This window comes from Cinclus cinclus, chromosome 13, assembly GCF_963662255.1.
Source record: "Cinclus cinclus chromosome 13, bCinCin1.1, whole genome shotgun sequence".
Lineage (NCBI taxonomy): Eukaryota > Metazoa > Chordata > Aves > Passeriformes > Cinclidae > Cinclus > Cinclus cinclus.
Window position 1 is genome coordinate 2,938,143 of NC_085058.1, and position 130,727 is coordinate 3,068,869.

The following is a 130,727-nucleotide window of genomic DNA, read 5'->3' on the forward strand; positions in this document are numbered from 1 at the left end:
TTCCCCAAATGTCCCAAAACATCCCTAAATGTCCCCAAGTGTCCCCAGATGTCCCTGAATGTCCCCAAACTTCCCCAAATGTCCCAAAACATCCCTAAATGTCCCCAAGTGTCCCCAGATGTCCCTGAATGTCCCCAAACTTCCCCAAATGTCCCAAAACATCCCTGAATGTCCCCAAGTGTCCCCAGATATCGCTGAATGCCCCCAAAGGTTCCTGAATGTCACCGAACATCCCCAAATGTCCCAAAACATCCCTGAATATCCCCAAGTGTCCCCAGATATCCCTGAATGTCCCCGAACATCCCCAAATGTCCAAAGACATCCCAGAATGTCCCCAAGTGTCCCCAGATATCCCTGAATGCCCCCAAAGGTTCCTGAATGTCCCCGAACATCCCCAAATGTCCCAAAACTTCCCTGAATGTCCCCAAGTGTCCCCAGATGTCCCTGAATGTCCCCAGAGGTCCCTGAATCTCCCCTAAACATCCCTGGATGTCCCCAGATGTCCCTGAATGTCCCCAAGTGTCGCCAGATGTCCCCAAGTATCCCCAGATGTCCCCAGCGCACCCGTTGAAGTCGATGATGGCGTAGTGAGGCTCATTGCCAATGCCGGGACCCAAGGTGGCCACGCAGGAATCCACGAAGAGCCGGAGCGGGACGTGGCTGTGGGAACCCACCTCGGCTTGGATGTTCAGCACATCCCCCAGCCGGAACCCCGAGAAATCCCGCTCGGAGCTCCAGTCCTCTGGAAAACCCAACGGGAAAAGGGATGAGAAAGGGGGAACCCCGAGAAATCCCGCTCGGAGCTCCAGTCCTCTGGAAAACCCAGCGGGAAAAGGGATGACAAAGGGGGAACCCCGAGAAATCCTGCTCGGAGCTCCAGTCCTCTGGAAAACCCAACGGGAAAAGGGATGAGAAAGGGGGAACCCCGAGAAATCCCGCTCGGAGCTCCAGTCCTCTGGAAAACCCAACGGGAAAAGGGATGACAAAGGGGGAACCCCGAGAAATCCCGCTCGGAGCTCCAGTCCTCTGGAAAACCCAACGGGAAAAGGGATGACAAAGGGGGAACCCCGAGAAATCCCGCTCGGAGCTCCAGTCCTCTGGAAAACCCAACGGGATCATCCTCAAAGTGATCCCAAAAGGGAGAAAGGGGATGGGAAAAGGAGGAATCCCAAAAAATTTTACTCAGAGATACAGTCCTCTAGAAAATCCAATGGGATCAACCCCAAAGTGATCCCAAACTGGGGAAAGGGGGAATCCCAAAAAGTTCAGAGTTCCAACCCTCTGGAAAATCCAACAGGATCGTTACCAAAGTGATACCAAAAGGGGGAAAGGGAGGAAAAAGGGATGGAAAAGGGGGAAAGGGGATTGAGATATGGGGGAAAGGGGGGAAATAGGGAAAAGGGGCAACCCCAAGAAGGGAGCTCCAGTCCTCTGGAAAATCCAATGGGATTATCCCCAAAGTGATTCAAAAAGGGGGAAATGGGTGGGAAGGAGGGAAAGGAATGGAAAAGGGGGGAAATGGATGGGAAATCCCAATTCCACACCGTTCATGAGGCGCAGGGAGAACAGGAGCTTCTCCTCCGATGCCAGTGCGGAGTTGAAGGGAGACCAGGTGGGACGGATGGAGCCACTGGTGACATTATCCCGCCTGGAAATGGGAATGGGACACTGGGAAAGGGGACACAGGAATGGGATACTGGGAAAGGGATACGGGAATGGGACACTGGGAAAGGGACACTGGGATACTGGGAATGGGGACACGGGAATGGGGATGGGATACTGGGAAAGGGATACGGGGATGGGGACATGGGAAAGGGACACTGGGAAAGGGGACACGGGAATGGGACTAGGACACTGGGAATGGGACACTGGGACACAGGAATGGGACTGGGACACTGGGAAAGGGGACATGGGAATGGGACACTGGGACACAGGAATGGGACTGGGACACTGGGAAAGGGACACAAGAATGGGAACGTTGGGAAAGGGGACACAGGACCCTGGGAATGGGGAGCCACTGGAAACATTATCTCACCTGGAAAAGGGAATTGGCCACTGGGAACACTGGGAAGGGAATGGGGACACCGGGTATGGGACATGGGACACTGGCAGGGGAATGGAATGGGGGCACAGGACACTGGGAATGGGGACACTGGGAATGGGAATGTGGAGCCACCAGTGACATTAACCTGCCTAGAAAAGGGAATCAGGATCTGGAATGGGACACTGGAATGGGAATGGGAATCCCAGGAATGCTGGGAATGTGGATGGGATCTGGGAATGCCAGGAATGTGGGATGGGATCCTGGGGGCACTGGGAATGGAATCGGGATGCCAGGATAGGAATGGAGGTCCCAGGATGAGAGCGGGGTTCCTAGGAACGCCGGGAATGCGGGACGGGGTCCGGGAAAACCTTGGATAGTGGCACTCGATGGGAATCACGGCCGGGTTGCTGCGCACGATGGCGGGATTGCTGCCGGGGCTGGGATTGTAGCTCAGGAGTGTCCGGTAGATCAGGGAATCCGGGGTGATCTGGAAACGAAAAACGGGAATTCCGTGGGAAAAGCGGTTCCTTAATCCGGGGACATTGCCAGAGTGAGCGGGAATTGAAAGCAGTCAGGGAATTCGGGATGATCTGGGAATAAAACGTGGGAATTCCACGGGAGAGGCCACCCGTCGTCCCAGCGCCGCTACTGGGCTGACTGGGAATGCTGGGGCAATCCATGGAGAAGGGGACGGGGAAAAAAAAAAAAGGGGGGGGGGGGACGGGAAAACAAAAAAAAAAAAAAGGGGGACGGGAAATCTCCGTTTTCAGGGGGTTGTATTAAGCCCGAGGGAAAAGGGGCTTTCCCCAGAGGAATGGGAAAAGCTGCGGGAAAATCCCGACTCCTCCTTCCCCTGGCATGATCCCGAATCCAGCCTATGGATCCCACGTAAAACCGGGAATAGGCGCTGCCCCGGGAGACGCTCCAGGGGGAGATCCCGGTGGGAATTGCGGGATCGGGCCGGGACTCACCTGGATTTCCTTCAAACCCTGGGATTTGCACAGATCCGGGAACGTCTCCAGGTGGGAATTGCGGGATCGGGACAAGGACTCACCTGGATCTCCCTTAAATCTGGGATTTGCACGGAAACGGGAACGTCTCCAGGTGGGAATTGCGGGATCGGGACAAGGACTCACCTGGATCTCCCTTAAATCTGGGATTTGCACGGAAACGGGAACGTCTCCAGGTGGGAATTGCGGGATCGGGACAAGGACTCACCTGGATCTCCCTTAAATCTGGGATTTGCACGGAAACGGGAACGTCTCCAGGTGGGAATTGCGGGATCGGGACAAGGACTCACCTGGATCTCCCTTAAATCTGGGATTTGCACGGAGTCGGGAACGTCTCCAGGTGGGAATTGCGGGACCGGGCCAGGACTCACCTGAACGTTCACCGACACCTCGGGATCTCCTGGAGCCTCTCCGGGTCGGGATCCCGGGATGCGCACGGGACTCTCCTTAAAACCGGGAGCCGCTCCCGGTGGGAATCGCGGTGAGAATCCCTGGATCAGAGGCAGGACTCACCTGGACGGTGCTGCCGCATTCGTGCAGGCCGGCGCTGAAGGTGACGGTTTTTTGGGATGGATCCAGGCGGGAATGTTTGCAGGCGGCGGGGCCCAAACTGAGCTCGGCCGCGCTGACCAAGCGCCCGTTCCCAAATAAATCCCGATGCACGATCACCACCAGCTGCGCCTCCTGGCACTGCACTTCCACGGGACTTTGGGATCGGGAATGGGATCGGGAGTGGGAATCATCCCCCCACAACCAGGGACTGGGATCGCTCCGTGCCGGCTGCCAGGGAGGAGGCGCGGAAGCCGCCGGGGAGGCGCAGAGCAGCGCCAGGAGGAGGATGAGGAGGAGGAAGAGGATTCGGGAGCGCATCCCGAAAAGTCCCTGGGATTTCCAGCGTAGGAAGCGCAGAGGTTCATCCCGGCTTTATATCCCGCTCGGAATGAGCCCGTCCCCACCCCCCCATCCCCCACCCCTGGAATTCCAAGGGCGCCCCTGAGTTCGTCCCCGTCATTTCCGGGGTGCGAAGGATCGGGATGAGCGTTCCCGGCTGATTTTTGGGAATTGTTTATCCCTCCCGGAGCCGCGGAGCCGCGGATGGAGGGAATTGTTTGGGCTCCGCTCTGATAAGGGGCGATCCAAGGCTCCGCTATTCCCCAGGAATCCCGAATTCCAGGGATAACCCCGGCACCCCCGGAGCGCTGTTTTCCCTTTGGATGAGGGTTTTTGGGAAAGGGGGGCGAAGTCACGTTCTATCCCCCGAAAAGTGGGATTTGCGCATCCAGAGGGGGTTGGATCATCGGGAATGACGGGGATGCCGCCCCTCCCCCCCCCCCCCCCCCCCCCCGGAATTCCAGCTCCGGGAACGAAGTCAGAGCCAAAATCCCTTTTTTTGGGGGGGGGAGGGAGGGGAGGACAGAACGTGACTTCCCCTCCTCTCTTCCCAAAACCCTCATCCAAAACTCCGCTTTTCCTCGGGATCGCGAATTCCAGGGATAATCCCGGAACCCCCGGAGCGCTTTTCCCCCCATATTCTACCCGCCCAAAAAAAAAAAAAAAAAAAAAGAAGGAATTTTGGCTGGAATTTGGAGGTGACAGCGACAGCGGCGGGGTCTCGGTCATTCCCGATGATCCAAATTCCTTTTTTTTTTTTTTTTTTTTTTTATGGGATTGAAAGAGGGGGAAACAACGCTCCGGGGGTGCCGGGCTGATCCCTGGAATTCGCGATCCTGGGGAAAAGCGGAGTTTTGGATGAGAGTTTTGGAAGGGAGAGGGGAAGAGCCACGTTCTATCAAAAAAAAAAAAAAATAAAAAATAAACCCAAGGGATTTGGGTTTGGATCATGGGGAATGCCGGAGACGCCAAAATTCTAGCCCAGGGGCGAGGTCGGAGCAGAAATTCCTTCGTTTTCCCGAATTCCAGGGATAATCCCGGCATGCCCGGGGCTCTGCTTTTCCCTCGGATGAGGAGTTTTTTGGGAGGACGGGGAGGGAGCCACAATCTATCCCAAAAAACGAAGGAGTTTCTACTCCGACCTCTCTGGCGGGGTTGGAATTTTGGGTTCTCCGGCATTCCCGGTGATCCAAGCCCCTGTGGATGCGCAGACCCCGGGATTTTTTGGGATCCAACCTGGGTTCCTCCTCCACTCTTCCCAAAAATACTCATCCAAGGCTCTGCTTTTTCCCAGGATCCTGAATTCCAGAGACCATCCCGGCACCCCCGGGGCGTTTTTTCCCCACGTTCTATCCCGCCACCCTCCCCCCCCAAAAAAAAAAAAAAAAAAAAAAAAAAAAAGGGATTTGGGATTGGATCATCGGGAATGACCGAAACGGCCCCAAATTCCAGCCAAATGCCATCATTTTTCTCCCTCCAGGCTCTTTCCAATTCTTTGGATCCAAGGAAAAAGTGGCCGGGGGAAACAGGGAAAGTTCCTTAGGAATAAACCCCATGGATTTTCCAAGCTCCTTCCCAGTTTTTCTCACTTTTGTGGGGTTATTTAATGACTTTTGTTATCCCAGTCCTGGTTTTTTTTAATGGAATTTCTGTCCCTCCTCACTCCTCTCCCTATCCAATTTTCCATCGGCTAGGTTTTTCCCAAATCCCAAAATCCAGCTCTTTGGGGATGCCCTTGGAAAACCTGGAAAAATCCCCCCCCCCCCCTCCCCGCCTCAATCTGAGATTTTTTTTTTCCCAATCTGAAAAATTTTGGGTGAACGAAGGGAAAGGGAAACTTTGGAGGCGTCGATCCCAAAGGAATTCCCGGGGGTTTGGAGCTGGCATTGACTCAGCATTCCCAAAAAAATTTAAGGATAAGCGTCAACTCCTCCGGGGCTTCCAGGGGGTTTCCGTTCATCCCAAAATCCCTGAATCCCGTGGGTTTTTTTTTTTCTTTTTTTTTTCCTGTGTTTAAAATACCTTGGAAATTTCCGGAATTCAGCGACCGAGGAGGGGGAAGGGGAGGAGGGGGGGGAGAATCCTTGGATTCAAGGCCTCTCCTCATCCCAAGAAACTCCAGGATTCCTTCGGGATTTCAGGAAAAATTCCTCGGGATGGATCCCACGGGGGCAAGGGGTGAATTCCAGAGGGAAAATTTCTGGGAATAGAGGGGGGAGGGGCTTTTTTTTTTTTTCTGTAGGGAAAAGGGGATTTCTGCTTTCCAGGGGAAAAGCTGCAGCAGAATTTTTTGGAGAATAGCAGAGCCTGGGAATTCCCAGGGAGCTGGGAAAGCACCAAATCCAGGCCTTTTCTTCCCCCCCCACCCCATCCTATTTTCCCTAAAAAAAACCCTAATTTTAATCCTAGGAATTCTGGGAGCTGCTGGGATGGGAGAATTCCAGGAGTTTTTCCACATCCCAGATTTCTTTTGGGAGCAGATTTTCCCGAGGTTTTCCCTCACTCCCACCTCCAGGGTTAGGATTTGGGCTTTTCCCAAGTTTATCAGTTTAAAGATCCTCTGGATCCCAGGAAAACCAAGGGATGATTCAAAAAAAAAAAAAAAAAATGGACTGGGAAGGAATCCGTGAGGATTTGGGACCTGGGAAGGGATCAGGAATCTTTTTCTGAATCCATGGATTTGGATCACCCCAAATCCCCCTTGGAATCTCATCCCCAGGAATTCCAGGTGAGGTTATCCTGGGATTTCCCTCCCAGCCTGTGGAATTCCCAGTTTTTTTTCCATGGTCAGGAATTTCAAATTCAAGGGGAGCAAATCCCAACTCTTCCCAGGGGTCTCTTTTTCCATATATCCCTGAATCCATAAAAAACCCTGACATTTCCTCCAGAATTCCCAAAAATCTTTCCCAGCCCCACAGAATCCTGGGATTTGGGGGTGGGAGTGGGAAAAGACATAATTCCATGGGAAAAAAAAAAAAAAGAAAAAAAAGAGGGGAAAAAAAAAAAGCAGGGAAAGAGAATTTTGGAGCCACTTTTGGGAGCAGGGTAAGGAATTCCAAATGCAGGAATTCCAAGGATTGTTTATCCTGGTGGGATCCAACAATTCCAAACAATCCTTGGAGCAAGGAACGGAACTTTGGGGCTGGAATTCCCTCCTCCCTCTCATCCCAAACTGGAATTTTTTCCCAGAAGAACAGCCCCAGATTTGATCCCATTCCCAGATTTTCCAGCAAATCCATGGAAAAATGAGAGTTTGGGAAGAGCTTTCCCCTCTTCTTAGAGAAAGAAATTCCAGCTGGAGAGGAAAAAATCTGATTCCAGAGGGTTTCACGGGATTCCTGTGCGTGTGGAATTCCCGGGATCAGGGAGTTCCAAAGCCAGGAAAAGTTGGGAAGTGCTTCCAGCCTGATCCAGGGTCCTAAATTTCCTGGAAATTTTGCCCATAGGAATCCAGCTTGAAAAGGGCAGATCCCAACCCTCCCATTCCCAGTGGGAATTCTGAGCTCATCCCCATTTCCAAGTGCCAAAAATCTGGGGAAAATGCTGGGATTTGGCCATCCCAGCATTCCCAGTTTCTCCAGTCCCAGGATTTTTGTCTCCAGCTCATCCAAATCTTTGGGAATTCCCTCTCTGGGCCCGGCAGAAGTTCCAAGGAACAAATTCCTTTGGGATGGATTTTCTGGGATCTCCTGGAATTTCCTGGGAATTTCAAGGCAAACTTTGGGATCTCAGGGCTGGGGAATATCCTGGGAGTGGCCCTTGGAGCCAGGATTTCCCACTCTGGATTCCATGGGAATGGAGTTTTCCATGGGAATTCCGGGATGGGAGAGGAGGATCCCATGGGATCAGCAGGAATTCTGGGATGGGAGTTGGGTTTGGGGTTGGGAATGTGACCCCAAAGTGGCCGATCCCACGGAATTCCAGGATCCTGATCCCAACCCTGCCATTCCCAAGGCACGGGGTGGGGGGAACCTGGGTCACTGGGAATTCCCGAACTGGATTGGGATTGGGAATGTGACCCCAAATGGGGCAAATCCCACAGAATTCCAGGATCCCAATCCCGGCCCTTACAGAGTTTGGGGTCACCTGGACTTGGGGACACTCGAGGGACACTCGAGGGACACCAGGGAAGGGTTTGGGGACACCGGGAATGATAAAATATTGATTGATAAAAATATTGATAAAATAGGATAGATAAAATATTTTAGGGTGGGGGGGTTTATTTTATTTTATTTTTATTTTATTTTATTTTTTTCCGTTTGTTTGTTTGGTTTTTAATAATTCCTCACTCTTTCTTTTCCAACTGAAATTTCTCCGGGAAGCAGCGTCGAGGTTCTCCCATAAATAAATAAATAAATAAATTGACTAGCCAATTAATTAATTAATTAATAATTGCACCTTTAATGTTTTGATTTGTTCATTAACTTCCACCGGGAGCAGCTGCTCCAGCCCCAAATCCTAATCCTGCCCTGGAAGTGGCAGGAGCAGCATGGAAAATCCCAAAACTTTTCTAGGGAAAACCCAATTTTCCCACTTTGTCCGGGAGCAGGGGAGCGGCGATTCCTGGGAGTGGAGGCTCCGGGATGATCCCAAATCCCAAATCCTGGCCCTAAATCCCGAATCCTGGCCCCAAATCTTGTCCCAAACCTCATTCTGGCCCCAAATCCCTTGCTGTTCCCAAATCTCCTGTCCCTAAGCCTTGTCCTGTCCCCAAATCTCATCCTGCTCCCGATCCTCACCCCAATCTTAGGCTTCATCCCTGTCCCCAAATCTCGTCATGGCCCAAATTTCATCCCTGACCCCAAATCTTGTCCCAAACCTCATTGTGGCCCCAAATCTCATCCTCGGCCCCAAATCCTGTCCTGTGTCCCAACCTCCTTCTGTCCCAAATCTGATCCCATCCCCAAATCTTAACCCGTCCCCAGATCTCCTCCTGCCCCCAAAGCCCTGTCCCCAAAACCTCATCCCGCCCCCGAATCTCGTCCTGTTCCCAAACTCCATTCCTTCCCCAGATCCCGCCCCGTGTCCCAAGGGAAGCTCCCGGCCGCGGCCACCTGTGCCACTGTGCCACTGTGTCAGTGTCCCTGTGTCACTGTCATTGTCACTGTCACTGTGTCACTGTCAGTGCCACTGTCCCTGTGTCACTGTCACTGTGCCACTGTGTCACTGTGTCAGTGTCCCTGTGTCACTGTCATTGTCACTGTGTCACTGTGTCACTGTCAGTGCCACTGTCCCTGTGTCACTGTCACTGTGTCACTGTCATTGTCACTGTATCACTGTGTCAGTGTCCCTGTGTCACTGTCATTGTCACTGTGTCACTGTGTCACTGTCAGTGCCACTGTCCCTGTGTCACTGTCACTGTGTCACTGTCCCTGTGTCACTGTCACTGTGCCACTGTGTCACTGTCACTGTGTCACTGTCCCTGTGTCACTGTCACTGTGCCCCTGTGTCACTGTCACTGTGTCACTGTCACTGTGTCACTGTGTCACTGTCACTGTGTCACTGTCACTGTGTCACTGTCACTGTGCCACTGTGTCACTGTCACTGTGTCACTGTCAGTGCCACTGTCCCTGTGTCACTGTCACTGTGTCACTGTCCCTGTGTCACTGTCACTGTGCCCCTGTGTCACTGTCACTGTGTCACTGTCACTGTGTCACTGTGTCACTGTCACTGTGTCACTGTCACTGTGCCACTGTGTCACTGTGCCACTGTCACTGTGTCACTGTCATTGTCACTGTATCACTGTGTCAGTGTCCCTGTGTCACTGTCATTGTCACTGTGTCACTGTCACTGTCAGTGCCACTGTCCCTGTGTCACTGTCACTGTGCCACTGTGTCCCTGTGTCACTGTCACTGTGCCACTGTGTCACTGTGCCACTGTCACTGTGTCACTGTCATTGTCACTGTATCACTGTGTCAGTGTCCCTGTGTCACTGTCATTGTCACTGTGTCACTGTGTCACTGTCAGTGCCACTGTCCCTGTGTCACTGTCACTGTGTCACTGTCCCTGTGTCACTGTCACTGTGCCACTGTGTCACTGTCACTGTGTCACTGTCAGTGCCACTGTCCCTGTGTCACTGTCACTGTGTCACTGTCCCTGTGTCACTGTCCCTGTGCCCCTGTGTCACTGTCACTGTGTCACTGTCACTGTGTCCCTGTGTCACTGTCACTGTGTCACTGTCCCTGTGTCACTGTCACTGTGCCACTGTGTCACTGTCACTGTGTCACTGTCAGTGCCACTGTCCCTGTGTCACTGTCACTGTGTCACTGTCCCTGTGTCACTGTCACTGTGCCCCTGTGTCACTGTCACTGTGTCACTGTCACTGTGTCACTGTGTCACTGTCACTGTGTCACTGTCACTGTGCCACTGTGTCACTGTGCCACTGTCACTGTGTCACTGTCATTGTCACTGTATCACTGTGTCAGTGTCCCTGTGTCACTGTCATTGTCACTGTGTCACTGTCACTGTCAGTGCCACTGTCCCTGTGTCACTGTCACTGTGCCACTGTGTCCCTGTGTCACTGTCACTGTGCCACTGTGTCACTGTGCCACTGTCACTGTGTCACTGTCATTGTCAGTGTGTCCCTGTGTCACTGTGTCTGTGTCACTGTGTCTGTGTCACTGTCACTGTGCCACTGTGTTACTGTGCCACTGTCCCTGTGTCACTGTCACTGTCCCTGTGTCACTGTCCCTGTGTCACTGTCCCTGTGTCCCTGTGTCACTGTGTCCCTGTGTCCCTGTGTCCCTGTGTCACTGTGTCCCTGTCATTGTGTCCCTGTCACCGTGTCACTGTCACTGTGTCACTGCCACTGCCACTCTCCCTGCCTCTGTCACTGCCACTGCCACCCCCAGGGGACACCGGCGGAGCGTGGACATCCCCCCGCTGCCACCTCAGGTGACAAACCCGAGTGTGGACAATTCCCGGCGGGACCGGAGCTCCGCGGTCTTCCCGCGGTCCCGGCCCCGCTCTGGCGACACCCGCGACACTCGCTGAGGTGGCGTCGTCACCAGGGCGAGGATGGGGACAGGAAGGAGGAGCGGCGGCGCTTCCTGGTGGCTTTGTCATGTGACGGTGCAGGAGCGGATCCGATCCCGAATCCCGGCCCGGTGAGCGGATCCCATTCGCGGGAAAAACCCGGGAATGCGAGGATTTGGGATCCGGGGGACCCCAGCCCTAAAAGGGGGGTGGGAAAAGGGGTTTTGTCGCAAAAATTCCCGCGCCGCCGCGGCTTCCTTGTGGAGAGAGGGAGGGGGATTCCTGGTGCGGGAATGGGGCCGGGATTGGGGTGGGAATGGGGCCGCGATTGGGGTGGGAATGGGGCCGGGAATTTCCCCCCGGGATGGGGCGGGGCTGGCGCGACCCCACGCGCGGGGACAATGGGGACAGCCCGGACCGGTCTCGCGTCCCAGGATCTTTGGGGACTCGGCCCCACGGTACCGGCAGCCCTTCCCGGTCCCAGCATCCCCATCCCGGTCCCAGGATTCCCCCATTCCTGCATCCCCATCCCGGTCCTGACATCCCCATCCCGGTCCCACCATCCCCATCCCGATCCCAGGATTCCCCCATTCCTGCATCCCCATCCCGGTCCCACCATTCTCATCCCGGTCCCACCATTCCCATCCCGCTCCCACCATTCCGATCCCGGTCCCAGCATTCCCATCCCGGTCCCAGGATTCCCCCATTCCTGCATCCCCATCCCGGTCCCAGCATCCCCATCCCGCTCCCACCATCCCCATCCCGATCCCAGGATTCCCCCATTCCTGCATCCCCATCCCGATCCCAGGATTCCCCCATTCCTGCATCCCCATCCCGCTCCCACCATCCCCATCCCGATCCCAGGATTCCCCCATTCCTGCATCCCCATCCCGATCCCAGGATTCCCCCATTCCTGCATCCCCATCCCGGTCCCAGCATCCCCATCCCGCTCCCACCATCCCCATCCCGATCCCAGGATTCCCCCATTCCTGCATCCCCATCCCGATCCCAGGATTCCCCCATTCCTGCATCCCCATCCCGGTCCCAGCATCCCCATCCCGCTCCCACCATCCCCATCCCGATCCCAGGATTCCCCCATTCCTGCATCCCCATCCCGATCCCAGGATTCCCCCATTCCTGCATCCCCATCCCGGTCCCAGCATCCCCATCCCGCTCCCACCATCCCCATCCCGATCCCAGGATTCCCCCATTCCTGCATCCCCATCCCGGTCCCGCATCCCCGGATTCCCCCGGCCCCTCCCCCAGCTCCCGGTCTCGCTCCCTCCCTCCCTCCTTCCCTCCCTCCCTCCCTCCCTCCCTCTCCCTCCCCCCCTCTCCCTCCCTCCCCCTCCATCCCCGCCCCTCTCCCCAGCTCCTCCTCCCGCTTCTCTCCCATTCCAGGCCTCCCGGGACCCGCCGCCCGCATGCCCGAGAGCCCCGCCGCGCCCCCGCCGCCCCCGCCAGGTACTGGGGGAGAGGCCTAGGGGGTGAGGGCTGGCGAGGGGGACACCTTTGGGGACACCTTTGGGGACACCTCTGGGGACAGGTCTGGTGCTGGGAAAGTTTTGCGGTCGGTACCGGGAAGGTTTTGGGGTCGGTGCCAGGGAGGTTTTGCGGTCGGTACCGGGAAGGTTTTGGGGTCGGTGCCAGGGAGGTTTTGCGGTCGGTACCGGGAAGGTTTTGGGGTCGGTGCCAGGGTATCCCCGCTTTTCCCTCTGGGCGGTGGCGGCACCAAAATCGTTTTGCTTTCGTTTCCACCTCCTCGCCGGAGGTTGGGAACTCCGGAATTCCAGGAAGGCGAGCTCGGGGAAGATGGGGAGGAGCCTGCCAGGATCCCACGGTGGGGAGAGCAGAACCCTGAGCGGGATTTATGGGCCCGAGCCACAACTTCCACCCCACGGGAGAATTCCCCTCCCCATCTCCGCAGATGGAGACGGAACCGGAGACGGAACCGAGGCCCCCGCGGAGCCGCTCCCCGCCGCGAGCACCCCCCCGCCGGAGGTGGAGGAGGAAGATGAGGATGAAGATTTCCAGTTCCTGCGGTGCGAGGGCTGCGGGCAGGACTCGGCGCAGCCGCGGCTGCTGAGCTGCCTGCACACGCTGTGCCCCGGCTGCCTGAGCGACACCAAGCAGTGCCCGCTGTGCCAGGCGGCCGCGGGTGCGCCCATCATGGACAACCTGCTCTTCTCCAACCTGCGGAGCCGCCTGCAGGTCTGGAGGCAGATCCGGAGCTCCGGAGGGCCCGGCTGCAGCCGCTGCAAGGGCGAGGCGGCGCTGGTGTGGTGCTCGGACTGCGAGGAGTTCTTCTGTGCCAGGTGCTTCGAGGAGCACCAGTGGTGGCACAAGAAGAAGGCGCACAGGGTCAGGAAGGTGGAGGAGCTGCGGGCGGGCTCGGCGCGGCAGTTCCTGGAGGACACCAAAACCTCCTGCAGCCTCTTCTGCTCCAGCGCCAGCCACCCCGAGGAGAGCCGCGTGTGCAGGTGAGGGCGCCGGAGCGTGGCCCTCCACCCTCCTCCTCTCCCCAGACATCGTCGTGGCCCCGTCCTGTCCCCCAAATCCCACCCTGCTGCAGGGGATTTGCGGATGATTCTCCAGCCTGGAATGGGCAGGAGAGGGATGAGCCCAAGTCTTGTCCTGTCCCCAAGTCTCAGCCCGCTCACAAATCCCCCCCATCCCCAGATCTCGTCCCGTCCCCAGATCTCACCCTGCTCCCAAATCTGCCCGTCCACTCCACCCATCCTGGGAGCCAATCCCGGTCCTCCCGGAGCAGCTCCCGGGTGAACCAGACCCGCGTGGCTCTGATGCCCCCCGTGTGTCCCCTCCCTGGCAGCATCTACTGCCCTCGCTGCGAGCGGGCTCTGTGCTGTCCGTGCGCGCTGCTGGACACCCGCCACGCTCCTTTCCGCGACCTCCGCACCGAGAGCCGCCGGCGCCAGGACGAGCTGCGCTCCCTCCGCCGGGACCTGCGACGGCTCCGCGGCGGCTTCGAGGCGGCTCTGGCGCGGCTGCGGAGCGAGGCCTCCCGGCGAGAGGAACAGCGGGAGCGGCTGCGGGAGCGCGTCCGTGCCAGCGCCGAGCGCCTGGAGCAGCTGGTGCGGAAGGAGGCGGAGGAGCTGCGGGCGCTGCTGGAGGCGCGGCCGGAGCGCGGCCGGAGCGGGCTGGCGGAGGAGCTGAGCGGCGCCGAGGGGGCCCTGCTGCGGCTGGAGGCGGCCGAGAGGCTGGTGGAGAGGCTGGGGCGCTACGGCGGCGAGCAGGAGCTGATGGACATGCAGCCCTTCGTCAAGGGCGCGCTGCTGCAGCTGCAGCGGCTGCGGCCGCCCCAGCCCCCGGAGCTGCGCGAACCCCCGGACTTCGCCGAGTGCCGGGCGCGGCTGCGGGCGCTGGTGGAGCGGGTCACGGGGCGCCCTGGTGAGGGACAGGCAGAGGGATGGGATAATGGGATGGGATGGGATGGGATGGGATGGGATGGGATGGGATGGGATGGGATGGGATGGGATAATGGGATGGGATGATGGGATGGGATAATGGGATGGGATGGGATGGGATGGGATGGGATGGGATGGGATGGGATGGGATGGGATGGGATAATGGGATGGGATGGGATAATGGGATGGGATGGGATGGGACAATGTGATGGGATGGGATAATGGGATGGGATAATGGGATGGGATGGGATGGGATGGGATGGGATGGGATAATGGGATGGGATGGGATAATGGGATGGGATGGGATGGGATAATGTGATGGGATGGGATAATGGGATGGGATAATGGGATGGGATGGGATGGGATGGGATGGGATGGGATGGGATGGGATGGGATGGGATGGGATAATGGGATGGGATGGGATAATGGGATGGGATGGGATGATGGGATGGGATGATGGGATGGGATGGGATGGGATGGGATGGGATGGGATGGGATGGGATAATGGGATAGGATAATGGGATGGGATGATGGGATGGGATGATGCGATGGGATGGGATGGGATGGGATAATGGGATGGGATGGGATGGGATGGGATGGGATGGGATGGGATGGGATGGGATGGGATGGGATAATGGGATGGGATGGGATGATGGGATGAGATGATGGGATGGGATGATGGGATGGGATGGGATGGGATGGGATGGGATGGGATAATGGGATAGGATAATGGGATGGGATGATGGGATGGGATGATGCGATGGGATGGGATGGGATGGGATGGGATGGGATAATGGGATGGGATAATGGGATGGGATGGGATGGGATGGGATGGGATGGGATGGGATGGGATAATGGGATGGGATGGGATAATGGGATGGGATGGGATGGGATAATGGGATGGGATGGGATGATGGGATGAGATGATGGGATGGGATGATGGGATGGGATGGGATGGGATGGGATGGGATGGGATGGGATGGGATAATGGGATGGGATGGGATAATGGGATGGGATGGGATGATGGGATGGGATGATGGGATGGGATGGGATGGGATAATGGGATAGGATAATGGGATGGGATGATGGGATGGGATGATGCGATGGGATGGGATGGGATGGGATGGGATGGGATGGGATGGGATGGGATAATGGGATGGGATGGGATAATGGGATGGGATGGGATGATGGGATGGGATGATGGGATGGGATGGGATGGGATAATGGGATAGGATAATGGGATGGGATGATGGGATGGGATGATGCGATGGGATGGGATGGGATGGGATGGGATGGGATGGGATGGGATGGGATGGGATGGGATGGGATGGGATGGGAGCTCAGGGCTCAGCCGGCTGCAAAGGCTGAGAAATGTCCCAGCTGGACTTGGACACTTTGGATGGTGGGGCAGCCAGAACTTGCACTGTCCTCCTCCTCCTTCTTTTTCTTCTTCACCTTCTTCTCTTCCTCCTCCTCCCTCTTATTTTTCCTTTCTTCTTCTTTTTCTCCTTTTTCTTCTATTTCTCCTCCTCTCCCCTGTTTCTCTCCTCTGGCTCCTTATCCCCCCAGAGCTGGGATGTGCTCCATAGTTTTTGTGGAGCCCCTTTAGGGTGTACCCCCAATCCTACAGGCTCTGGAAATGCTCATTCCCAGCTTCCCAAACCCCCTGGGCCATCCCAGTCTGGAGGGAAGGGGACTGGAGCTGCCGGGTGGGATTTTCCCAGCTCCGGAGGCTTCAGCTCAGGATCTCATCCTGGTTTTCTCCATCTCTGGCACAGATGTCCCTGAGGTCGAGGTGGCCCTGGAGGACAACCTGGTGAGACATCGGGGTGCTCTGGCCCCATCCCAAACCCAGCCCTCTCCTTTCCCTCCCCATCCCAGTATTCCCAGTTTTTCCTCACCCACGAATACCCACATTGCACCAGGCACGGTCCTACCTCATCCCACTTCTCCATCCCCTTGTTTTTCACTGGGAATTCCATGACGGAGAGAGCAGCACCCAGACCCTTCCCAAATCCCCTGTGCCTCAGTTTCCCCATTTCCGAGGGTGTTCCCAACCCCCTGCTGGGATCCAAGTCCAGCCTAAGTCCATGCTCTTCCCACAGGAGGAGGATCCAATCCATCCCAAAATCCAGAGCGTCTCCAGCCTTGAGGAGATCCACATGGACCAGGTGAGGCCCATCACACCCAGGTGGGATCCAGGCGTTCCCTCCCCAATCCCAATCCTACTTTTCCAGCCTCTTCCACACTCCTGGAACAAGCGGCCTCTTCCCTGCATGGAGAGGGGCAGCCAGATGTCTCCCAAAATCCTGAAGCTGGAATGTGACCAGGAGCCAGGCCCCAGCCATCCCAAATCCCACTGGGAATTCCAGACAGAGCCCGGCCCCTCCACGTCGCGGCACAACTGCGTCCGCACTGGTGACGCAGGTGGGGACCGGGAATGTCACTGTGCTTCTTATCCTATTTTTTCCCATCCCGTGGGATCTTTCCCAGCCTTTCTGCACCCCCATTCAATGGGAATCGTGGCCAAGGATGTGGATGCTCCAGATCCATGAGGTGAAGGATCCATGGGGTGAGGGATCCATGGGATGAGGGATGCATAGACTGAAGGATCTGTGGGATGAAGGATCCATGGGGTGAGGGATCCATGGACTTCAGGATCTGTGGGATGAAGGATCCATGGGATGAGGAATCCTTGGGGTGAAGGATCCATGGGGTGATGGATGCATGGAATTCAGGATCCATGGGATGAAGCATCCATGGGGTGAGGGACCCATGGGGTGAGGGACCCATGGGGTGAGGGACCCATGGGATGAAGGACCCATGGGATGAAAGATCAATGGGATGAAGGATCCATGGGGTGAGGAATCCATGGAGTGAGGAATCCATGGGGTGACGGATGCATGGAATTCAGGATCCGTGGGGTGAGGGATTCATGGGATGACAAATCCATGGGGTGAGGGATCCATGGAATTCAGGATCCTTGGGGTCACCACCATTCCTGGGGTTACCCCAAGCTCCCGTTCATTCCTGGTGTGAAACTCGGGATCGTTGATCCCGTGGGATGTGGAATTTTGGGATTTCCCTTGCAGAGAGCAGCAGCATCATCATCTGCAGCTCGGACGACAGCGACGAGGACACCGTGGTGGTGACGGTGACGCCGGAGCCACCTCCATGCTGATGCCCCAGGGAATCATCCAGTCTCATCCCAGAATCCCCCTTCCAAGATTTCCACTTGGAGTTTTGTCTTTTTGGCCAATCCCAGATCTATTCTTGGACTGAGCTTCCGGTCTTCCGGAGTGGCCCTGAATCCTGCTGGATCTGCTGAGATTTCCCCTTCAAGGCTTCGAGGTTCCTTTGGGAATTATGTTCTCCCCTTAAATCCCAATCAGGTTGATCCCAAAATAAAACTGGATATGGGATTTGGGATCTGTGCCAGCAGATCCCATTCCTAAGCTCCCTCAAATTGTGAGGAGATGATCCCAAGGATGGGATCCCCTCTGGGATCCCCCATCAGCACTCGGAGGAGGGAATTCCTTAGGACAGGGATTGGGATTGGGATTATAATTAAGCTTGTTTTTCCAATGTAACGCGGCACTAAACTCGCGGGGCTTTTTATGTCTCTCCCCAATAAAGCTGTTCTGGGATAAAATTTCAGCCCTGCCACCTCTCCCTCCATCAATTCTTCCCACTCTGCTTTTCCCAATCCATCCCAAACAGAGGGAAAACTGGGAATTATGGGGTAAAACCTGTCCCTGCTCCCTGCTCCTGGGTGTTAGGGATGGGAGAAATCCCTGAGGGCAAGGAGAGATCCCAGAGATAAAATTCCCATATTCCATGAGTGGAGGAGCTTACTCCCAGGAAAAGAGCATGGGGTTGTCCTGAGGGAAAACGAGGAATGAATTCGGGGCTCTGCTTTTATCCTGGATCCCATTTTTGGGACAGCCCCAGCAATATTTTCCATGGATTTAATTCCTGGGATTTGAGTATTCCTGCCTCAATCCCAGCCAGATTCAGGGTTCTGCTTTTTTCCCCACATCCCATTTTTTGAGGGGACACCCCCAGCTCCAAGAATGTTTTCCGTGGATTAAATTTTCGTTCCTCACTCCCAAGGCTGTTCCCATCCAGCCCTGAGCAGCCAGCCAAGATTGGGATCCCTTCTCCAGGATTTTGGGGATGTGGGGACACTGACCTAGGGATGGCACTTGGCCTTGTCCCCATCCCAGCCCTTGGAATTCCTGGTTGGAGCCAGGAATTCCAGAATTCCTTGGCCTCAAGGGTGTCCCCAAAAGTGACTTTTTCCGGGAAATGAGGGGACACAGAGGGACCCCAAAATCCTGATCCCAACGCCTTTTCCCGGGATATCCCAGGAGGTGGTGTCACTGGATGTCCCATGGAGGTGACTCCGGTGACAGTCGCGGGGCGCGGGCGGTGTCACCGAGCGGGGCTGGCTGTGACAAGGCAGTGCCACCACCAGGTGTCCCCTTCGCACAGCGGCTCGCGGTGACGCTGGGGACATAGCACTGTGACACTGACACGTGGGACCCTGACACGTGTGACATTGACCCGGTGACACCAAACCTGTGACACTGGGGACCCTGACCCTGTCACACTGACATTGGTCACACTGACATTGTCACACTGGCACTGTCACACTGACCCTGTTACACTGGCGTTGGTCACACTGACATTGGTCACACTGACATTGTCACACTGGTATTTGTCACACTGACATTTGTCACACTGGCACTGTCACACTGATATTGTCACACTGACATTGTCACACTGGCACTGTTACACTGGCGTTGGTCACACTGACATTGGTCACACTGACATTGTCACACTGGCACTGTCACACTGATATTGTCACACTGACGTTGTCACCCTGACCCTGTTACACTGGCGTTGGTCACACTGACATTTGTCACACTGACACCGTCACACTGACATTTGTCACATGCCCACCCGGACCCCCCGTGTGTCCCCAAAGGTCCCTTGGTGATCCCCGGGTGGTGGCTCTGCCGTGCCTGGTGCAGGGGGAGAGGGGAGAGAAGGGAGAGGGAGAGAGAAAGGAGGGAAAAGGGAGGGACAAGGGGAGAGGGAGAGGGGACGGAAAGGAGAGAGAAGGGTGGGAGAGGGAACGACCCCAAAGGATCCAGGATATTATTCCCAGAACAGCAGAGATCCCAAAGGATCCAGGGTGTTATTCCCAGACTCGCTTGGCTGTGGGATCAGGATCAGCCGTTCCGTATCCCAAAGCTCATCCATCCCAAAAAACGGGGGTGGTACTTCGAGGTGGCATAGCAGCTCCCAAAAACCCCAAATCCTGGGAAAAGGGGTCTGAAAATTCCCACAAATCCCACTGTCCCAAATTTCCCATCCGTGCCAAGAAAAGCCTGTTCTCCAGGGGGAGCGGGAACCACTCTGGGTGTTTTTAGGGCCGTGAAGAGCTCTGCTGGAATGATACTGATGATCCCAATGGGATGTGATCAATAATTCCCATCCCATCAATCAATTCCAAAACGAAAACTGAGAAAAGGAATGGGAGGGGGAGAGGCGGAAAATGGAATGGGAAAATAACAGGATAAATCCAGTCTTGTAAGGAATATGGCTCTGTGCCCTCCGTGGATCCATGGATCCATCCATCCATCATCCATCCATCATCCATCATCCATCCATCCATCCATCCATCCATCCATCCATCCATCATCCATCCATCATCCATCCATCCATCCATCCATCCATCCATCCACCCATTCATCATCCATCCATCCATCCATCCATCCATCCATCCATCCATCATCCATCCATCCATCCATCCATCCATCATCCATCCATCATCTATCATCCATCCATCCATCCATCCATCCATCCATCCATCCATCATCCATCCATCCATCCATCCATCCATCATCCATCCATCCATCCATCCATCCATCATCCATCCATCATCCATCCATCATCCATCCATCATCCATCCATCCATCCATCCATCATCCATCCATCCATCCATCCATCCATCCACCATCCATCATCCATCCATCCATCCATCCATCCATCCATCATCCATCCATCCATCATCCATCCATCCATTCATCCATCCATCCATCCATCCATCCATCCATCCATCCTTCATCCATCCATCATCCATCCTTCATCCATCCATCCATCATCCATCCATCATCCATCCATCCATCCATCCATCATCCATCCATCCATCCATCCATCATCCATCCATCATCCATCCTTCATCCATCGTCCATCCATCCATCCATCATCCATCCATCCATCCATCCATCATCCATCCATCATCTATCATCCATCCATCCATCCATCCATCCATCCATCATCCATCATCCATCATCCATCCATCCATCTATGGATGTTCCCCTTTACTGTGATGGCTCTCACCCTTTCCAGTTGGATTTTTCCTATATCCCACAAAAATTATCCTCCCATCTCCCTGGAGAAAAGCGGAGCATCTTTGGAGGAGGGGGAAAGAGCAGGAAAACGAGACTCATCCTAAGGGAATGCTCCTGGCAGTGCCTCAGTTTCCTGAGATCCAATTTCTGCTCCATCCCTTCTCCATCCCCTCTCCATCCCCTCTCCATCCCTTCTCCATCCCCTCTCCATCCCTTCTCCATCCCCTCTCCATCCCCTCTCCATCCCCTCCCCATCCCTTCTCCATCCTCTCTCCATCCCCTCCCCATCCCCTCTCCATTGCCTGCTCCATCCCAGCTCCATTCCCGCTCCCGGTGCCTTTAATTCCCGTTCCCCGGCGCAGGCCCGGCCCCTCCGGTGACACAGCAGCGCCGGCGCGGGGCCGGGCGGCAGCGCGGGGAGGCTGCGGCCGGAGCGGGGCCGGGCCGGGCCCTCCGCCGCTCATGGCCCTGCCCGGGGCCCGCTCCGCCCGCCCGGAGCCCGGGGAGAGCCCGGCCCTGAGCCCGCAGCGCCGCCGGTGCGTCCGGGGGGACACGGGGCGGGGAAAGGGGCCCGGGGGGCCCGGGGATTGGGGCACCGGGGGAGGGTCCCGTGCGTCCCGGGGTGCGGGATCGGGAATGGGGGCGCCGGGAGAGGCTCCGCCCGCCCGGAGCGCGGGGACAGCCCGGCCCTGCCGAGCCCGCAGCGCCGCCGGTGCGTCCCGGGGAGGGCACACGGGGAGAGGGGATGAGGGAATAGGGGATGGGGGATTCGGGATCAGGGTACGGAAGGTGCGGGCACCGGGGATGGAGGATGCAGGGAGCGGGAATCCGGAATGGAGGCTCCGGGGCTGGGGGAATTCAGGAATAGGGGATGGAGGAACCGGGATTGGAGGATGGCAGGGAGCGGGAATCGGGAATGGAGGCTCCGAGGAAGAATTCGGAGCTGGAGGATGCGGGGATGGGAAATGAAGGCTCTGGGGATGGAGGGTGAGAGCAGCGAGGACAGACGGAGAGGGATGCGGGGAGCGGGATGGAGGATGCGGGAAGAGACGATAGAGAGCGGCGGGGCTGGAGGATTCAGGAATAGGGATTAGAGGATTCAGGAATGGGGAGTGCGGGAGCAGGGATGGAGGATGCGGGAACCGAGGATGGAGGATGCGGAGCGAGGGGATGGAGAGCGGCGGGGCTGGAGGATTCAGAAATAGGGGTTGGAGGATTCGGGAATGGGGAATGCGGGAGCAGGGATGGAGGACTCGGGAACCGGGGATGGAGAATTCGGGAACCGGGAACGGAAGATTCGGAGAGCGGGGCTGGAAGCTGCGGATACCGACACCATCCATCCCCGGAGCCCCAGAGGGCGCGGGGACCGGAGCTGGGAGATGCCGACACCGGGAATGGGGGATGCAGATATCGGGAATGGCGGTACCGGGGATGAAGAATGCCGGTACCGGGGCTGAGAGATACCGGTACTGGAGCTGAGAGACGCCGGTACCGGGGATGGGAGATGGCGGTACCGGGAGTGCAGGATGCCGGTACCGGGGATGGGAGATGGCGGTACCGGGAGTGCAGGATGCCGGTACCGGGGATGGCGGTACCGGGGATGGATGATGTCGGTACCAGGGCCAAGGGATGGCGGTACCGCCGAGGGAAGCGCGGCACTACCGAGCCCCCCCTTCACGTGCGCACCCCCGAACCGGCGCCCCCGCCCCGCCCCGCTCCCCCCGCGCCGTTCCCGGTTCCCGGGGGGGCACTCGGGGCCACGGCGCGTTCTCCCCCCGCCGCGGCCGGGGCGGGGCCGGGATCCGGAGGCTCCGGGAGGGGGATGACGGCGGGAAGGGCTCCGGGGCCGCTGCCACCCCTCCGCCGGGCTGTCACCGTCGGTAACGTGTCGTCCCCTCCCTGCGACAGCGAGCGGAGCAGAGCGGCCCCGGCCCCCGCGGAAAAGCCCTGAGGGAGGCGGGAGCCGGCGGCGAGGAGGAGGAGGAGGAAGAGGACGAGGAGGGAGAGGAAGCGAGGGAAGGAGCCGCGGGAAAACAGGACAGGGAAGAGCTCGGAGCGGAGCCCGGGAGCGGTCGGTGAGTGCAGAGCTGTGCCCGTGTCCCCCGGGGTGTCGCTGTCTGTGCCCCTCTGTCCCCCTGGCTGTCCCTCTGTCCCTGAGTGTGTCCCCCTGTCCCTCTGGGTGTCCATCCCCGGGAGGCCCCATCGCGCCCAGGCTCAGACGGGGGGCACGGAGGGAGGCCACCGGGGGGTGACAGAGGCCACCGGGGGGTGACAGGGACATCCCTAGACCCCATCCTGCCCCCTGCCCCCCCCCCCCCCCCCAATTTGGGGCGGACACCGCGACATGCGGGGAGCGGCCAGAGCCCTTCCCAAGGATTTTCCCGGTCCTTTCCCATTTCCCTGCCCTTGTCCCTCTGTCCCCGCAGGAGGGGATACCCCCACTGACCACCCGCAGCCAACGCCGGACCTGCCACCCCTCCTTGGGGACACCGAGCCGCGCGTCCCCTTCCCGCTGGAATTCCTCCTCCCGGCAAATCCCAGCCTCTCCTCCTCCTCCTCCTCCTCCTCCTCCTCCTCCTGCTGCTGCTGCTGCTGCTGCTGCTGGCGGTGTCACCCCAGGGCCACCACCCGAGTCCCCCCGCATGGTGCGCCCCGATCCCCCCGGGAAGCCGCGGCGGCGTTAAGATGGTGAGAGCTGCCCGGGCCGGGCCGGGCGGGGAGCAGAGGGATGGACACCGGCCCGGCCACCCCGGGCGCGTAGGGAACGATGGACTCGCGGAGCCGCCGGGATGCGCAGCGCACGGAGCGGCCCGGCAGCGGCACCGGCAGCACCGGCACCGGTACCGGCACCGGCAGCGGCCGTAGCGAGGGCGAGGGCGAGAGGGAGCGCATCCGCGGGCGCATGAGGATGGTGATCGGGCAGCTCGAGGGCATCCTGCGCGAGCTCAAGGAGGTGGCCAAGGAGCTCCGCGAGGTAGGAAAAATCCTGGCATAGAGCTGATCCCAAAAGGGAAAACTGCACCAGTTTTTTTCCCCGTTCCCGGCTCGGGATGTGGCAGCACCGGAGGGGTGAGGGGTGATGTCCCTGAGCTGGATTTCTAAAAGAGAGGAGGAAATTCGGGCGTCATTTGGGGGAAAAACCCCGGGATAATGCTGGAAGGGTCCTGTCCCGGTTTTCCCTATTCATGGGCTGGGATGGGGTGGCAGAGGGATCTCAGGAGAGGTCTGGCTGAGGTGCCAAAAAGCCAAGAGGAAATTGTAAAATCCTCGGTTTGCAAAATCTTGAGGTAGGAAAACCCCTGGGATAATGTTGGCCCCAAGAAGGGAGGGTCCTTTCCCAATTTTCTCCATTCCCGGATCGGGATGGGGCAGCGGAGGCAGTGAGGTGGCAGCACTTGGGGGGGGGGGGGGGGGGGGGAACTGGACAAGATGGATTTTCCCAAAAAGAAGGAGGAAATCTGGGACTGATTTGCAAAATCTCAAGGTAGGAAAACTTTTGGGATGCTGCTGGTCCCAAAAGGGAGGGGCCTGTCCCAGTTTTCCCAATTCCCGGGCTGGGATGGTGCCAGCTCAGCACTCCCAGCCCCAGGAGGGATCTCCCTGAGCTGGATTTAAAAAAAAAAAAAGAAAAGAAAAGAAAAGGGGGAAATTCGGAATGGTTTCCAAAATCTACCTCAAGACAGGGTTTGCTCCCTCCATCCCCAGCCCCAGGAGGGATCTGGCTGAGGGGAAGTTGGATTTTCCCCAAAAAAAGGAGGAAATTTGGCCAGGTTTGCAAAACTATTATTGACCTTGGAGCTTGGTCCCTCCATCCCCAGCCACAGAAAGGACCTGACTGAGCTGGATTTTCCCCCGAAACAAGGAGGAAGATAAGCAATCCAAATTTCCCCCTTTTTTTGAGGCAAATTTTCTGCTTTCTGATCCCAGTTTTTCCCTTTCACTGACCCCAATTTTCCCCTTTTCCTGTCTCAAATTTCCCCTGTTTTGGGCCGAATTCTCTTCTTTATTGATCCAAAAATTCCCCTTTTTTTTTCCAAAATTTATCCAAAAACATCCCAAAATTCAGGTTCCTGACCTAAATCTTGCCAGTCCCACCAGGATAACCCCGAATTCCAAAATCCAGAGCTCCATTTTTTCCCAAAATCACACAGAATTTGGGTTTTGGGAACTCATGGGATGGGTTTGGGTTGGGGTCCCCTCAGGGACACCAAAGTCTCCTGGACTTGTGACATCCCTGTTTTCCCGGTATCCCTCCTTCCTTCCCATCCAATTGTGTCCAGAATTATTCCTGGGGGTTCTGTGCCAGGGAAAATTATGATTAAAATCACTGGATGGAAAAATCTCCAAATCTCTGTTCAAACACTCCCCAAAAGTTCCCATGGGAAGGGCCCATCCCATCTGGAATTGCTGGAATGGGATCAATGGGATCACAGCAACCCAAGGGGTTCCCTCACAACCTTTTCCCTGGAAAAAAAAAGAGAATAAATTCCTTAATAATGCTGAGATCAATAGGAATTTAACCAGGAATGCTCGGGAAGCTCCAGGGATTTTTATCCCAAAAACAACAGCTTTGGGACAGGGTTGGGAATTATTTAGGAGCTGAGTTTTGGGGATTTTGGGAGTTGGGATTTGGGGGTTTTGGGACCTGGATTTTTGGGATTTTGGGAGTAGGTTTGGGGGATTTGGGGACCTGGGTTTTAGGAATTTGGGTCTTTTTCTCCAAGGACGGATGCCAAGAAAGGCCTTCAGGATGATTTGGGAATAGGGCTGGGGAATTTTAGGTCCTGGACAGATCCAGGTTGGATCCAGCCTGGAAAATCCACTGGAAAATCCATACCTGGGAGTGTCCCAAGCCAGGCTGGACTTTGGGGCTTGGAACAACCTGGGATAGTGGGAAGGGTCCCTGTCTGTGGGAATGGGAAGGGAGCTAAGAATTCCAACCCAAACCAGTCCAGAATTCTATGGACAAGCTTTGGATCCCAAAGTGCCAGAGGTGCTTGGGATGGGACCGGCAGCCGAGGGATTATGGGACACACCCCAAAATCTCTGAGAGGACGAGGTGTTTGGCATCCCTTGGATCTCATTGGATCCCATCAGATCCTATGCCTTGGATCTCATTGGATCCCATCGCTTGGATCCCATCAGATCCCCTCTCTTGGATCTGATTGGATCCCATCAGATCCCATGCCTTGGATCTCATTGGATCCCATCCCTTGGATCCCATCAGATCCCATCCCTTGGATCTCATTGGATCCCATCAGATCCCGTGCCTTGGATCTCATTGGATCCCATCCCTTAGATCCCATCAGATCCCACCCCTTTGATCTCATTGGATCCCATCAGATCCCATCCCTTGGATCTCATTGGATCCCATTTATTTGATCCCATCAGATCCCATCCCTTTGATCCCATCAGATACCAACCCTTGGATCTCATTGGATCCCATCAGATCCCACCCCTTGGACCTCATTGGATCCCATCCCTTTGATCCCATCAGATCCCACCCCTTGGATCCCATCAGATCCCAACTCTTTGAATGCCGATATCCCAACCCTTTGATCCCTTTATCTCAACCCTCAGATCCCACCCTTGGATCCCATCAGATCCCACTCCTCCGATCCCAGCTCAAAATCCGGGATCTGGAGTCATCAATCCCAACCCCAGCAGAGACCTTGGGCCCGGTCTGCAGCCAAAATCCCCAAAATCCCAAAAAATCAAGGATGGGGCTCCAGATGTCCCCCATCTGCCTGAGCTGAGCGGGAACATTCCACCTGGGATTTTATTGGGAAGCTCCTGGCTGGCACCAGGGACTCATCCCAAACCTCCTCTGCTGCTTGGAGGGGAAAACAATCACCCCAGTTCCCTGGGAATAACACCAGGGATTCATCCCAAACATCCATATGTGCTTGGAGGGGACAATTCACCCCAGTTCCCTCATCCCAAACCTCCTCCCCTGTTTGTGGGGGATGAATCCTTCTCAGATTCCTGGGAATTGGTCACCTACAAGCAGGAAAGTGGGTTTGGGATGAGTCCTGGGGATGCTCCCAGGGAAGTGTGGGGAATTTTTCCCCTATAGACCCACAATGAAGTTTGGGATGAATCTCTGGGGATATTCCCAGGGAACTGGGGGGATTTTTCTTCCTGGGAATTGCAGGAGATTTGTCCCCTATAAGCAGGGGAGATTTGGGATGAGTCCTGGAGATGTTTCCAGGGAATTGGGGTTGGGGGGGGTGGAATTTTCCCCCCATAAACAGGGGAGGACATTCAGGACAAATCCCTGGGGATATTCCCAGAAAATTGAGGGGATTTTTCCCCTCCCCAAATTGGAAAAGCTCTGCCAACCTCAACAAGGGAGAAAAAGGGGAGGAGGGGCAAAGCTCAAATCCTTTTCGTGTAAATCCCCAGCAGGAACCAAGTGTCACTGAGGGATTTAACCCCCGGCTTAAAATAGGGAATGATCCTAAAAATATCCCAGAGTGACACTAATCCTGGGATGGGGACAGCCATGACTGACACCAGTCCTGGGATGGGGCTGGGATTGGGATGGGGACATGATTGGGATGGGGACATGAATGGGATGGGGACAGCCATGACTGACACCAGTCCCGGGATGGGGCTGGGATTGGGATGGGGACATGATTGGGATGGGGACATGATTGGGATGGGGACAGCCATGACTGACACCAGTCCCGGGATGGGGCTGGGATTGGGATGGGGACATGATTGGGATGGGGACATGATTGGGATGGGGACAGCCATGACTGACACCAGTCCTGGGATGGGGCTGGGATTGGGATGGGGATTGGGATGGGGATTGGGATGGGGACATGATTGGGATGGAGACAGCCACGAGTGACACCAATCCCAGGACTGGCACCAGACTGGGATAGGGCTGGGATTGTGATGAGGACAGACAAGACTGACGCCAATCCCTGCATGGAGTCAAGATCAGGATGGGGCTGGGATTGGGATTGGGATTGGGATGCACTTTCTGCTGTCCCTGCTTGACCCAGTCTCCTCAGTAAGGCTGGGAGGGGACCGAAGATGACAGATGCATGCTGGTGCTATTCCAGCGCTGAAATTCCCAGTGGGAACAGAGAGGATCCCATTCCAGCAGAACCATTTGGTAATGGGGTATTCCCAAAGATTCCCAAACATCTTCCCAATTTTTCTTTGTCCCAAAAATGAAGAGGTCAGAAAACCCACTTTTTTACTCTTTCTCAAGTGTAGCCCTTTCTTTCCCAAAAAAAGAGGAAAAAAATAAAGGGGAAAGTGATCTGGGAAAAAAAGGGGGGAAAGGAGGTTTCCTGGTTTCCAGGCTTCCCTGGGGTTATTCCCAACAAGCTTCAAAGCCAAAGTTTGAGGGATGGAAGCATCCCACTTTCCCTGGAAGTTTTGGGGTGGGAAAACAATGGGGAGGATTTGGGTCCATCATCCATCATCCATCCATCCCTCATCCATCCATCATCCATCATCCATCCATCATCCATCCATCCATCATCCATCCATCCATCCATCCATCCATCATCCATCATCCATCATCCATCATCCATCATCCATCATCCATCCATCCATCCATCCATCCATCATCCATCATCCATCCATCATCCATCCATCATCCATCCATCATCCATCATCCATCCATCCATCATCCATCCATCATCCATCCATCCATCATCCATCATCCATCATCCATCCATCATCCATCCATCCATCATCCATCATCCATCCATCCATCCATCCATCCATCCATCCATCCATCCATCCCCATGTCCATCCCCATCTCTGCAGGTCGTGTCCCAGATCGACCGCCTGACATCAGACTTTGCGCTGGACCTGGAGCCGGACGCTTGGACTCCAGCCACAGCCAGCAGCACGTCCAGCAGTGACCGGGGCGGTGCCAGCCTTGAGCTTGGCCCTCTGGACTTCGCCGCCTCCGACGTCCTCTCGGACAGCTGGGAATTCTGCTCCTTCCTGGACGCCTCCACGCCCTCGGACCCCGGTGATTGTCCGGAACCCCCGCGGCTGCTGCCGGCCCGGCTGATGAACGGGGGTCTCCCCGTGGCCAACGGCCCCCGCGGGGGCGGGGGGACCCCGGATTCCTCCAGCGAAGAATGTTTTGGGAGTGCCACCGTTCCCAAAATCCCGGCGCAGCGGCCAGCGGGGACGCGGGAGCGCGTCCGCTTCAGCGACAAGGTGCTCTACCACGCCCTGTGCTGCGACGACGACGGCGATGCCGATGCTGGCACCGACATTCCCGATGATCCCGCCAGGAAGGGGCCTCGGGAACAGCTCCTGAGGAATCCGGGCACGACCCCAATCCGCAGGGCCACGAGGAACAGCAGCACCCAGACCGTGGCTGATAAGAGCACGCAGACGTTGCTGCCGTACATCCCGGCCAGGCAGAGAATTCCCAACAAAAACTGAGCCCGGATCTGGGTTTGGGAAGGGTTTGGGGGAGGGGAAAATCCCTGGGAAAAGGGGCTGGAAAAGATCTATATATAAATATAAATATAAATATAAATATATATTTCAATAAATCCGTACTCCTCATAAACGCTGAGTGAGAAGGTGGCAACAAACATCCCGATATACCAACAGTTTTCCAGGCTCAGGGAATTTTAATTTTTTTTTTTTTAATGGGTAGAAGGAGCTCAATAAATCATCTGTCACAGAGAAATCCCAACCATGATATGGATGTGCCAGGAAGGGTCATCCAGCACTTCCGGAGGGTGGGAATGGCACATGGATTGGGATGTGGGAATGCTGGAGGGGGTGGCAGGATCAGGGAGGGTAATTTCCCTTCCCTGGGATGTGTTATCCCTGTTTGATTTAGGAAAAATCAGCAGAATGGGACTTTTTTGACTGAGGGGAGTTGGAATTACTTTGGCATGGCTCAAGGATATCCCTGGGATGTCACTGGATTGTCACTCCCAGCTCCAAGAGGGACAATGAGGGGATCACCAAAAGCCCCCAGGAATGAGGAGCCAGCCTTGGGAATTCCTCCCCATTCAAATCTTAAATTTTCCGCTGGAAATATCCCTGACCTTGAGACATTCATCCACCTGAGAACGCTGGAAAATCCCGCTTTTCCTGAGCTCCCTAATCCTGCTTTTCCACGTCCAAATACTGATTTTTCAGGGAAAGAAATTGGGTCTGGCTCTGGAAAAGGGAGGAATCTAGGGCTCCAGATCCCCCTAGGCATTCTTTTCCCAGTTTTTCCAAGGTATCCAAAGAGGTCAGAGCAGCAGCTGCTCCTTGGACAATGTTCCCGTGTCCTTCCTGCTGGCGCCTCGTCCCGCAAGGACACATTTCCATCCTGGGGCATTCCTGGCATGAGGATTTTACAAGGCTTTTCTGAGCCAAAACCGCCGGCTCGGCTCCTGATTTCCTAATCCAGGTCAGAGGAGCTGCATTCCCAAGCTTTTCCAGGTGTCATGTAGGAGCTGGGACCATGGGATGTGCAGAATTCCATTCGATCCAACCCTTAATCAAGTTGGGAAAAGGAGTTTTCCCCCAAAACTGTGCTGGATCCATATGGGTTTGGCTGTAGGGTTTGGATGTAAGGGTTTGGATGTAGGGATTGGATGTAAAGGACTGGCTGTAGGGATTGGATGTAAAGGATTGGATGTAGGGATTGGATGTAAAGGATTGGATGTAGGGATTGGATGTAGGGATTGGCTGTAGGGATTGGATATAAAGGATTGGATGTAGGGTTTGGATGTGAAGGATTGGATGTAGGGTTTGGCTGTAAGGGTGTGGCAGATGCGGGAAGACATGAAAAGAGAACGAAGATGCCCGACCAGAGAGCCTCTCTCCACGACTGCTACGGACACCCCGTCGTCGTGCAGGCAGAAACCCCGGACGCGCTCACCAGAAACGCATGCGGGGTGACTTCACCTGCGGAGCTCAGGCATACCTTGTTCCAGGCACTGAGAGCAAAGTGAGGGGACGCTGAGATACCTGGAATTCCAACCCAGGCTGTTTCTTCACCAGCTGCAACAACCTTGATCGTGTGCTGGCTCTTATCTCCCAGGAGCTCTCGTTAGTTTTGTCCCCCCCGTCACGAACGACCTGTTTGAAGTCTCACATCCGTCACTGTCGTGTCCATTCCGTAAAGAATTCACGTTGTCATGGAACTGCCAAGCTGAGAGCGGCTCTTGGGGCCGCAGGCCACCCCAGCACAGCCCCTGCTCACTGCTGGAGGTTGGGACAAAAGGCAGGGATGGAGCTCAGCTCCCATCTCCCTTTGTAATGCCCACTCCTGTGGGGAGCCCGCCTGGAGCCGTGGGACCACGGCACCTCCGAGTGTCCAGGGATGTGGGAGGAGAAGGAGGAGCCAGGCACGAGGAGAGCAGGTGGAGGGCAGTGCTGAGGGCTCCCTGCATGGGGACGACACCGAAACCCCTCTCCGTAGCAATGGGGAACAAAGACATGTGAACCTCCTTGCGTGTGCTGGAGTCCCCAAGGCGCGTCCCCAGTGGTGGGAGATCATCGGCCGCCACCTGGAAAAGCAGGATTGATCCCATGATCCATAAATCTCCCTCTCACGGGGTTGGGATCGGGGCCAGGACTGCAAGCCGGTGCTGTCGGGAGCAGAGGCCTCTGGAAAAGCAGATCTGGGGGAGCTGGAGGCAGCAGCTCAGGGATGTCTGGGATGAGAGGAGAACCAACCCCATTCTGGACAGGAAGGAGATCCCAGCTCCATCCTGGCACCTCAGGAAGGACAGAGCTGCTCTTCACTCTGGCCAGAGATCAAATCCCGGGATGGATGCACCATCCATCCCCCTCAATCCCAGCCTGAGGCCAGCACACTTCTCCCGGGCTCGATTTTGAGAATGTTCTCCCATCGGGATGCAGAGCTCGGGGAAGGACAACCAAAAATCATCCCCCACAGGGTATTCAGGAAGGGCCCGGGGAATTCCCACCCCATCTCGGCAGCAGGGCTGAATTCAGGAATCAACTCAGGCATCCCTGCAGTATTTTCCTCCTCATGCAGAGGAAAGGGAGGAGGCCCTGCCCGTGCCTGGGGCTGGTTCAGGACGGAGGCTGGTCCAGGATGGAGGCTGGTCCAGGATGGAGGCTAGTTCAGGATGGAGGCTGGTTCAGGACAGAGGCTGGTTCAGGATGGGGTTCCAACAGTCTCAGAAAGCTTTTCTTCCAGGAATCCTGACCCTTACACCGTTCCTGCCCAAACCCCAGAGAGCACACAGAGCCGGGAAGGAATGACCAACATGGTCCCAAATTTATTTGTCAAGGCACAAGAAAACCTCCAGATCCCGGATTTCAAAGAAGGACTCGACCCAAGGAGCCCTCGGAGACTTCCCTCACTGCGGAGCGGGAGCGCCAGTGGGACAGGGATGTTCCAGCAGCACTCGGGGCGTACCTGTGTCTCCAACAGCGCTGGGGACAGAGCACCCAACGCCACGGGAATAACGAGCTGGGGATAGATGTCCCCAGAGTTGTCCCCACAGCAGGATTTCACCCGGCCAGCGGGTGCCCCCTTGCCCCGCCCTTCCCAAAAATGCCGCGGGATCATCCCAGTGGGACAAACCCCGCCGGGACCCAGCGTTTAAGGCCAGAAGGAGTGTGGAGGGACACACAGCATCGAGCAGCCCCAAGCGGCCCTGGAATCAGGCGGGAGATCCCAGCCCAGCTCCCGGATCCCAGCGCTCTGGCCAGCATTCCCGAGGCTCCGAGCTCGGGAAGGTGGGGAAAGGCTCCCTGGGCAGCACCCGGAGCAGGGAACGGGGGAATGTCCACCCCGGAGTGGACACGGGGGCGCACACAGGGACATGGAGATGTGGGGATAGATCCTCATCCCACGTTTCCCTGGGAAGGACGGGCCAGGCCTGGAAGGGAGGCAGGGAATGGGAATGGGGTGAGGGGTGGGGCAGCAGCTCCGGGTCCTCCCTGCCGGGGTGTCCCGGGGTCGTCCCCGCTCGGGGACATCCGGGTGGGACTGGGGCTCCGGGGGGGGCCCCGCTGCCATCAATCGATCTCCTGCTCCCGACCTGGGTGAGGGAAAGGGAATCGAGAGGAAAAACATCGTGACCGCCAGGCACAGCAAAAGAGAACTCCCGGGTTGGGATTAATAAAGCAGTAGATTAATGAATTAATGAATTATTGGGGCCACAGCAGCTCTCAGGAAAATCGGGCTCCCCCCTCTCCAGGCTGCTCCAGACCTTGGGAACCACTCCCAGGTGTGGTTTTATCCCTTCATCCCCACTCCTGGCTGGAAATTCCAGGTGATGTTGTTCCAGCCTCATTTCTGCTGGAAAAGTGGGTCCAGAGCGAGCAGGAGGCGGCTGGAAAAGTGGGATTTGCACCAGGAATGGGAAGCCACGGGGTTTGGAAATGAGGGAAAGAGGAGTAATTCCCGAGGACATAAAATAATTGGGAGGGTTAATTCCCAACAACAAAAGTAGGAAGTGGTAATTCCCAATACTAAAATCAGCAGGGATTCATCAGCAGCAGAGGCCAAGCTCCAATCCGATGGTGAGGGATGGAATAAACAGAAAGATCAGGATCTGGGGACGGGAAGGAGCCGGGATTGAGCAGGCTTGGAAAACTCCGGATCCTTTTCCAGACTGGGATGGGAGGGGGGCTGGAGGTTGGGATAACAGGGAAAGGAACCAACAGGAGCTGAGGTGCCAATTCCCATGGAATTCCAACTGGAATTCAGCACCAGGATGCTGCTGGAAGTTCTGTGGGATCCCTGGAATGGCAGCGCCAACCCTAGCAATTCCTGTCATCCCAGCAAATCCATGGAAACACCCAAAAAACCCCAAATTCCTTCCAGGGCTGGGAGTCAGGAGGCTTTTCCTGATCCCAGAGTGGCCAGGAGAAGGAGGGACGAGGGATTCAGGAGCTGCTGGATGCTGAGAGAAGCCAGCACAGCCCAAAGCAGGCCGGAGCTGGGAATCCATAATCTGGGAAATGCTGATGGAAAACCCGGAGGAAAATGAAAATAGGAAGGGAAAATTCCCCCCAAAACCTGACGAATGTTTCCGCGCGGATTTTAGGGAGAAAATGTCGCCGGGGACTGGGGAATTATCCCAAATTTGCCAGAAAAATCCACTCACCTTCTCTGGTCTCCACGTTTTCCAGCAGCTGCAGAGCTGGGGAAAGGGAATAAACATCCCATGGTCAATCCCATTCCTTTCCCAAGGGTCAATCCCATCCCTTTCCCAAAGGAAATGGCTCCAAGATCCCATTTTTTGGGGAACAAACCCCAAGAGCGACACCCATTTCCAATTTCCCTGCAGAATTCCAAGGGTTGTTCCTGTGGAATGTGTTCAGTGGATAAAGGGAAACCCTAGGAACATCATGGACTGGCTGGATGCTGGAAAATTAAGGAATAGCAAGGTTTTCTTATGGAATTTTGTCATTTTATTAAGGAACTGAGAGGTTTTAATTCGGGAACTGGGAGGTTCTATTGAGGAATGGAGAGATTTATTTAGGAATGGGGATGTTTATCTGGGATCTGCCAGGTCAGAGGTGTCAGAAAAATCAGGAATACTGAAGGGGCCGAGCACCACCCCAAACCAGGATCAGGCACCCACCTGTCTTGGGCTCCTCCCCCTCCTCATCCCGCTCCTCTGGCCCTGGAAAACAATGATCCAGAGGTGGGAAACCCCATTCCCAGGATTCTGTGAGTGCTCCTTGGAGCATCCCTGTGATCCTGGGCTTTCCACGGGGGCGTCCCCTCCAGCCAGGGCAGCACATTCCCAAAAATCCCAGTGGGAAAAGCCACAGCTCCGAGGGACATCCATTTTTTTAGCACACCTGGAGTCAGATCCCTGGATCCCCCAAATTTTGGGATGCCCCCTCAGCCCTTCCCTCCCTCCAGCACCCACCAGGGTCCTGGGACCTTCCCACCCTCTGCTGCCGTTCCCAGCAGGAAAAATCGCTGAGCCTGCTTCCCAGGCTGGTGGGAAGGGGCCCTGCCTGGCTCCTGGCTGAGCAAAACCCATGGAGAAAAGGTCATTCCCAAGGGTGTGCAGCCAGCAGTGGGAAACTGGGAGCAAAATCCATGGAAAAAAGTCATTTCCAAGGGTGGCAGAGCTGCTCCCGCAACCGTTCTGGGAGCTTTTTTGGGAATAAATCCCCCTCTGGTGCAAACACTGCCCTGTAAAAATGTGAAATGCAGCCCAAATGGGAGCGGGATGTGGGGAAGGAGCCCGGAGCCGCTTCCAGAGGTGCCGGAGATGTCCCAGCTGCGGGAACTGGGAGTGAGAACAGGGGGACGAGTGTCATGGTGCCACTCCCCCAGTGTCCCTCAGCCGGTGCCACCGCCACCCCCGTCCACCCATCCCCTTCCCAGCTTCTCCCTGGATTTACCTGTGTGCTCCTCATCCTCCCGGCAGCTCTCCCGGATTTTCTGGTGGCACACGAAGGCCAGGACGCCGAGCAGCACCACCACGCACACGGCCAGGGCCACTGTCACCCACAGGGCCACCGCCGGGAATGCCAGGGGCTGGCCTTGCGGGGAGGGAGGGAAAAGGGCCTGGATCAGCATCTGGGCTGTGCTGGGGTGAGCCCACATCCAGGATGGTTCAACATCCAGGGTGAGCCCACATCCAGGATGGTTCAACATCCAGGGTGATCCCAACATCCAGGGTGAGCCCACATCCAGGGTGAGCCCACATCCAGGATGGTTCAACATCCAGGGTGACCCAAGGTGAATCAGCACCTGGGGTGACCAATCCTACGCCCAGGATGACCCCACATCCAGGGTGATCCAACACCCAGGATGCCCCAAAACCCAGAATGATCCAACATTGAGGATGATCCCACATCCAGGATGGATCATGACCCAGCCCCCAGGAGCTGCTATGCCAGGGGAATGTCACCATGGAGGACCTAAAGGTCACCCAGAGCCACCCCTGCCATGGGCAGGGACACCTCCCGCTGTCCCAGGCTGCTCCAAGCCCTGTCCAGCCTGGCCTGGGCCAGTACCAGGGATCCAGGGGCAGGCACAGCTGCTCTGGGAATTCCATCCCAGCCCTTCTCCATGCTCCCAGCTAGGAATTCCTTCCCAATATTCCTCTGGCAGTGGGAAGCCATTCCCTGGGTCCTGTCATTCCAAGATTTTTTAAACAACCTTTATCCACCTTTATTCTTGGCTCCCTTCAGGTCCTGGAAAAGCCTGGTAGGGATCACCAGATTCCAGTGGGAATGCAACTATTTATTCCCTGTAATACTTGAAATAAAATCTTCAAACCCTGTCCCTGCACGATGTCACCCCAATGGTGACAGAGCCCATCCCAACACCACCCTTTGTCCCCAAGGGTTTGGTGCATCCAGCTTGGAAAAGTTTATCTTCCACCCGGGATGCGCCTTCCCAACCCAGCAATGCTTCACTAAGGTTAATTAAAGACTAATTAATGCCCTTGGGGTGGGCATGGGGTTCCCATGAGCTTTGGGAGGGCAGCGAGAGGAGCTGGAAAGGGGCAAAGGCTGAAGGTGTTGATGGATTCCTGAAAAATGGGATGGAGATCCTGGAATTTGGAGCAGCCCATGGATGGCCTCGGGATGAGGAGAAGACACCTGCCCTGCCCTGTGCTGGGACAGGCACTGGGGTGGGGTGACAGCAGGACAGCCTCAGGTCACCCCTGGGGTCCATGGGGCAGAGACATGGAATATGGGACAGCAACCCCCAGGGTGGCTTTGGGTCACAGTGCCACCACGGCCACCTCCCCCAGCCCCTTCAGGGTGGCTTTGGGTCACAGTGCCACCACGGCCACCTCCCCCAGCCCCTTCAGGGTGGCTTTGGGTCACAGTGCCACCACGGCCACCTCCCCCAGCCCCTTCAGGGTGGCTTTGGGTCACAGTGCCACCACGGCCACCTCCCCCAGCCCCTTCAGGGTGGCTTTGGGTCACAGTGCCACCACGGCCACCTCCCCCAGCCCCTTCAGGGTGGCTTTGGGTCACAGTGCCACCACAGCCACCTCCCTGGGTGCTCACCCGTGATGGTGACAGAGGCGTGGCCGTGCTGCTGCAGCACGGCGTTGAGCACCAGGCACGAGTAGGTGATGCTGGGCTCCACCAGCACGCGCAGGACGCTGCGCACCTCGAAGAGCCCCTCCTCGTTGGCCACCTGCGACGTGGTGACGTTGGAGGTCAGGTTGGCACCTCGGCTGTCCTGCCACAGCACGCTGGCCTGGGGGTAGCCACGAGACGCGTGGCAAGTCACCACAGCCATGTCACCTGGCTTCAGGTCCTTGCTGGGCTCCAGGTGCACGCTGGGCTTGGAGTAGGGAGCTACAGGGGACAAGGTGGGGACTGGTGTAAGGATTGGGATGGGGAGGTGGGCAAGCACCATGATGGGCTCTTCCAGCTGATACACCCATCCCCAGGGTCACTGCAAACCCCATGATGGGCTCTTCCAGCTGATACACCCATCCCCAGGGTCACTGCAAACCCCATGATGGGCTCTTCCAGCTGATACACCCAGCCCCAGGGTCACTGCAAACCCCATGATGGGCTCTTCCAGCTGATACACCCATCCCCATGGTCACCGTTGTCTGAGGTGGCCCTTCATCTGAGATCCCCTCCATTGTGACAGGGCACGGCTCGCGCTCCCCCGGGAATATTTCGGGGAGGTGCAGCCATTGATCCCCAGTCTCACGAGGAACCCACAGCAAGGCTGGCAAAGCCGGAGTGCCCTCCTGCTCACCTGCCACCTGCAGCATGACGGCGGCGCTGTTGTAGTCGCGTACCCGCACGAAGCAGGTGAAGCTGCCCTCGTCCGAGATCTCCACGCGCCGCAGCAGCAGGGACACGTTGCCCCGGGCCAGCTGGTCGTAGAACAGCGAGGTGCGGTTGGTGTAGCCGTGGCCCTGGTCCTGCAGCTGGTCGTGGCCCCCGGAGAAGCCGTGCACCAGGCTCTTGGTGTCCGTCAGCTGCCAGATGAGGCTCAGCTCGGCCACGCTGAAGTTGGCCTCGGGTGAGAAGGAGCAGCGCAGGGTGGCATCGTGGCCAAACAGGGCCACCACGGGCTCCTCCGGCACCTGGATCTCCATGGCACCTGTGGGAGGGCGTGAGGATGCACTGTGACACCTCCAGGAGCACCTCCTGAATTTTACACCTGGAGAGCATCCAAGAAAATTGAGGGATGCCCACGGGAGGGACTCGTGGGCAGGTGGCATCTCAAGGCTCTACCCAGCCATTCCACCCTGCTGGAAGGGGGACGATCCCACAGCCAGCATCGAACTGCTGCTAGGAGCAGCCAGGAGCAGCCATGGGCACCCAAACCTGCACCGGGACACGGAGCCCGGACTGTCCCCAAGCAGACAGGACAGCGGGTGGCAGCGGTGGGGACGCGGTCCCCAGGAGGAGCCAGCACTGGCCAGGCTGGCAGGCACTAGGTGGCACCAGTACTCCAGGACGGTGCCAACCAGAGGGGCACAGCACGATTCAAACTCACCCCAGTGCTACGGCAGGATTCCACCCCACCCCAGTGCCATGGCACTATTCCAACTCATCCCAGTGCCATGGCAGGATTCCAACTCATCCCAGTGCTATAGCAGGATTCCACCCCACCCCAGTGCCATGGCACTATTCCAACTCATCCCAGTGCCATGGCAGGATTCCAACTCACCCCAGTGCTACGGCAGGATTCCACCCCACCCCAGTGCCATGGCACTATTCCAACTCATCCCAGTGCCATGGCAGGATTCCAACTCATCCCAGTGCTATAGCAGGATTCCCCCCCACCCCAGTGCCATGGCACTATTCCAACTCATCCCAGTGCCATGGCACTATTCCAGCTCATCCCAGTGCCACGACACAATTCCATCTCATCCCAGTGCTATGGAACAATTCCAGCCCCATCCCAGTGCCATGGAATAATTCCAACTCATCCCAGTGCCATGGCATGATTCCAACCCATCCCAGTGCTATGGAATGATTCCAACTCATCCCAGTGCCATGGAATGATTCCAGCCCCTTCCCTTGGCAAAAACCTTCCACATGGGGATGAGGGTAGGGCTGGGACAGGGAATTTGCAGGAAGATCCCATGCTAGGAGGATGAGGAGTGCAGGAAGGAGCCCTGCAGACAGGCAGACAGGCAGGAAAAGGGCACTGGGCAGCCAGCCTGGCTCTGGGCACATCCCAAGCATCTCCGGATAAAAATAAATGCCAGGAGCCAGCCTGGCCAGAACTGCAGAGGCACTGCCAAGAGCTCTCCTGGGAAGTGGAATCCGTGAGTCCTCCTGTGGCTCTGCCACTCAGCTGGAGCACCGGGAAGGCGTCCCCTGCTAGGAGGTGGCACCAGAGGCTGTCACCCCACGGAGCAGGAATCCAGGAGAAACACCTGGAGGGAGCTGCCACCTTGGGGCACAGCTTCGTCGGGACACGGGTGGCACTGAGGACATCATCTCCAACCCCCCCAGCCCCACTCACCTGCCAGGCTGAGCTCCAGGATGAGCAGTGGGAAGAGCATCCTCGGCACGAGAAAAGTCGAGATGAGGAAGCAGGAGCGGGCAGGGCCCCGGGGATCTTCGCGGGAAGGATCCTCTCTGGGAAGCCCGAGCTGAGGGAAAACACAAGGAAACACTGGGATGGTGCTGGGAAGGAGGGACGCAGAGCGAGGGAAGGGAACCACGGCAGCCATTCCCAGGGAGCACACACCCTGTCAGAAACCATGGGAAGAGCTTCAGCTCCAGCCTGGCACGGGCCAAGGGATCGCTGCATTCCCGGCCCGACCCGACGGAGCCGGCGGCAGCTCCGGAGGCGGTGGCCGTGCCCCGGGGAAGCCACGTGAGCCTCTTCCCGTCCCTTCCCTTCCCTTCCCTTTTGTTCCTGTCTTTCCCAGCTTCTCCCCGCAGCGCGGGGCCGTTCCACCCCCGTGCTCCAAGAGGAGGCAGCTCGCTCCCAGGGTCCGCGATTTATGCCCAAACCCAACGGGAGCAGCTCAAAGGGAGAGGGTTGCGGATTCCCGGCTCCGGCTGCGGCTCCGGGAGAGCGAGGCTCATCCCTGCTCGCGGCAGGAAAATCTCCGGGATGGGACTGTCCCGGAAAAGGGGGAATTAAACCGGAGCTGGATGGGGGGAAGGTGAGGGCAAAGCGCCCGGCCCCGCTGGCGGCAGCGCTGGATTCCCGAGGATCCGCGTGACCCGCGCTCCACTCGCGGCAGGAATGAGCCCCGGACAGCGGCACCACTGCGTGTCCCCTCCGTGTCCCAGCACATCCCAGGGTCCCGCTGTGTCCCCTCTGTGTCCCCTCCCTGTCCCAGCACATCCCAGGGTCCCGCTGTGTCCCCTCTGTGTCCCCTCCCTGTCCCAGCACAACCCAGGGTCCCGCTGTGTCCCCTCTGTGTCCCCTCCGTGTCCCAGCACATCCCAGGGTCCCACTGTGTCCCCTCTGTGTCCCCTCCGTGTCCCAGCACATCCCAGGGTCCCACTGTGTCCCCTCTGTGTCCCCTCCGTGTCCCAGCACATCCCAGGGTCCCACTGTGTCCCCTCTGTGTCCCAGCACATCTCAGAGCCCCTGGCACTGGCACTGCCACATCTGTGGGGTGACAGCACCTCGTTCCTGGGCAGCAGAAACGGCTGCAGCCTCATTCCCTAAATCCCTTTTAATTGGGAAAATGGCAGTGCCAAAGGACGGCTCAGCTCAGCTCCCACGGGGGAAACTGAGGCACGAGGGGAAAACTGAGGCACAAGGGAGGAAACGGGTACAGGAAATGGGGGAAACTGAGGCAGAAGGGGAAACTGGAGTACAGGGAATGGGGAACACTGAGACACAAGGGGGAAACTGAGGCACGAGGGGGGAAATGGGTACAGGAAATGGGGGAAACTGAGGCATAGGAAATGAGGGAAAATTAAGCACAAGGAATGGGGGAAAATGAGGCACAAGGGGGGAAACTGAGGCATGAGGAGGGGAACTGAGGCACAGGGAATGGTGGAAACTGAGGCACAGGGAATGGGGGAAACTGAGGCACAAGGAACAGGGGAAACTGAGGCCCATTTCCACCCCATGAGCCCTAAGACAGCTTCCCCTCTCCTTCCCTCCCAAGCATGAGGCAAAACGAATTACGCAGGGTTTTTTTCTCTACTCCTATCCCTAACTTTTACCAACTGGACCCGTCCCAGGCCACCAGGAAGGAGAAAGATGGGAAAGGGGCATTACTCCGTGCTGGAGAGGGAAACCCTGACTCATCCCCCTTGGAACCCTTCCCTTTCCCTGGGCATGTTAAACAAATGCTCTTTTCCAGGTTTGGTGACCTTCAGTTCCTGCCTGGCTGGCTCAGGGGTGTCATGGGAGGGGGACATGGGTGTCCCTCCAGCTGCAGTTGGGAATGTCACCACACGTGACTGTTTCCCTGGGCCTGGGGTGGGATCCAAGGACAAAAGACCTGAGCTGGGATATAAGGAATCCCCCAAAATCTTCCCTTGGCAGGGGGATGCCCTCATGCCAGGGATGGCTGAACCCTACAGAAACCCAAGGAATAACTAAATCCCCCGGGAAGCAAACGTCACCCATTCTTTAATTTTTTATAATCCCCAAATTATCCACTGCCAATTTATCACCCTGAGGTGTCAAGGAAACACCTCCAGATGCAGGGAGAAGTCCTTGCCTCCCATTCCAGCTCAATGCCAGTTTTTGGGGTGCCCGGGTCAGCCCTGCCTCTGCCCCTCTCCTCAAGCCAAGAGCCCAGCTCTGCTCGGGACTATTTTTAGTTCCCACTGAACTTCGGGCATGCAGTAGCAATCACTCACTTGGGACTCTGTGGGGATGGGAGTGTGGAAAGATGGGACACAGCCCCCAAATCCCATTGGGGATTCGGGGTGTGGTGTTTGGAGTTAGGAATGGATGAGGATTCAGGATGACACCTGGCATGAAGAAGGAACAAGGATTTGGGGTGCAATACTGGGAGGAAAGAAGGGATGAGGATTTGGGGGTGCAATACTGGGAAGAAGGAAGGGATGAGGATTTGGGGGTGCAATACTGGGAAGAAGGAAGGGATGAGGATTTGGGGGTGCAATACCTGACAGAAGGAAGGGACAAGAATTCGGGGTGCTCTTTGGCGGGAGGAAGGGATCGGGATTCCGGATGCACCGGAGGAAGGGTGGGTGGGTTATCCCTTGTCTCGGCGCGGGGAAAAGGGGAACCAACACTTTCCCTCGGGACCGCGTCCCACGCGCGGGGCGCATTCAGCCCCGGATACCCAAGAGGGCGTTTCCGATCGGATTTCCAAGCATCCCGGGCTGACACCTTCCCTGCACCCACCCCGGCCCCGGGGCTCCCTCCTGCACCCCGGGACCGCTCCGCACCGGGCCGGGGTAACCCCCGCAGTCCCCCCAAACCCCGCGGGACTCCCTGAGCCCCCCAGCCCCGCCTGCCCCGGCCCAGAGGACCCCCATTCATTCCACTCCGTTCCATTCCTCCCTCCCTCCCTTATCGCTCCGTCCGTCCCGGAACCCCGCCCGGCTCCGAGCCGCGGCCCGCGGGAGGGGCGGCGGCAGCGGGGCGGCTCCAGGAGCGGGGGAGCAGCGGGACCGCCCCGCTCCCCGCCCGACCCCCAACCCCCCGAACCCCCCGGGCACCCCCCGGGGCCCCGGAACTCACCGGGCCGGCGGCGGAGACAGCGCGGGCAGCGGGCGGCGGCCACGGCAGCATTGGCTGCGGCCGCTTCCTGCCGGGAACGGCGCGGGAGGAGCCTGGAGCCGGGAGAGGGGAGAGAGGGACTGGGGAGACTGGGAATGGGCACTGGGGAGACCGGGAATGGGGACTGGGGAGACCGGGAATGGGGATTGGGGAGACTGGGAGTGGGCACTGGGGAGACCGGGAATGGGCACTGGGGAGACCGGGAATGGGGACTGGGGAGACCGGGAATGGGGATTGGGGAGACTGGGAATGGGCACTGGGGAGACCGGGAATGGGGACTGGGGAGACCGGGAATGGGGATTGGGGAGACCGGGAGTGGGCACTGGGGAGACCGGGAATGGGCACTGGGGAGACCGGGAATGGGGACTGGGGAGACCAGGAATGGGGATTGGGGAGACTGGGAGTGGGCACTGGGGAGACCGGGAATGGGCACTGGGGAGACCGGGAATGGGGATTGGGGAGACCGGGAGTGGGCACTGGGGAGACCGGGAATGGGCACTGGGGAGACCGGGAATGGGGATTGGGGAGACCGGGAATGGGCACTGGGGAGACCGGGAATGGGGATTGGGGAGACCGGGAATGGGGATTGGAGCCGGGAGAAGGGAGTGAGGGGATTGGGGAGACTAGGAATAGGGATTTGGGAGCCTTTGGAATTGGGGAACCTGGGAATGGGGAATGGGGAGCCTGGAGCTGGTCGCTGGGGAGCCTGGAGCTCAGGTTAGGAGCACTGAACAGGGAGATTGTAGAGCAGTTGGCCAGGGATTGGGATGCCCAGGGGATTGGGGTGCCCAGGGGATTGGGGAGCACTGAGCCAGGGACTGGGGTGCCCAGGGGATTGGGGAGCACTGAGCCAGGGGATTGGGGAGCCCGGGGGATTGGGGTGCCCAGGGGATTGGGGAGCCCGGGGGATTGGGGTGCCCAGGGGATTGGGGAGCACTGAGCCAGGGGATTGGGGAGCCCGGGGGATTGGGGTGCCCAGGGGATTGGGGAGCCCGGGGGATTGGGGTGCCCAGGGGATTGGGGAGCACTGAGCCAGGGGATTGGGGAGCCCGGGGGATTGGGGTGCCCAGGGGATTGGGGAGCACTGAGCCAGGGGATTGGGGAGCCCGGGGGATTGGGGTGCCCAGGGGATTGGGGAGCACTGAGCCAGGGGATTGGGGAGCCCGGGGGATTGGGATGCCCAGGGGATTGGGGAGCCCGGGGGATTGGGGTGCCCAGGGGATTGGGGAGCACTGAGCCAGGGGATTGGGGTACACTGAGGGCATTGGAGGGCACAGAGCCATAGCAGGGGGGTACACCCTGACCCAGGGCATTGGGGTGCAGGGAGTCAAGGATTTGGGGTGCAGGGAGTCAGGGAACCAGAAGCTGGTGGATTCTGGGGTGATGGAACCTGGGGACCAGGACACAGCAGTCGAGAGGATTGAGGTACGCAGCTGCAGGGAATGTTGGGGTTCACAGGGCTGGGGAAACGGGGTGCATGGAGCCAGGAGAAGCCCTCAAAGCTGGCACATGCAGCCTCGGGGGATTGGGGTGCACAGAACCAGGGATTGTAGAGACTTCAGATTCGGGATGAGGTGCATGGATCCAGGCAGGAAGGCTGAGCCATCTCCTCTGGGGAGGACAAAAGGCAGATGGAATTTGCCAGGTGGAGCCCAGGCTGCTTCCCAGAAAATCCTGGTTAATGATTTCCCCACACCAGCTGTCCAGCAGCAGCCCCACACCGTGCTGGGCAGAAAGGGCTGCTGGGAACACGGGGAAAACCCCAAAAGTTTGGGAGCTGTGGCACTGGAGGGGGACACCCAGAGGGTGGTTTGGGCCTTTCTTTGCCACAGAACAAAGGAAGCTCCTCACCCTTTTAATTACAGAGGAAAGCTGCAACACCCAAAGCTGGAGAGCTGAAAATAAAAGGTGAGTTAAAATAACCCCAGACGTGCTATATTTAAACCCTTCCGTGGCTTTTTTTTTTCCCCCTGGCAGGCAAGGGAGGATTTTGTAGTGAGGGAGCTGCTGAAAGGCTGCGTGCTGTGACCTGGGCACCCGTGGTGACAGCAGCAAGGACGGGACAGGGTGAGACCAACACGCTTCAAAAGGGAATAAATGGGGAGCCCTGTGTTCCGTTCCCAGATACGCCCTGAAAATCAAGAGGATTTCCTGGAAGGGACCTTCAGGGTTGTCTCATCCCAGTCCCAGGGACACCTTCCACTATCCCAGGTTGCTCCAAGCCTGTCCAGCCTGGCCTGTGACTCTTCCAGGGATCCAGGGGCAGCCACAGCTTCTCTGGGAAATCCACCCCAGCCCCACACCAGCCTCCCAGCCAGGAATTCCTCCTTCCCACTATCCCATCCACCCCTGCCCTCTGGCAGTGGGAAGCCATTCCTTGCGTCCTGTCCCTCCATTTCTTGTCCCCATTCCCTTTCCAGCTCTCCTGGAGCCCCTTTAGGTCCGGGAAAGGACTCTGAGATTTCCCTGGAGCCTTCACCTCTCCAGGTCAGCATACCCCAGCTTTCCCAGCCTGGCTCCAGAGCAGAGTGGCTCCATCCTCAGAGTATCTCTGGGGCATCCTCAAGATTCTTTTCAGCAACTCCACGTCCTGCTGCTGTTGGAGACAGCTCTGCAGGTGGGGTCTCACCTGAGCAGGGCAGAATTCCCTCCCTCACCCACTGCCCGTGCTGCTGGGGATGAACCTGACACACAACTGGCACAACAACTCCTCTCAAACCTCAGCACCCCAAAGCCTCAGGTGAAATCCAAGAAAAAGACATAAATCCTCCCAAAAAGACATCAACTGGCAGCACTGCCCAGGGCAGTGCTTCCCATCATCCCCGCATCCTGACTTTGTCCCTTTGTCTCCCACCAGTCTAGCTGGTAAAGACAGCTTTGATTTCTCAACCACAAGTGCTGCTCTGCTCCTGGTGGTGTTTGAAGGCACAAAGGGAAATCTGAGTGCCTGGATATTTCTGAGTGTTAAACAGAAACACAAAAAATATTAAAAAAAAAAAAAAAGGGAAAACGAGGAAGCTGGGAAACAAAGGCAAGTTTTTAACACCAAAACACACTCAGAATTAAAATCCTTGCTGCTCGTGGGTGTGCTTGTCATTAACAATGAAAGGGCTTCCGGGAGGGAATTTCATTTGGGGATGCTTCCATCCCAAATGATTGGTTTTGGCTTCTTTTCCTTCCTCAAGCCCTGCAGTAGCCCAGGTATATGGGGAGAAGAAATATGCATAACAATGACCCAAAAAACCACAGAAAGGCTAAGCAAGGGGCTGCAATTCGCCAGGTTAATTCTGTGCTCAGCCAGGATTCAGTCAGGAGGAGGGAAGTGCTGGGACATGTGCAGAGCCTCCCAAGGAGGGGTCCAAGGTCAGCTCCGGGAATCAGGGCTGTTTCTCCATGCCATTATCACCATGGAAATGCTACACAGCTCCCATTTCCAGCGGCTGGGGATGTGGGGATCAAAGATGTGGTGCCCAGGAGGCTCATTCCCAAATTTGCTACCAGCACAGGGCATCCAGCACCCAGCACACTCAGGACTGATCCAATACAAGGACAGGAGAGTAAATCCCACCTTCCATCCCCAAACCTGCCAAGATCATGGAAGCCCAGGATGGTTTGGGTTGGGAAGGACCTTAAAGCCCATCCAGTGCCACCCCTGCCATGGGCAGGGACACCTTCCACGATCCCGGGGTGCTCCAAGCCCTGTCCAGCCTGGCCTGGGGCCCTTCCAGGAATGGGGAAAACTACCTGTTCCATCCCAATCATCTCTCTGGAGCCCTTTGGCAGGTGGATCCACACGGTCCCACCTGCATTGTCCACTGCAGGAGCCTTGGACACATGGAAAACTCCATAAACCAGCTCTGGCTCCTCCTAGGAGTGCCAGGAATATCCCAGTGCCAAACCCAGAGGATGTGGAGCAGCAGGAAGGGGCTTTGGAGGCTTTTGAATCGTGGGGCAGAGCAGGGAACTGGTGCCAGGAGGAAACAACCCCACAGCCCCAGCCTGGGTCTCTTTTTGCTGAGGCTGCCTCTGGATAAAGCCAATCCTGGTGGCTCAGGAGGCACAGAGCTGGGATTCCCTGGATGTGGCCGTGCTGGGATGCAGAGTCAGGGCTAGGGAATTGCTCAGGGATGTTTCAGGGCTGTGTTGTGGCAGAGGCTGCTCTGAGCAGAGCTCAGCGTTTTCCCAAGGCCATTCCCAAGCCCAGAGTGGGCTCCAGAGGCAGAACCATCCTGATGGAAACGGGATGAGGTCCTAGGTGTGGCTGAGCCCTGCTCCTGCAGCTCCATCCCTCTCCTTCCCAAAGGCACACCCAGCAAGTCCCCACTGCCAGGAGATACCCGGAGTGAGGGCTCAGAGCCTTCAGCTGTCCCTCAGATCACACCAGGTCCAGAAAATGGTTTTCCCTGAATCCATGAAGGTTTTATCCATCCCCAAATCTGGATATGACCCAGCATGGGAAAAGCCAGAAGTGCCAGAAGTCTGGGATGCTCCCACAATGCAGATTAATTAATCCCACTGAATTAATTGAAATAATTTATTTGGGTCAGCTCCCCAGGTTCCCACTGGAGAGCTCTAGTGCCAGGGAAGAACTGGGAATGTGTACAGGGAAGTGGGGACAGAGACAGTCCAACCTTTAATTAATTTTACCCAAAAATTGCCCTGAGGGACCTGCAAGGGGCAGTGAGGGAGGGTGAGCTCAGGGTCACCCCCAACACTTTTCTGCATTCCCAGAAAGGGCCTGGGAGAGCCTTCCCAAGCAACGTGCATGCCAAGGGCAGCTCCTGCCAGCTGTGCCCAGCTGTGCCCAGCTGTGCCCAGCCCCATGCAGCCTCCCCAGCCCAGAGGTGGTTATTTTTTAAAATGCCATTAAATTTGCAGCAGCGCTGGCAGCAGCCCTTGCCCCCGGATGCCTCCCCCAGCCCTCAGCTCCAGAGAGCTCCTGGGTGGTGTGAAAAACGAGGTTCAGTTTCCCGGCAGATTTTAAAGGGTTTAATAAAAGACAGTAAGAGGCAGACAATAAAGCAAAAGGTTATAAGGGCTGGTGCTTGGCATTCAGCCAAGAGCACACTTGCTGTTTTGGAGACACCCCTTACATTCATCAGCTCCCGGCATATTCATAGACCTGTCATACATTTACAAACTTTCCTATAAACTGTTTTCCATATTCTAGGTCACTTCCTGCGTTTGTCTTTTTAGAGCATGTGTGTTTTTTGGTTGTGGTTTTAATCGATTTTCTTTATCATTCTTAATTTGGACTGTGGTTTTCAATTTTTACAGAAGGTCGGTGCTGGTAACTGGTGTATCAGCAGTAGGTGTCTTTATTGGGTGTTGTTCAACCAAGCGGGCAGTTCACTTGCTACAGACACTTTATTAGCTTATGTTACTCCTAAAGAAAACTGTATCTTAAAAACCACTTCAACACCACACATACAGTATCCACCCTAATATTTGAGAAAAGCCAATACCATAATATGTATTTCTAACAGTGGGATCAGCCATTCCCAGGGGGGTTTTATCCCAGCCTGGGCTCTGGGGATGTGTGTCTGGTACCAACGCCCCAAGCCACGTCATTCTCCCCTCCTCAAGGGCAGCCAGAGGTCTGTGCCCAGTTCACAGAGGTTTTTCCACAGCCTGCAGGATGAAAAGCTCCTCTATTCCAGCTGCCTGTGAGGCATGAAGGGATGAGGAGCCAGCTGTGCTCCAGGCCCTTGGAGAGCCCTTCCCCTCCCCCAGGCATGGAAAATGAGGCCTTTTTCCTTCTCCCCTCTTCCTGCTTCCTTCCCACATCCTCCCCTCCAGCTTTGCTGCTACCAGCACCTAAACCTCTGGGCTGGGATTTACCAGCACCCTACATCCAGCAAGGACAACAGGGAGAGGGCAAAAAAGTGGATTCCTTCTTCCCCCCCCCCCCCCCCCCCCCGCCCCCAATCCCCCGATTTAAGAAATATGAGACCTTCTCCCTCAAAATCACCCCTCTATGCTCTGTCCCCGAGGCAGCTCCACAGTGTCCCCCCTCATCCCCTGCAGCCAGCCTGGAAGGCAGCAGGAATATTGCACCTGGCAAACCTAAGGCCAGAGAAATTCCCAGAACAGCAGGCAGGAGCCGGAGGTTCCTGCTTCAGTCCCAAAGCATGTGCAGCATTTTGATCTCCCAGGAAATTAATTCAGCTCCAGAGCAGCCCTGCTATCTGTAAATATCAGCCAGGTAGTTTCTTATCAGAGAAAAGTCACCAGGCTTTTCTTTTGCCCAGCAGCACCTCTGCAAGATCGCTTCCAGTGTGGCTTTCATCCTGTCAGGGCTCGGGAGAAAAAAGAGCTGTTATCTCTAAAACCTTTCCTTGAGGTCTTTTCTTCAATAAACTACAAACCCACGTTGCTACAACAAACAAACTCCTTCGGGGGCAGCAGAACAGCAGCAGAACAGAACAGCCCAGCCCGGGGGCAGCCAGGCAGGACAAACAGCTGGGCAGGCCCAAGAGGGTCACCACGTCCCCAGGGGAGCGGTGACGCCAGGGCCCAGCCATGTGGAACTTCAACAAAGCTGTCACCAGCGAGGGACAAGCCATGCCCAGAGCAGCAGGTGCCACCTGGTACAAGGTAAGGAGAGAAGGGTCCAGGCTGCTCCCAAACACCAAAAAGCTGCACAGGCTTTACCCAGACTTGAAGGCTTCACCCCACGCTTTTATTTACCTTCAAGTTAGCTGAAGTTGGCCAAACCTGAAAGCAGGACTGCCCAGAGCAGCTGTGACTTCCCTGGCAGTGCACCCTGGAGCACCCTGGCACAGGGGGAGTGGGATGGGACCTTAAAGCAGGGCAGGGCTTAAGGATGGGTTTAAGGTCCCTTCCCACCCTCCTCTGCGGGATTCCATGATCCCGGGGGCTGAGGCCATCTGTGGTGCATCCCAAAATCCTCTGGAGCTAAGCTCCTGCCCGGGAGGTACCACCAGGATCACACAGGGCCAGGCAGAGCTCTCCGTGTGCCATGAGTGATTCCAGAGGCACATCCTGCTGCACACGGACACACGGACACACAGACACATGGACACATGGACATGCGGACACATGGACACACGGACACACAGAAACACAGACACACGGGCACACACACACAGATACACACACACACAGTCACACTGACACATGGACACACGGACACACAGACACACGGACACACACACAGACACACACACACAGTCACACTGACACACGGACACACAGACACATGGACACATGGACATATGGACACATGGACACACGGACACACACACACAGACACACACACACACAGTCACACTCACACATGGACACACGGACACACACACACAGACACACACACAGTCACACTGACACATGGACACACTGACACACGGACACACAGACACATGGACACACGGACACACTGACACATGGACACATGGACACATGGACACACAGACACACAGACACACGGGCACACACACACAGATACACACACACACAGTCACACTGACACATGGACACACTGACACACAGACACACGGACACATGGACACACGGACACACACACACGGACACACTGACACACGGACACACACACACACGGACACACGGACACACACACGCGGACACGCAGACACACACACGCGGACACACTGACACACGGACACACGGACACAGACACACAGACACACAGTCACATGGACACACACAGGCATGCAGACACAGTCACACTGACACACAGACACACACGGACACACAGACACAGACACAGACACACACACAGAGACACACGGACACACGGACACACAGACACATGGACACATAGACACACGGACACAGACACACGGATACACGGACACACACACACTGACACATGGACACACGGACACACAGACACAGTCACACTGACACACAGACACACATGGACACACAGACACACACACAGACACACGGACACACGGACACACAGACACATGGACACATAGACACACGGACACACACACGGACACACGGACACACGGACACACAGACACAGACACACACACAGTCACACAGACACACAGACACACACACACGGACACACACATGGACACACGGACACACGGACACACAGACACACACAGACACGCAAACACACTGCCCTACTCTGTAAGAGGAATGGCAGAATTGTCTTTACAAACGAGCTGTGGGTCTGCCGGTTTATAAAACCAACACTGAGAGAGAAAAAAGAAACAATGGGAAGGATTCCACTGCTGGATGAATGGAAAAAGATATTTGATTTTACAAACAAACTGGAGGTTTGCTGATAAATGAAATTGGATATTAAAAGAAACAATGGGGGAAAACGATGAACTCTGTAAGAATGAAAAATTAAAGGGGAGGGTTGTACATTAGAGGGAAATCTTGTCTATCAGGCGTTTCGGGAAGTCTGTGCCTCTCAAGTACCTCAGCCTATGGGGAAAGAGAGAGAGAAATGTGGCTGGGAAATTGGGATAAAAAGGGAGGTTGCGTCCTCCAAAATCTGAGTAATCCTATGGCCTCTCCCTTTATTAGAATAAAGTAAAAAGGACTGCTCTGTCTCCTTGGACATAAACCTCTGGTGTTGGTGGATTAATTTTCCTGACACCAGCCACCACCTGTGGCAGGGCCCTCCCAGTTGCTCCAGCAGTAGGAATGGCTGATGCAATGGGAAGGAAGCCTGGAGATGGAATAACCCCCGCGCTGCTGCTCACAGAGCAGCTGACTGTGAGCACACCACATTTCCAGCCTCACATATTTTTGGAGCCCACCCTGTGGCACACAGCACGGAGCTTTTTTTTTTCCAAGAAAAGCCCTACCCAAAGCAGCTCCTCCACCTCAGCACCACCATCCTCCTCCTCATTCCCCCTTCCTCCGAGGCAGCTGCCAGCACGGAAGGGGGAATGTGGCAACTGCAGGAGCTCGTCTGTGGCTGCTGCTCTGAGCTCCTCAGTGCAGCTGTCCCAGGGTGCCACCTCCCAGCGCTGCCCCTGCCAGCCCTGCCCACGCCCCCTGCCAGAGCTGCCCCTCGGCAGGTGGCTGGTGGGATGCTCAGAGCAGCCGGCAGCTCCGGAGGGGAGCCGGAGGCACAGGAGGCTGCTCCAGCTTCTCCTGATGCCTTGGGTTTTAGCTTTTGTATTTTTCAGAATCTCTGCTGCTTAACGTGTAACTCTGAAACTTCATGTTGGGTGTTAGTAAGTTCTCTTCACAGGGTAGTTAGACAAAACAATTCCTTTCTAGCTAGAGAATCAGGGACAAGTGGTACCCAAAAAGCAGAAACAACGGCAAGGGAAGGGGAGCAAGCCAAGGGGCTGAGACTTCATAGTCTGGGGTTGTGGCTGGATAATTGACCCCAATATGTAGATGAACCAAAACTTATAAAAGTGTAAAAAATAGTGACCAGGATCCATCTTGGATTTGATTTTGGTGTAGCCCCAGCCAGGCTCTTGTACTGCCCAAGGTGAATCCTTCCAGGTCAGCCTCTCCAGGCAACACTCCCAGCTCTCAGGAGATTCCCACTCACCATCAGCTGGCTGCTCTTAGGGCAGGGACCTGCCTGGGGATGAGCCAGGTCCCCCTCAGGAATCCAAGGACATGCAGGACAGCTATCCTTGGAAACACAGAGCCTTTTTTAACCTTTACACCACGCTTGTTTGCTCAAGCATAGCCCAGAGAAGGGCAGATGTCAGCAAAGCCTGAAGTAACCTCTGCACCCACCTGCTTTCCCTGAGCACCAGTGGGGTTTTCCCAAAGTTTGGAAGCCATTCCCGTGATCTCAGGGAGCAGCACTGGGTGCTGGAGCCCCCGGGATGCTGACAGAGGGTGAGAGCTGCTCCTGGTGCAGCTGCACAGCCCAGCCCCGCTCCACACCCACCCCCGGCTTTGGAGAGGCAAAGCTGCAGCAGGGACTCGCAGGGATGAGATTTTCAGCCCTGCTGCCACTCTCCAGCCTTTCCCAGCCCTGCCTCTCGCTCCTGGTGAGCCCAGAGCTTGCAGCAGGGACTCGCAGGGATGAGATTTTCAGCCCTGCTGCCACTCTCCAGCCTTTCCCAGCCCTGCCTCTCGCTCCTGGTGAGCCCAGAGCTGCTTCTCTTCCCCTGCACACATCCCCAGGCCCAGCATCTCCCTCCAGGGCCCCTTACAGAGACAATCCTTTGCTCTTCTTTAGGGTTGCCCTGCCCAATTTATCATTTTTTCCACAAAATTTATGATTTCTCCCCCCCCCCCCCCCCCCCCCCCCAGTTCTGCTTTCTAGAAGCACATGGGAAGGAAGTTTCAGCCTTTCCACTGAGGCTGTTTCGTTCCTGCACTCGTGCTTTCCCAAGAACTGCAATTCAGACAACCTTAATTGTACATTATTTTCTCTCTGAATCGCCCCCATGGATAATTTATCTTCTCTTAGTGTAGCTGGAGGGAGTACAATCTTATCTTTCAGCTCCAGCAAGGCAGACAATTTCCTATCTTCTGATGCCTTCTGCTCTTCACTATGCTGAGGCTTTGTTAGAGAGTTGATTAAAGCAAAATTGCTTTTTTTTGCTGCAATTTTGCTGCAATCTAACCCAGAAATGCCCAAAGAATCACAGTCATCTTTCACAATGCTCCTGTGTTCCCTGCTATAAAAGTCTCTCCTGCCCAGGCTGGAGAATTCAGCACCAGCTGTAATGTCTGCCATCAATTAAACCTCCCCTCCTGTCACTCCTTTGAGCTTTAGGAGGTGAAATAGTTGGGATATTTAGCCCAGTCTGGTCACTCACTCTTGTTCATTTTCTCCTGTTGATAAAAAAAATCTTCTTCTCATAAATTGCTTTTATTTTACCCTATGCATCCAGCTCTTCCCAATGCTCTCCAGTGCAATTTCCTCAGCCTGTTTCTCACGGGTCTGAAAGCCAAACATTGTCAATACACACAGAGCCTAAAATCCCCAGTTCTCCCGATGTTGCCCATTTCCAGGCCTTAGTGGGGCACAGAACTGTGGAATACCCCGAGCTGGAAGGATCAGCAAAGCCCAACTGCTGGCCCTGCACAGGACACCCCAAGATGTGGCACTGAGCCCCAGCCCTCCATTTCTGGGGATTATAACAATGATTTTGGGCTGGCCTAGATGACTCTGAGGTTTTGGTAACCCCCCAGCCAGCGGGAGAAGGTTTTTGACCCTGGGTGGGAGAAGGTTTTTGAACCTGGGTTGTGCATCACACCTTAATGCTGAGATATTTTGCACCCCATCCATGTCCTTCCAGGTCCCAACAGGATGAAAATGGCCCTTTCCCGGTCTGGAAGGCCAAACAAGGCCAGATTCAGAACATTCCAGTTTAAACCAAGAGCAGCTCCCTGGGCTGGGCTTACACGCCCGAATATTAGAGGGTGGGTGGGTGAGTGGGGATGGGGGCCCAGGTAAAGCTGCTCAAGGCCATTAAAATCTATCAGTGTCCCCCTGGCTGGGCCCAGCTCTTTCTCATCACTGGGGTCTATTTTAGATGTCACACCCCCGAGAGAGGAGGGAGCCGCGGGTTTCATTAAATTAAATCACTTTTCTTGCATCACTGGCTGAAGTGAATGCGCCCCAGGACAGCAGAGAATGCTGATCAGAGCGAGCCATTAGGGTCAGAACCACCGCTGGCTAATGCAACCTGCAGCAGGCAGGACTAGGAAAACTATATTTATCATTTCCAAGGCCAACTGATAGCTTTCATTTGGATTTAGCTGCTGAAGGATGAGCTGCAGGGCCTGGGGGAAATAAACATCCCCCACAAGAGATGCGAGAAGCAGCATAGCACGGGTGCCCGTGCTGCCAGCTCGACAGTGACCTCCTGGCTGTCCCCTCTGTCCCTGCCACACTGATCGCAGCTCATTGTCTTCATTTCATGTTAATCACCGCTGTTTAGGCAGATGGATTATCGGCCTTTCTGCCTGGCTGCCTGCGCCCCGGGGCGGCTGTGGCCGCCCTGCCCTCGCAGGCTGGATGATGGCCACGACAGAACAGGTCCCATCGATGGGGGGACAGGGACCTGTCCCCAACCCCAAACCAGCCCTGAGAACCCCACAGTGACCCCACACCGTGTGGGACCAGAGCCGTGGGCCACGAGGGAATCATGGAAGCACAGAACAGGCTGATGGGAAGGGACCCATTGGGATCATCAATCCAAGCCCAGGCCCTGCACAGACACCCCAACAATCTCACCCTGTCCTTGGCAGCTTTGGAGCCGTGCCCATTCCCTGGGGAGCCTGGGCAGTGCCCAGCACCCTCTGGGGAAGAACCTTTCCCTGATCTCCCACTTGAACCTCCCTGACACAGCTCCAGCTTTTCCCTGGGGCCTGCCTCTGGTCAGGAGAGGGAAGAGCTGGGTTCCTGCCCCTCCACTGTCCCTCAGGAGGGTGTGGAAGAGCACAGAGAGGTGTCCCCTCAGCTTCCCCTTCTCCAGGCCGAACAAACCAAGTGCCCACACACAGGCTGGCATGGCCAAATACATCCCTGAGGGAAAACTGAGGGAAAACGGCTCATTGAGGTGTCCCTGGATGCAACCAACAGGGATGCCCCAGCTCTTCTGCCTCTTGGGCAAACGGTGCTGAGTGACAAGTCCTGGGGCACTGAAGCCCTGGACAGCCCCACCTGGGGTGGCATTCCCACCCACACGCTTGGGAACCCTTTTAAGCTCAGCCCAGCGGTGGTCTCAGACCAGGTTTGAGCTCCTGTTGGTCTCTAGTTTATCCCCAGCTGTCCCTGCACCTCTGGAGCCCAGAGATCTGAATCCCGGCCTGGACTGATTTCCCAGCACGAGCTCAGGGCTGGTTCGTGTCCCTGGATCTGCCCAGGGTTCTCCTGGCTCTGTCTACCCCTAGGTGTCCTCACTGGGATTGATCCTGAGCTACGGATGGGTATTTCCAGCCTATTTGGTGCATGATGTGAGGACTCCTGGCTGCTCTCGTTCCCTGCCAGCCACGGCATTGCTCCCTTTCCTTCCCATCCATGTGGGAGAAGAGCCCTCCTTGCTGCCCCACAAGGGCACCCGCGTCCAAAGCCACACCCCAGGCTACTAAAATGCCACGGGAACAGCCTGAGTGTCCCTTGGGGAACACCTCAGCACACGGGACCGTCCCTGCAGCTACCACAAGAGCTACCACCAAATCCCTGCTCTTCTCCTCAGGGAGGGAGGAGAGGAAGACGGAGCCCAGCTGCAGGCAGTGCCCAGCCTGGCTGGAGCTAGCCCTGTGCTAATCCAGCGGTGCCACCTGCCGTCTGCTCCTGCCGGATCAGCCACTTCCTGAAAATTCCCCCAGATGTTTCCCCCGTGCCTTCTCGGAGACCCTCACTGGCACCCAGGAGCTAGCTAGGGTGCAGCAAAGCTGTCCCCACGCACCCTGCCCGTGGCTGGATGGAGCTGCTCCCAGCAAAAGTTATCCCTTCCCTCAGGGTAATGTAAAGTCAGGGAATGGCTGAGTTATTGGACCCTCATTCCCTAAAAAATGGGGTGGAGAAAAAAACCTCACAGTGTGGCTGAGCTGGATGAAGAATTTGCAATGGAGACAAATCATTTTGGACCGGATCAGAGAGGAGGGGGGGGGGAAAGCAGTTTGATTTGTGTCCCTCTTGGTTCTTCCCTGCAGAAAACGAGGTCAGGCAAACTTCAGCTTTCTGTCATAACAGAACTGATCTCAGCCCTGCTGAGATTTCCCCCCGGACTCCGTGGTTGCATTCCAAACCACCCTGCCCCAAATCACCCTTCGTGTCAAGGCGTTTGTTTTGCATGGAAAGCCATTTCTGCTCCGAGAGGAAACCACGGCGTGACTCCAGTGTGACCACAGGCGGCAGGAGCAGTGAGCACGGGGAGGAGGGGAGCTGGCTGCCAAAATCCCAACTGCCATTCCCCATGGGATTGGGAAGTGAACTCAGCTTTCTGCTGAGGAAAAAAAAAGGACATCTAGATTTTGTCATTACTACCCTAAGATCCTTAATTTTAAAAAAAAATTTAGAAGGTTTGCCTTTGACTCTTTTCCCTCAGAGCATGTGACTGTGTGATTTTACAAGCTCTCCCTTCTCTCCTTTCGCAGAGCATGGGGGTTTTCTTGAGTTTATTTTTTTTCCTGGCTGTTTAGGATGAAAACTGCAGGGGTCACCTGTGCAGCAGGGTGTGAATGAGGCACGCAGCCTCTTTGTGGTGCCTCATCCCGATGTTATCTGATGGGGTTCATGTCGCTCTCCAGCAGCCATTGTGTCTTTGGGGAGATGAATACCCATTAATCAGGTCGGAGATACCTTTTGGGATCGTTGTTTTCCTGGCAAGCGGCCCTGGGAGCATTATCTGATGTTATCCAGGGTTTCTCAGCCCGAGAGCAGCTGAAAAAGAGGAGTTCTGTGCTCTCTGGACTCTGTTTAGTGCTCTGCCCTGCCCTGGCCCAGAACACATTTTCAAAAGAAGGTGAGTCCGAGTGAGGTAAAGCAAAGAAATTCTTCCCTGTGAGGGTGGGGAGGCTCTGGGACGGAATTCCCAGAGCAGCTGCGGCTGCCCCTGGATCCCTGAAGTGTCCCAGGCCAGGCTGAACGGGGCTTGGAGCAACCTGAGGCAGTGGAAGGGTCCCTGCCCCATGGCAGGGGGTGGTACTGGATGATCCTTGAAATCCTTTCCACCCCAACAGAAAGCAAAAGCTTTCAAGTGCCAAAGCACATCACTAAACACATAGAAATAAAAGGGATCTCTCAAACACTCACAGTTAACAGAAGACAAGCTCAAAGTTCCCCCACAAAATAAGGATGATGCCTCTTTGCTGCTTGCTCTCTGAGAACTGAAACCCTCCTGAACTTCCTGCTGATTACAGGGGTTTTTTTGCTTCCTCTTTGCTTGTCTGCCTTCCAAGATTTTCTGTCTTCCTCGTTCAGAAGGAGTAATCAAAATCGAGACACCACTCCACCTCCCCAGGTGAAAATATGGGTCTTGAGTGAAGGGAAAACACAGGGATTGGAAAACTTTGACACACCTGGGATTTTCCTGGCATTCCTGAAGCCAGGAATCACTATGCCCACACCAGCCAAACACATCACCCTGCTCAGACTCCATCTGTTGGAATACCAGGGTTTTCCTCACTGCCAAGCCACCGTGGTGGATCTAAGGCTGGCAAATCCCCTTTTCCTGCAGAACTCCAGCTGCAAGAGGATTCCCTCATCCATGGAACAACATGAGAGTTTTTTGGCCACAGTTTATACGCCTGGATACCTGAATACTTTGTTATATATTTCAGGGATTTGTAGGAAGTCTGAGCTCCAAGAGACTCGGGATCAGACCCATGAGGACATCTCCTAGCCATGGGGACTTTCTGCTCTGGTTTCTTGTGCTGTATGATCACAAATCCATGGATCAGCTCTATGCAGAGCCTTCCTTCCCCTCCTGGGGAACAAACCCCAATGGAGACCTTCCAGGGAAGCTGCAGGTGAGAGCAGGGCAGTGTCCCCATGGCAGAACCAGAAGAACACAAGTGACAGCTGAGTTATGCAATTGCAGAGAGAAACTCCGGCAAAACCCAGCTGGTGACAGAGCTGGGGGGGGGTGGGGGGGTGGGGGGGTGGAAATTCCTCCTGTTAAGTTGGGTGCGGGCCTCTGGCAGCGTGAGTCACCCTGAGCTGCCATGGTTACCGAGCAAGGATTACTGAGCAGATCCAGAGCCTGCTCCCAGCGCTCACTCCTTCCAAACTTGGAAAACAGGCAGTGGAGGTGAGGCCTAATAGCGAGTGGGTGTCTGCAAGGAGCAGAGTGACAGCAAAATCCTGGGAAAACAGTGTGCAAAGAACGGCACGAGGGGCAGCCCCCTGTAAAACTGGGGTTTTTGGATCTCTGTTCCCCTTTTTGTCTGGTTTGCAAGGGCTGCTGTCAGGATTGTTCCACAATGGGGGGAAAAAAAGAGGATGTTTCCACAGCACGGTGAGAAAAAGCAGAGTAGTGTCACACAGATGAATCAGCTGGCACCAACTGTGAGTCACGGAAATGCACCATGGAAATTCTCCAGCGCAGTGGAATCTCTGAGGCACATCAAACCTGGCATCCCTGCGGAGCCAGGGGCAGCCAAGATTACGTGGAGCACCAGCACACAGCCAAAATCTGCTGCTCTTCATGCGTGACCTCGCCCCTGCCATCCTCGTCCAAGTCCTGAAGTGCACAGGCAGGGATTTCAGCAGGGTTTTCATGGAAAAGGTGTGCCGGATCCTTGCCTTCAGTGAGTCACAGCAGCAATAAAAGGACGTGCAGTCAGTTTGCTGATGATCAGCTGAGACCTGCTTGGGCAGGGTGAAGGAAGAGGGAGGCAAAGTCAAGAAACCAGGGCAGTTTGGGATGTCACCACCCATCATTTCCCAGCCCACCCCACTTTGGCTATGCTGGTGACACAGCGCTCTGCAGAAAGCCGAAAATCTGATTTGGAGGATTTTCTGCTGTTTTCTCCCCCAGTTTCCTTCTCTGCTGCTCTGTCCCATAATCTCTTACAAGCCTCATATCTCCACACCATCAGCTGGGCACAGAACAAAGCAAAAGCAAGCCACAAATCTGACCTGGCATCTGTGATTCATTATAGGAAAATAGACAAGAGCCACCCAAAGCTCACCAACAGCTGATTTCCAGCATGCCTGGCTTGCCCAGTCATCCAGGATCAAGTTTTTGTGCTCTTTGCCCACAATTCCACTGCTAACATGGAGAAAACACCTTTCCCACCTGTGCAGAAATGACGTGGCCCTTGGAAATCTTTTGTCTGGAAACAAAGAAGAGATGGATGGAATGGTGTTTAAAATGATATCAGCCTTTTGTGGGTGCATGGACCATAAGCTGTACAGTTTGGGGTGGAATTGGGCTCCTCTGACACATTCTGCAGAATGGCACAGAAACTCCTAAAGTGAGTATAAACAGAACCAAATACCAGCTCCTGCCCTGTACTTGCCAGTGTTTTAAGCCCATGAAGAACAGAAGCGAGAAGGAGTGTGGTGCTTCTCACGTCACAGCCAGAGGGGCTCTACCATGGTGGCCCTGAGGGGAGGCTGCCTCACACAGGTTCGACCATGGTGTCCTCATTGTCCCTGAGAGGATGGATCCCTCAGGCAGGCCCTGCCATGGAACCCTCTTTGTCCCCGATGAAGGATACCTCAGGACGGCTCTGCCATGGTGCTTGCAGGGATTGATCCCTCGGGATGGCTCCGCCATCTTGCCCCTCAGTGCTTGCAGGGATTGATCCCTCGGGATGGCTCTGCCACCTTGCCCTCAGTGCCCCCGAGGGTACGGTTCCCTCAGGAAGGCTCCGCCATTTTGCCCTCAGTGCCCCGGAGGGTACAGTTCCCTCAGGAAGGCTCCGCCATTTTGCCCTCAGTGCCCTGGAGGGTACAGTTCCCTCAGGAAGGCTCCGCCATTTTGCCTTCAGTGCTCCTCAGGGGAAGGTACCTCAGCCAGGCTTCAACACGGCAGCCGCAGGGATGGATCCCTCAGGCAGCGCTCTGCGCCTGCGCCCTCAGTGCCCCTGGAGGGTTGGATTCCTCAAGCACTTCTGCCATGGTGTCTCCGAGGAGGGGCTCCACCATGCTGCCCCGAGGGGAAGGTGCCCTCATAAGGGGCTCTGCCATCGCACCCTCAGTACCCTACGGGAACGGATTCCTCAGCTCCACCATGGGGTCCCTGAGGGAACAAATCACCGAGGAAGGGCTCCACCATGGCCGACTCAGTGCCCGTGAGGAGACAAGGTTCCATCAGCTCCGCCATGGTGTCCCTCAGATCCCTGAAGAGGGGTTGCACCATGGGCACCCTCAGTGCCCCTGAACGAACAGATTTCTCAGGCGGGCTCTGCCGTGGTGGACATATCCCTGAGAAGGAGCTGCACCATCCCACCCTCAACACCCCTGACGGGAAGCTGCCTCAGGCGGGCTCCACCACAGGGACAGATCCCTCAGGCAGGCTCCGCCATCGGATCCGTGAAAGGAACGGCTCCCTCGGGCGACCTCCGCCATTGCGCCAGAGGAAAAGCTGCCTCAGGCGGCCTCCGCCACGGCATCCCTGGGGGCACGGCAGAAAGGCCAGGGGGCAGCTCCCCGCCGCCTGGGCGGCCCTGTCCCGCCGCCAGCTCCGAAGCCCGGCAAGGAGGAGAACCCCGGGATGGAGGACGCGGCAGCACCGAGCGGAACGGCCCGAACGGGGCCAACATGGCGGCGAGGGGCGGGCGAGGCGAGCCCTGACACCGCCCCCCCTCCTCTCCCGTCCCCTCCCCGGCGGCGTCGCCCCCCGCCCCCGGCGGATCTCGCGAGAGCGGGCGCTGTGCTGCGGTAGGAGGTCGGCGGAGAAGGACGGACGGAGCCGCCGCCGCCTCACCCTCCTCACCTTCCTCCTCCTCCTCCTCCTCTTCCTCCTGCCCCTGCCTCAGGAAGATGCCGCGCTCCGGGCCGCTCCCCGCCGCCTTCTCGCTGCTGCTGGCGACGGCCGCGCTGCTGCCGGGACCCGCCGCGGCGCAGAACGGTGAGGGAGGGCGGCATAGGGGGGAGGGGGGGGCGCGTTGCTATGGCGGCGGGTGCGCTGTGGGCAACCCCGCGGGTGGGGGGCGACCCCGGCTCTGGGGGGAATCCCTCGTGATTTGGGGCTCCTCAAGGGAAGGGGGAAAGGGGGGAAGGAGGAGAAAGGGAGGGGGGGAGACAGGCTCGGCCCCCCGGCTCCTCCTGAGGCGCCTCGTGCCGCCGGTAAAATGGAACATCTCCTCATCTCCTCCCGCCTACTGAACCTGCATCTGCCGGGCCGCCTTAAATCATTTATAATGCAATAAAGCCCGTAGTTCCTTAGCAACTGGAGAGGTCCTTCTGATAGGAGCGTAAAAGAAGGAATTAAAAAAAAAAAAAAGAAAAGAAAAAAAAAAGGCAACAACCAACCCACCACACCCCAAGTCTTCTCCGTTCCTTGTAGGATAGCGTGAGCTAAATCCAGCGCGGCTGCCTCCTCCCCGGCGAGTTCGCAGCCAAGTGCATGACAATTAGTGGCAGAGCGGAGCGGGGCCAAGAGGCTGCTCCAGCCGAGCCTGCTGCTCCAAGGAAATCCTGCAGCGCCGAGGAAAATGCCTGTCTGCTGCCGGCAGGCCGGGCAGGGCGGTCTGCTCCTGGAGCGGGAGGTGCTCCTTGTGCAGCATCACGGTCAGGGCTGCTCGGGCCTGGACTGCTGGGAAGGACAGGGAGCTCGGCTTTCAGGAGGCTCTGCTCTGGAAAATCTGCCTAGGAGGAAGGGCTGCCTTGCTAATACACAAATTCCACGCTAGTTTCAGCGTTTCATGCTCCTTTCTCTCTCCTTCCCATCTGCTCTGCGGATAATATTCAGTCCTAGAGTTTTCCCCGCTGTTGAGGTGAATTGTGCCTTGCAGCACGAGGTCCTTGGCTCTTTGCTCCAGGGGAATCCTGGAATCGCAGCCTGATTTGGGCTGGGAGGGACCTTCTAGCCCATGCCATTGCACCCCCTGCCGAGGGCTTGGACACCTTCCACCAGGCCAGCACTGAGGCTCTCGGGGTGTTTCACGGTGATAGGTGAGATCCAGATGGGGAAAATACTGTCCTGAAGATCCCAGGTGAGAATTATTCCCTGAGCACGTGCAGGTTTTGCAGCGTGAAACCAGCAGTGAGCCTCGTGTCTCAGTTAACTGGAGTTTGACATCCGCACTCTGAATGAAAACTGGAGGCTCTCAGCAGAGTGAGGCAGGCACTTCTTCATGGAATCTGGGAAAACCCTGCTGGAGCTGTGTGGGAATTAGGGATCTCGCTCCCGTGGGCTCCCGGGAAGGTGCTGGATGGGCTGGGTTGTGGATTAAATGTGGTTCTGTGCTCCCTGTGGCACTGCTGAGCTCCCAGAGAAATTCCAGCCTTGGGCTGGCGCGGAGGGAGGGAAGCCGCTCCCCTGGAAGGAGTTAAATGGAGCAGGGAAGGTGTCAAGTGCCAGCAGCTGGGATGACAATCCCCAGTGGCTTCGGGACAGTGCAAACATTTGGCGTTTGCAGCAGTCAGGAGTCTGGAGGTCAGCGACGAAGTGGATTTTGGGGAGAGCTGGGAAGGGGCTTCATCGTGACTTCCATGACTGGGCTTGAAGCCGACCAAAGTGATCTTGGCATGAGGGGAGATTGCAGCCCCCTGCTGTGTCCTGAAAGCTCACCGATTTTTATTTTTAAGAGAGTGGTGAGGGAGACTCTTGAGTTTCTGTAATGCTGTGGGAGCTCACACAGGTGGGTGAAAATACGTTGGGGAAGGGGTGGAGCACCCCAAGCCAAGTGAGGGGTTGAGATCTTTCTGACTTAAGATTTATTGCTGCCCCAGTTTTAATGTAAAGGCCCTGCTGCAGAGGATCTGGGCTTTTTTTTGGCAACTAACGGCCCATGGGAAGCTTCTTGAAACAGAACAACTCCTCTTTGGTGTTGATAGCAGGTCCAGCCATTTCCTGGACTGTGGCTATTCCTTCAGATCTCCTTTGAAAATGGCTTCTCACCCACGGGTGTGTGCTTTGAAGGGGCAGGGGAGGATCCCAAAGGGCAGGAATTTGTTACCTTTTATTGATGTGAAACCATCAGAGTGATGAAAGGTGATAGTCCAAGTGCTGCCGAGCTCAGGGTGGTGAAGGAATCTGTTGGAACTGCAGGTCACCGCTCACCTGGAGCAGAAAATTCCCACTGGAATTCTCCCATGCCAAGCGGTTGTGGGAACCAGCTTTTCCCCCCCACCTCTGACAGAGAACACTGCTGAATTCCCAGTAATTTTTGCAGACTTGGTGCAATCCAGAATATTTGGAGTCAGGCTCACCTGTGGATTTAAGCTTGCTAAAACTGGAAGGAGGGTTTTGACACTCGGGTGGCTTATTTTGAATGCTCTTGCATAAATATCTTAAGATTCCGTGGAAATGTGTCAGGAATTGAACTTTTCCTTCATATTCTGCTAGGAAAATGATCAGTTTCTGCTCATGCCTTATATCCAGAGCAGAGTTCCATTGGAACTGGGGAGAGATGGGGAAGGGTGAGGAGGAAGAGCTGGAGAAAGCCAGTCAGGGAGAGCTGTGTTTAACCTGCACTTTCTAAGGGCAGCTATTGGAAAATCGCTTTAATGCTTCAAAGCAGACAGCAGCTCCTCGTGGAGGGGAGGAAAACATGACTTTTCCATTGCTGTTTCAACTCTGAAGTATCTTTATTTCAAAACAGCTGGGGAACCAAAGGCTTCAGTGCAGTGATAATTCCACCCCGGAGTGGCTGGGATTTAGAGGTTATTTTATTGTCTAAAGTTGCTGCTTGGGCTTCCCCCTGTGAAATCTGCAGTGTATTTTTTAATACACCAACACAAGAATTGGAGTTGGGAGCAAGATGGCAAGTTCTGCCCTAAAGTGCAGAGAGTTCTTCACCATTCTTCACCCTAAAATTGCTTGGGTTGTTCTGAGCTGGACATGGGGGAAAATAAAACCAAATTAATTCAGGTGGTGCTTGTTTAGTTCATTCTCTACATGGATGAAGAAAGAATTGGCTGGTTAAGACCAGAATATGGATTTTCTTCTGTTGGCAGAAATCAGTATAAAAGTGACCATAAAATCAGGAAAATTAGCTAAGCTAATCCTGAATTCTGAAAATTAATTTCTTCTTGAGGGAGCCAGTGAAAAACCTGGCTTTTATCCTTATTTTTGTCTGCTGAGCCTCATCCATTCTGCAGTGCTTGAGCTCTGCTGTGCCTTCTAATGGTGCCCAGATAAACGTGAGCAATGGTTTCCCAGAGCATTTTTGGAGCCTGAGTGTGGGCTGAGCAGCGTGGAGAACGTTCAGAGTTCTCTTTCTCCTCCCCACCAGTGTTTCTCTCCTTCCTCCTCCTCCTCCTCCTCCAGCTCCTGTGCTGGAAGCTGTGATCCAGGCAGGATCTCCCCTACTTCTGCTGCTGTCCCAAGTCCTGTTTTGTCTTCCCAACCTCCAGCCCAAGGTGGCTTTGCCAGCTTCAGAGACCCTCTAGCCCATCATGGATTTTATTTCATTGTTTTGTCATCATTGCAGCTCCACAAATTCACATAAATGCTGCACCTGGCTCCAGTACTGAGATTTTTGGGGGTGTTTTTCCTTAGGGCAGTGTTAAAGCTTTACTAAAACCAAGGCCACACTCCTCCAAAGTTTGGTTTTGATTAAAGCAGGAGGGGCAGCACAGCTTGGGTCTGCCTTAGCCCAAGCCATTTTCCATTTTTCAAAGTTTCCCAGCAGAATTCTTTCTGGAGGCTGGAATTGGGCTGACTGGTGTGGGATTCCACAGGATATTTGAGGATGGGCTTTGTGTGTTCACTCAAACTCTGCAGGACAGGAGGATTTGGGAATAAATGCAGCCACTTTTTTCCCAGTTAATTCCAGAACAGGAATCCTGACTTCTGTAAAGCTGGAGGAGGGAGCTTGGCTGTTAAAACAAAACTCAGGAGTTATCAAAGCTCTATCAAATCCAATATCCGATCATTCAAATAATGATAATTCTCTGTGTTTTTATTTTCATGGCAATTTATTTTCACTCCAGGTTAAACATTTGTTTGATGCCTGGTGCTGCTTGTGGGATTTTTTTTTTGCTTGTATTTTTTTTTTTTTTTGTGTTGGTGGAGATTTGCTCCATGAGACATTTTTCCAGAGGAAAAACGGATCAAAATGGTTCAAACAAACAAAAAATAAAAAGGGTTTTTGCTCTAATTCCTATAGTTTTACATTCCATGTTCTAAAACCCACAGCAGTGACTGGATGAAACCAAGGTGTAGCTCCTCACAGTTTTGGGGGTACTCACAGGGATCTTGGGGGCCCTTCCACTGGTTTGGAAACCTAAAATGAAGCGTTTTGTAAGTGATGCATTGCTGGAATGGGAGAACGAGAGGAAGGGGAATATCGCAGCCTAGGAAAAAAAACACACTCAGCCCCAAACTTCAGCTGGAAAAGTGGCTGCGAACTCATGGAATTCCAGGAGCTTGGGAAAACTGACACAGAGCATCTTGGAAATGCTGAGAAAATGGGTTGAAGTGGCCAGGGAAGAGCCTGGGAAGGCTTTTGGCAGTGCAGAGAGCTCCCAGCAGACGAGAGAGAGGCAGCCCGGAATAATTCCGTGAGGGCGGACAGCAGGAGTTTGCAAAAACAGATGCTGGGAGCATTTTTAAACCTGAGCTTGGCTGAGCACTCCGGGGGTTATTTTTTCCCGTGGTTTGTTGGGAAAGCTTTGTGGTGCTTCAGCAGAGCCTGCCTCAGGTTCAGGCTGCAAGTGGGGAAGCGTTTTAATTCCCGTCGTTTCAAACTGCTTGGAATGAATTAAATGGTGCTGGAGCGGTTTAAAAGCAGCTCTGAGTCAGAGTTCAGCTGCTCGCTCTGTCAGCATGGTGAAATCCATGTGGGTCAGGAAGCTCCTGAACGCTCAAAGGATTAGAAAATCCCTAAAATGCAGTTTTGCAGCTTATTTTTGGTCTGGTCCTTTCTGTGTCTTCAAGCAGCAGCAAATCCCTGTTTGTTATCCTTTGGTGGGTCTCTTCTGGCTGAGGTTTCCTGATGTACAGAGAGATCACCCAAAGCAGGCTGTCCCAGGGAATTTACTGGTTACAAGCAGCTAATTCCCATTTTCGTGGGATCCCAGGCTTTGGGTTGGGAGGAACCTTGAAACTCATCCATGGGCAGGGATACCTCCCACCATCCAAGGCTGCTTCAGACCCATCCAGCCTTACCTGGGACACTTTCAGGGATCCAGGGGCAGCCACAGCTTCCCTGGGAATTCCAGCCTCACTACCTTCACAGAGGAGAATTTTTTCCCAATTTAAATTTAACCTAAACCCCTTTTCACTTTTTAGCCATGCCCCATGTCCTGTCCCTCCATTCCTTGCCCCAAGTCCCTCTCCAGCTCTCCTGGAGCCCCTTCAGGCACTGGAAGAGGCTCTGAGGTTTCCCTGGAGCCTTTTCTTCTCCAGCTGAGCATCCCCCAGCTCTCTTAGCCTGGCTCCACCCTTGGAGCATGCAAGCCACCCAGGAATAAATGCCACGGAGAAAACAAATAGATGTAAATATTTATAAAGCCAGCCTGCCGGACTGAGCAGAGTTAGGAAAGTTTCTGTAGTTTCAGCTGATGTTGTGCAGTTTGCACTGACCAGGCAGCTGGGTTTCCAGTTCAGGATTCTGGGGAATAAACTGGAACTTCATTATTGGAGAGCTCATTTGGATTTGATTTGGCCAGAGGAGCCCTGCAGCTCCCTCCTTTTGCACTGCCAGCCACAGAGACCAGGAGCTGAGCACTGCAGGAGATTGGAAAACAAATCTTTGGCAAGTGTTTCCCAAATCCCAGAACACCCAGACATCTCAGGTTGTGGCTCAGAGCCCACCTGCACTTTGGGGGTCTCTTGATGGGCTCTTCCTTGTTTTTATGGGAATTGAGAAGCTGGGCCTGCTCTACCTGCTCTCTGCTGCATTTTCCTGCTGGGAAGCAAAAAAACGCAAGTCTGTTCCTTTCTGATGTGTGATCCATCCCCTTAGAAAGGGGTGGGGTTTATTTAAGGTCAGATAAAGGTAAAAGATACCTTTTATAAAGGTAAAATCCCAGCATGTCCCAGGCACACTGGGGTCCGAGTACAGAAATTCCAAGGTGGAGGGGTTGGAACTTTGGAGCTGTGCTTGGAGAGCTCTTCCGTGGTGCAATTGCTCTGAGGCTGCACTGAGTGAAAAATGCAGTGAGGATGCCACTCTTTGGGCTTCAGTTGGCTGTCAGGAACAAGATACTTGGTGCATTTATTCCCTCTAGCCTAGAAACTTAATTGTTTTATGTGGCACCCATCCCATAATGCCGTGGCATCACAGTCACCCTTGGAATTGCCTTTCCGGTGTCACCTCTGACTTTTGTCTTTTGGGAAATATTTCTGTTTTATCCCATTTCTGCCAATTCTTTATGCAGAAGGGTTGGGAGGGATGCTGGAGCACCTGTCTGTAACCCCTGGGTACCGTGAGAGCTTTTCTCACATGAGAGTAATTCAGTATTTTCATTCCTTTTAACAGGATATTTGTGATTAGATCTTTTTCTCCCCACTATAACTTTGGTTCTTTGCTTCCAAAACCAAAACAGAGCCAGGACAGTTCCCATTTCTCCCCAGTTCTGAGGGTGCTGAATGTGGTAGGAGGCTGGGATATTGTGTTAGTGGTTTCCTTGCAGACTTAATTTGTTGCAATTTTATCTGACAGGGATTTCAGCACTTTGCTGCAGGTTCTGAACTGCTCAGCAGCAGCTTCTGTTCTCACCCCAGGCTCTGAGCTGCGTGTTTGGGGTCTCAGGCTCCCAAAGCTCCTATATTTAGTAGTGATTTGGTGACCCCAATCTTGAGCCATATGGAGTAAAGGAGGGGGAAAAAAAACAAACCTAAACTAAAAAAAAAAGAAACAAAAAAGTGGGGTTTGCTTTGCAGGAAGGGAATTACTGGGAGAATGGAGCCAAGACCACATGAGGGGCCCTGCCCTGGGGCTCTCCCTCTTTGGGACCTGACAAAATGGGTTTAGAATTCCCAAAGGATTTCCCAGACACAACCCTACTGTCATCCTTTTGCCAAGTGAAATAGAGCTGCCAAATCAAGATTTTTGGGTGCTTTGTGGAAACCTGAATTTGCCTGGATGGCAGTGGAAAAACCACCTCAGATCAGGAAAGGCCCCAGCAGGGAGAAATTCCTGAGGGCTGGCAGAAAATCCCTCTGTGCTTGCCCTGATGTGACACTCCTGTCACAGTTGGATCAGTTTATCTGTGGGATAAATTCTCCAGTGCTTTTGCTGGGCTCTATTCAGGTATTTTAAGAAAAATCTTTTAAAACTGCTGTAAAATTGCTGCACAACTGAGCATGGCCTCTGGTTGGAGGGCACGAGGGACTCTTCTTGTCATCCTGTGAGGGGACAGCTTTTAACACTGGATATGAAACAGAAGTAGAACCTTTCAACTCGGCCTAGGGGACGTGGCTCAAATGAAATTTTGTTTAGGTCACCATTCCTGTTCCTCTCCAACACCACAAAATCCCTGCAGTGTGATTAAACACAATTATTGTTGGTACCATGGTGGTGAAATTAATTTATTTTTTCTGCTGTCTCTTTGAAGAGTCCAAATCTGCTTGGCCTTTGGTTGGATTTTGCTTTTCCTGGGAAAGCTCTGGGAACAGGGAAACTGCTCTGGGGAACACTGTGGGGCTCCCCCTCAGCTGGAAACCCCCCAACCTCAAAAATAACCACAAACTAGCACTTTGTGGGGAGGGGGGGTTTGGCCCTTCAGCACAGAAATTGTGTGAGGTGTGAGGCAGGATGAGTGCCCAGCACGGGGAGGTGATTCCTGCGTGGGATTAGGATGCACTAATCTGTGCTGGAGTGGAATTCCAGCTCAGAAATGGGGTGTTGGATGCTGTGGGGAGGAGCTGCCCTGCACAGGTTATTTCTGGCCCCATAATCTCAGCAGTGTCACTAGGCCATGGAGATCAAACCTCCTCAGGGAGGGAGGAGCTGGGCTCTGCTGGAACCCCGGGTTCCATATCCCAGCTCCCAGGGAAAGAAGTGGAAAAAGCCAAACTGCTTTGGGAAAAATATCCCTAAAAATGCAATTTTTAACCAGGAGCTCAATGTGCCCAGCAGAGGAAATCTGCTTCATGAAGTGTGGCATCTCTGCTGCTTTTTAATCCATTTCCTTCCTGCTTGCCTGGAATTCCATCGTTCTCCTGCTGCTGGAAGCACTGAGCAGAGGCTGAGCTGCTGGAGCTGTGTCCCTCTGGATGTGGCACTGAGCAAACAGGAATTCTCTCCTGCTCTGGAGAGCCTCAACTCGGAATAATTAAAGCATCTCTATCCCCATCTCCTGCAGCAGGGCCAGGTTTTTACACGTCAGGCAGTTTAAACTCTGATTTAGGCTCCAAAGCGTGCTGGAAACATATTATCCCCTGCACTGCTGCCATTCCCTGTGCTCACAGAAGAATTATTTTTGTAATAATAAAACCAGCTTCTCGTCAGCCTCTGTTACATAATCCACAATTCAGCAAAGGGCATTTCTTTTGAAAAGTCGCTGGATGAAAATGTCCTTTCCCTCCCTCACGAGGAGATGGAGCAGCTCCTGCAGAATGAATAAAAGGGGGATAAAAAGCAGCTTTGCTGGAGAGAAATGGAATCCTGTCAAACACACATTTGTTGTATTAGGAAAGGTCAGGGGAGAGCTGGGGAGGGCTGAAAACCTTTGGTTATTTCAAATCCTTGCGCTGCACCATTGGAGAGCCAGGCTGAGGATTTTAAAGAGCTAATCTGAGACAGGATTGTTTTTATTAACGACGTTTGAGGTGGTTTTAGGACAGAAATTTAACGGTCTTTAAAATTTTTGGAGATCTTCAGCTTCAGTTGCTGCGACATGGGGATAGCAGACAACCTGATATTGCCTGCTCAGACTCTGCTTCCTGTGCTGCAACTGAATCCCTTCCCACTGCTTTCCAGGGAATGGCTTCTCCGTTGTTAACGTGGATTTTTTTTGGTAGTTTCCAGGAGCTTTCCTGCCCTGGCTCTTTCTGCTTCGAAGGGATTCTTGTGTTTTCCTTAGCTGTAACACTGATATTCCTGTATTCCCTTAAAAAAGGGGTTAAAGCAGTGACTGCTGGCTCAGTGGATTTTTTCCCTGCTGGGGAGGAGCAGGAATGGGGAGAGCAGAGAACAATTCCTGCCTTTGCTAAGCACGAGGTGGGTTTAATCCTTGGAAAAACCTCTGGGACAGGAGAGACAAATTCCCCGTGGAAGGAAATCTCCTCAGGAGGGATTCAGCCCAGCTTCCTGACAGCACAAAGCTGCATTTTCCATGGGATTACAGGGGATGTAATTCAGGGAGGAAAAAGCTGGCATTTCCCTGGAATGCCTTTGCCATCCATAGTTTTGGGGAGGTTATGTAAATTGTGGAATTATCCCAGACTTGGATTTTTTACAGTGTGTGAGGGAAAGTGCCACCCAATAAATACAATTGGTGTCTCCTGTGAGAGCTCCTCCAGCACTACTGCACTGATACTCCTTAATATTTCCATTGAAATATGGGAAACAAGTGAGCTTTTAAAGGCACTGGACTTGGCTGTGGGTCTGGGTTCACAGGTTGGTCAGAATTGGCTCTGCTCCATCTTTATCCATCTATTATTTATTCCAGAGTGCTGATTCAAGTGTTTTAGGTAAATAAGAGATATTCAGTGTTTCCTAGAGAAGTGAATATTTTGATATCAAGTCTGCAGCAAGATAAAAACGATTCTGTGTCCAGGATGTCCCAAAAAGACAGAAGCACTTCCATAACCTCTGTCTCTTTAAATTCCCAAGGTGCAGAACCCTGGAATTTTCTAGTTCACGCTAAAGGCCTGGGAGCAGATGGGCTCCAACAGCAGAGCTGGAGAGGGAGGGAGGGAGGGAGCTGTAAGTGGGAGCAGGAGCTGTGACAGGGACTCAGAGCTGCCTTGGGGACAGGCACCTGCCCACAGTGACATTCCAGCTGTGCCAGGGCTCTGTCAGAGCTCCCTCCTCAGGCTCTGCTGTTCTGTGGAACCAGGGAACTGCCACAGCTTTGTTCTTCCCGGCTACAAACTGGGAAAAAGCCCACCATTCCTGCTCTTGGGAAGGTGACTGCAGCCAGTTTTGGAGTTTATAAAGCATGTCCTGCTTGTCCTTCCCTATGGGCTATTGCAGCCTTGACTCAATTTTCACCTGCACGTCCAGGTGATGGTAGCAGGAAGATTGTCACCTGCAATCCTGGAATTGGGTGTTCTGAACCCAGCCAGGAGGGGATTTGGGGAGGGGGAAGAAATTCCCTGGAACTGGGGAAAGTGTGGCTGTGCTGGTCTGCCACACCAGGGCCTTCTCCTGCCAGGAATGACCCCGTGGGCTGTGCTTGGATGTGCTTCCTCAGGGAACTGGGGCTGCTGAGATCAGGTTTTGCACCATAAAAGTAGCCATAAAATACCAGATGTGTTCCAAAAGTGTGAAAGGAAGCATCACTTTTTTTTTATTCCAGGGACACTTGGATTTGTGTTAGGGTCTCAGGCAGATCTGATGGCTTTGTGGTGATGGCCAGAGTAACTAAAAGAATCCTTTCCATGCTGAATTCCTGATTTCTGCTCAGGAACTGATCCCTGTGTCCTGGCCCTGTTCAGGAATCCTTTCCATGCTGAATTCCTGATTTCTGCTCAGGAACTGATCCCTGTGTCCTGGCCCTATTCAGGAATCCTTTCCATGCTGAATTCCTGATTTCTGCTCAGGAACTGATCCCTGAGTCCTGGCCCTATTCAGGAATCCTTTCCATGCTGAATTCCTGATTTCTGCTCAGGAACTGATCCCTGTGTCCTGGCCCTGTTCAGGAATCCTTTCCATGCTGAATTCCTGATTTCTGCTCAGGAACTGATCCCTGTGTCCTGGCCCTATTCAGGAATCCTTTCCATGCTGAATTCCTGATTTCTGCTCAGGAACTGATCCCTGTGTCCTGGCCCTGTTCAGGAATCCTTTCCATGCTGAATTCCTGATTTCTGCTCAGGAACTGATCCCTGTGTCCTGGCCCTATTCAGGAATCCTTTCCATGCTGAATTCCTGATTTCTGCTCAGGAACTGATCCCTGAGTCCTGGCCCTATTCAGGAGTCCTTTCGATGCTGAATTCCTGATTTCTGCTCAGGAACTGATCCCTGTGTCCTGGCCCTATTCAGGAATCCTTTCCATGCTGAATTCCTGATTTCTGCTCAGGAACTGATCCCTGTGTCCACATGTGCCAGGAATTGTTCCTCGGACACATTCCCTGGATGTCCTCACCAAAACCATTCCCCTCATCATGCTCCCAGTTTCCCACTGCAGAAACACGGATTTAATTTGCCCCTAAATCTCCTGCATGCCGAGGCTTTGGGATGCACAGGGAAGTGGTGGATGCTGGGCTGGATCCAGGGAATGTTGAATGCCTCCTGTGGCCTCTGAGGGAGCGATCCTCAGGTTTCCCTGCCTGTGGAATGAGCCTCCTGCCCTGGCACAGCTCATGCATTTTACATGATGTTCTCTCTCCGGGTTGTGTTCTCTGGGAAGCTGCAGGATGAGACGACAGGAATTAAATCTATGGATTGCCCCGGGCTCACCTCAGGCCCCTCTTAAAGCTGTTCTGCAGCTGGCAAAAATTAATGGGATTAACACCAATTTTCTAGTTTCGTGCTTCCTGGTGACAGCAGAATTGGAAAGCATGGATCTTGTGGAAAATGGGTGGGAATAGGCAGGATGCTTCAGTGCCTTCCTGGAATTGAGGTGTTTCACCTCTTCCAGCTGTCACTTTTTGTGTATTTAACTGATCTCCAAGATTTTCAGTGGATGTGAGCATTGGCAAGGAACAAAACGTTAATCAGGGTGCTTTTTCCAGCCCAAATGGGGTAAAAATGCAACACTTGACAGAGTGAGATTTCCCCACCCTCAGAACTCTCGTTGCTTAATCAAGAGAAGAAAAAGGTGTTAATCAGCCAAGGTACCTCATTAACACAGCCCAACTGAGGAGGGCAGCTCCTGCCTCCTGGCATTTTCTAGCATATTCCCATCAAATTGTCAATGTGAGAAAAAAAATATCAAAAATCAAAAGCAAAAATCAGCTCAGGTGAGGGCACAGCAGAGCTGAGCAGTTCTTGGTGGCTTTGCCTTTTGCACTTGCATTGTTGTTTATTTATTTGAAGAATTTAAGAAAACATAATTTGGATGTTATGCAGTGAAATATAAAGATATAAAAATATAAAATCTGCTCCAGATCTTTCCTGAGGGCCTGAGAGTAGTGAAATACAAATTTTTGATGTGCTGAGAGGTTTTCCAGGTGGGTTTTTGCTGTAAAGACAGCCAAGCTCAAAGTCATTCAGTCCTACAGCAGTTAGACTTTATTTATTGTGCCTCCAGACTGAAAATCAGGTTTGGTTTTGCACTTTAGCCTTGTAAGCTCTCAGTTCTGAGCTTTGAACTGTGCTTTGTGCTTTGATTTAAGTGGGATTCATGTGAGCAGCAGCATCAGCCTGCTTTTTGGGGATTCCTTGGTTATGGTTGTATTGGTTGGGGTTGAAAACTTCCTTGGAAATCTTTTGTTTTTCCCTCATTTTGGTCCTCATTTGTTCATTCTTTCTATGTGTTAAACCTGGTTTTTGCTGTCTTTGGGCCTGGCTTAATGTCTTTCCTCAACTTGGGTTTTAAAAGGCAAAGCACGTATATTTTTTAAACCCCCTTTTTACATCAGACTTAACCTGGGGAGATGAAAATTCTCCCTGCTGTGCTCCTCCAGGGCCATTCTCCGTAATTCTTTTGCCTTGCTTTTAAACCTTGATGAAATTTGAGTTCCAAAAGGATATTTTAATCAATGGCACAATAATTTCTACAATTCAGGGACAACTGCGAGGCACTGCTTTGTGTATTCTTACCCTGGCACATTTTACAAGAGTTTCTGAGCTCTGAAAATCTTGTTTTTTCTCAGTGGGGGTTTAATTTTCTTTCCCCAGGACAAATTTTAACTCAGAGTTTGGAAATGTGAGGAGCCCCTGGAATTCCAGTGGAATTCCATGTGCAGACTGAAACATTTCCCTGGTTTTAGGGCATTAATCTCTCCTCAAGTTTGTCCACACAATTGGGGGATGAGATCAAATCTTGAATAAATTAACCCTTCCAGAAGGGATTTCAGATTAGTTCCAAATCTTTGGGGTTAAACAGAGCACAGTCCCAAATCTGTGGGGTTAAACAGAGCACAGCCCCAAATATCTGGGGATAAATCAAGCACAGTCCTAAATCTTTGGGATTAAACAGAGCACAGTCCCAAATCTGTGGGGATAAATCAAGCACAGTCCTAAATCTGTGGGGTTAAACAGAGTGCTATCCCAAATATTTGTGTTTAAGCAGAGCACAGTCCCAAATCTCTGGATTTAAACCAGGAAATCTTTGTGTTTAAACAGAGCACAGTTCCCAGTCTTTGGGGATAAATCAAGCACAGTCCTAAATCTTTGGGGTTAAACAGAGCACATTTCCCAATCTTTGGGGTTAAACAGAGCGTGGTCCCAAATCTTTGGGGTTAAACAGAGCACATTTCCCAAATCTTTGGGGTTAAACAGAGCACATTTCCCAATCTTTGGGGTTAAACAGAGCACATTTCCCAATCTTTGGGGTTAAACAGAGCGTGGTCCCAAATCTTTGTGTTTAAGCAGAGCACAGTCCCAAATCTCTGGGGATAAACCAGAAAATCTTTGTGTTTAAGCCAAGCACGGTCCCCAGTCTTTGGGGTTAAACTGAGCACAGTCCCTTGAGGCAGCCCCGAGCCCGTGGCTGTGTCTCTGTGGTTGTTTTGCCGGGTGAGCTGTGCAGGACAAGCCCAAGAAAGGCAAGGCCGGGCTCCGGCATCTCCTGCGTAAGCGGGATCTGCCCAGCGTCACCCGCTCCGTGCTGGGACAAGCATGGAATTCACTGGCAGGGCCCAAAGGCAGCAGCACTTCCCAGCTGCCCTGTGCTGCAGCCTCTGGAGTAATTCATCTTTTTCCTTTTTTTTGTGTTTTTTAAGCATTCCTGCTCAGTGCTGGCAGATTGCAGCTCCTTGTGCAGCTCCTGGCTGGGTGTCACCAGGGGCATGACTGCTGCTCTTTGTGAATGGCTAAAATTGCAAAATATTAACCCGGAGCTGCCTTTGGTAATTTGAGTATTTGTTAATTTATACATAGAGACTGTTTATCATCCCTGGGGGTGCTGGTCATTGGGGTCAGTGGTGGTCATTCATTGGGGTCAGGGAGTGCTGGTCATTCATTGGGATTGTGGCCATCCATTATTGGGGTCTGTGACTGTGGTCATTAGGGGGCTCTGACCATTAGGGGGCTGTGACCAGTGGCTATTAGGGGGCTGTGGCCAGTGGTCACTGAGGGCTGTGGCCATTAGGGGGCTGTGACCAGTGGTCACTGGGGGCTGTGGCCATTAGGGGGCTGTGGCCATTAGGGGGCTGTGACCAGTGGTCACTGGGAGCTGTGGCCATTAGGGGGCTGTGACCAGTGGCTATTAGGGGGCTGTGGCCAGTGGTCACTGGGGGCTGTGGCCATCAGGGGGCTGTGACCAGTGGTCACTGAGGGCTGTGGCCATTAGTGGGCTGTGGCCAGTGGCCATTAGGGGGCTGTGGCCATTGTGGCTGCTCTAGCTGGGATTTCCTGCCCCTACAGCCCTGCAGGATTTGCTGGGAGTCTCTCAGTGCTGATCCCCTCCGTGTGGGGATGCCGGGCTGGGGAGTTGCTGATCCCATGTGTTCATAAATCAAGGAATTTGAGGGTAATTGTTTAAAATTTCGAGTGTTCTTGCAGCTGTTCTTGCAGCTCCACGCCAGCTGCTCTTCCAGCAGTATTGTGCCAGCAGGGGACACTTGGTGTGTTTTGGGGACACTTGGGGGTTTTCCTGCCCAAAGGAATGCCACCTTCCCATGTCTTTTGCAGCTCTTTGTTTTCTGTGGCCAAGTGAGGGACGGGGCATTAAATGCTGTTTAATAAGTGCTCCAAGTCCACATTTCCATTTCTAAACCTCATTGATTTGTCCCTCATCCTAAAATAAGCCCAGAATTCAAGGACAGGGATGGCACAGTCTGAGGAGAGGGATGACAGACAGAGTTTTCCTGGTGTGGCACTGTCCTTCCCCATGCTGCTTAGGTCCCCTGCCCCAGCACAGCACCAGGACAGCTTTTGCTGCATAATCTGTCTGGCCAGCTGTGTCCTAATCCTGCAGTTTCAGGAGGGGCCTGGGGGAAGGGCCTGGTTTGAGGCACTGCTATTCTCCTGGATATCTTTGGAAATAGGATTGAAGGACAATTTAGTGTGAGTGTGCTCCCAGCAGGGCTCTGAGGCGTGTAAATATGGGAGGATTTAGGATATCCAGAATAATGATATCGTGGCCTGAGCATGGATGTGAGCCCAGCAGCTCTCCACAGTGGGGGGGGACTGCTGAGGTTCCTTTGTGGGTTCCTAACAAAACAACTTTTTGGCTGTGAGTGTTCATTGCACTGAAATTCCCTCATTCCCGGAGCTGGGGTTATCAGCTCCTCCAGGAAAATAGGTCACTTGTATCTTGGGGAATTCTCTGCCCTGGAGTCCTAAATGGATGGGAGAGGAGGTCAGAGCAGAGCTCACAGCTGGCACGGGTCTGGGATTTTACCCCTTGTGCCCTTGTGGATGGGTCAGGTAAAGAACCTCCTCAGAGAGCAGATGCCTGACCAGGAACACTTAACCCTGGCACATCCCGAGCTTCCCACGGCCGAAAGAGGCCTGGAAGTGCCTCCGTGAGGGTGTGCCCGTGCAGCTGCCAGGGAAAGGAGGAGCAGCTGGAATATTGGGAATTTCCTGCCCTGCAGCCTGGGCCCTGCACCCCTGTTCTGTGTGCTGTGGGTGTCCCCAGCCGTGTCACTGCTGATGCCATGGGTGTCCCCAGGCCGTGTCACTCCTGATACCATGGGTGTCCCCAGGCCGTGTCACTGCCGATGCCGTGGGTGTCCCCCGGCCCTGTCACTGCCGATGCCATGGGTGTCCCCAGCCGTGTCACTGCCGATGCCATGGGTGTCCCCCGGCCCTGTCACTGCCGATGCCATGGGTGTCCCCAGGCCGTGTCACTGCCGATGCCATGGGTGTCCCCCGGCCCTGTCACTGCCAATACCGTGGGTGTCCCCTGGCCCTGTCACTGCCAATGCCATGTCTCTAACCATGTTTTCTGCTCCGCTGCTTTGTTGTGTGTGAGCTCTGTTGTTTTCTGCTGCTCTGTCACTGCGTTTCTGCTGCCCCTCCCTGCAGCCGGGTTTGTCAAGTCGCCCATGTCAGAAACTAAGCTCACGGGGGACGCCTTTGAACTGTACTGTGATGTGGTTGGGAACCCCACTCCAGAGATCCAGTGGTGGTATGCAGAAGTCAACCGGGCTGAGGCTTTCAAACAGCTGTGGGATGGCGCTCGGAAGCGCCGTGTCACCATTAACACTGCCTACGGGGCCAATGGGGTGAGTGTGCTGAGAGTAACCCGCCTTACCTTGGAAGACTCTGGGACTTACGAGTGCAGGGCCAGCAACGATCCCAGGAGGAATGACTTGAGGCAAAATCCCTCCATTACGTGGATTCGAGCCCAGGCTACTATAAGCGTCCTGCAGAGTGAGTCTGGCCCCCAGTAGTGGCACTGTAGTGTCTAGAGGCAGTCTGGTGACCCCGCCCCGTGTCCCACCCTCTGCCACCCCGTGCTGTCCTCCCGACCTGACCCGACCCGACCCACGGGCTGCCCCTCGCCTGTAGTGCTGACCCTGTCTGCCACCCGTGTCTCTTCTCCTTAGGACCAAAGCACTTGGGAAAACCTCGGGATGTGTGTTAGAGCTTCTGTGTGAAACGAGCCCGCTGTTGGATTTGTGTTTGTTCCCTCCTCCCTTTAGTTTTGTAGGAGGTTTCCAGCCTCCCTGGCTTCTCCACGAGTGCCTTTCTCTTTGATTTCCATGTTCTTCCCAACTCTAACCGTTTTATTTTGTTTTCTCCTGTTCTCTTGGAATTTATGGGAATGCCTCCTCGCCTGGTTTTGGTTACATGTCTGCTTCTGGATAAATCCTTCCCTTTCAGTTCCACGTGACCTTTCATGTTTGGATTTTTCCATGAAGTCGTGGTGTTTCTTTTCCTTCCTGGCCAGCAGCATGTTCCTAAGGAGTTCTCTGATGCAGCAGTGCTGAGGAGATGCAGCCATTCCTAATGCAGCCTGGGGAGGAGGGGGGGATGTCCTGCCCAGTGCTGAACTCAAACTTGAGCTCAGCGACTCCATCCAGGGGCAGCTCCTGGCAGCAGCAAAGCTCTGAGAGCTGAGGCCCTGCTTGGCCCAGAGTTGCTTTTTGTTATTGGTTGTGACAAGGCTTTCCTGCCTTCACTTTGCTTTTTACCCCAGGTGGATTTGGGAGTTCGTGTGGTCCGATTCAGTAGAGAAGAATTTTGGACCAGATGTAAAACTTGCATTTGCTTAAGGAAATGGCTGCTGAGTTACAGGTAGAGGGAATTAAATCTGCAGTGTGCAGGTACAGGAGAACTTGTTTTGAGTTGTTTCTCAGTGTCCTCAGCTGACAGAAGAGCAGAACAAAAGTGTGGTCTTGCTCCTGTGCTCTGTGCACAAATAACCCTTTAATGCCCTACTGGGTGCAAAATACCAACTCTGTATTTGCATCTCAATTATTTATTTGGGCACCTTGAACAGTGCCCCCCAGAGCTGTCCCCAAAGCCTGGTGCTGCCGCTGGCACTGCTGGATCAGAGCCCTTCCCTCTGGAAATGGAAACAGCATTGGTGCACGTATTAAAATGGATGGTGACCCCGGTGGTGTGGAGTGACTGCAGTGTTTGGGTGGCACAGGATCCCTGAGCTGGCACTGCTCAGCCTCAGCCCAGCCCTCGCCCCTCCCGCGTCCTTTGGGCTCCCAAAGGACTGGAATGCTTGCATGGCCTCCAGCAGCAGCTCTGCCATCCTGGGAACGATCCTGCCTTGGGACAAACCCAGAACTGTGTCTGCTAGGGAGTGCTGTGTGCTGGAGAGAGCCCCGTGCCTGCCGGCCCTGCTGGGGCTCCAGAGCGACTCTGGGGGACAAAATCCTGCTGTGTGCAGAGCCAGGCTTTGGGACCAGCTGCTGGGAAGATGTGTCCCTATGGAAAGGGAGCTTCCCTCCCTCAGGCCCGTGGCACTGAGCTGCTCCAGGGACTGAAGCTCAGCCTCTCCTCCCCTGCCATTAATGCCGTTTCCTTCCAAGTGCCTTGTGCCGGGATAACGCTGCTCTGGGGCTGTGCTCTGGCAGGGAGATGTGGATCAAACCCCTGAATGCCTTTCCCGTGTGTGCTGGGAGAGCTGAGCTGCTCGTGCCGGGGAGAAGGAGCCCATGGACATCAACGCCTGCCTGACCCTGCCGGTGGCACAGGAGAACGGGGACAAGGTTTCCAAAGTGTCCCTGGAAGTGGAGACTCTTCCCTGAGCCTGCTCGGATGGCTTCAGCTGTTCCATTATGTGCCTGAGCACAGTTTGTCTTGGAAATGAGAATTGTCTGGCTCACTGGAGTTGGAATTTCCAGCTGATGCTGGTGGCTGCTGCCCTGCTGCGACACCGAAGTCCCACAGAGCACAGGCTCCATCCTGGCCTCTGCAGAGGTCAACTTGCTTTTGAAAATCTGGCGCCCAGGACCCACCATCTGCCTTCCACCTCATTATGGATTTGGAACCAGAATTTCACTTACTGGGGTTTTTTTTAGTTGCTTTACTGGGTTTTTAACTGGAGCTGAGCTTACATAAAATGGGCACTTCAAGTGATGAGTAAAAAGTGATTTTCTAGGTGAGCATCCTCCTTTGGCTGCTGCTGTCCCAGTATTCCAACTGCAGTTTGTCTCCTGGAATTAAATGAGGAGACCGATCCATCAATTTGCTTTTTTAATAGCCACATCAAATTAACATAAATGCAGGTGAAGCTGGAAATGAGACTTGCAGCTGCCTTCAGTTTTGCTAAACTAAAACTGAAAAGGTTGCAGGTCAGCCACCAAGTTACTATTTCAGACACACTCCAAAAATATTCCCAGAGCTCTGTCAGTGTTTTTGAGAGGAATGCAGATGAGCTCTTTGGGGGTGGAAAAGCACATGGGGCAGGCCAGGAATGGTGCATGATACAGGAATAGCACAACAATTTTGGGCCCAAACAATCCTTGAAAGGGTAGAATACCCAGTGTGGGAGAAATGAGGCAGAAACAGAATGAAAAACGTGATAACACAAACAGCAACTGCAGTGTTTCTGCAGTAATAGAATGATTTAGAGAGCTGGGAGAAGGAGGATTTTCAAAAAGGGATATCCAGGACTGGAGTGCTCCAGGTTATCAGTGGATGCATATTTTTTCTCTGGGCAATAATCTTAAGGCTGTGCCACACGATACAGGGATGTTCCTTCCCTGCGTGGAAAGCTGGGATGGTTCTGACACAATTTGGTATTTTCCGTTCTCTCATTGCGTTTCATGATCTGCATTCCAAAGGCTTCTGTGGATCATAAATTTATATCCCAGACTGTTGCCACAAGGCACGGCAGAGTTTCCAAACTCCTTGGGTGACTTGCAGAAATCAGGGAAATGTTTGCTGCTTCCTCAGCCTCCTGCATCCAGAGGGGAGGGAGGAATGAGCAGCTGGAACTGCACCTCTGGAATTCCCTGCTCCTTAGTCAGGAATTCATCCTAGGCAGGGCACACAGCAGCATTTACACACAGAGGCTCTGGGGTGGCTTGCGGGCAAAGCTGACACTAAAAAGCAGGTTTTTTGGAAGACTAACAGCAAGAATTGTGAAATTTTTTAACTCTGCCATCCTGTGTGAGGTGGTTTTTCACAGAATGCTTCAGGCCCTGCAGCAGAAAGGTCTTTTGGCCAAGTTTGGGAAGCAGCTTCCGTGGCTGTGCTGGAAATCAGCCAGCTGTGTGTGCTGGAGAGCAGCAGCACCTGCAGGAGCTGAAGCCAGCATGGTTCTCAAACAGCAGGACGGTGCTCTCATTGATTTTAGCACTTCTGAAAGGCTTTGCCCTAAAAATGGTGAATTTGGTGTTGCCAGGTGAGGCTGTGGAGTGGAACAGCCCCAAAGCAGCCAGCAAAGTGCAGAACTCCGGGGCTCTGCTCATGCACTGGGGCTGTTTTTGTTCTTCATACATGTTTGTGCTCGAGGTTACTTTAGACTCAAAGCAGTTGCAGCTCTGATTTTACCCCGCTGTGTTTCCCTGCATTTCACTGTCAGGTTCTGAGCACTGCTCTCAGCTGTTCTCCCTCAGCCTCCTGCCTTCCCCAGTTCCAGACACCGGGGAAATCGTGCCATTTGGAGTCTCCTGGGTGCACTTAAGGACACAGCAGCCTTTGGGCAGGGGCAAATCCAGAATATTACTGAGAAGCCTAAATTTGAGTACAGTTCATATAAAAAAAGATGGTTTGTTTGAAACCTCAAGGAGAAGAAGGAAGTGCCAGCCAGCAAGAAGCTTCTGGAGGAGCAACTGAGGCCTCACGTGCAGCCCCCAGGACTTCGTTTGGGAAGTTTGTTTGTGGGAAACACGAAGTGTGTCGGGAGTCGTGGTGTCAGCTGGATGTGTGCGGTGCTGGCAGTGCTCCAATAAACCATGAAACGTTCTGTTGGTGCAGGCGGGAGCGGAGCCCGAGGCGGTGCCGCGGTAGCGCTGCGCTGTTCGGTCTGTGCCTTCTCGGTGTGTCCCGCAGTGCCGTTCCCCGTGTGGTGCCCTCCCCTGCCGCTCCCCTGTGCCCTGTAGAGTAGCGGGCGTTGTCCCCAGGGGTGTGGCTGCTGAGCGCTGTCCCTGCCTTGCAGAGCCCAGGATCAACGCCAGCGAGGACGTGGTGCTGCACGTGGCCGGCGTGGCCGTCACGCTGCAGTGCAACCTCACCAGCAGCCCCAGCCCCCTGGCCGCCAGCTACTGGGTGAAGAACGGCGAGGAGATCCCGGGCACCAGGAAGCTCTCCAACACCACCGAGTACAGGTGAGTACAGGCCTGGGAGACTCTAGGGGAGAAGGGCACACCTGGGGTTCCGTAGCGAGGGGGTGGCTCCGGTAAAAACTCCGTGAATTCGGGGCTTGCAGGCTGGACCGCAGAGCTCTTCTCTAGGGTTCACCTGGACAAAAGCACGGACACGCAGCGTGGTTTTCTTTCCTTTGGAATGCGTGGGGTCTGTCCTGCCCGTCTCCTTAAGGAGGGATCTGTTGCTGCGCATCTTCCTGCAGCCCAAAATCCCGCCTGAAATGGGAAGTGGGGAATGGGCTGAGCCAGGGCTGCCCTGGGGAGGGCAGAGATGGTGTTCCTGAGGTGTCGCTGAGGGTTTGGTCACCCCACTGCTGTGGGATGATCCCAGACCTCGGCTGGAGTGGTGGGATCCTGTGCGGCTCCCTCAGCTATGCCCTCAGAATCTGTTCCTTCTGTGATCTTCTTGCACTGTTTTTCCTTCCCGTCCACTTGCCCCCTTGATGAACAGCAAATCCAACTTCCAGTTCCACGTTAAGCCAAACTGAAGAGCACTTAGGGATGTTTTAACCTCTGCTGGCAACTTGGTCCCTCCTATTTTCTGTCTCTAGAGTGGCCCTTTCCCCCCTGCTCCACAGGACTAGGGAATGTTCCAGGTTTCCATGGCCTTAGCAATGCAGCCTCTCACCCACAGCATTATGGAAGTTTGGTTTGATCCCAATAATGATTTGTCCAAGTTTTTCCTTTCATTTTCCCCTTTAGCTCACCTCAAATTACCTGGTTAATTTGGCAATTAGAAACTGAGTCTCACTTCCTTTCATAATTCCCTCCCGACCTTTCTTCAGTTCAGTGTTCAGCACTGGGCCTGACTGAGCTTTAGGGGTTCTGCTTCCTTAGTGAGCAGTTCACTGCATGGGAGTGGTGCTCAGGGTTACTGGGAATTGCACAATTATTGCCCAGGAAGGGCCGTGCTGAGGCTGGCTCCTCTGGCATCTGTTCCAAACCAGGCTGGATTCTTCCTTCCAAATTCCTCTGCAAAGGAAGATTTAGGCTTGGCTTCAGTTTTTGTTGCTGGGGAAGGAAGGAGTGAAGTAGGGGGCCACAGCAGTGCCTCTTGTCCCTAGGGAATGGGGGGACTATGGGAGCTGCCAGCAATCCCAGGGATAGCTGGAGAAATCCCAGATTTCCGTTTGCACAGTAGATCCTGAATTTGTGACCACTCCTAGGCTGCTTTGCTGATGATGGAGTTCAGGCTCTCTCTGCTGTTTGGTTTTGCATTGGATCTGCTCCTTAGCTGTGTTGTGGTTACATTTGAAATCCAGCAATTCCAGCATCAGCAAAGCTGTGGTTAACAGAGAGTATTTACCTCCCCCATTTATATATATTTTATATTCGTGCATCTTTAGTATTCTGTTTATTTCCCTTCAGCTCCTGGGTTCTTGTTTTTTTCAGTCACTTTGTTTTGCTGTAAGATGTTTTTGGTGCTTGGAGTTCAGAGCTGGGTACTTTTATCATCCAGAAAGCTCCAGAATTTAAGAGGTTAAACTGCTTCCCTTAAAAATCCAGCCCCTTCCATCACTGGCAGTGGAATGAACCTCTCCTAACCCTTCATCCATCCTCGGGGTGGCTGCTCCTGGCTGGAGGGAGCTCCTGCCTGCCTGCAGAACCTTGAGCTGTGTCAGTTTGCAGCTCCTGAATGATTGATGGTAACTGGACCCCAGTGTCACCCTGGTCGCTCCAGCCTGGGGAGACTCAAACAGTTCCACCTTGTCCTTCCTTTCCTCACTTTGGAGCATTGCCTGGAGCGGGTTAGAACCAGCAGTGGTCGAAGTGTGGTTATTGAACTGTTCTCCATTGGAAAGTTGCTTATCTTAAATAACTTTCTAACTTCAGGTGTGGGTGAGTAAGTGCTGTCAGCACTCAGAGTGAAGTGAGCAGCTGTTTCCATGTGTCTGAGCAGTTTCCACGTGTAATTAAATGATTTTATTGCAGGGTTTGTGTTCTTCTGCGGGGCTTTTTGCTTGGTTAAAAAAAAAATAATAAAAAAAGGAAGCCAAGGAGCTTTTTGGGGGAGGGAACTGCCTCAGTGTGTGCTGGGGTGGGGGGCTGGGCCTGCCCCTCTTACACCAGCAGGGCATTGTGCAATTAATGGGTGTTAATTGAGGTGCTAGTGGGGCGCTGCAGTGACCGTTGTGGTGTGAGCCAGCTGAGCTGTGCCCTCTGCTGCAGGATCCTGAAGGCCCGAGCAGAGGAGTCGGGGGAGTACCTGTGTGTGTTCGTGTTCTCCGGCTCTCCCGTCGCCAACGCCACCATCGAAGTGAGAGGTACTGCTGGAACTGTCACTGATGTCCCACTGTCCCACTGCTCCCTTCCCTGGCTCTGGGAATGGCACTCCCTGCCTCCAGCAGTTCCCTCGGCTGCCCCACAAGAGGAAAGGTCTTCTCATCATACAGAGCTAGGCCTGGGTTAATAATCATCAGTAATAATTTATTATCAGAGATAACAACTCGGATTCCAAGGGAAAGCCTGGCACACGTTCAGGGGAAGAGCTCACAGAGATGGGAATGCAGCTACGGCATTTGTGGACACTAAAGCACCTCCTGGCATCTCTGGGAGCCTGAAATTTAGGGTAAAAGCTGCAAGATGGGCAAGGTTGGCACGAGTGTTGCTGTAGGTGAAGCACGGAGCAGTGCTGATGAATTCCCAGTGACCAGGGGGCTGCAGGGAGGGCCGAGTTCCGGAATTTGTGGTGCATGGGCAGGCCCTGGGAGGCAGGTGGGAGGATCCCTCAGTCTGTGGGAGATGGAATTCCAGCACCCTGTGCCTCTGAGGAGCTTAGCTGGGTGTTCAGGGTACACAGGTGGAGCGGTTTAATTTTCCTTCTTTTCCTTTTCTTGGGGATTTTTTCTTCCATTCTGCTCTTCTGCTCGAATTGCTAAATCTCCTGGTGTTATCCTAATGAAAATGTTCAATTCCTGCTGCCTCCTCTGGGCTGCTTTAGGTGGCAAACCACTCCTAGAGAGGGGAAATGTAACTCTGGGAGTGTAGCAGGATCTCTGCCAGCTCTGATAGTCTCTGCAAGGCCCTTTGGGAGTGTTTGCCTCAGGGCTTGGCTGCTGCTCTGCCAGGCAGGACCACCAAGCAAGCTTGGCAGGGAGGTGGGAGTTCACTCTGGGTGAAGAAAAGCCAATATCTGTGATTGAAGTGCAAGGAGAACTAATCCTACTCACTTCCCACGGGTAATTTACACCTAAATACTCCTCAGATGCTATATAATAAATTGGGATTGCACTTAGAGCAGGTGTGAGGGACAGTGACACAGTCTGGGCTGCCCATGCAGATCTGCAATTTAATATTTACCTGCGTGGGTCATGTCGGTGCTCAAGCAATTACACACAGATTTAATTGCTGATTGTAATTATGGTGCAGCTCTCACTGCTGATGCACAGGGAAAGGAGGGTGCTGAATGCCAGAGTGCTCGTGCTCCAAAAATAGGGATTTTCTGACAGCTCGTGAACAGCTTCCCCAGAGCCTGTGGCAGAGGCAGCCCAGGGCATCCAGGGCCACCTCCCTTCGTGTGCTGCTGCCTCCTGAGTCCCTCCAGTGTCCCTGGAATGGGCCCTGGAGCCACCTGGGATAGTGGGAAGTGTCCCTGCACATGGCAGGGGTGGCACTGCATGGACTTTAAGTCCCTTCACCCAAACCATTCTGGGATTGATTTAGTAAAAAAATCCCTAGGGCAGTGCTGTAAGAGCAGTTGGGAATCCCGGGGTTTAATGGCAGCATCTGCTGCCTTTCCTGGGAATTCATTCCAAGGCTGGCTTCCCTCAGGCAGCTGTTGCTGAAGTTCTGGGGGAGGCTTTGTTCCTGCTCAGACCCTTGAAGCTCTGGGGGTGCTGTGTGGGGCCAGCTCTGAGCTGCAAACCAAAGGCTGAGCAAAGGCTGAGATTAGGGAAATGGGGCCTTGGAGCAGGGATCTCTTTGTGTCCCCTTTTCCTTGGCACTGGAGCAGGCTGGGGTGCCCGGGGGGTGATTTTGGTGGGGCAGTGCTGCTGGAGCTGCCAGGCCTGGCCTGGAGGACACCCCCTCCTCCCCCCTGAAGGGGATTTTTGATTGCTGCATTTCTGCCTGGAGGAATCCCTGCAGTGCTGGTGTGGAGCTCTGGAGGCCTGAGGATGAAAAGAAACCAAAAGAGAGAATGAAATGCAGCCCTGGAGAACTCTGCAGTGCTGCTGCTCTTACTGGGATCTTGGGAGAAAGGGAGAGGAAACAGGATCTTCTTAATTCCTCTTCCTGAGAGGCCTTTCAAAGGATTCTTCCAGCTCCCTTTGCACCTTCCTGTTCCATCCTCCCCAGGTGTGCTGGGGAAGAACCTCATCCTTGATTCCTGGCTGTCTCAGGAAACCTCTGCTGCAATCTTGCTCCTCTCTACCAGAAATTAATTAAACTGGACACTCTTTGAGCCCAGCTGCATCTTGGAGTGATCCACGAAAATCCTCTCACATACCCCCTTCTGGTGCCTTCAGTATCTTCAAGCTCCAGAGGGAGACAGGGATTGGAATCATAACCAGAAAAAGAAACCTTGCAGAATCCTTGTGCAGGTCACCCCTCAGACATCCCAGTTTTCAGTGCAGGAATATTTTTAGGTGCTTTGCCCTTGCTTTAATTTTGTCTCTTAATGGGAACCTTGAAGGTAACTGGGCCGTGGTTTGGAGGTGTTACACATTTAAATTCCTCTCTCCTTTTCAGTAGTGACAGTAAAGCGCTTGGAAGGGCTGAATACCTCCTGTATATGAGGAAATAAATTTTCCTGGCTCTGTGACCCCCAAGCCCTTCAGAAAGCTGCTGCACACCGAGTTCTGTGCCTGTTGGGAGCTAGGAGCACTGGAGCCCCGTGGTCACCCTGCCACAAACCCCCTTTCTCTCCTGTGTTTTGGTTTTAAACTGTCAAAATGATGCTGCTTAGAATTCCTCTTGTGTCAAGCATGCCTAAATGTTTATTTATTTTGACTTTTTCTTGGTAGCAGTTAATTTCAATTAGCCCTGCTTCCTTTTGCTCTTCATGAGGTGTTTCTAGCCCACCTTCAGAATTTTTCCTGCTTTACGTGCAGGAATTCAAACCTCCCTTTGCCAGGGGCATTTTCCTGGTGCCAGTGATGCAGCAGTGACTGACCAGAGAGGGGACTCTGCTGCCTGAGAGCTGAAATCCAAATCCTTCCCAGCAAAACCTGCTTCACCCTGGGCTTTTGCTGGCACTGGAGCAGAGCAGTGCAAGGAGCAATCCTGGCTTGAAGAGCTTTGAGGGAAAACCCTGCTAAAGCTGGCACTGCAGGGATATGGGGACAGCAGGACAGTTTCCTGCACTGTTAGGGAGAGAAAATGCTGGATTTGTGTCTGGGTGGCAGCACCGAGCCCTGAAACACCAGCACTGCACACAGCTCCCTGGGTGCTCCAGGAATAACCCTCTCCCAGCAGAGCCAGGGAGGAGCAGAGGTATTCTGGGCACTGCTGCTCTGCTGGGATTGCCCCTGGGATCTGGCCTCTCCTTCAGCAATGTCATTGTGTCACCCTGGACTAAGAGTGGAGGTGTCCCAGAAAGCTCTCCCTCTCCTCTCTCCCTCTCCTCTCTCCCTCTCCTCTCTCCCTCTCCTCTCTCCAGCAGCCTGACACACACTGGGCCAGCCAGGAGTGCTGTCCCTGTCCCCTTTTCCAGGCTCAGCTCCACTCAGGATGGCACTGGAGCTCAGCCTGTGGGGGCTGCAGCTCTGTGCTACTGAGTGCCATTGCTCCTTTTCCTCATGGAACCATTCCCAGTTTGCAGTCCCTGCTGGCATTCCAGCAGCACCAGCTCTAGGATTGTTGCCTTTTCACTGCTGGGCTCTCGTGTCCATAGGGTGGAGGAGATCCCCCCTGGGCATCCTCCAGGAAGCAAAAGCCACAGGAGGCTCACCCAGCTCCTGCTTTAAGAATGTCCCAAGCCCAGCAGGGAAGTGGTGGCACCTTTCAGTAGGTCCCAAGATGAAACTGCCCTCTGGAGCCCTCACTATTTGGAATAAATGTCGTTTTCCTCTCCGAGGTTGGGGACAGGGGGTTGGAAGGACATGGCAGGTGCTCTGCAGTGCCTGGGATCCTGGAGTAGTGCAGCACAGCCAGCCCCAGAGCTGATTTGTTTCCTGCCTGAAGACCTGAAGCTCAGAAGCTCCATTTGCTCCAGGTGCTCCTGCCCCTTGCAGGCACAGGGAGTGAGGGATCACCTGGCAGCTCCCTGTTCTTCCCAGCTTCCTATAGTTTCTGGCAGCAACTTTTAGTACAAGACCAGGGGATTGTTTGGATCTGGTGCCTTCATTCAGGTCAGGATTTATGGCTCTCAGAGCATTTTTATTTCTGATGTGGAAAGATACATTTTGGGTGTCAGTTTTCTGAAATAAACCCCTTGAGTTTGTTCTTGGCCTGTTCTTACCTATCATAGCTGTGCTTGGCATCACCTTGGAATTAATGAGTTGGCATCTGGCTGAGCTTCATCCTTTGGTCAGGACTTCTGCAAAGCCAAGGACTGTGTTGGAAATGCTGTTGGAATTTCCATGGACACTTTGGAAGTGCTTCAGTCCTCTCCTGGTGTGCCTGTTGAGGCGAACACACACCAGCAGGAGCTGAAGCCCAGGTTTTCCTACAGCTGTGGATTTTCTGTGGCTCAGAATGTCACTTCCATAATGTTACTGTCCAGGACGAACCTGAGGCACGGGACGCTTCCTGCATCAAAACCCCTTTGACATAGGATAGTAGGAAGCATATCAGCTTGCCAGGCATTTTCCCAAAGATTTTGCTGTAATTTTGGGAAGAGCAGGCTCAGCTGCTGTCTGGTGGCACGAGAGGTTTTGTTCTCTTTGATCAGAGCTGTGAAATTCCCTTCATTATCTCAGCTTGCAGCTGGAATTGCTCACTCCATGTACTCATGTGCAGGGAATTTGCTGGTGGTGCAGAGAAGCCTCCTATAGGAAATTCCAGGTTCCTGGAGCAGCCGGGCTGGCCTTGGATGGATTAACAGCTCAGAGCTGCCATCACACAGCGAGCCACGTGTGCTGTAATTAGGAGCTGCAGCTTTAAAGGTGGGCCCTGCAGCCCGGGTCCATCTGCTGGGCCAGAGGTCAGCCCAGGCACTGCCCTGAGACAGCCTGAGCTGGGGAGGGTTTAGGGGAGGGCTTAGGGCTGCTCCCAGGGACACACAGACAGGAGCACAGGGTTTAGGGCTGCTCCCAGGGACACACAGACAGCAGCACAGGGTTTAGGGCTGCTCCCAGGGACACACAGACAGCAGCACAGGGTTTAGGGCTGCTCCCAGGGACACACAGACACAGTTCTTCCACAGCATCTCAGTGTGGGAAAGCACAGCTTCCTGGGAGTTGGAGGGATTTTCGTCCAGATGAGTGAAAGAAGCCTCTTTGTACTTACAAGCTGCTGTGTTGTCTTGTAGCCACTCCTGACATCACTGGGCACAAGAGGAGTGAGAACAAAAACGAGGGGCAGGAGGCCCTGATGTACTGCAAGTCTGTGGGCTTCCCCCACCCCGAGTGGGTCTGGCGCAAGAAGGTCAATGGGGTGTTTGAGGTAAGGAAGGGGGGTCAGGGTGTCTGCACCTGCCCAGAGCCCCAGAGGGAGGGATGGGCTGTTGAAGGCACTCTGTAACTTCTCAAAGTGGAGCTCCTCCAGCCTGTGACTGAAGGTGGATATTTTCAGCAGCAGTGAGGATGGATGGGTGAATGCATAATTACTGGTATGTGAAAAAAGTTGCTCGCTGCATTGCTGGGCAAAGTTGAGAACTTACCCTTAAAGTAATTTTCTGGAATTCACTACAAACTGCAAGATCTGAGTTATGAGACATGATTTAAAACGACGTTGGGTTATAAATTCCTCCAGATTTTGCCAGTTGAGCTCACAAGACTTAATGTGAGGAGGATGCAGTTATCCCCATTAGAGCTCAGGTGATCTGTTTGTTCCATGTAGCCAGTGATGTAGTGAGCAGGAAAATGTGACCAGCAGTGGGAATAGAGGAGAGCTGGGAATTTCTAACCCCTCCAACCCAGCTGTTTCCTCTTGCTGCATGACTTACCAGGGAGGCACAATTGGATGGATGGAGCCAAAACGTGAAGCAGATAACAGGATGGGGTGGGTGTTCCCTGCTGAGCGTGAGCTGGAGGTTTTAAGGAGTGGCTGAGCGCTGGCAGTGATCAGGCCCTTGAGTGCAGGGTTCCCTTCGTGGTGTTTTGGTGGTGTTTGGAGAGACAAGCACCAGGCCTGGGTTCCTCCCTCGAATCTCCTCCTGTTCCCGTGCCACAAAGGCCCCAGAACTTAAAGCTGTTGCCATTTCCCACCCCTGTCCCTTTGCCAGGACATCAACAACTCCTCGGGCAGGTTCTTCATTTCCAACAAAGAGAACTACACCGAGCTGAGCATCACAAACCTGCAGATCAGCGAGGACCCCGGCGAGTACCAGTGCAACGCCACCAACCAGGTGGGCTCCGTGTCGGTCACCACCATCCTGCGCGTGCGCAGCCACCTGGCCCCGCTGTGGCCCTTCCTGGGCATCCTGGCTGAGATCGTGATCCTGGTGGTCATCATCGTCATCTACGAGAAGCGGAAGCGGCCGGACGAAGTTCCCGACGGTAAGCGCGCCCAGCGCCGCCTGTGACGGAGCACGGCCAGCCACGGGAGCTGTCCCGCTGCAGGAACCACGGGGGCCTTGTGCAGGAAGGACCAGCGGCCCAGTCTGTCCCGCTCCGCTCCTGGCTTTCTCCTCTCTCCCCTCTCCACACGTTAAGCCCAGAGGGTGCGAGGCCCAGGGCTGGGTTTCAGGGGGTCTCAGACCGTGGGGCGGGAGGGGGTTATGGATCTCTTCAAGGCTTTGTTGCATGAGGGATGGAGTGCTCCCATCTCTTTCCTGAGAAACGCTGTCCATCCGTCCCAAGGAGTGGGGGGCGGCACAGGGGCAGAGCTGGCAGCACCCTCACCATTGGTGGCATTCCTTCCTCCCCGTGGCCTCAGGGTCGGACACTGGGCAGGGCTCTGAGGGAACATGACACTCAAACTAAGGAATCGTTGCACTTCAAGGAATTGAGGCTGCAAAGGTGCTTCAAAACTAAAATGTGCTCAGGGTTCAGAGATGTGGGGTGGGCTCTTACCCTGCTGCGTAGCTGAATCTGTAATTAAGGAATGCTCTGGAACCTGTATCTTAATTGTAGCTGCTGATAAGATTTTATAAAATTAGGGCTTATTATCAGGTTTGGTGGTAGCAATAATTAATTAATCAATCTATTTGGTACATACAACTAGTAGTAACTTTTATCTATGAGCTTCTCCTGCACACCTTCCCCTGTTGCCAGCTGGGGAAAGGGGCAGTGCGAGGCTGAGTATTTGCAAGATCCATGCTGAGAAACAGCCTTTAATGTGCTGCTAGCAGCTTACTCCAGTGTGCAGTGAGAAAAGCTCTGCAAGGACTCCTTGGGAGAAGCAGCAGGAATGTCATGGTGCTGTAGGAACCTGATGGATCCAAGCACAGAGCAAGTGGAGGGCAGCATGCTGGAGTGATCCTCAGCACCATCCTGGGCTGGCCAAGCCTTTCCCAGTGAGAGCTACTTCCCAGGGTGTGGCTGTGGGGCTGCAGGGGGGCCTGGGCCCTCACAGGGCATGAATATAGTGGTGTGAGACAGTGATCTGTGTGTGGGGTGGGCACACTCACCTCACATGGCATCCACAGTGAGGAGAGGAGCTCACAGAACACAACAAATGGAATCACAGGAGAAGGGCTTGGATCAGAGCAGGCTGAAGTAGTGCATCGCTAGAGGAAACCAGCTCTGGTTGTAAGCCTTGAGTAGCACTTACTAACTGCTTACAGAGCATGTGGGGGGGCTGCTCTTGGGATGGAGCCCCCCAGTTGAACCGTAGTGCATGTTCTGTGCATCACTAACAGCTTCCAGTGGCTCCGGCGCTTGTCCTGCCCTCAGCGTGCCCTCAGGGATCTCCACCAGCCTGGAAAACTTGGAACAGACAATTCTCATTTTCCCTTGCATGTACCCACTTCCACATCAGTAATTACGGTTTCCTGTGTTCAGAATTTTCATTGGATGAAGTTTCACAAGGACCAAAATAAGGTCCTGGGAATTTGATACACAAATATTCCCTGCAAGCAGTCCCAGATGGACTGAATCCAGCAGGAATTGGCTTTGGCGTGACCGGATCACAGCACAGCCCCCATGATGGTGCAGGGAAGCTCACATTGGAGGTGAAGAGTTCACTGCCTCTTTCCAAGGCTGGAGTTTTCCTGGCTGGTCTGGCCACTCCTCAGGTACCCGAGGGATCCAGGCTCATCATCCTCCTGGAGCTGTCCAGGATGATGAGCCAAGGAGCTGAGGTTACTCCAGTTCTCACTGGGGCCGCTGTTTTGAAGGCAGAGCCCTGGAGAGTGACATGACGCACCTCCGTGGGGGTCAGATGTTCTCCCTGTCCCCTTTCCTGGAGGAAAAATCCATGCTGAGTACGACAGTGTACCTGTGGATGAGGTTTGCCTGGCTGACAGACACAAGCGGCATCACGTGGCCTTGAGTCACACGTTCCTTGGATAGTTGTGCATTTTCTGTACTGGCATCGAAGCTTTCTGTGCTGCTGTGGTGAGGAATACCCCAAGAGCAGGGCACCTACAAATGCACACGTGGGAAATCATCAGGAGCCTCCTGATTCCCACGTGTGGATGTTTCACTTGGGTTATCCTGAATTTTATTATTTTCAAGACACGGTTATGAAATGCCAAAGTTAATGCAGGAATGCAGTGGCATGCTCAGCGTTTGGAATTTCAGCTCCCTCTTCCAAAATCACACCTCCGCCTCCGCTGCTGCAGTGAGTGGGGAAGGAATGTCAGGGAGCTGTGGCTGAGCCGGCAGGCTGAGGCCAAACACCACAGCACTCTGTGTTATCCACAGCATCTGGCACCAGCCAGGATCTCTCCGCTGGCTTTCCTAATCCTGGTGTCAGTGGGACGTGCTCAGCTTTAGGGTTTGTGCTCATGGCAGAGCTCCACATGAGATGGTGCTGCAACAGCCATTGAGCTGTTGCTGCCCATCCTGCTGGGATGGGAACATTCTCCTTGGACCTCTCCAAATTTAGACACTGAGATTGCTTCATCATCAGCACCATCAGCCCGTCTTCCCAGGGTGGAATAACTCTGGAATGCCCTTCCAGAGTGCCCAGGTTTCTGTGATGTGTGTGAGCCCAGGTCCCACAGCAGGTGTGAGTGTGGATGGCTGAGGATGGATCGCTGTGGATCTGTGCCCAGGGGTCGGTACCGCTTGGCTCAGCATGTCCTCCTGTGGGGGATGATTCTGGCTGCAGATCCCTGTAAAGATCCCGAGGCTTGGGCTGCAGGTGCTGGGACCTGTGGTGTCCTCCCTGTGCAGGTGCCACACATCCACCCCAGGGTGACTGCCACTGTTCCTCAGGAGATCCTCTGATGTCCTGGCCACCACCTGGCCTGCTGAGAGGAGTGCGCAGGTAACTGGAAACGTGACTTACGCACTAAGGATTGTTCTTAAAATTTGGAGAAAAGCAGTGCTGCTAAATGTGGCCACTTCCTATGTTCAGGAAAATCAAAGGCTTTTGGAGCAGAAGGAGCTGTTAATGAGCTGCCGGAGCACACCCTGTCTCCTGGCTGGGGCAGTGCAGGATGAACTGGTTTTGGATCCTTCTGGGAGCTGCAGGTGCCCACGGTGAGCTCTCATCTCATGCTGTGCCCAGGTGATATTTTCTGGCTGGCTCAGTTAAACTTACACAAGTGAAAATGTTTGGGGTGTGCTGGGTCAGGTCCTCAGGTCAGGCCAGTCTGGTGCTGAGCAAAAGTGCCCAGTTAGTCCTGGGGCACGAGACTGGTGGGACAGAAGCGTTCTCTGGGTGAGAGGATCCTCAGGCATCTGGAACTTCTCCCCAGCACTTGGGAGCTCTGCCTGGCCAGCCCAACGAGACAATTGAATGAATTCCCTTTCCCTCTGTTCTCCATGTTCTGCAGGCTTCAAATGGCCTGGCTCAGCGTGCCCATGGCTCCATCCCCGAGAGGCTGGGGAGGGTGGTGGCTCCTGCGTACACTTGGAGCAGTTCCGTGTTCCCGAAACACCTCCCAGTGTAAAGATGTTCCCTGTGTTGGAAGCGCTGCCATGCCAGAAGAGCAGGGACATTCCTTTAACTTTGGCATTTCCTGACTGCAGGACTCGGTTTTGCATGGATCTCGCTTTGTGTGTCCGGTGAGCTGCTTGGTGTGCCTCGGGCCAGGGCTGCTCAGGAGCTCCTTTGCTGATGTTTCCTCCTTCTCAGAACTGTGATTTGGCAGTCGATTCTCCTTCCTGCTGCTGGAGAGCAGGAAAAGGAACGTTGCACCCGTGAAATCTCTGTTTCCACCAAAACAGTGGCATCAGGGGGTGCCCAGCACCGGGCTTGCTGCGCTGCCTGTGGCTGAGGGCTTCTCCCAGCACATCCAAATCCCGTGCTGGAAGGAGGAAAGGAGGGCACACGGCGCCTGAATTCCCGCATCCTTTCAGAACGTGAGTTCTGACTTGCCTTACGCCGGGTAAGACAGCATCCAGCTCGCTCCCCGTTCTCAGGGAGCGGCCAGGGGCTGGCCACGCGCAGCTTCCGTGGCTTTGGGGGCGAGAGCTGCATGAGCGTGGCATGCCCTGGCATGTGGCTGCATGCCCAGCGGGACGCGGTGCCAGCAGGGAATGCAGGGGTGCTCCCCTGGACAGGGAGAGAAGGGAATGGCTTTGTTCTCTGTGGTTCAGCTCGAGCCGCTTGGTTTCAATAGACAGAGCGACCAGCCAGCACCACCTGAGCGTAGCAAAGGTTCCTAAAGGGAGTGGGCTTTCTGCCTTTGTTGGATCAAATAGCCTAAAATCAGCACAGCCCCTGGGTTAAAGGGTGTTCTCTGTGGTAAGTAGAAAGTAAAAACCCCTTGGCTCCATTCCCCATAGGAACGGGAGAGGTTTTTACTTGTAAATCCGTAGTCAAGATCTTGAGTCCGAAGCCGTGAGGCGACCGGGTTATAACATGTCCCTTTTCCTTCTTCCCCTCTCCTTCCTCAGCCTAATCCCAAGACTTCCCATAAATGTGTTTCTTCTCCTGGCTCTGCAGAAGCTCCATCCAAATCCCCACATTCTTTCTAACCCTCCTTTGCTTTTTTCTTGACTTCCCCTGTTCCTGCTATTACTGTAAGTAACTGAAAGAAACGACCTGTCTAACTGAACCAGTTACCTTTTGTAACCAGTGATTTTGGTGGGTTTTTTTCCCCCCTTTTATGCCCCTCTTTCTCTCCCACACTTTAAATTCATCAGGGTGAGCAGATTGTGAGGCAGGTACATAGTGAGGCCATAGCCATCAGCTGTTCCCAGCAGTTCCGTTGTATCCCAGTGGGAATGGACCATAACACAGGACCCTAAGCTGTCACAGGCTCTGGCTGCTCCTTCAGAACATTAAGCTGCCCCTGAATCCCTGGAAGTGCCCAAGGCCAGGTTGAACACTGAGGCTCGGAACACCCTGGGATAGTGGAAGGTGGCCCTGCCCATGGCAGGGGGTGGGACTGGATGGGCTTTCCAACCCAAACCAGTCTGGGATTGATTCTTTGCAGGTTTTAAAGCATGAGCTGAGATATAGAATCCCTTCAGAAGCAAAAATTGGAATCTTAGTGTTGGAAGAACCCGCTGGTGTTTAATTTTCAACTTCCACCAGTCACAAGATGCTGGCCAGGATTAATTTGATACTAAAAATAAATCCTGTAGCTTTCCAAAGGCAGTGAAAGAAAGTGAGCGACATGCAAAATGCCTTGTAAATTAAGGCTGAAACTGGGGGCTGGGGGCAACAGCACAAAACACATTAACATACAAGTGGACCATCTAAGGGAGATCTACTGGTCATCATCCTCCAGTTTTAGTTCCCACATGTTTTTGCCTGCAGGGATTGATTACATGTGTGAAAGACAAGCAGCAGTTCTCCCATTTTGGTTCAGAAATGTGTGCTTGTGGGACCCCATGAAGCAGGTCATTCCATTCCCGCAGGAAAGGCCTGGCTGTGGGGGTTATTGCTGTGTTTGTAACCAGGGGGGTTTTGGAGCCTGCAGATGCCCAGTCCCAGCAGAGATCCTGCAGGAGGGGCTCAGCGCCTGTGGCCGCTGCCGGCAGCGTTTGGGCAGTGCTGGGGGACGTCCCCGTGCCATAGGTGGTACTGACTGCTCTAGAGCAGGGCTGTGGCATTAAAGCTTCGGGTTATATTGATCTTGTCGGTTACTATGACTTCTTTTTTTTTTCCCCCTTCAATTGCATCATACCCTTAAAAAATGGTGGTAAGTGAGAGCTCTGCATGCTTTGGAGTTTGTTTAACCTCCGCTTCAGTCTATACAATGCACAAGTCATAACGTTAACACTCTTGAAAACTTTCTCATTCACGTTCACAACTAATTTGGATTTCAGTTTGCTGTTTTGAACCTTTTCTTTAGTCTGATTTTGTACTGGTTTTTCTGTTGTTCTGTTGCCCCTGGTTTCGCTGAGGGTTCGGTCTGTGTCTGTACTGTACTGGGGATGCTTTTCCAGCACTTAAACGTCAGCCGGGAATTTCCCTTGGTCTTTTTATCTCTGGTTTAGGTTAGAGGTGGGACAGGGAGGAGTGGTGGGGATCCACCATCTATTTAAGTGTTCCAGTAGGCTTTTTTGTGGGACCTTCGTGAGGAATCACCAACGGCAGCTTTTATAAATGTGAAACTTCTTTTTTTTTTCTTTTTTTTTTGACAACACAAACTTGCTGATCTGAAATGGGCATTTTAATCTTTGAGCAGAGAAGGGAAAATGGTTATTTTGTAGTGAGTATCCACGGTGCAGTTTGATATTGCTGAAGTCCAGCCAAACAAACTCCCAAAGCTGTCGATGGTGCTTGGTTGGAGCCGAGTTGGGTGGCAGAGGCAGCGCTGGTGCTGGGGGCCAGGGCTTGCTGTTCCTCCCAAGGCTCCTCCCACCCGGAGCACGGAGCTCGGCTGCTCCTGGATCCTTGATTCCCAAAGATGTTTGTGGAAGGAAGCTGTAGATTCCTCTGCCGTGCTTTGTGTTTGAGTACCTGATGTGTCTCTGTATATCTCACTGTATATACAACAGCACATTGATGTCTGGCTGTCCTTCCTAGTCCCAGTTCTCTGTACGGTGTCCAGTAGTTACTGTTGCTAGTACTGGAATTCTGTGGACACTAGTGTGTCGCTAGTCTGTTACTTTGGCTGTAAAGCTCTTGGTTTGTGGTTAGTTCTTTATTTTTGAAGTATTTTTTGTTCTGGTCACTGTCTGTGCTAGCGGTGGCTTTGCCTCTCCGTTGCCTCGAAGGCCCAGGTGGAGTAATGTCCCCTCTCCCTGACATTACTCCTGGCGTGTGCTCATGCGGATGCCTACACTGTAAGACTGTAATTTCCATAACTGCTTCATGTGCACTGAGCACCCTTGTGGAATCCTGCTGAGAGTTTCTCAAAAGACTTCTCTGAAAAAATCCCTCCAGCACGAGGTGGGAGTGGCAACTGTCAAGTGCCAAAACCAGCAGGGCCAGAACTGGTCCTCCCAAAATCCATCCTGTGGGAGCATTAGGTTCCTGGATTGACTCTTGTATGGTTGTCTAAATGCATTTCTGTCTTCTGTACTACAGCGTGGGAGAAAATAGTGTTTGAGAATTCAAAAAAAGCCCAATTGGTCTTGAGAGTTAATATGAAACATTCCTCATTGGCGGATTTCTCCACCCCCCCACCCCCCTTTCCTCCCCAGTTCTTAAAAGTGTTTTGCCAAGGGCCATGGGCAGGATGATGCTGTCAGTCCTCTGCAGCTGAAGTGTGTCCGGAGGTTTCCCAGCACTCCCGACTCCTGGTGACATCAGATGCTACTGCCCAAGGACCATGGCTGGGGCTGGAATCGAGTGTTCCCCTTCAGCCTCCTCCTAACCTGGTCCCTTCTAATTAAACATTGAGAAAAATGGGGAATGTAGAGGTTGTTTCATCCATGGGGGAAAATGAGTGTGGGGTATGTACCCTCTTGGGTATATACCAGGAGTTACCCATCAGCAGTGGAAAAATGGCTTGAAAATTAAAATACGGATTAAAAAAAAGTCAATGCAAGCAAACATCCAGCAGGATTTTACAACCGAACCGTTGGTTTGTCTCTTCATCTATTTTTTATGAGATTGAACCACTGGAACTTGGGGACAAGATGAGTCTTGACCATGTTGCACCAATCTGTCCGCTACAGTTGCAGTCCTTCATGACCAGCATTCCAAATGTTAACTAAACCCATTGAAGCAACATACCTGCCATTAAACCCGAACCCAGAGCAGTAACTCCATGATCCTTGCACTCCCGACTGGAATGGCCTTTGATGCTGTAGATAGATCAGTTTGCTGCTCCACCTGTGGCACCCTGCAAACTCTGACTGTCTTTTTCTTTCCTTCCCTTGTCTCTCCCTGGGTGCATCGGGATGCTTGCTGCAGATGATGAACCAGCTGGGCCAATGTAAGTGTGCTTTCAGGAAAAAAATACTCTTTGGGTTAATCAGGAGGGTTGTGGGAGGTGATAAATCACAGGATTGGTACTGCATGTGACATTACAGATGGTGTTGGGCCGTCTGGTGTGTTTCTTAGCACTGGAGGAAAGAAAAGCAGCATCTTGCTAGAAAACAAATACTGTGCTAAAATACAAAGTCTAAAACTCTGTTGTCTTCAGCCAGTTAAAGGGAGGAAGACTGAAACGCTGTTTAATGGAAGTACAGATAATGTCAGTTTTTCCTGGACCTGTGACTGATTTTGGTGCATTTCTCTCTCATCCCTTCCTGCAGGAAAACTAATTCTACAAACAATCACAAAGACAAAAACTTACGTCAGAGAAACACAAATTAAAAATGCTCATCATGTAAGTATTGCCTGTGCCCGGCCGGGAGCGGGCAGGCCCAGCCCTCCTGCCCGGAGTGCTGGGGGCGCAGCAGCGAAACATTCCCGCTGCGCCTCAGGGAGCGCGGGGGGGACCAAACATTGATTTCCTCGAACAGGCAGGGGCTTTAAGGACCTGCCTGCTAAAATCTAGACAAAGCTGCCGAGCCCTCCTCATTCCCTGCTAAAAGGTGGAGCTGGGGCTGTCGGGAGCCCGTGCCCCGGTGGGAGCGCGGGGATTGCAGGCTGCGGCGGCTTGCACTGTTCACCATTGACTAGCACCTCTTTCTCATTTCTTTTTTAGAGCTTTAAGTTTCTGAGAGACTGATGGCAATATGACCTGCTAAATTTAAGGGTTGGAACTCTTGGTTCTAGAACTCCAGTTCTGTCTGATTTCTTTATTTTTCTTTCCTTTCCAAGTGAGCAACAATATGACTGTCTAACGCATGCCTTATTTAGCCTCTCCTGCAAGGATGACCTAGCCAGATGAATTTTAATAATGCTTCCGTGTAGAAGGTGTAAACTCTTTTGGGCTTGATGTGCTGTGAATGTTGCTTTTTTTTCCCCCTCCTTTCCTCTCTTTACACGAGCAGTAGCCAGGCGGGTTCACGCATGCGCCGTTTTTTACTTCCTGTAGCTGTTAAATTCGGCACCGCTCAAACCGCACCGCTGCCATCTAGTGAGACTTCTTTTGTAAAGTACAGCAAAACTAAAGATATATACAGTATATATTTATATTTGGGGGAGGGGAAACCAGAAGTCGTTGTGGATCATTTTGAAGCTGCTGATATTCATTCCTTACTGTATGGCTGGAAGGAGGGACCGATGCCAGGCTGGCGCTCGCAGCAGGGACATTGGAATTTCCTCAAGGGCTTTAACCAAGGAGCACGGGGTGTCCTGTTGGGCGTCAGGGCTGGGTGGTGCCAGGGGCTGCTGGTGGTGGTGGGATGCAGTTGGAAACAAAAACAAACCTTCGGTTTATAAATATATATATATTATTGCTTTTTAAGTGATTTTTTTTTGTTGTTAACTCATGTAAATTCTCAAATCCTTTTGCACTGATGTGTTCGACATATTCTTGTACATTCAATTCAGGCAAACTTTTATATTTTTTTTTGTTTTGTTTTTGTTTAAATGATGAAACGTTACAGCATGGTGATATTCTATGCAACTAGTTATTCCTCTTTAGTTTGACACTGTAATTTCTCATGATTTTAAGATTGTAGAAATAGACCTACCAGGGTTCTCATGATGTGCGTAACTGTAGCTGCATGAACTCGTGTTCTCTGTATTTGTTGAAGTGCAATGATGTATAAAAAGTGGATTCACCCGTTTTTAAAAATAAAACACCGACAAAAACCGCCGTAGGCTTCGTTTTTCAGCCTTTAATCACCGGAGCTGCGCGCCCCCCATGCTGCGCCAGGCTCGCCTCACTCCTCGGCGAGTCTCTGCAGCTCCTTCTCCACGTCCTCCACGAAGGCTGGGAAGTGCTGGTCCATGAGGCAGAGGCGGATGAAGGGCCCCAGCTCCCGGGCGCTCCACGCCGGGTGCCGGGACGCCGCGGGCAGCCCCGGCCGCTGCCGCAGCACGCGCTGCAAGGGGAAGGTTGGGAAAGTGGCCCTGATCTTGGACACAAGGACACGGCCACACCCCAGCCCTCCTGGATGCTGCAGAAACATGGAGCTGCCTGGGTTTGATGCTCTTGGAATGCTGTCAGTCAGCTGTGATTTCTGCATGTGAGCTTTTCTCTGATGCCCATGCGTGATTCCACTGTAGCTTTTATGCAGTGTCAAATGCCACTGCAATTATTTCAGTTAGAAATTTACCCTGGAAATGGTGATTTCCTGGGTGCTGTGGCTTCCTGGTGGGTGTCCATTCTGTAATCGGTGTATACTCTTTTATGAGCTGTACATGCTGCCACGTGCATTGTGTAGGGAATACCAAGTGAGCACTCCCAAGCTTTTCATTTTAGCCAAGTCTTTTAGAAGTGTAGGGTTTTTATGTTAAAATCTCATTTTTGCCCCTGTTTAATCCCCTCTCCCAGCTTTTTCCTGTGGCGGTGGGAGAATTCTGGACACCTTGGCACTGGGGTGGAATGATAATGACCTTCCAGTCCAAGAACTGGGATTCTGTGCTCACCCAGTGACTACAAAAGAGAAGGGTAAGGAAGACACAGAGAAGCAACTGCACAAAAGCAGAGAAGAGCAGAGTTTTCTGCTCATTTGCTTCTGGACTGGCCTGAATTCCCAGTAAATGAGCAACAGTTGACTACCAGGTACCTATCAGACCTGCTCAGTGAAGCTGTCCATGGAATATGGGGCTCCTTTGCTGTGGGTCAGGGTTGAGAAGGGTCCAGGGAAACCTTAGAGCCCCTGCCAGAGCCTAAAGGGGCTCCCAGAAAGCTGGAGAGGGACTTGGGATGAGGGACTTGGGATAAGGGCCTGGAATGCCAGGACAAGGGGAAAGGAGTTCCAGCTGCCAGAGGGCAGAGTTACGTGAGATGTTCTGTGATTCCAGGATTCATATTTTCAGGCTTCGGCTCTGATCTGCACAAGTAATTTCTGCAGAGTCAAACCAGTGCCAGAGCCATTCATTTGGATGTTGCCTCTGGGTATTTCTTTGCTCTCAGTGTGTCATTTGTTCCTATTCAAATGGGGTGATTACACCACCAAAAACCTTGTTTTGCTGCTTATTCCCTCTCTCTGGATCATTGCACAGATCTAGTGTTTTGCTGGTGTAGATGATGGCATCCTGATGTTCAGGGAAGGCATTTCCCAGATGGAAAATGGAATCTGAGATGGCTCATTCTGAGACTCAGTTACAGACTCTAAAGAGGAGATGTTTGTTTTTTACCTGTGAGAGCTGTGCTACAGATCTTCTTTCTCCAAGGCTTGTGCAGGAGTCTGGGAGAGGCTCATCTGCCTAGAAAATACCAAATGCAAATAAGGGCTTGTTACCAAGCAGAGTGTGGGTATGTGCAGGGGGGGAAGCGGTTCCATTTTTAGCACTGATGGGAAGGGAATGTGCTCAGCTACCTTCTGCAGTAAAAAGGCTTCTTTTTATGGAACCTGCATGCACATCTGCTCCAGTCTTCAAAAATGAAAGACAGGACAGTTTAACTACAGGCCCATTAGTTCATGGCTAAACTGATGTTGCAAACTACTTCATAGGAGTAACTTCAAACAGCGCTGTGTATGGATGCTCACAAGAGCACACTGCTTCTTTTCCGTGGATCTAAGTAGCCAAGCAAACAGGTATTTTGGAATAATCAGCCTAGAAAACATTTTCTGTCTCTGCCTTTTCCAGCTACCTCAGGACTTTATCTTGGAGAGGGAATCTTTATCTTGGAGAGGAGACCCTTCTCCCAAGATTGCTTTTACATATGCCAGCTTAGGCTCAAGCTGTAAATAGGCAGTTGTAGCAGCCACCACCACTGCACAGCAGGAGCGGTAAACACAGAAAGGAGTCAGGATCCAGGGTTACTTCGTGGCTCTGACCATTTTTTACCCTCCATAACTCATTTCCCAACTCCTAGTTCATGCAGACAGTCCCAGAGCTGTGGGAAACTCGTCACGTCCAGCTCTCCCAGCGAGAGGCGACTGGTGCTGGGTGCGCGGTCACTTACTGCGTGCTCGGTGTCCATGCCCGGGGTGTCCTGGCTGAGGCCGTGGCCGAGCTGCTGGCTCTGCTCAGCCCCCTGCACCGGGACGTACTCGCTGAGTTTGTGGACACAGCTGCAGCAGTGTTCCCGCATCTCCTCCTTGGAGCTCCCTCCGAACTGCACACGGAACATGCGGCACTCGTTCTGCTCGCAACCACAGGCAAGTCAGATTAACTTGGAATCCCCTCGGACTACTTGGATTAAATCCCTGTTTGCTGGAGTTGGGAAGAAGGCAATAGCTTCGTGGATCACTGCACCAATTTAAAAACAGATAAACAGGTTTTCCCTGCTGTATTTTCATTTTTTCCCAGCAGCTTAACCAGAAGACTGTGATTGCCAATTTGAAAATCAGATGAAAATATGCAAGAAAAGGGTAAGTGATGCGGGGCCACCTGTCACCAATTCAAGGTTTAGCCAAGTAGACAAGCCTTGCCAGGACTCAGCTTTTACATGTAGCGGGAAAATTAAATTTTATTGTTGCTGCAGGCAATATCCTGTCAGGGTGTGCCAGCTCTGCAGAGTTACTTGTGACAAAAAATGGCACAACAGTAAGCAGAAGGTAACTCTGGATCTGAACTAGCAATTCTGGGAGTGGCACGTTCCAGTTACGTTCCTGATGCATCCAAGTCAACCCTACTTGGCCTGCCTGTGTGTAGCTAAACCAACACATTCAGTTTGGTTCTCACCTAAAATGTTCCTTGAACAGAAACCAACATGTTGAATAGTCATCAAGTGCAGGAAATTCAAATGCCTTACTTCAAAGAGTGAAATTATACTAAAAATTAATTGAAAACTCACAGATAGCTCTGATCCCACCCCCCCCAGAGTAGGCTATTGGGCTGTACCATAATAGGTATTTTTAATTATAGGTATTTTTAATAAGTGCCCCAGGTCCAGCAAACTGCCCTGAAATGGGGATGGGAATCTATGGTATGTGATAAGCTTGGCCTAAGCACCTTGAGCTGACGTAAGGTAGGTGCATATTCAATGTTCAGAGAGTAAATTAATAGAACTTTCTATTTGATCTTGAAATCTTAAACTAAAAAAACTTAAAGTACTAGAAAAGCAGCAAATTCTCCTTGGCCTAGCCTGGCTTATTTAGGTCTTCATCTTTCTGAGGTTCCAATGTCAAACCCATTTTCAATGCCCACTTTAAGTCCCAGGCTGCTGGAACATGAGTGCAAGGACAGCTCTCACTTTAAAGTTCCTGTCTCAGAGATGAGCCAGCTCCTCCTGACAGCCCCTGTGTTTGCATGCCTGCTGCTTGAAGATGTTTGAATTGCATGAAAAGATTTTTAGGGCAGGGTAAGCACAAAAGCCTTGCTCAGTGCCTTCTAAAGAGGAAAATGTCAAACAAATGTGAAGTGTAGCACTCATTTGCCAGTGCCCAGTTGGATTTGACTTCGTTAATTAAGGAACTGGGGCAGCCTCACAGACAGAGGGGCTGAGCTATGGGATGCCAGGCAGGTGAGTTCTGACTTCAGTGACAGAAAAGGAACTTAGGTGGAGTTTCTTTAGGACACTTTCAAAGAGCACTTGCTTGTTTAGATCCCCAAATCAATTTTGAGGCAGAGATATTTGGACTCCCTCAGGTTTCTCACAAGGACTGTTAAATTCTTTAGTTTGCAGTTCATAAACAACAGTGGACTTTGAAAATCAAACATTGTTCCTTTGTGGAAAGAGAGCTGTGATATGTCAAGGTTTATAGCACAAACTGAGGACTGGGAAGTCACACCTGAGCCACACAAGAGCTAAAGTATTGAAGAACCCTGAGGTCACAGAATCATTAAATTTGCACTTCTTCCATGATGGGGTAAGGGGGCTGACCTCAAGGAAAACATTATGAAGGGAAATTTTTTATTGTAAAAGTATTAAGAACATTCACCTTGCTCCTTTTCGTAGGTTTGAAACTCATTGTGCTGGCTAAGAGCCAACAATGCCCTCCTGAAGCCATATTTGAAGTGATGAGTAAGTTGCACTGTAAATCCAGTAGTAATGACTTAAAAAAAAACCAAGGAGTACAAGATAAACCAGAGATTTACCATAAAGGTGAGTGCAGCAGCTGCATCCACTTTTAGGATAAAAAGTAGAGAAGCTGTGTGGTAGAACCACTGCAGTGCCACTAAATCCAGCTGAAGCTGTGTGAATTTCTAGTGAGTAAACATTGAGATGCACCAAATTCATTTCAGACTGTTAATATTTCCCCTTTCCTGAACTGTCCCTCAGAGCTTTGCTCGAGCCTTGCAGTGAGTGTGATGTTGGTTTTGTCTTGTTGGTGAGGAGCAGCAGAATCCCTTAATGCTGCATTAATGCTGGCTCTGGTAACTGGGAAAGAACAACCTGCTTGTTCATCAGAACTAATTCCTGCCCCAGCTCTCTTCAGGCTTTCCAAGTTTTCTAACAAGCTGATAGCAGAATGCAGAAATGTTTTGGTTTTAGGCATAACCCAGGAATTTAGAACACTAAGATACAGAGTATCAGAGTTCATCTAAGAACAAAAGAACCTGAGATTTTTACAAAAATTGGTAAGAAGAAAGTCCTGTTTGATTATTTAAAGACAAACCAACCACTTTTCACCAGGAGAGAGTGGGAGAACAGAAACCAATGTCTGTTTCCTTGAGTACCAAATACTTCAACCACCAGCCTGCTGCTGCTGTGCCAGGAGCCACAAAATGGCTCAGTAATTGCTTGCTTAGAGAGTTTGTTTGCTGAAGTGCAATCTGACTCAGAGGTATCTTGGAAGACATTTGCTTCATCTTTTTGTTAGCCATGGCAGACAGATTGTGAAGTAAAACCAGTCTGGCTACTCTAGCAGCTAACTCTCAGACAGCAGTCGACTGAGTATTAGTTACAAAAGATATCAAGATTATTCAATCCATTCTTGTTTAGTATCTAGAGTAAAAAAAACCATCTAATTTACATAGATAATTTATGCCTCGTAACTAAATTCAGGTAAAATCGAGAGATTTTCTCCATATCTGTGTTCTGTATTAGGAATGCTCCAAGCAGCTCAGCTCACCTTGGCCTGTGCCTGGAGCAGCAGGCAGTCTGCTCTCCTCACTATCTTCAGCCACTTGTGGGAATCAATCAGGGAAAAGCCTTCCTGAAATAAAGCACAAACCAGTTGCACAGCGAACAGCAGCACCTAGAAACACATGTTTAAGTTCTGTGATGTAATTAAAGCCTTAATGAAGATCAGTCACTGCAGTTGTGCAGTTTTTGTAGCTGTCAAACAGCTGCCACTGTGGACTTTTTACCACTCCGGGGATTAACTCCAGTAACAACAGGTATGTATGTTCTAATTTCCATTTTTCTCTTCATTTATATTTGTGCATGCTATGAAAGCCCCTGAAATCCGGAATAAAGCAGCTGCATCTGGAGCTTTGAGTGCTGAAGTTGCCCGGGAGGGCAGCAGAGGGCAGGCGAATCTGGGGAATGACAGCCCTGCTTTATCCAAGGCCCGGGGAGGCCTTGGCTCCAGGTGGCACTCAGGGAACTGAGCAGCAGCTTCGTTAATTGGATAAAGATGTTTTTATACTCCAGCTGCATCACTGTCAGTCTTTTCAAACTCGACAGACTGCTCAGCCTCCTGTAAAAGCACCCCAGGAAGGTGAAAAACAACTGCAAGGCAAGACAGTGTCTCCCAAGGAAAGCACTCTGAGGGATTACTTAGCAAAGTCCAGGGGAGAAACCTAAACAATTAATCAGTGTTAGGGCAGGGAGGAAATCAGGTGCCTACTTTATCCAAACTCACAATGCTTTCAATGACCAAGGCCTTGAGCCCAGGCTGCTTTCAAGGGGTCCCAACAGTCAAACCCCACAAGCCATGTCCATCCTGAAAGGGCCAGCAGTGTTTGCCACAGTCACCATCCATCTTAGGTGGGTCCAGGCTGGAAAACCATCTGCCATTCTATTTTGGAACAGGAAATCACCTCAGCAGTTCTGCTCCTTTACTGTGCTGGCACTGCCTTTATAGTCTCATACAGCAACTGCATGGAGATTTTTAGCTGCACTTTACAGAGGAATCTCTCAAAAGCTGTGAAGAGTTGAAGCAAAGGCAGACTGGATGGCAGACATCTGCTGTGGCAGACTCCAGCATGTCAGCCAGCAGGGAAGTACCATTCCCAAAAGATCTGTGGTCAGAGGGAGAAATGACTTTCCCTGTGTGCTGTAAAAGCAGGTGCTGACAGCAGGTAAGAAGGCCAGTCTTGTAGTGTCTCCCTGAACACACTCAAAGTGCCCTAAGGCAGGATGTGCTAAGTGGGAAAGGCCTAAAGGTGAAAACAACAGAGATCACTTGGTGAGCAATGGGGAGAGGTTGAACCAAGCCCCAAAATGCTGTCAGTGAAGCAATTCCAAACCATTCCTTCACTAAGCCACTTTAATTTGTGGCCACTTGTGCTTGTCCTGTTCATTTCAAGTAGTTTGTGTTTTGGATACACACCAACGGTTTATTTAAATGTAGCTATTCCCATATTCAGTCTGGTTTTATGATGTTTTTCCATTTGCTGGAGATGAAGGCTGAAAAAAATGTTGTCTGTTTAAAATAATAACTGTTTTCAAAGGAATTCTAAAAGGCAGTCACTGCTTAACTTTCCTATCAACTGTTTTACTGATGTTTCCTAGGTTCTTTTATATGCCCTGTTTCTGAGGTGAAACAAGTGGAAAAATCCCCAGCACCTGGAATTTTTATTTATGTACTCCTCATTACCCAATTCCATCCCCAAATTTCGATTTAACTGAAATTTAACCACTTTATTTTTAAAATCTTTGTCCCTGTATTCACAGAACCACAGCCTGATTTGGGTTGGGAGGGACCTTAAAGCTCATCAAGTCCCACCCCCTGCCATGGCAGGGACACCTTCCACTATCCCAGGTTGCTCCAAGCCCCGTCCAGCCTGGCCTGGGTCACTCCAGGGCTGCACAGTGCATATGAAGTCAGGTGAATGAAATCCGAGCAGCAGGAGGGAAGAACACCATAAACGTGTCCCTTGAGGCACGCTCGAAGCCAGGAGGATCTGTGCCAACACCCAGGAGCGGGGTGTGAAGCAGGCCTGGGAACTGCAAGGCAGTATTTTCAGATTATAGTCCATTGTGCCTTTCCACAGGTGATGGATTGACTCTCGCCATGCTCTGGACAGGGGCGATGACACAGGGAAAAGCAGCGGTCCCTCTGGATTGGTGCTGCCACCACGCTGCCAGAGTAGGGAACAGAGCAGCTGGCCCCTGCTCCCTTGAGCAGCAGCGTCTGTAGCTGCTTTAGTCAGCTAGGCAGGGGCAAAGCCAGATAGCAGGGTAAGATTGATCAGAATATCCCCAAAATGCAGCCTAGAATGGACACGGACACAAGAGCCCAAATGTCCACCGTGTGAAGAGAGAAATGGCAGCACTTTATTATATCTGGTCATCAATGTTCAGTCAGGCACATACTCCTGTTGTTCTCCATGACTCTACTTGTAACAGAAGTGGGGTAAAGGAAAACCTTTTTCCTTTCCTTTCCTTTCCTTTCCTTTCCTTTCCTTTCCTTTCCTTTCCTTTCCTTTCCTTTCCTTTCCTTTCCTTTCCTTTCCTTTCCTTTCCTTTCCTTTCCTTTCCTTTCCTTTCCTTTCCTTTCCTTTCCTTTCCTTTCCTTTCTCCTTTCCTTTCCTTTCCTTTCCTGTGGAATTAAGCTGAAGGAGAAAATAAAGCAAGCTGTTTCCCAAATGTTTTGGAAGCAGGCAAGATGTGACCACAGCTGCCATAAGGCAGGAGCCAGAAATGCTGATCCAGCCTCAGCCATCGAGTCCAGCACTGACTGGTAAATACTTTTGTTCTGACTTCACATTTCAGCACTCAGAAACCCGCTGTGTAATGAGGGCTGTGAGCTGTGGTGGAAGGTATTGAGTGTGATTTATGTATATTTTTTATTGTAGCATTTAGCAACCCTGTGGTGCTAAACAACACAGGAATAGATTATATTTTGTTAGACTGCAGCCTATCTGAACAGAAGATGACTCTATATCTAAGAAATGTTATTTGTGTAGCAGTTCAGCTGTGCTGGCTTGCATCAGTTAGTTTGGATTCACTCATGCACAAGCCAGATGTTTTCAAACAAAGCTATGTGTAAACAACGGCTTAGGAGGAAAAGTTTTTTTCTTGGTCACAAACATGATCTAGTCTGCCCTTAAATCACAACCAGTCTTAAAAAAGGTCAAACTAAACCCCAGAATGCTACAGAGACACATCCTCCAGTCTGGGCTGCCTCTTCTAACAGGCCCATGAAATGCAAATACAGCAGTTTGTTTTCCTCACAGCTCACAGCTCGAAGGAATGTATGCATTGCATCATCTTATGGATTAAGGACTCAGCTGGGAACATGCATTTGCAGGAAAAGGACGAGGTCAGCTTGAGATGAGTTTTACTGTATGAATTAACAGTGCACAGCTGCCAGGGTGGTGCTGGTTGGGAGAAAACCTACAGGCCTCAGCCAACATCCATTTGTACCATTTTGACACAGGCTGGGCAGCACCATGGGGCACAATTCCCTGCAAAACAGAGCAGTCTACTTCAAGTTTCCAGGGAGGCACCGGGGAGTTCCTTAACCCTTGCCTTTCCCAAGGTAAGGTACCACTACTCAAGTGGGGAGCAAACCTCGCTGGGGTCTGCTCACGGAGGAGGGGTTTGGGAAGGGCAGGATGCTGTGCTCTTCTGAGCACGCTGCCAGCTCCTGCAATGCTCACCAAACCTCCAGGCATGGCTTCAGTAAGGTGCCACTCTTCCCAGGCAGAGAGGGCACTGCCCACTGTGTCAGCCTGCCCAGAGCTCCACGCCCTGGGGCTGCTCCCCACACTGGGGATGGAGCCATTATTCTGTACCTAGGTTTAAAGTGTGCTATGCTAAGCAAAAACGCCCCCAGTTTTGACCTGTGATATTGTGGGTATTATTACAATTGAACATTTATACTGCATAACATCTTGCTTATTCTTGGAAGTGCCTAATTTGGCACCAGAGCAATGGTAATGTTATTTCCAAGTGTCCTCACAGTGTGGTTCTGATCCAAAGAGAACTGAGATAGTGGAGTTGCAAGGACTGTATTAACCATTCTCTCAGGAGATAGGAAAAATAAAGATGTGTGAGCAGGCAGGCAGAAAAAGCTTGTGAATGGTTCAAGAATTATACAGAATGTTGAAGAACAGGCAAAACTGAGATGCTTTCAGAAAATGGGAGATGATGTTTACAGGTAAGTGGTGATGAATGGTTATCACTTCAATAAGGATTTTGTTATTAATAGGTTATTACAATAAAAAAGCTGCACATGCTTGAAACATGACATAGATTCTAAATCAAATGCTTGCATAAATCTGAAAAATAGCAATTCTTAACTCCTTGCCTTCCCAAAAGAGAATGTGAGTTGCCATTTTACACTTTTTTCCTAGAATAAGCAGTTTTCTATTTAAAAAGTAAAAATTCTTCATTAATGACTGCAGAATAGAAGTTGTGAATATGAAACTGCTAATTTAATTTCACTCCAGTCTTCATTACTACCTTGTAACACACATGGAAGTAGAAATTTTTGTATCTATTTCCTGTATCTAAGTAAGGCCAAATACATCAGGTTTAATTTCTGCAGTATGCTCTGTCTTGAAAATTGAGTCATGATCAGAAGAGCCAACATGAACCAAAAAACAAAAACAAAAAATAAACAAAACCAAACAAGACAACATGTATAGTGAGGGAAGCACAAAGTTGTCCCTGCAAACATTTCCAACCCTACCAATCAAGGGGGACAGACAGGAGTTAGGAATAAAAGGAAGTTAAGCTTTGCATTATCATTTTTTTACCCTCAATCTCTCAGACCCTCAAATACTGCTCTTAAGCCTGTTGGATTGTGGCAGAGAACACAGGAGGGCTGAACTCATTAAGGAGAGTGCTCTGTGTGTGTACACAGGCAGAGAAGCTGAAGGAGGGAGAAAACAGAGGACACACAGAGCCACCCCTGAGGGGTCTCCAGCCTGAGAATGGGTTTGGCCAAAGTGCAAACACTGCCTGCAGGAGCAGGGTTTCAGATGGGCACAGACCTCAGCCCTCTGACTGCAAAGATAAGCCCTGCCTCAGCACAAACCTCGATACTTCACACTGACAACCTGAATTGGTCTGGGTTTCTTTCCCAGTGACATCTGTCCAGGGACACAGAGAGGGGAACTGGATGTTGAGGGATGAGCTGTCTAAAGCTCTTCAGGGTGTCCCAGTAATTTATTCTTTCATTCCCAGTACAAAATATGCACTTCCCCAGACTGATACCACACATTAAACTCTAAGCTAAATACGCTTCATTAACAGACATCACGAATCTCAAAAAGAAAAAAAAAAGATAATCATTCTAAGAGCTGGGTTTAGGAGAACTGGGGCAAGAGAAAAGTCAAGAGCAGAAGCCCTTGAGATGAAATAGAAAGGGGAAAGCTGAAGCAGAAGGATACTCTCAGCTCATCCAAAACAATCACGTCAACAGCACATGTTGAAATAAACTGAAATTGAGATTTTGGAACTAAGATTGTGGTACTAAATAAACCAACAAAACTTAACAGAAGAATTAATTGTTTCTTTTGTTTCCTTAATAAAAGAACAACTTTCTGTGGCTTTGCAGAGCTCTACCAAAAAGCAGCATTAGCAACCTGCTCGCTACCCAGGTTTCTGTCAGGAGCCCTCATTTATTGCAGAGGGACCATCTCTGCCCAGGGCACTGTTGTGAATCTCATCTGCAAAATCTGGTGCCTGAGTTTCAGGCACTGCAAAGAGAGCATCAGGAACATGAGAATGCCTGCTGAATGCTTGCCTAATTAATGAGTTAGAATCTACTGTACCGTAAGCACTGGTAGCTTATTGGAAGTCATGAGGGGACCAGGAGGGCACTAAGGACATTTAGTCTACACTTCAAAAGATCAGGTCACAAATCAATTACTCCAGATTAATTTTATCCTACTAAGCAAGTCCTCTTCACAATTTCAATTTGTTTAATTTGTAGGATATTATGAATTCTAGCACCAGAAAGGATTGCACTGAATAAAACACTAAAATACAATTTGCATGATGTGTTGATACAGAGGAGAAAGGAAATAAGAGTTGTGGTAAATGGAACATGATGTATCCTCAGCATGGCCAGAAATTACCAGAGATGCTGTTGAGATATTCCTGTAAAATTCCACTGACTACAATACACAAGAATGAGGTTTTTCTACCATCCAACACTGCAGCATACACCGGTCCTAAAAATACATTATGTAACTTAATTCCAAATGAAAAATTTGGTTTAGAAAATAAAACAAATCAGAACACCCTTTAATTTGCCTTATGCATCAGTGATTTTTATGTTCCATGCTCTGAAGTTTCGTTTACCTCCTCCTCATTCCATTACACGAGAAATAGATGGTATTTCAAAAGGAAAACAGTTGTATCTGTATTTACTAAAAACAACAGTTGTTAGGATATGTGAATATTTTATTGCTATTTTATAAATATTGTTCTTAGAAACAGATCATAAAAGAGCCAGTGGGCTCTAAGGAATAGGTTTCTTAACTTTCCTACTTAAATAAAATTAAAAGGACTAAGAATACGTAAGTACACCCATCATAGAGAGAATATTTTGACAGCAATAAGAAACACTTGAGTACTGTTCCTACTATGGATATTAATCCAGCCATCAGCAAAACAGAAATTCTTCTTCACAACTCCTTCAGTTTTGTGCAAATGTTGTTCATAGGTGAGAATCAGAAAAAAAAAATCCTTTTATCATTCATCAATGAAAATTTTACAAAAATACAGGTTCTGCACATTGAGAAGGAAACGTGTCCCTGTGACCCAGATTTTGTGCCTCACCCTGTTCCTGTGCAGACACAGAAAGCTACAGTAATTGTTATCCAGTTCCCTCAAAGCCAGAAGCCTGGAGCACGTCAAAAGGGCTGAAAGTAGGGATCTGGAGACAGATCAAAAGACAAAACATCAACAGTTTAAAGGATGCAACACAGCACAGAACAGTTCTGTGAGAACATCAGAGGGACTTCCAGTGCAGGTAAGGCAGCACACAGGTGTGGGAGGACACCTTGGCAACCCAGAGGACACAGCCCAGCCCAGGCAAGCAAGAGGAAATGAAAGCACAGGTAAAACCATGCCAACAGCTGCAGCATTCCATCAGAGTTGATGCATTCCCTCTGGAGCAGAAGTTGTGCATTATCCCCTCTGACAGAACGTCCAGGATAATGGACCCCCAGTGAGTGGATTTGGAGTGTGACAGGCTCCAAGCACACTCTGTACTTAGTCGTGCAAAGCCTGGTTAAATATTGTGACAGGTTTGTGACAGCACCGACAGCTGGAACTGGAGGGAGACAGAACCACTGAGATTAACCATTTCTGATTATTTCTGCAGCTAAAATACAGCCTGAACAGAACTGCAAGTTGGTTTGTTACGTGGCATCTCAGGAAGGAGTTTACAAAATGCCCCATCCCTGGAAGCACTCGGGAACAGGGCGGATGGAGCTTTGAGCACCAGCACAGTGAAGCGTCCTTGCCCATGGCAGGGGGTGGCACTGGGTGAGCTGTAAGGTCCCTCCCAGCCCAAACCACGCTGGGATTCCATGCAAACAAGAACACTGGGTGTTCGGTGGGGTTTTCAGCCACTCAGGTGTGTTTAAGACAGGACTGCAGCTGGCCCAGTCTCAGAAACACACACAGTCCCAGTACGTGCCAGTGCCTCTGCCACCAGATCAGCCCTGCACACACAGAACACGTCTGTGCCACCAGCCCAAACAGACCTGCTCACAGAGCTGCACCCACAGCAGTCAACAGGCTGTAAAACCAACTTCATGTGACTTTTCCTTAGCAACTCTCTAAACGTTAGTGTGTCAACTTTAAGGCTGGCATAGAAGCATTGCCAAAATAAATGTTTGGAAAAAACTCAAACAAATTTTTGGATTTTTTCCTTTTGAACTTTCAGTATTGTGTTTTGGTCACATCTACCAAGCATGTCTGTTCCACCTCTCCTGCACTGTGTGATAGTTCCTGCAGTATCTTAGAAACTGGAACAGTCCTGAGAGGTCCCAGAAATTCCTCATGTGTCATTTCATGCAAAGCAGCTGACTCAAAGTTTCACTGGCCACTAAACACAAGAGCTCCAAGCAAGTGCTTTTCTCAGCCAAGCTTTCAGAAGCTTTTCTGATCCCTCATCCCTTCCAACAGCACACTTTTATCTGCCCTGTCACTTGCCAGATTCAATCTTTGAAGGGCTGCAGCTTTGGGCTGTGCCTTTTTTTGCACTTCAGGTAATTATCAGAAGTTGCTGTTAGCTTTTATCTGGTTATTTCAAGGATTTCTAGAGTAATGTCAGTTACTGGTCACTAACAGGTACAGCCACTGGGAACAGGAACATCCTGCACTGCGTCATTCCAAGCAGAAGGTGGTAAGGGATGGTAGCAAGTATCATTTCCATCCACGTGTTCAAAACTTCTTTCCTTTTTCTTCTTCAACACAACTGCTAAAATACATTCCAGGGTCCCTTTTTACCTTATCCTCACTAAATGAGCTGAGGGCCATCCAGAGTATCAGCTCTTTGTTAGCTCATGCATTAACTATTCAATGTTCCTAAGACAGGCCAAAAAATTCAAGGGCATCTGTGGCTCTCCCCTGTACTTAAATTTCTCTAAGTTTAAGACCCTTTAAGAGGCACAATAAAAACTAATTTATAAGCTTATATGTATTTAAAGCTGCAACACAGTCTCTTACACATTTTATTTAAAAAGCTTTATCATCTTTATACTGCAGCATCTTCCAGTGGTTTGTAATACCTTTCTAACATATTTAATACCTTTCTAACATATTTATCAGCCAGCTCCTGCTCCTTATCACCACTGAGTACTGGTGAACTGAACACAATTGAACATTGAACACAATTCCATCTTCCACAAAGGTCTTCTATGTCACGAGCATCAAAACCCACTCCTCCTAGACAGAATTTTCCTTCAGGTGTCATTGTGAAATCTTTAGTAGCTGGTTTTGCTTAAGCAAGTGCAGGCTACAGAAAAACCAGTGACACAAGTTTGACTTTTGTCTCCAAGGATCTTATGTTGTATGTTAAATCTCATCATCCAACACAGAAAATACAAACCCCTTGATAAACCAGATTGTCAAACCAAAATACTGGCAGGTCACTGGCAAGCAGTCAGCTGGACCATGTAACAAACTCCAGTTTCACCTATTTCTAAACAGTACTATTTTTCTGTTTTCTTAGTCAGAAGAATCATGAAAAAACCCCAAATAGCTTTCAACATCAGCAACACTTATCATTACCTCTTAATCTAGATTTTTAGAAATGCAGAAGAAATGCTGATCCTCAGCAGGAAATATTGCATTTGTGTTATTCTGATAAATGCGAAGGGAAAGCAGCACATGAGAATTACCATGAGAAAAACAAAATTGACAGTTCCCACTCAGTGGGAGAAGATGAAGCTGAGAAAAGGAACGAAGTTAATACAGATGGTAACATGAAGGAGAAATGTTCTTTATACATGACAAACTTACCAGAACTGTTCGCCCTTGAGAAATAAAGAAATGGCCAGACTCCACAATGGTAAGGACAAGAGGGCCTGATTCTTCATTTGATTCAAACACCTTTAAAAAGACAAAGGAAAATCTGGCCCTGCAAGCACAGAATCTACAATTCCAATTTCCAGTGCCAAATAAAAGGTCTCAAAGGTCGCTGCTAGAAACCAGGCGTGTCATTCGCATCCCACTAACGCAACTTGCCCTCTACTCCCACAGACAGGAGACACGTTAAATTATTTTTTTTACTAATTACACCTCCATATGCAGATTTAACTACTCGGAACAACCCTTTGGATTATTCCACCTTTATCTCTAGGTTTTAATACCACAGGTTACTGCTGAATAAAGGAAAATAAAAATAATAAAACAAAAGCGGGCCTCTAACACTCTGATGTGTTGTCATTAATAATTCATGAAGCAAAATCGCTCCCGATTCCCGCTTTAGCTCTGAACTCGCAGAAAGACACCTGAAAGGCCTCATTTATACGTGTTTGTCTCAGAGCAGAGCCAGCTACCCCACACCGCCCCGCCACCCTCCCCGCGCCGCCGGCACCTTCCAAGAGGTGCTTTGCCCTTCATCGTCACCGTCCTTCGGGGGCAGGAAGCGACCGTAGCGCTTCAAGGGCCACAGCGTGGCGCTGCCGAGGACGGTGGTGTCGCCGGCGCTGCCCGGCGCCGAAGCCAGCCCAGGCTCGGAGCCACGAACGCCGCCAGCCGCCGCCATGCCGCGCTGAGGGGGCTGAGGGCTCCGAGGGCTCTGAGGGGGGTGAAGGGACTGAGGCTCTGAGGGGACTGAGAGCTCTGAAGGGGCTGAGGGCTCTGAAGGGGGTGAAGGGACTGAGGCTCTGAGGGGGTGGAAGGGGCTGAGGGCTCTGAGGCTCTGAGCGGGTGGAAGGGGCTGAGAGCTCTGAAGGGGCTGAGGGCTCTGAGGGGGTTGAAGGGACTGAGGGAGTGGAAGGGGCTGAGGGAGTGGAAGGGGCTGAGGGAGTGGAAGGGGCTGAGAGCTCTGAAGGGGCTGAGGGGACTGAGGCTCTGAGCGGGTGGAAGGGGCTGAGAGCTCTGAAGGGGCTGAGGGCTCTGAGGGGACTGAGGGCTCTGAGGGGGTTGAAGGGACTGAGGACTCTGAAGGGACTGAGGGAGTGGAAGGGGCTGAGAGCTCTGAAGGGGCTGAGAGCACTGAGGCTCTGAGCGGGTGGAAGGGGCTGAGAGCTCTGAAGGGACTGAGGACTCTGAAGGGACTGAGGGAGTGGAAGGGGCTGGGACCTCTGAATGGACTGAAGCTCAGAGGGGAGTGAGAGCTCTGAAGGGGGTGAAGGGGCTGAGGGGCGGTGCCGGGCAGTGCGCGGAGCCAATAAGAAGACGGATAGGGCGAATGGCGGGAATTGCTCTCCAATCAGCGCGACGCGCGCGCCGCCTCTTTTATGGCGACCCGTCTCTATGGGGTGTGGTGGCTTCTTTGGCCTCGGCGATGCCGTGCGCAGCTTGCGGCTGCCTCCTGCCTTTCCTTTTCCTTCTTCTCTGGCCGCCATTTTGTGGTGTGAGGGAGCGCAATCCGATCTGCACAGTGAGGATGAGAAGCTCTCGCTGTCTGTCGCTGCCCCTGTGATATGCCCCTGGAACACGGCCACAATGTCAGCGTGCATCCTTCCTCAGGTGGAACACAGCAAGTCCCTGTGAAAATGTCCTACACTCTCAATTCCCTTTCCATTACTTGGTGGCTTTCAGTTCCTAGAGTTGCGACAGGGGTTTTTGTGGTACGTGAATTGGGGTCTGTCGAAAAAGTTGTTTTCAATGTGTTTGATGATTTTAGCCAGTGTGAGCAAACAGCTGGATTAATGAGTCAAAATAGCGCTCTCCTCCCCATTTCAGCTGTTGGATGCTTCTACAGTGATGTAGTGCTACACTTTTCGTGGACAAGGAGTGATGGAGCCTTGACTGCACTTCATAATTCCATTTATACTGCATACCGTGCCCCATTAACAATAAAAACGTGCATGAGTTGGTTGAGGTTCTTGAGGGGGCCCAGAGGAGCCAGGTACCATTCAGGACTGCCCCAAGTGGGATTGTGGATGCCCATTGAGTTAAGTTACTGAGTCATCCCAGGATCTTTAATCTCAGTTCTGTGCATTGCCCAATGCTATACAATACACGTGACCAAGATGAAACTTGGCTAAATAGTCAAATTAAGCAGAAAAAAGTAAGTTTATGCCAATTTTTTCTGCTTTTCCGTACGTGTATGCTTTGCAATAATGATGTTGTGTTGGCTAATATAAATAAAGTTAAAATAACTACTGTCTCATCTGAAATAAAACCTTCAGGGATAAGGTTAACCTATTCAACTGCGATGGTTTAATCTAGATGGTTTAATTAGAAAATATTAGATTGACATTCATGCCCTGTGGCCCTCGTGTTTTTCATCTGATGTTGCACCCGAGAGGCAGTTTAGCATCCAAGGAACTATTTCCAAAATAAACAATTTTACGGTGTTTCCAAAAGGGAGGTGTTTATCTAAGCATTCTGCAGATAGGGAAAGGCAGGCAAAAAGGCATTAAATGACTTGACAAGGTCATCCAGAGACATCAGTAAGTGAAACAGGGAATACATCGTGGGCTTCCCAGCTGCCAGTTGCCTTCTCTAATCACTGCTTCCCCAAAAGGCTTTCTCAAATTGTGCTTGTCAAACATTCAGAATTTGCCAGTAAACTTGGGACTTTCTTGGAATCTATAGAAGAAGCTGAACATTTTTGTCAGAGAAAAAACTTTATGAGTACGCATAGGTAAAATATTTTCCCTTATTTTATCTGGAAATTCTTTGAAGCATTTATTTTCTGTGGAAAACAGTTTATGTTTTCCAAGAGTGATTTCTGGCTTCTGCATGAACAAAAGCTTAATACTTGAGTAAAGCAAAAATTTCAAAGTGTGGGTTTGAGAGAGGCAGATGGAAACCAAGCACATCAGATACTTCAATCTCCTCATAGATTTTTGCTTTATTAACCTCTGCTAGTTTGCTTCTACTTTTTGGGTATGAATGTGTGATTTTATATATCTATAAAGTCAAATGAGCATTTTGTTGAGACCAATACACAAGCTTTGCAGATTCTAATTTCCTTGTGGAATTGCATGATTAGCTCTGGATTCAGAGAGTAGACAGAGGAAAATGGTTAAAATGGGTTTTGATTTTTTTTTTTTTTTTTTGTAAAAGGCTACAGAAGCTGCCAGTATTTTTAAAATTACAGAATAAAATGTAGAAGAAGGAGACAAGTAAAAGCTGTCAGGAGACTGACAGGTTAAAATGTGTTTCATCAGAGATGAGATGGCAAATCCCATCTAGATGCCAAGGGTTTGTCACTGCTGTGTACTTCAGGATAGCCTGAGACTTCACAGGCTGCAATGGTACAAGTTAATTTTCTCACTGCAGAAGTGTCTGCTCCTGTTAATAAATTAGTGGAACTGCCAAAAGCAGAGCTCTCCGTGCAGGGACACAGATCCCTTCTTCCACCACATGGATTTGATAATGTGCTAACAATTGTTAGGTGCACAACAGTTGATTCTAGTACTGGGTATTCTGCTGAGCAATCTGCATTTTTGATTTCTTTTATAATAACAGTGATGATAATGGCGACAATAAAATCACATCGGCATGACTTCATTGTCGAGTAGGAGCATGGATTTGCTACAGGTGCTGGGGATGGACTGGAGGAACTCTCACAAATTTGACAAGTAATGTATTAACAACATCAGGGGTGCCAGATGTGTGAAATGGATCAAAATAAGCAACAAAAGGTGCTTCTTAGCAATTCTGGAGGTTTCCCTGTGTTACTGACCACTTCCCATCTGCTTCTACCCAGCTGTGTTCAAGGCATCAATGGGATTCCTCACAGTGACACAAATCAAAGGCTAGTGAAAATGTTCTGTTCAGAATACTTGATTTATTGCTTTGATTTCTGTAATAAACAGTGCTGCCTTGTGCTTTAGTTGCTTTGTTAGCAGTTGTGGTATTTCTCGAGGTTCATTCCATTAATTAACATTCCATTTTTCCTGCTTTCCTTGGAATGTGGTCTGCAGGCAGCAGCCTCCCTGCCCAGATCTCTCAGTGCTGGTGAAATGGCAGCATCTTGGATTAGTGCACAGCAGTTGTGTGCCCTGCTCTCCCCAGAACACCTCATCCAGTTCTGTCACCATGAGTCAGCCTGGGGGCAGGTGAGCTCTTACTCAGAAATAGGAAGCAAGGCCCCAGTGTTGCTCTGGGCTCTGGTACCGTGGCCTCTGCTGTCCTGAGGAGTGTCAGGTGCTCACACACCCACCTGTGGGAACTGCAGGCACTGACTCTTCACTTTTATGCTGTTCCACTTTTTTCCTTGACAAAATCCACCTCTCTGCCACAAGCTTTACATTTTCGAGTGAAAGTCTGAGATCAAATCAATGTGTTTCTGATGTCACGTACTGCAAGTCTTAGTGTAAGGTGGAAGTAAAGTCTGATGATTGTGCTTGGTGCTGGAGTCCCACAGAATCCTGGAATAGTTTGAGTTTGGAAGGGTCCCTAGAGCCCATCCAGTGCCACTCCCTGCCGTGGGCAGGGACACCTTCCAGTAGCCCAGGCTGCTCTCAGCCCCAGTGTCCAACCTGGTCTTGAACATTGCCAGGGACCCAGGGGCAGCTACAGCTGCTCTGGGCACCCTGTACCAGGGCCTCCTCACCCTCACAGGGAAAAATTAATTCCTATTATCCCATCTAACCCTGCCTCTGGCAGTTTAAAAGCATTGCCCCTTGTCCTGGCGCTACCTGCCAGTACAAAAAGTCTCCCTCCTTTTTAATAAGCCTTCTGTAGGTACAGGCAGGGGCTCTGAGCTCTCCCTGGAGCCTTCTCTTGTCCAGGTGAGCGCCCCCAGCTCTCCCAGCCAGGCTCCAGAGCAGAGGGGCTCACCTTCAGAGCAGCTCTGTGGCCTCCTCTGGACTCTCTCCAGCAGCTTGAGTCTGTAGTGTGCTGAGGACCACAGGTAGTTTGCAGTTACACTTCACAGATTCTCTTTCCACTGTCCCTGTCAAGATTAGGATTGGCTTGAGAATCCACCCTTGGAGCACGATGAGCTCCCAGCTGAGTGTCTTTGGTTATCTTTCCTATTTTCAGAAATTACTCAGTTGTAGTGTGTCTCCACAGATTGATCCCCTAAGTTCACATGTTGTTTCTTTTTATCTAAAGGGGTGGCATTCCTAACTTGTCAAATATCACATTCCTCAATGACACCTTCACTAGATGGTATTTAAGATCCCTTCCAACCCAAACCATTCTGTGCTTCTGTGACTCAAACTCCCTAATTTGTGAAGGTGCTTGAGCTTTAAAGGGCAGCTGTGGAAGCTCCCAGAGCAGTGCCTGCTGAGGGCACACTTGGCTGTGGCACAGACAGAGGAGCCACGTGGGTCTGTGTATCGTGGTTATCGCAGCCGTGGCATGTGCTGGAGTGTTTCAAACAGAGCCAGAAGCTGGCAACAGCTTGGTGCACAGATACACCCCAAAACCCCTTATCTCCTGAGTCTGGTGGCAGGCAGAGACGAGCCCTGGGCCAGCCCTTTGGTGGGCAGGTGCTGGGAACAGAAAGCAGAGTTGTCCTCTGTCCCTCAGTCAGCAGGGACACACCAAAGCCAGCCTGAAGCCCTGACTTCGTGGGGTCTTTGACCTCCTTGTATGGTTCCAGACTCTGCTGCATAAAACCTTACACTTTTTCCAAGGAAGGTCACGTTTGTTCAAAACATAATTTATCTGCGTTTCCTTTATTTTCTTTTAAGTTGTCTAACTTTAGCACTTGGGGTACTGATAAAGGAGCTGCTGCCTCACAGATTTTGCATTTACATAAAAACCCCACCCACAAACACCCTTCACTGTCAGTGCATCCATTTTGATGAGTGCTTTTCATTTTCCGTGACCTTGAAAACATAAGGGCGTTCATTAATTAATTCAAATTTACAGCTGGGTGGAGGGGAGAATTGCAGATCAGAGATGAGCAATTTGTTGTGTGCCCCTTATTTGATGAGGATTGTAGGAGAAATTGTCCAAGCCATTGCCAAGACTTCCCATCCCAAACAACTCTGTTTTTTAACCACTGGGTAAAAAGTGACCCTAGCAGGAGGATAGTCTGAACTTAGAGGGATTGTTGTAAACTGAATTCCTGACAGTCTTGGATATGCAGAGGAGCTGGGACGATCTCTGCTTTTAACTCTTGCACTGATTAACTCAACATTTCCTAAAGTAAACCTTTACTTACTGCTATATAAACGTAGCAGTAATGGGAATTCTGATTTGGACAACTCTGTCAAAGTTTGTTTCTTTTTTTTAAAAAAAAAATCTTTTGCTTTTTCCCCTTCAGGTTGCATTTTACTGATTTTAGCAGTTCTTGCAGTGAGCTTGTAAAAGAAAATACATCTTTGATTCTTTAAGCCTCAGTCCCAGAGCTGATGTCAGGGAGAGTTATGTGTGCATAAAGAGGAAGAAAATGTCTTGAACTTATGTGCATTCTCAGAGAAGGCTATTCCCTCCTCACCACCCTAATTCTGAATTCTCTTTCTAGACTACTGGATTATCATGTGTTCAACCGAGGATTTAGTGGAGCAGGTGAAGAGAAGCCTCTAAATATGTCTAGCTAGTGTAATACATCTGTGCCCCTTTGTGCCTGAATAGAATAAAATGAAATAGAACATTATGTTTCAGCTCATGTTCCTAATATATAGCCTTTTAAAATAGAGAAAAAAATGTCTAATGTTAGTGACATGAGATTGTGACATGCACCTGAGCAGTTGCTGTGCCTTCCACTGAAAAGTGTGACACTGAAACCCACCTTGCCACGTTCAGCTGTCCCTCTGACACCCAACCTGGAATCTGTGCCACATGAGAAGGAGCCTTTAGTCCCCTGAATCCCACATTGTTTGGGAAGCAAGCAGCAGAATCCTAATAAATTTAATTTACTTGCTTAATCTCCCCTGTGTTTTGTATTAATATGAATAGCATTACAGGAGCAGGGATGTGCTTATATAACAAAATGTTCTCCTTCAGCTAAAGTTTAATGGAGTTCCTCGTATTTACCACACACGAAATGGGGGCTTAATCTCCTGCAGCAGGAACAGTGACTTGTGTGGAAGTTCTGTTGTCTGCCAGGAGCCTCTGAGCCAGGGGGTGGGGGTCTCACCTCTGTGTAGCTTCCCCAAATCCTGTCGTGTTGGATACTGGAGATGTTCCTGTCTCACCACAGGTGACACAGTGGGGATGTGGAGGAGAACAGTGTTGATCCAAAGCATGGATTTTCCTTGTTTGCTTTGCAGCCTAAAACACAAATAAAGGCCTGGCTTTTCTCCATCTCTCAAAGGCTCCTGCCTTGCCATTGGATTGCATATGGTGCAGTGTAGGAATGATGCTGTACTGCAATGTACACTGGTCTGTTCTTCTTAATTAAAACAAGAGAGATTGATCATTTTGTCCTGTCAGCACTGTGGCTCAGGTTCCCTTCAGCCCACACTGATGGAGCCTCACTGGTGACTGCACTGAGCAGCCCTGCGGTGTTTGACTGACTCACAGACAGCCAAGATGAGGGGATGTGCCTGACACTGTCCTCTGTCAGTCAGCACCAGGCACAGGGCATCTCCCAGTTTTTGGGTGCTCTCTTCCTGTACATCATAAGAAATGAATCTGTGATAATGGGACAAGTGCAAGTATGAGTATCCCATCCTCCTGCTCTCCTCCATTGTCCCTGACTTCACAGGGGACATCTGCCAAATGGGCAAGCATGATTAAACTTCGGACATGTCTTCAGGATACAGTTTTATAACCCATTTTCATCTCTGATCCTGCTTTTGTACCTCTTGGACATGAGCTGGCTTTGTTTTCCTGTAGTTTTATAGAGTCAAGATAATACCACCATTTCATAAACATGGACTAGTTTCTCTGTACCCCATCCATGTTTTTGTTAATTTTGATACAGAAGGCAGCTGCTCAGTTGAGTCTAATTTATTTTCTGCATGAAAACGGAGAGATGTCTGTTGTCATTCTGTGCAGAACCTTGGCGTGATTCTGATCATCCAGCATAATTTTGCCAGTTTCAGCTGATTTCTTCTGATGTTGTTTGATAGAAGGACGAGTGAGAGCCTCACTCGGTGTTATTTGGATATCCCTGGATAGACAGGGATGCAAATAAATCCAATTTTACTTGTTACTCTCAGCAAAATAACAAGTGTGATAGCTGGAATGTCATTTGTGATGGAAGAGATTTTGTTTTCCTATCTCAGCTTTCCAGAGATAGAGTATTGCTAATGTTTAACAATGGCCTGGTGTCAGTGGGAAACTCAGATGCCATTTGACACAAGCTCTTGTATTAATCAAGAAAAATGTAAGTTCTGAGAGGCATTTCTACTGCCTGAACAGACCTGAGGCTTGGGGTCACATTGGAGATCATTCTCAAGCTGTTTTTTCTCCTCTCACGCTGCAGAACAACGTTTCCAAAACGCAGCCACTTTCCAAAAAAGCATTTTCATGGCTTCACTACATTAATTAGGAAGGTAGAAGTAAAAATGTCTTAATCCCAGCAACGCTAATGTCAAATAATTGTCAGTGCTTTAAGAGGCTCGCGGAGAATATTTTAACTTGAGGGTAAAGGACTGAAAGGGAATGGTTCTATATTTATTGTGCTGCAGTTCCCAGTGCCTCAGAGTCTGTCTCCTGTGCCGTGTAGTGTGACTCTGGGATTGGCAGCCCCTGCTGCAGAGAATCTGCAGATCACCTAAACTTCCTACCATGCTGGCATTCCTTCCCCCTAGAGATGACTTGGGTGTGATTCCTGCATATCCTTCACCGGGGATTTCACGCTCCCTGGAGAAGTATCACCCAGGTTCCTGCATTAAATTCCCTTCAAACCTGAAAGCAGTTTGCTGGAATGCTGGAATTGCCCGTTTGTCTGGGAACCAGCCTGGAAGTTGTCTCCAGGATTTGTGCTTCTGCCATGAAAGTGCGGAGTGTCTCAAGGACACTTCGGTGCCACGAGGAAGGTGCTGAGTGAGGTGACCCTGCTTTTAGCAGGGTGAGTGCTGTCTTCTTTTGCCTTCTTTTGCTCACTAGGGACACAAAAGCCATTATACCACAGTGACCCAGGGCTTGAGATAGTAACAGAGGCAGTTGCAAAGTTTTAAAGGTATTATTGGACCGTGCACAGCAGACTCATGTTTGCAAGTGAAGTTAAGCACTGTTCTCATTAAGAAACAATGAGCTTTTAAATCTCTCTGGGCTTTTAATTCCATTTAAAGCAATCCATACCTGTTCTCCTCCAGTACATGGAAGTTGTGCAAGGATTCTTAAAGTTTTATGGAGTAAAGTAGGATGCATTAATCTGAGAGTTTCTTGTAAAACAGAGAAAAAGGTATTCCATATTTTAAAACGTTTTATTATTTTTAAAGAAAAATGCATAAAAATACAGAGCACACGCCTGACTGTACAGAAACAAACAATGCATCAAATGCCAAACGTTTACTGGATCTGAAAAGAAATTGGAGAAATGCAAGGGAAGAAAGCCGTGATGGGCCATTACAGGTGGAGGTGGTAACCCTTGGAACCAGAGAGCCCTGGAGCCAAAGTTGTTGAAGGTTTGAGGCGATAGCAGGGAAGTATTTTCATAGGATTTTCCTGCAAAAGACTCCCAGCAGTGGCCACTGCCCCCTCAGGGTATGCAGGGAGGTGGTGGATTCTGAGAGGTTTCCCAGGTATTTCCTGGTGCTACTGAGAGCAGGCTTGGCTGAGAGGAAAGTCTTAGCGCAGCTTTGGGGTGAATATAAATGAAAAGAAATGGGGAGGTGAAAACCAGGCTGGAAGAATGCAGCCTGGTGCAGCACATGGGTGTGGTGATCTCCCTCTTTCTCAGGACTCAGGAGAAGTGAAGTGCATCAGGAATGTGCTCACTGGCTGATGTTAGAGGCTGAACTCCAAACAATCTTTAGTCTGCTCCTCTGTGTCTGTTCATCTACTTCATGAGCCTTTTCTTACTCAAAATCACATTTTTCTAGTTGCTTCTTTGAGTGATAGAAACCATGCAGAAATATATGTTGTATTAGCCATGTATAATATACAGGAAATCAAATTGGGCACAAAAACCAGGCACCATCTTTATTAATACTGCAGTTGGGGGTGGGAGCTATTTTATTCATGCTTTTTAAAGGGATGAATAAAATTCTTTTATTCATTCTTTAAAAATATCCAGACAACTCAAACTAAAAGAAATTCAGCATATCATATCCAGCAGCTGGGGAAGTGAATTCTGCACGCAGCACACACATAATCCATTCCAGCAGCGTGCACACCTTTATCCTCTGTCTCCTACCTGCTTTCATAATGAGCCTTCTAGAAGCAAGAACACATGTCCTGAAACAACTTCTGGGGGTTACTTAATTGCTCAGTGACCTTTTCTAGATTTGCCAAATTGCTTAAGCTCAAGCACTATTCATCAGTATTTAATGTATACCATGAAGTGCCACTCAATTTTCAAATACTTAGTTCTGAACTTAGTTATTATTTCCGTGAAGAAGGATTTCCAAATTGCTCCCTGTTGGCAGAATGAAAGCAGATAAAACTGAGTAAATCCTCGGCTACCTGAAATTTGCCAGGGGACAGCCAGCAGGGTCACTCTGTCACATGTTTTGAGCTCAGAATTTTGTCATAAAATGGTTGTAAATTTGTGAAAATGAGCTTCCAAATCAGAAGGTCAGAGACAATGCTTGGGGAAAAGCATGCAGCAGATGTTGTGAACTTTCTCCCACTGAGACACATATGAAACAATGTTTGCACATCACAGGATCATATGCTCATAAATACGGAAATAAATAATATTTTCTCCCAACCAAGGTCTCTGAAAAAAATAACCATCAAGAATTGACATGTGGCTGTTAAAGGTTCATCCTGTTGCCATGACCTCTGCAACTGGTCATCCCTGAGCAGAGTCTTGTGTTCTTTCATTCCATGAGCACCGCAGGACAACTGGGAGTTGTGAAGTGCAATGAGATGATGTAAAGCCTCAGCCTTCCCAAAGTTCCTCTGGAACTGGCACCAGGAGGCAGCTCCCTTGCTCCCCTCCCCTAAGACCACCTCACATTTAACGTGCACCGATGGACAATTTTCATATCAGCATTAGCTCATGAGCCATTTCATCCCCTCTTTGCTTCTAGGAGGGCGCAAGATTAGACACTCACAGCGTGTGCATAACATTTCCAAACTCCAGTTTGTGACAGGGCTAGAAATACAACTTTCTTTTACAACAAAGGTGAGAATATCTGTTAGTGATGGGACACTGAGAACTGAAGACCTCAGCTAATGTCATAGATTTAACATTTAATCTGGGTCATGTGCCATAGTGGTCATGGTACTATTATTGAAGTGTATGGATATATTATTGGAAGGGTGAGAAGAACATTCCAGAAATAAATGCTCCTTTAACAAAGGAGTTAAATAGAGAGAAGACAGAATGCTCCTCTGTCTAAGCATTCCAAACCACTCAGTGAAGCTGCAAAGATCCAGAAGACACTGGCAAGTCATTGCTGGTTAAAGGGAACAAGGCAGGGTGCTCAGTTTCCAGCTGATGGCTTTTCTTATATGGGAGTTTACAAATTCCATTACACCCATGCTAACTTCAGAATTGCTCTTGTTACCTTCCTCCATTGAAGTGCATTGCTTGAAACTTGATAAAATAGCAGAAGTAAATAAATTTGTCTGGGAGTCAGGAGCTATGTCTGGTTGGATCTGTGGCTGCTCAATATTCATTTTTCTTCTTCCTTTTGCACAGTGACAGGGCACAATTTATTTTTACAATTGTATTGAGATATTTCGTGGATGCTCTCAGAGGAGCAGTTTAGTTGGAATCTTCTCTCTGTATTAAGATGCTGTTGTTGGTCAGTTGTAAATGTGGTAACTACACCACCTAATTAGTGGCTTGTCTTAATTTTCTTCTGTCTTCACTCAGTCAGGATTAAAAACACAAAGGAGATTAATTTCTTGTGTTCAGACTTGGTTGTTTATTATCTGAAGTACAGAGAGTTCAGCAACACTTCCAGCTAGAAGCGAGCAAAATGGAGGTGATCTTGCTAGTTATAAGGTCTTATAAAGCTAAACAGTCCAATAGAGAATTAACACCTCTATTATTTATACTTTTACCCCAATAACCAAATTCCCATGACCCTCAGTGCAGCACTGACTGTCCAAACAGAAACCACTGCCTGAAGCCATGAAGAAAGAGGAAGATGAGCACCAAAAGGGAGACAGCACCCAAATTCCTCCATCTTGTCCCATACCTATTACTGCATTATAAAAACCTCAAATTCCAAACCCTTCACCATGGGAAATCACACACTTCTATTTAACTACACACCTGTGACTCAAACTCCGTCACCCAAATTTGGAAACCTTCTCCAAGGGCTCAGGTCAAAAGCAGTGTTCTCCAGGGGGTCAGTGCCAGAAAGCACAGAAAGCTCAAAAATCCCAGGTTTCTGGGATCCAGCATTGAGTGTTTATTCATACACCAGAGTTCAGAGCTCCAGGGAAAAAGGACTGCACTGAGGAAGTGTACAGTTCAGGATGCAGGTTCTTGAGGATTCCAGACTGTTGGGAACGTGCAGCCTGGTTTAAAGATGATGTCAGAGTTGTTGAATGAAGTCACAAATCCAGGGAAGCCCTGGCTGATGGCCTGCAGAGTGGGAGAGATGGAGCAGTTTCTCTGTCAGGCATTGCTGTGGCCAGGGACAATTCTTCCTGCAGAGTTTCATGCAAGTGGCAGCTGCTGGGCTTGAAGCAGAAAGATGTGAGTCTAACACGAATTCAAGGAAGAAAACTGCAGTTGTCTCAAAGCTGCTTTGGATTAGGGTTGGATAGGAATGATTCTTCCTTCTGGCTGCAGGAGAAAGGCGGTGGAATCATTGTCCACGTTGTGAGGGATATCTGGGGGTGTGTGTGGTGGACATTGCTCTTGCCTCACCAAACCCATGCTTACCTGGCACCCTTGGCAGGGAAAAGCGGGTGCTAGAAAACATAACAGCCTGACAGCAGTGAGCTGAGGGGAGGTACAGGCCACGGCAGAGCAACACATCCCTCTCTCCAGCACGCAGCTGCCAAACTCACTGGAGGTTCCTGGAGGAGATGGCAGGAAGGAGAAGGGCTCCAGTGTTTGCTTGCAGCCAGGAACCTGAGTGAGATCCTCGTGTCAGAGGCTAGCGCTGACTCCTGCCACACTGAACTCGGGTATTTTTACTCCAAAAGCACAGTCTGAAAAGGCTAACTTGTTCTGCCATGTATAGCAAATGATCCGTCTGCCGAGCCACCTGGAAGGCCTCTATTTTTAGGCTGTTTCCTGGGAGCAGTTGTAACTTGAATTGACATATTGTTAGCCAAAGCACGGCACACGAGGCAGGAATATGTCTGGAACCACGCAAGCCACTGATTGTTAGCAGCACTGGGAACAGGGGCTTGGCAAGAGCCAGTTTGGCTTTTTCCAAGCGGGAAAGCAAACACCCAGGTTTAACTAGTACAGGCCTGGCTTTCAGCAGCCAGAGCTGAGCAGCCTGAACAAGTCAGTCCTTGAGCTTGAGGAGGGGAGAGCAGTGAAGGACACCTCGGACCTGTGGGCACAGTTCACCTGGCAGTCACCAGTTGCAGTGTGGGCACACCCAAGTGCCCGTGGCCCGGAGTGCACTGCTGAAGCCTGAGCTGTACATGGAAGGGATGAGGTGTTGGCTAACATTTTACAGAGAGTTGTTTTTTTGGTTTTTTTTTTTTTGTTTTTTGTTTTTTGTTTTTTTTTCTTAATTAAGACATCTTTTTCCCAGATCTTCACACTTCTTACTCACTCCTACTTACCATGGTCACAAAACTCCACGACCTCACACAAGCAGTTCTTTTCAAGGCCACTGTCAGGGATCAATCCCCTAATCTTCAGGTATTTCTGTATTTTCTTTCTATATGTTTGACTTTTAATATTGTTGTATTAAATCACACTCTATTGTGCCAACAGATAAATCCTGATTTATCACTTTGCCAATCTACATTTCATTCACACAAGGAATTGGCAAAGATTTCCTATCTGTGGATCCTCTGGAAGTTAATTTGAATTACTGTGTTTCTCTGTGGGTGCAGGTGGACATTTCTGTTTGCCTTCTTACCAGTGTTAAATGCTGGATCCAGGGAATCTTGGTCCCTTTCTCCCAGATCAACTTTGACAACAACTCTATCATGACAGATTTGCTTGGAAATCTGATTTTCTGTCTGTTCTTGTTGTGTTTTGAGAATAGCTAAGTATAATTTCTGCCCCATATTCTAGTTCTACAAGAAGCCAGTGGTGAAGCTTTGCCAAATGGGATCTGTGTGCATTCCCAGGAAGGCAGAAGCACCTCCAGGTGTTGGGCTCATGTATTACTTGTACAAAGGTTTGCAGTTTAGGTGCCAGTTTTTATTCTGCTGTGGGCAAGGGGGTACTTTGATTCCACTCGATCAATTTGCAACATCCTTTCCTTGCTTTGAAACACCGTCAGAATCTCAGTGCTCCATACCCTGCCTCTGAAAACATGCGAGTTCAAAATGATTTCCACTTAGCTTTCTGTTGGGAAGGCTGTCAGACCAGTGTCTTATCCAGCAATTGGAAACGACTGGAGGAGTTTTCTGCTGTAATACTTCTCTGCAGCAGCAGCAGCAGCAAGGTGAGGAAGTCAGCAGAATGCTGGTGTGTTTGGTCTCAGGCTTTTTGTTGAACTGCCGTGTGTGCTCCAGATGTGCAGTCAGATCCAGAAAACGTGGACTGTGAGGCACTTCATTGCTGCTGAAGTACAGAACTGCCCATCTATAAATGTATATACACACCTCAACTCACCGGCACTGCAGCTACTCAGAACCCAGGGTAATTGTGGGATGCACTTTGACTCTACTTGTCAAAACAATCAGTAACTCGGGGAGAGGATTTCTACCCGGGCTGCAGCATATTCCTGTGGGATATGGAAACTTCTCCCCTGTGTAATGGAGGACGTGATTAATTCTGACTGTGCTGACACAATAAGGTTATTGAATAGGATTTCCTTGTGAATGGCACATCCCAGGAAAAAACCATTACAGAGATGTCAAACGCACTCCCATTGTATTCTGAACACCCACCCCAAGGCCGCACAAAACCAGCTCAGGGTGTTCCTAATTAAAACTGCTGAGAAGCATCTGCAAACTTTTGAGTTTCATAGTAAAAACAATCTGAAGACTTGTTTATTGAGGGAGAATTTTAACTCTGCAGCTTCCCCAGCCTCTCACTAGCAGTGGAGCTGTGCCTGCACTGACTGTGGAGAGAGATGAGTCAATGACTCGGATCTGACTGCAGGCACCCGGCTCTGGTCAAACAAATCACTCGTGAGCGAGGCATTCATCACTGTTACCCTCTGGAAAGGAGCCAAGGACCTTGACAGGTCTGGGCTTCTTCTGCCTCAGCTCGAGGTGCAGCACAACATCCTGGCCTTTGACACCAAATCTGGGAGGTGGAGCTGGCTCCAGCTGACCCGCACTGCTTTGCCCCTACCGAGAGGACGGAAGAACCAGTGCCAGGTATTACTCATGGTGCTCCAAGCGCTCGGAAAGGCATTTTGGTGCAAGGTAATGGATGTAGCATTCCCACTGAATTCCCTAAGATTTAATGCTGCACTGCCACAGCTCCCCTCG

The 130,727-nt window shown here is 51.9% G+C and overlaps 5 protein-coding genes and 1 pseudogene across 5 annotated transcripts; 3 read left to right on the plus strand and 3 right to left on the minus strand.

The window, feature by feature from the left end:
* Positions 1-12,343: 12,343 nt before the first annotated feature.
* PML (PML nuclear body scaffold) lies at positions 12,344-17,802 on the plus strand. Its single transcript, XM_062501566.1, has 6 exons — positions 12,344-12,384; positions 12,848-13,400; positions 13,751-14,328; positions 16,124-16,161; positions 16,451-16,772; positions 17,438-17,802. Exons 1-6 carry the CDS (start codon positions 12,345-12,347, stop codon positions 17,524-17,526), a joined length of 1,620 nt encoding a protein of 539 aa, XP_062357550.1. The 5' UTR covers position 12,344; the 3' UTR covers positions 17,527-17,802.
* A 5,732-nt stretch (positions 17,803-23,534) lies between these two features.
* INSYN1 (inhibitory synaptic factor 1) lies at positions 23,535-29,194 on the plus strand. Its single transcript, XM_062501610.1, has 2 exons — positions 23,535-23,741; positions 28,559-29,194. The coding sequence occupies exons 1-2, from the start codon at positions 23,535-23,537 to the stop codon at positions 29,192-29,194; spliced, it is 843 nt and encodes a 280-aa protein (XP_062357594.1).
* Positions 29,195-32,758: 3,564 nt separating this feature from the next.
* On the minus strand, positions 32,759-39,216 carry CD276 (CD276 molecule). The gene is made up of 7 exons (XM_062501695.1): positions 39,177-39,216; positions 37,449-37,799; positions 36,737-37,033; positions 35,111-35,251; positions 34,333-34,374; positions 33,853-33,888; positions 32,759-32,781 (listed from the first exon to the last, which is right to left on the minus strand). The coding sequence occupies exons 1-7, from the start codon at positions 39,214-39,216 to the stop codon at positions 32,759-32,761; spliced, it is 930 nt and encodes a 309-aa protein (XP_062357679.1).
* Positions 39,217-42,173: 2,957 nt separating this feature from the next.
* On the minus strand, positions 42,174-59,554 carry LOC134049332 (keratin-associated protein 10-4-like; annotated as a pseudogene).
* A 1,124-nt stretch (positions 59,555-60,678) lies between these two features.
* On the plus strand, positions 60,679-99,141 carry NPTN (neuroplastin). The gene is made up of 8 exons (XM_062501302.1): positions 60,679-60,850; positions 81,682-81,850; positions 84,059-84,153; positions 89,301-89,434; positions 90,216-90,489; positions 98,363-98,384; positions 98,707-98,780; positions 99,102-99,141. Exons 1-7 carry the CDS (start codon positions 60,763-60,765, stop codon positions 98,765-98,767), a joined length of 843 nt encoding a protein of 280 aa, XP_062357286.1. The 5' UTR covers positions 60,679-60,762; the 3' UTR covers positions 98,768-98,780; positions 99,102-99,141.
* Positions 99,142-100,193: 1,052 nt separating this feature from the next.
* REC114 (REC114 meiotic recombination protein) lies at positions 100,194-115,752 on the minus strand. The gene is made up of 6 exons (XM_062501303.1): positions 115,582-115,752; positions 115,005-115,094; positions 105,478-105,561; positions 102,423-102,602; positions 101,651-101,719; positions 100,194-100,389 (listed from the first exon to the last, which is right to left on the minus strand). The coding sequence occupies exons 1-6, from the start codon at positions 115,750-115,752 to the stop codon at positions 100,228-100,230; spliced, it is 756 nt and encodes a 251-aa protein (XP_062357287.1). The 3' UTR covers positions 100,194-100,227.
* Between the last annotated feature and the right edge of the window lie 14,975 nt (positions 115,753-130,727).

Bases quoted from the DNA above. Each gene is read 5' to 3' on its own strand.
- PML (XM_062501566.1), top strand. From the start codon at position 12,345: ATGCCCGAGAGCCCCGCCGCGCCCCCGCCGCCCCCGCCAG. The intron at 13,401-13,750 runs GTGAGGGCGCCG...CCTCCCTGGCAG, and splicing joins GAGGAGAGCCGCGTGTGCAG to CATCTACTGCCCTCGCTGCG. The intron at 14,329-16,123 runs GTGAGGGACAGG...TCTCTGGCACAG, and splicing joins GCGGGTCACGGGGCGCCCTG to ATGTCCCTGAGGTCGAGGTG.
- INSYN1 (XM_062501610.1), top strand. From the start codon at position 23,535: ATGGACTCGCGGAGCCGCCGGGATGCGCAGCGCACGGAGCGGCCCGGC. The intron at 23,742-28,558 runs GTAGGAAAAATC...CCATCTCTGCAG, and splicing joins TGGCCAAGGAGCTCCGCGAG to GTCGTGTCCCAGATCGACCG.
- CD276 (XM_062501695.1), bottom strand. From the start codon at position 39,216: ATGCTCTTCCCACTGCTCATCCTGGAGCTCAGCCTGGCAG. The intron at 37,034-37,448 runs GTGAGCAGGAGG...TGTCCCCTGTAG, and splicing joins CGTCATGCTGCAGGTGGCAG to CTCCCTACTCCAAGCCCAGC. The intron at 33,889-34,332 runs GTGGGTGCCTGA...CCCTTTCCCCAG, and splicing joins GGGGGAGGAGCCCAAGACAG to CTCTGCAGCTGCTGGAAAAC.
- NPTN (XM_062501302.1), top strand. From the start codon at position 60,763: ATGCCGCGCTCCGGGCCGCTCCCCGCCGCCTTCTCGCTGCTGCTGGCG. The intron at 89,435-90,215 runs GTAAGGAAGGGG...TCCCTTTGCCAG, and splicing joins AGGTCAATGGGGTGTTTGAG to GACATCAACAACTCCTCGGG. The intron at 98,385-98,706 runs GTAAGTGTGCTT...CCCTTCCTGCAG, and splicing joins GATGAACCAGCTGGGCCAAT to GAAAACTAATTCTACAAACA.
- REC114 (XM_062501303.1), bottom strand. From the start codon at position 115,752: ATGGCGGCGGCTGGCGGCGTTCGTGGCTCCGAGCCTGGGCTGGCTTCG. The intron at 102,603-105,477 runs GTGAGCTGAGCT...GGTTGCGAGCAG, and splicing joins TGCTCCAGGCACAGGCCAAG to AACGAGTGCCGCATGTTCCG. The intron at 101,720-102,422 runs GTAAGTGACCGC...GGTATTTTCTAG, and splicing joins GCATGGACACCGAGCACGCA to GCAGATGAGCCTCTCCCAGA.